This window comes from Scophthalmus maximus, chromosome 20 (assembly GCF_022379125.1).
Source record: "Scophthalmus maximus strain ysfricsl-2021 chromosome 20, ASM2237912v1, whole genome shotgun sequence".
Lineage (NCBI taxonomy): Eukaryota > Metazoa > Chordata > Actinopteri > Pleuronectiformes > Scophthalmidae > Scophthalmus > Scophthalmus maximus.
Genome location: NC_061534.1, coordinates 15,774,575 through 15,914,887, shown reverse-complemented (window position 1 = coordinate 15,914,887; position 140,313 = coordinate 15,774,575). Strand labels below are relative to the sequence as shown.

The window sequence follows — 140,313 nt, the reverse complement described above, 5'->3', positions numbered from 1 at the left end:
CCACCTCTGTTCAAGCCGATATTCCTTCTCCCTCTGGCTGACCCACTCCACTAACTGGCTCAGCTCCACAAAACTTCACCGATAAAACTGCTTTTTTAAAGTGTTGGAAATCTATGAATCCCACTTTTGCAATTAATTATCACTAACTTAACCTGCATGAGTGAAGGAAACGATGCTGAGGGAGAGAGAGAGAGAGAGAACAAATCTCTGCACAGAAGTGGCATTTTTTTCCTTTCCAATTTTAATGGATACACAGTTGTGCAAACAGATAACATGAGCAGATGCTACAGTTATCTTTGATAAGCTCTATGATGACGCTTGTGTGGGTGGCCCGAGATTGAGTCTGCCAAATGACTTAGATTGCACGTCGTTCCCTCTCTTTCCCTTCCTTCACTGAGAAAAAGTAACTCTGAACGAGCAGTTAATTGGCAGCTTTGAAAAGCCAAAATCAGACACATGCTTGTGCTACAACACAGCGCTGCCTATGATTGAGACTGGTTGCATAATAATTATGCAATCCCCCCTTTTTATTCATCCAAGCCATGTCGTGCTGTACAGCTTATGAAGCTTATTCTGACAAAGGTGCCAATAATTATCATCCTGCAGGAATAGAATGACTAAAATGGTTTAAAGCTTGCGTGTCGTACAGGTGGCTCCACAGGGAATATACACCTGTGTGATATCTCAACTGCATGGTGTGTTTCATTGATAACTTATGCACAAATCAGATACTACCTGGATGAATTCAATGAAATGTGCAGCCACCTCTTCTAATTCTTCATGGGTGGCGGTTTACAAGGGGATGCTAATTTGATTTGTCTGACCAATCACCCGATAGGGCGGCTTATCCATGACCACTGAACCTGTCAGTTTTCCAGTTGGCTGATCAGGGCAAGAACCTTCACTTGACCCCTCTCAGCCTGTATGGTAATGTCATATACGTGGGGGAGGGGCCCTGATCAGGGAGAACGATGTCGACTGGGGCAAAGCCTACGAGCTCAAGGCCAGTGGCCTCTCAGCATTTTGTCATGTCCATATCATACCCGGTGTCCTTGAAAGAACTAACAAAGAAATATTTGATAAAAAAAATGCTCATTGCTTATTTTTTGAATGATGTGCATCAGTCAACACTTTCATTATTCCTGTTTATTCATTATTCGTGCCATCATGGGGCTGACATTTGCGATTTTGAGTGAAATGTCTCGATAGTAATTTGATAGAATATAATTAAATTTTGTGCACAAATTCATGTCCCCTCGGGTCACATTGTAATGACTTTGGTGAGCCCCTGATTTGTCATCTAGTGCCATAATCGAGTCAGATTATTTGTTAGTCCAGTCACTGGTGGTGGGGACTGTCACGAATGCTTCTTTCCAAACATCAGCCTCCTGGAATTGTCACTGACATGTTAGCATGCTGATAGCTCAAAGCACTTTTGTGCCTGAATCCTCACACATATACAGATGCTGTAGAGTCTTGTTACCATTTAAGATAAAAAGAACCCAGTCCACTCAATACGTGCTGTATGCATCTGCACTTGCACATAATATTAATATCCAGTTCACAGAATCATCTTTTATCTCAGAAATGTCCATTTACTTATTACTCAAACTGTGATGTTAAAATGCATTCCATTATCTTGTGTTATGAAACCAACACTTCAGATTACCTGTCTGTCAACTTCTGTTAATGCTTTCACAAAATAATTTTTCTGTTCACCTACAGCCTCTATATCTAACAAAAGGGACACACAGGCATGCATATGTTTGAGGATGTGGATAATCCCATGCCAGGTAATGTTGATGATAGCAGGTAGACAGTAAAAGGGATTTCCTGGTCAGACTCCTAAGCCCTGTGAAAGCATGCAGGGGTTTACATGGAAGTACTGCGATCAGAGCACTGGCGCTCAATTAGCTACTGTTGTAGGTGGGGGGGGCGGAGAGTGAGCAGAGGTCCAAATCCTCTCTTGCAGGCCAAGCTGGGAGGATTAAGATTGGTTCCTGTCCCATGGCTGACCTCTTCAAAGCCTACGCAGATGTCCTGATCCCCCTTTACACACACCCACCCCTCAGCAACACTCAAAAACCCCCTCTCCTCGAACTCTCTCTTGACCCCACAACCAAAACAAAGCACTCAGGTGATATCTCTTATCACAAGAGCACTTGCAGGCTCTTTGAATTGGTATCTCTGGTATCTCATCTCCCTCTGCAGTACATCTTTCTTTCTCTTTCTTGGCCCCTACGTCGGCCTTCTAGTCCTGAGGGGGGCCTGTCCCGGTGTCGGCTGTCCTTTGACAGTTGGCATGGTCAGATTTCTGAATGAGCATGGAAATCAGTCCGTCACTCCCCATACTCCACTGCCCCATGGTTGCAGTGCATTTTCAAATAGGGAGCCAAGGTCAAGAAGCACCGGCAAAGACAATGACAAATCTCAGCCAGCATAGGAAATACACACTTTATATGGAGATTGCAGAGAGGTTTTCTGAGGTCTGCGGTGGTCCTTTAAGGTCACGACCCCTTTTTAGGGCTGTAAGTCATGTCTTGATCAAAATAATGGCCACCCAATTGGAGCTTCATTTAAAGCTAAGAGGGGCAGGATGGACAATGGATGGATTAAATCACAATAAGGGCCACAATCCAAGATTACTTTCAATCAGTAAAGACCCTCACAGAAAAGTCCAATGTAAGATTAGGTGTTTGGATAATTATTTTCTGTATCAATGGCTTCTTTGGTGGGCTGAAATTTCTCAGAAAGTATCGGTGCATACTAAGATACCATGGCAACACTAGCTCCATCTTTGCTGATTCTTCAAATATTCTGAACAAGTAAAAATATTGCTTTGTGTGATATCTATGCATGCCAAGTATGGCTTAATTATCAGAGAAAGAGTTTGGATAGTTATTAGAAATTCAAAAGTAAGTTGTTTTACTACCTTGCAATAGAAGGGGCACACTTTTTGCATTGATGCTGTCCTCTGCACTGCAATTAAATGGTGCAAGAAGCTTAATAATTGCTTAATGCTGCACGACCAAATTTCCCCATTGTAGGATGAATAAAGGTATATCTTATCTTATCTTATCTCTTACTATCAAAGGACATGTGAACTCTGACTCACCAAACATTTATTTTCTGGCCTTTTTGGTTAAGCAACAAGACTGATGAATTATTAAACAAAAACATGTGAGCAAGCAAAGTTTTATGGTATGTTGCATGATAATAAATTAAATCTGTACGGAATTTCTGATATAGGGTTTTGCATAATTTGCCAGTAGTTTATTTGTAGTTTGAGTCATAAAAAACCTTGGATAAGGCAGCAGCGAAGACCACAAAAGGTCAAATTAAGATTCCCCTTAAAAGCACCTTTTTTTCTATATCAGGTATTTCCAGTATTATTATGTTAATACCATGACCACTTACCCTAGAGAAATGAGAGAAAACTGTGTTTCGTTGTCACACTGCACTCTGGCATAGCTGGCGGATGTTTTAACGGGTCACCGACGTGGCCGGTGCTGCCAAAGGTCAGTCTGACTATGACAAGACAGTGTGTGTGTGTGTGTGTGTGTGTGTGTGTGTGTGTGTGTGTGTGTGTGTGTGTATGTGTGTGTGAGAGAGAGAGAGCGGGGTAAAGAGCGCTGCACACAGCTCTACAGTGAAGCCACAGCACAAAACACAAGTTAACAAGTTAGAGATCTTTTATGTTGTGTAAAAATGTTTTGTATCATGATGAAACAAATAGAGGCTGGCATTTACTGTATAGCCTATATACAAAGTGCGCAGGGTATGAATCACCCCTCCGTCGCTTTTCATTTTAACTCTGTATCTTGTCTGTTGCAAAAGGAGGGCAAGAAGTCGAATGCCCAGATGTCGATGACACCTGTATTGTTTTGAAACCCCATCCCCATCTTATCAGCCATCAGCTCCGCATCTCTGTCCATCTTCAATTCCCTCTGTCACTTCTACATTCGTCGCCTCTGCTGCACCGTCCCTCCATCTCTGGGCTCCTCCTCATTCTTTCCAACACTCCCTCCCCTCCCTCATTACCCCCCCACCTCAGCGCAAGGCTGTCAGAGTTTTAGGGATCCGGTGAGCTGTGAAATCGCACAAATTGCTGTTGCTTTGCGTCTGGCCGGGCAACAGAGGGGGGAGAGAGAGAGAGAGAGAGAGAGAGAGAAGAGGATTTCATGCTTCAACACTTCTGAACCTAAACCCTCCCCCCCATTTTCTCCCCTTATTCACTCAGACATGGACAAGCACACGCACAGCTGCTAAACTGCATACCTACCAATACAGTCCAAATACCTTCCCCCAACACACACACACACACACAAACCCAGAGCCACCCCCCCCCCCCCCCCCCCCCCCCCACCCACCCCCCCCCTCACCATCACCACTACCACCACTGAACATGTAACCACACCACCGCCCTCGCCATCCTCACGGTGAAGACACCTCCACCACTTTGCTTCAGTGTGCGGGTCACTTCACAGAACAACTCGACGAGAGCCTGCGGCCCTCGAGAGGGATAAAACTCCTCCTGAACCTGAGGAGAGCTGTTTCAGTCACCTCGCTTAAAAAAAAGAGCAAAGCCCACACACCCGCCCTCCAACGCACCACACACACACTCCCCCACACTCATGCCCCCAAGAATGCCCACAAAAACTTGCAAAAGGTCACAAACAATACATGGTGTAACTGTTTGTTCACTATTTATTACGTACGTTGTCTTTTGTTCTTGCTAACCAGTTGGTGTCATGTAGTGATGACGGTTGATATCTCTGCTGGATTAATGCAGTGCTTCGGTATTTGTTATTTCATGATCATCATTTGCTCATGTTCACACCAATAAAAACTCTATAGTTCCTTTGACGGTATTAATTGTTCCTGCTCGTTCATCTATGTTTTCATTCGCATGTAAAATCTTATAATTAAGGTTGTCAGAGGACAGACTGTTGCAAAAGTGCGACTGCACCTGTCCTGTTTATCATGATTCAGATTCAAGGTGAAGTTTGAGCTTAAGTGAATACATGATGAGCCCACCATTAAATGGAAAACAGGCAAGTGAAACAAACAAACATTAAAATTCAAAGTTGCAGAAATTGTAGTTTGGACATTCTCTCCATTTTGTTACAATGTATTTGATAAGAATGCTGGGGGAAGTAATTTTGCAGTTTTCTGTTGAAAAGGACATTTTTGTCCACAATGCCACAGCTCACGTTATGTGCAAAGTATAGCAACGCTACAGGGATTTTGCTTGGTGACACATGCAAAAACATTCTCACTTGGGACAGAGTGATAGATACACAATGCAAATACACACAGACAACAAGAACATTGAAAATCAAAATAAACTAGAAACTCTAAACACACACACACACACACACACACAGGCAAATCAAATACAACAAAGGATTTTGCTTTTTAAGAAAAAAAACCTGTCTATACTGCCCCCTAGTGGAGTGATCTATTCTCTGCTCCTCACTTGACACCCTCAAACTCTCACAGAACGTCTGCTTTAAGATGATAATTAATAAAGATGATTTGTATCATATACAGTTTATTACTATTTGAACCTGGATGAAATATAAGGATGCATTGGTTCAAAAATATTATTTTAATCGGAAGGTTTGAGAAAATTTAAGCTTCAGACTTTTGGTGAATTTGTATTGCCATAAATAAATAAGAAGAACAACATGCAATCATTTTCTGATTGATTACCATAATCAGTCAACAAAGTGAGGTCCCACAGAAACAATAATCACTTACAAAATCCCAATGAAGATCAACTGCTTTGAAAGGTTGTAGAATCATATCAAGTGAAAACAATCGTCTGAATGGTGATTTAGGATGTATTAGTTTCAGGGGGAGAAGTCAAGCATGTCACATGAATAATGTGGACATAAAGAGTACTGTATATGCCAGAGATACTGTTGTCTTTCTTTTTTCTTTTCTAAAATTGTTGTCTTTATTGAACTGTTAAAGAGAGGGATACGGACAATAACTAACCCAAGACATTGTGTTTGTGTGATATGTATTTTCACCATTTGCCCAGGACATCTCATTTTGTCCCTCTATCCCTGGAAAATTCACAAATCACACTTTCTGTTGACCCATGTTGCATCCAGTGCCTACAAATGTAAAGATTTTGGGGGATATTTATTACATGTACTGTTCCTGCGCAGGCTTTTATTTATTTATATTTTGTAAATTGACTGTGTTAACGTATTGTTTCTTGATTCGCCCGGTCGACTCTGAACAGGCTGCTACAAGAAGGGGTTGATTTGTTTCAACCAGTGTGCAAAGTTACATCCTCAATGTGGGATCAGTTCCTCGATCTGCTTTGAGTATGAGCAACAATCGCTTCAGTCAGGAGATTCCTGCTTCCCTTGTGACCGTAGCCTTAAACTGTAAGTCTTTCAATCTTGTAACTGAATTTAAAAAATTGAGATTGCACCATATTGTAATAAGCTGTTTGCATTCTGTCAGATATACTTCATTGTGTGTTGAAATTCCAGAACTACAAATTCAACATCAATGTAAAAAAAATGTATCACATCCATATGAAACTTACAGGAAAGCAGCATTGATCAATACATTAAATACTTAATAGAAGTGCATGAATAAAATATTTATATAGCAGAATCTGCTCACACCATCTTAAATTAGACAAAACAAGTTCAACACTATCTAGCTTTTACTGTTAAACTTTCTTAGAGATTCAAAGTCTGTTCAAATCATCTTCCAAAGCTGAAATGGTGAGATAAGTTTATCATAAATCAAAAATAGACAGTTTAAATATGAGTATAAAGTCCACCGGTTACCAAACTGAGGGTTAGTCCTCATAAGTGTCACAAGATAAATATCTTTGAAAGTTTAATGGCAAAAAAAACCCTTTGAATGGAATTAAATACATCTGAGGAGTTAATTTAAAAAAATTGATTTGTCACCTTCAAAGATTTCCAAAATCCAGAGCTGTTTTCCTGAGCAATTAAAAATGAATCTGAAGTTAATACGTGTTTTGAGCAGTTACTCAAGTCAAGGGGTTATCATACAAAGTTTTCTCTTTTTTGGTACCAATTGTCTTCTTTGTGTTGTGATATCTCCAATGCTGCTCAGCAAGAAAACACTGTTCGCACAGATTCAATATTTTCCTCTATACACTGTCACTGTGGAAGACGCCCACTTGCAAACTGTGTTTTAATTGGTCATATGTGCAGCTGACTGTTGTTTTACAGTAAGACTTGAAACGTTGTGATACCGCCACAGTTGAGGCCAGGGAGGGCTTGCTGTTACTTTCACTTCTGATTTGTTTCTGGGTAAAGGCAAAAACATTTAGCCAAAAACTGAAATTTTATTTCAATCGTACTTCGAATCTAATTAAGATGAGAGTCAGTCCACGATGTGGAAACTGAAATAGAAAACAGAAGTTTCCCCCGTGAGCACCTCTTGGATATATTGAGCATCTCTTACCGTTACTAAAATTAGGTGTGTGTGTGTGTGTGTGTGTGTGTGTGTGTGTCTGTGTGTGTGTGTGTGTGTGTGCGTGTGTGTGCGTGTGTCTGTGTGTGTGTGTGTGTGTGTTTGTGTCAGTCATTCAACATTAACTTTTTCAAATTTAAAGTCCAACTAGTAAATCTCTTGGGTACCCTGGTTTTTAACCCTACTAAAACTATCATTTAAAATATTTATTCAATTTAATATGTCGCCGTGTTTGAAAAGTTTAGGCAAATTAGATGTTTTGGGTGATTTTTTAAGTAAAAAGAAGTAGATGTGGTACATTCCCTGTAGCAAACGGACATCCAATATGAGCTTCTCCCATTGTTAACGCTAATGTTAATGTTTTATGTTGTGTAATGTCATCAAATGTTTAGCATGGGATTGAAATATTCTACTTTTCTCAGTTCCCTCTATCACAGGACACTTTGACAGTGGGAAGAAAGGATTCCAATGAACATCAGCAAATTCTGGATGCAAACGTCCCGCAGTCAGTCCAGAAACTGAACTGAAAACAGTTTTGAACACGACCGTGAAAATAGACATGCTGACTGAGAGAGCCAGAACTGCAGATCTCACTAATCGGGAAGGAAGAGTGACTAGAATAGTTGAACTTTATTTATACCCAATGGGGCAATTAGCTGCGCAGCATTAATCCAAAAGTGAAGTGAAAGTGCTTTTGGAGCTGTGTACGAAAAAAAAGCTGTAATATCTTTCGAGGAGGTGGAATCATTTACAGTGTGACCTCCAGTATTTACAGAAAGGCTGTTGACCTGTTGTGTCGGTCTGAACCTACTTCCCTTGCGCGTGATGAGAGGGTTCTCTGTTTGCTCAGAAACATCATTGACACTGTTGAAATAGCAACCTCTCAACCTCCCTCGGCTCTCGGCAAAGGTGACATTCGTGCAGCTCCAGCGACACAGATCCGCAAACATAAAGTGGGTGTGGTTTTTCGCCACATTTTGAAACGTTACCTGGAGAAAAAAAATCAATCAAAGATCTCGCCTTGGGCACCAACATTGCCACGGTTTGTATGCGTTTGAATGTCTATTATTAGTTCACTGTAACTCACATGATTATATGTGGTCGTTATAAAATGAAGAAATTATAACAATTATCCTATTAACCTCCTCTGTCTTATATTCTAACCCATGGAGATTTTCACCTGTTGAAATACCTTTAAATGGACCCTACAACCCCGTAAAACACAGTGGATCACCTGCCCAAAAGGATGGCAATCAGTTTGCGGACGATCACTTTTCCATGGCTGAGAGAATAACACGGTGAAAGCAAGTGGACCAATATAAGAGCTTTTTATCGCCATCACACAGTGCAATCAACATCATAAGGACAAGTTTAAACCAATAAGTTGTCAATATCCCCTTTAACTATCTCTGCAAACTACAACCTCACTATTACAGTGTCATTCAAAAATGGATATTATTATCTTTGTAAAGGTGGATTTTGAGCAGCTGTACTAGATTGCAGTGGCCACTGAATGTGCACCGTTCAGCTGGTGCTTATGTTATGTATCACTAACCGGGTACAAAGTGCTACATGTGCAATGCACTGTGTACGTTTGTGACGAATACCAGTCCACTGACATTAAACAAGACGCATCTACACACCTACACAGTGATTTGAATCTCACAATGGCCCACCCATTGTATGACTGAAGAAGAAAAAAAGCACCGCTGTGCTGTAATATAGTTTATCTGGCACAAAGATTTGGACTCATATGGTTCTGCTCCTGGTGGGGAACGTGTACATCTATCTCAAATTGCTCCGGGTTGATAACGTTTCAAGTTCATTTGATAATTCAAAGTGAGCTCTGAAGGGCTCGACTCATTTCGCTTCTAGCACTTTGCTGGAACCCTCTGAAAACCCCCGAGAAACGGTTATCGCTTACACACGTGTGATAAGGGTCGTTTGAAAGGTCGCATTAAAACCCCCGTGGTATCAGTATTTAGAGTAATCTCAGAACTGAAACACATTGAACACATTGTTTTGAGTAAATGTTAAAAAATGATATGGGCAATAAGGAGCTTTGTTATAACTATAAATTAATTCATAATCATAAATTCATATAATTAACATTTAGCAAGACAGATAGAAGAGCAATAGCTATTTGGGGAAGAAGTTGTTAATCATTTAGAGTTCCTCAGTATATCTTCATATTTCTCTATATATCTTATCTATTTTTTATTTGTTAAAGTTAGATCACACACACATGACAACCAAATTGTCTTAGAGACTTTACTTTCAGTTTCCTGTTGACTTTTTTTCTTTTTTTCTTTCCCTCCTCTGGTTAACTGTTGCATATTCATAGCAGCAATGTGGATGCGGTGGAAAGGCACCACACAGTCACAGAGGGTCTGAAACCACATCCTGAGTCACGCCGCTGACAATGACGCCTTCGCTCTGACACAGGCTGAATCTTATTCCACTAAACGTTCGCACACAGACATCAGTGCGTGAGTGACTCAGGCAGCCGGGTGACCGATTAAGAGGCAGGATTTTTCATTTCAATAAATAATACAAGGTGAGATTATTGCTTCTTTAAATAAAAACATTTTTTTTATTTGAAATAGTTCTTTTTGAAACATTTTATTACCTTGTAATTCTGACTAGTAAATGTTTATTCTCTTTAATGAACGTGTCTGATTATTGATGTGGATGCTAATGCTAATTTATTCAACCTTTGTCCATTTGATAAGGCAAAAGCTGATTTGTTTGCTTTGAGCGTTCCACTGTCTCTCTCTTTTTTCCCTCGAACAATCCTATAATGAATATTTCTATATGTACTTTCAGCTGCTGTGTTTCCCTGCGTCTAACCAGCGACTGATAACATTGGGTAATCCCCATGGCTCTTAAACCTGCGTGCTTATTGTTTCTGTGGGACCTCACTTTGTTGATACATTGTGGTAAGTGGATTCCTCTAATCGGCGTGTGTTGATTTGAATTCCTAGTTTACTCCATTTCAGATGAGCTCAGTAATTCACTCTTGTACACTGTTGTGCGTTTTTTGGTCTCTTGGCCAAGTTTCACCACGAAAAGACGAGCCTCTTCACTTCATGAGATCTTGAACAGTTAAATAGTGCATGAATACTTATTTTAGTAAATGATACTGTCGACTGACCGCTCATTCAATTTCTGCTGCAGTCACGTCTTTGTGCAATGTCACCTGCTCGACGGACTACATTGTCTCACTGAATTGCTCCTGTTCCGGTACTGTGCCAACATATCCTGTCCTACTTCAAGTCAGTTGCAGGTACAAGTTGTCTTAAGCGTCGAATACTTGCTTTACGTTAATGTTGATACCACACAGTGTGTGGCTTTATTATAGTACCTTTAATTCAGAAGGTTGCATGGGAGATATATACTTTTCCCTTCTTAATGAGCCTACACATAGTTACTGGGTTATTTTTGAGCTGTCTGTAATATTGGGGTATCAGTTTTATTTTTGACAGATTCAGTGTTGTCAGCTGTCGCCTTGTGGGCAACTTGTAAAAATGGAGTTGTTTCAAAATGGCTTATTTTACTTCAGAAACACTGCACGGTGCTGAACAGAGGTTGGACCTCCACAGTGCCCTTGCAGAGAGTTGACAACCAGAATGTATTCAGAATAAGCTAACTTGTATTTTGAAGGACGGCTTAAATTTGGCTAAAGGATCAATATGTGCACCAGCCTAGATATTTTACAGTTAAAAAAATAAACTTCCTGCTCCCTGGTGGACAAAACCAATGGCGACACTGCTCCCAAATTAAAGCTTTAACTCAACTAAAATCCCTCTTGTTACTTGATTAATCATTTGAGTTATTTCTCAAGCAAAATGTCAGATGTTTCCTGCTTCCTAGCTTCGGACACGGGCCATTGCCGATCGTAACAATTCAGTTTTTCTGTTGTAGCAACGGAGATGAAGAAGTTAATGGCAGCTGTGAAGTCCAACTGCCTCAATCCTGGTGCGTAATGAATCTGGAGTACCTCGAAGACGTGGCGTCCATCGGGACCATGTGCACTGCGACAGCCAGTCACCAAGGCGATCAAGTAGTAACGCAGGCCAGTGGGTCATCCACCTGGGCTCTGAGTGATGTGGGTAAGTTGATAAACTATATGATGGACATGAATTGAGATATCAATTTTCGTCGTGTTCATGTTTAGTGTGCCACGCGTGTAACAACAAGTAAGACGGTATTTGAAGGAGAGGGGAGAGGAGAGAGGGGTCAACGTCGTGAATGTCGGGGCGAGTGACGGAGCGACCGAAGGTTCGAGACCCAATGGCAGTCAAGCGGGCAGATGGTGTGTGGAGCTAAACAGCAGAAGCAGAGTAGAAGTTGAACAAGTTCGGATATGTGTTGGAGGACAGGAGTTATTTGTGGTATGGAAAGAGTTCTGGTAGTGATAAGTAGGCTGCAAACTCCCGCCCCTTTACCCTCCAAATTTAGACAAAGGCTTAAAATAGTGTCTAGAGTCAGTCGTGCGTTTTTACATTTTATGATATTTCCATTGTCACCCCCGGGAACCTTTCACAGTGAAACCTCAGCCTCCTTTCGATGTTCAAGTGACAAACAGCGACGGATCCTACAACATCACCTGGGCCAACCACCACCAAAAAGACTGTCTCCTATACAGGGTGCGCATACGCGAGAGCAAAGACTTGACAAAGGTAACACGTCAGCGAAAACACACACACACACACACACACACAGAAAGAAAGAAATCGGAGCTTGAGATGCTGTCGCAGTAGTTTCTCGTCAAGTTCCTCCGCTGACAACTCTGACCCTTGACAGGATCCAGTTCATTCCCTCCTCATGGAGACAACGTACATGCGGTTGCACCAGGACAAACTCCAGCCGCACGTCGCCTACACTGTGGACGTTCAGGCGAAAATGTGTCCTGAAAATGTTTATCGCGGCCCGTGGAGCGAGTGGGGCGCCTCTGTGGAATGGAGAACGACAGGGACTTCAGGAGAGGTTGAAGGTAAAATGACATACCAACCTGGAGCAGAGACACACTCAACTGTTTCACGTCCATTTGGAAGTGTGAACTTTGTCTATTATGTGTTTTTCGTTTTCCGTCCGTACTCATTTCATATGTTCTGTCTCCGTCACAGGGATTTACAGATATTGGTGTTTTGTCCTTCTTCCCATCTCCCTGGCCCTCTGCCTCCTGTTGCTGCATTATCTAAAAAAGACGTGAGTACAGTAAACACTGGGGTAACTTTTGTTTTTCTTGGTCATGTGTTGGATTTTTAAGCCCCGAATCTCGGCAGTTACCTTCAGAAGTTGAATGACGTCCCCATGTTTCCATATTTCCCAAAACACGTTGGGGTTTGCCACGCAACATTCACAAATGAACTCAAAAGTGATTACTACTAGTTAACCAGTACTACTACTATTCATTTTCATAAAAATACACAATATAAATTGGATTTAATGCCAAATTTCCCTTTTAAACATACAAATCTGAATCAAATATGTATGCAAAATAACTTGTGGAAGCATGTCAAGACTCACGGTCAGCAACGCTTTGTTTTCCGGAAAACGATTAGCGACTCTTATTCTCACTGCTGCGATCGACGCTTTCCTGGCATCACCTCCCACATGTAGAGAAACCACTGCAACACTGAACTTGCACATTGCACTGAAATGGCTAGCAGACATAGGAAGTCATGCAGAGAGAGCATCAGTAGTGTCAGAGAACTGAGAACACCTCGCCTATCGAGGCCACACAACACCAAGAAGAACACACGAGTACAAAGATCATGAGATTGATCTTGCTTGAGCCATAATGATGTCTCCTTCGGCTCAACGCACCACTTTCAAATGCTCTTCGTGAAAAGAATCTCAATATTGGTATAGCAGCATTGCGGTCATTTAGGAGGCTGAGGTTGGTGTATGGGATTTTATGCAATAGATTGATTTTACATGGTAAAACTCTCACATGTTTTTTTTTCTGAGGCGACATCCTGAAGCCATCATCCAGAATTCATAGGATTTCAGATGGATATATAAATCACACAGATAATTGCTGGTAACTTACCGCTGTTCTTAGAACACTATGTTTTTGTTTTTTTATTTACTCCAAAATCATTTTATTTAAGAGAGTAAATAATGTCAGACTGGCTTCCTAAAAACTTTATATCAGCGTAGTTTCAGACCGCATTGGTCTTAGCTAGTTGGTACCAAGTTAAGTGGCGTGTGTGTGTGTGTGTGTGTATGTGTGTGTGTGTGTGTGTGTGTGTGTGTGTGCATTTTTGACTTACGAATCAGAAATGGCAGGAAGCGATAGCACTGAACACAGAATTGCCACAATGGCGTCACGTAATATGTCGGCAATTGTTGACGTCAATCACGTTCTAAGTGGTCGAGATGCAAGTGAATATAGGAGCCAGGTTTCCACAGCAAGCTGCTGTGTGACCTTCACCCACAGTTACTCTTCTTGCGACCCACACTCTGTGCCGTCGTAAAAAGGTTCAATGTTCAGAAGAATTATTTAAGATGTGACTGTGACCTGAGAGTCATTTTGTGCTGACAGAATTACTGGTTGATGATTTAGAAAGCTGCTGCCTTTGGTCACCGCCACAACTGAAAAAAAAACGAAAAGCTTTTTTCATTCTCTGTTTCCATTCTCTCTCCTTAAATCCTCCCGTGTTTCCAATTCAGGTTTTGGCTGAAGAAGCTCCGGGTGCTCACGTTCATCCCCGGGCCAAAAGTGTTTTTCGAGCCCCTCTACCAGGACTATGGGGGGAACTTCAAGGTGAGAGAGAGAAAATCAACCCGAGCCCCCTTGAGCTTTGTGTGTAGTTCCCAAAATAGCCCAGCAGGTGTTGCCCGAGAGGGGACTTTCAGCACATCTGGATTGGGCTCGGAGGGGCTTTCCCTTCACTCCCGTTGCAGGGCGCTGGTGATGTGAGTGACTCAGTGTGCAGGGGCTTTAAAGAGGGTTTTTTTTTTTTTGTCGCTTTTCATCTGTCTGAGATGCTGTGGGTTGATATTTGTATGCGACAGCCCCCCCCCCCCCCCCCACCACTTGAAAAAATACCCCTGGATTTTTCTGTTTCACATCTTTTATGCGTCACTGTGCCCGTTTTCACTCGACATGGGCACAGAGAACTGACTGCCGATGTTTCTGATGTTTTTCCATCACATCTTTTTATATTTCCCCTAGTCCAAGTGTCCTTTGACACGCAGACGCAGACTGTTTTACCGTCATTTAATGAAAACACACTTCGAGAAGGTCCATGTTTGTAAAAGGGCTTCAGAAAGGTGAGATTTATGAATGCCATTAAGTGAAAGCCTAGACACATGTTTGGGATTTTGAGATTACTAAGCATGTGCGTGGCACTATAATGTGTCCAATAATGGCAGTTGGAGCTATTTCAGGTCCTTCAGGGGTATAGAACAAGGTTAAAAATTTTCAGGGCATCCACCTCTTGGGCCGGGTTATGTCTACAGTTTAATTGGGGGGTTTCGACATTATTTGCAGTAACTTCACCGTTACCGAGGGGTTTGTGTGCAGTTACCAACATTGGCCGGCAGAGTGTGCTACTGCGGCAAATAGCTCGGAGAACACACGATGCTGTGACAGGGGAAGTAACGAGAGGGGAATTGAAAGAGCACTGCAGTGCTCCTCTCTGCTAAAGTAAAGGTCTAAACGGAAACCGGGGCTAGATCAATGGAAGGGCTTTTGCTATAATTCGATTAAATTCCAAACAGTTGAGGCGTTTCTGAATGGGGTAAGGTAAGCTGATCTCAAAACGTAAAAACATACAGTTTCATGGACGCAAAAAACAAAAAAAAAAACAAGCAAAAAAAGATTTTTAAAAACTGCAAAGTATGAAAACAAAGGAAAAGATGAGGTGCATTTAGCAATTTATGCACACTAAAAGTCTAATGGCTTGTGCATGAACACCAAACTTCCTCCTGTGAGGAAGGTGATGACATTTTAGAAGACACAAAGGTTTGACACATTTGTGGGGTCAGCGGTGATCTCTGGATCAAATACGTTTTTTTTAATGACTCAAATACTTTGAGTCAAAGAGCTTTGAAGAGTTGACAACAATCTACAATCTGCTACGAAGGATGTTACCAACGCTGCTGAGCCTTTCTCGTCTGCATTTTCACCGTCATCAAACTCTTCTCCTATACGGATGACGGACTCGAAATTTGATTCAGTCCTAAATTAAATACTTTCAAGGAAAACACTTCATTGTCCTTATTGAAAGAGTTTTCATTGTTAATACACAGTGTACAGAATATAGTTTGTATCCAAATTCCTCTACTTGAGCATGTGAATACTGCAATCTCAAATTCACCAATCAGGAATTAAGTAGTACTTAAATTTGTCCGTTTATGAATGACGTGCTTTTGAAATGCAACCACTCGCAGGACATCACTCCAAATCTGTTTCACATCATCGCGAATCTGGAGAGCTACTAGTCGAGTGCGACAGCCGTGCGTTATTAGTACAATCCTTGTTACACAAGATCTCATGAGTTGTATTTTTATGTGTCTTCAGGAATCGCTGTGACAAACTGAACCAAGCTCTCTCAGTGCTGCAGGGTGCCTGCATTTCCTCTGCGCATCAGAGACGACTGAGTGATAATGATAATCTTCGTACCTCAGGATGTGGTGACCTTTGCGTCAAGAACCTGATTCATGCTTATCTGGGCATCAGCCCTGCTGCCTGTCGGCAAAATGTGCATGGCTGCAGAAGATGTGCTCTTCTGTCGCATGAACAAGCTGCTTAAGAAACTAATGTAAAAATATACGAACTGCAAACACTATGAAGTGTAAATAGAAATAAATGATTTATATGAAATAGTGCAGTATGTGCAATCAGTTACCAGAGATTTGCGCAGGAACCTGGTGACATAGAGGTGCAAATGCGCCAGGACTTGTGTTAAACAGAGTCCAGAGGTGATCTGCTGTCTGTCCAGTGTGTGGTGGAGAGGATGGTCAGGGTTTTAGCCATGATAGATAGCAGTTTGTTCATTGTCCTCCTCTCCACCACACCTTCAAAAGCCTATAAATGTCTGCAGCCTATTACAGAGTCACCCTTCTTAATCAGTTGATTCAGTCTGACGGTGTCGCTGCTAACCCCAGCAGACCACAGTGAGGAGCAGCGCGCTGGCCACAACAGGCTGATAAAACATCTCCAACATCCTGCTGCACAACGTCGAAGGATCTCGGCTTCCTCAGGAAGTAGAGTCTGCTCACCTCCTTCTTGTGCACAGCCAGGCTGTCGGTCTTCCAGTTCAGTCTGTTGTCGATGTTAATGTAAAGCCATGAGCAAATTGAGAGCGAATCAAAGTGAAAATGACAGTCATACATAGTATAATGTGGGAACATTCATGTCAGCTCCTTCCTGCGTTTGTCCAATGGTTAAAAGGTCAATATTTGTCTACAGTATGTGAGATCATTGTATTTTTTACCAATAAATACTCATGAAACAAATGTTCTGACATAGATAATAATCACAAATACTGTAATGGCCTAACTTTGACACCTCTTATATTAATTTCCACATTGTCAATCAAGTTTGCCATTTCAGGGACTTGTTGCAAAGTATTTTTGCAATGATAGCTATTATAACTGTTTCGATTCTGCTGAATATTGTTGTTACCACGCGGTCGAGGGGTTTGGAAGCAATTTATTGCCGCAAAAACTTTTTGCAAAATTATTTACAAAGTGGGATGATTGACTTCAGGGTGAACCAAGGTCAAAATAACAAACAATAACCCAAACTATCTCCCCAATAAACTCTAACTAAACCCTGATGGAAAAGGAAAGGAATGAAAATATAGCCAGGTTTAGTACTAACCGTATTTTTGTTTCTTAACTCCCTGAACTGAACAGAAGAAGGAGTAAACAGCGTTCAAAGAAAATGGCAGTTCACCCGTGCGATTTGTGCTGTTGGCCGCTGCTTTATATTTACCATGCAGTCATGAGAGTGGAATGAAAAGGGAAGAAGCGTGTGGTCCATAATGTTGCTGTATTCCTTTAAACATTTATTCAGGCCAGGACTCCCAAGTTAATGTCTTCCCTTTGCTCTGTTGTAGGAGTGGGTGAGGCCCTTATTCAGCGAGTACGATTACCCGAGGATCAACTCGCACGCTCAGCTGATGAGCGAAAAGCAGGACCGCGTCCTCCAGTGGAGCAAGGAGACGAAGACCCACAGGGAGGACGACGAGGCGACAGGAGGTGGCCGTTCCCTCCACATGCTGTGGCCTCCCGGCAACGGGCTGCCGCACTTCCCGGGCGAGGGCGGCTCACAGGGCACCGGCCACTCGGTGGGACTCCTCTCCATCCACACCGTCACCCTGTCGGGAGAGGAGTTTGAGGTGGAGGAGGTGATGTCCCGGAGCTCCGTGAGCACGCTCAGAAGTTACCAAGACGGACAGAGCTTTGGGTCGTTTGAAGGGGACAACAGCGGGCATGCCGGGTATGATTTAGAGACACCTCGGCTGGATAGAAAAAACTGCGGGATGTCACCGCAGCATGAAAACCAAGCAGCCGACGGGTTATCGGCAGATGGTATAAACTTCCAGCCGCGTGCCCAGTTTTTCGACGAGCCCGAGAGGCTGTCGCTCGACTCGTTCGCCTCGAACGAGCAGTCGGAGGACGGCTACCCTCGCGTGGACCTGGACACCGTCGACAGCGGTTTCGTGGAGTGCGGCAGCCCCGGGGTCTCAGACTCGGACGCGGGAGAGCAGGCATACGCCGATTTGTTCCACGAGCACAAAAACTCTAATTCTAACTACGTCAAGCAGTGGATGGTATGTAACGCTATACAGGAGGACCCCGGCAGCCCAGACAGTGAACTGCGTGAAACACACTGAGTGTTTTCTCGCCGCTTCCCCGCCACTCTCACAGCGCGTGGGCGCCGCGCATTTTCCAACATGGACATTGTTGTTGGCGTTTTCACAGCAGACGTTGGAATTAAAAGAAGGTTCTAGTTGTCTGGACAGAATATAATCCTGTATGTTGGGTTCACCTTGAAATGTGAAGCTGTGCACACTTTGTAGTATGTATGTATATAATCAGATTCCTTTATTTGCAAACTGTTTTTGTGTTTTTTGCTTTTTAAAAGGTGCAATGTCATCTCTGTCTAAATGTCTTCTTAAAGAATCGCTGAAATGTTAGTCTCAAGGATCAAACCAATTATGCACCGGATCAATTTATTAATAGATCATAATCAAAAGGCATAGTCTCAAATCAGTCCAATGGCACACTCCAGACCTCACAGACTTACGACGTATGGTCCATATTTGCTTTGGTTGAAACGCCTGGAGAAATGTTGGTTTTTTTTTTGTCACGTTGTCGTCGTGTTTCACACAGCTTCATGTTCGCGCTGCAACAGCTTTTACTGCAGCGCAACGCATGTACGCCGCCTTATCAAGATGTCTGATAAAGTTGAGCTTTTTCTTGCGAGTGCATTTTAACTGCAACCACTGTCGCCATCCGTCCTGTTTTGTCCTGTTTTTGTCAGAAAAGTCAGCACAAAAATGTGACCGTCTCTGAACTCGGATCGTGATTATTTATGTAAACTATGTCATTGCCATCACCACCCTTTATTTCTTCCAGCAAACGGCATGTTTTCACATGTTGTATAGTAGCTGTACATTCACAACAATGGAGGCGCGACTGCAGTGTGCCACGTGAAAATGGACAAACTAACTCATCAGGATATTTCATAGAGATTCAGAGCACATAGTTGTCAGCTTTGGGTGAATATCAGTGACTAATAATTTCTAACAGTGTTAAAGTGTCTGAGGGTGGATTGTTCCTACTTGACAGGGCTCCTGATGTGAGTGGGAGGGGGGGAAGTGTGCCTCATTTACTTTCCACAGTCCTGAATTTACCTGCCAGCTACTTCAATCACTTATTAAAGCACAGGTCTGTTTCGTCATCTTCATCATAAGTCTTGTTGCTGTCTACATTTTCCACCACCTCTTTATCATTTTTCACCATGTGGGTTCAAATCTGTGTTCTCATACGGTGTGATATGTAAGAGCGGTGCTGCATTGAGAAATGTCCACACAATACAGTGCGTTTCAAATGTTTTGCAGCTCATCGGCATGCTTTTTTTGTGTGTTGTCTCTTGATCTGCTGTCTGTCGGCTTCCTGCCTATCTCATGGTCCTACTTCTTGTCCATTTTGCAAATGGGTTAGTGATGCATATTCTTCAGTCTGATTTTTTTTTGGCTTAGCAATTTAGTACCTTTTTCCTAAGTGCAAAGTTACAGTAGTGCATTCAAGATAAATGTCATCAAAGTATTTTATTACAGCAAATCAATGACATACAACAAATCAGTTCAAAGTCCATTTTTGTACCTTTTCTCTTCAATCACACAATTCTTAACCCCATCCCCTCCCCCTTCTTCTCCGTTCTGTAAAGTTTTGTCAATCAGAATGTCTCAGATAGACAACAAGCAAAGAAGTAGATGAGTAACATAAACATACATTTGAAACATTTTGGTGGACGGCCTCTTAAAGAGTCTGACGTTTTCCTCCAAGGGGGCGACGGCGGTGAACAGGCAGCAGGATCATTATATCTGTAGTAGAGGGGATATGAATGTTTTGTGACCGCCTCTACCCTGGGTCAAAACTGTCAAATTAGGGGATTTCAATGCGAACAGGATTTATCCACAGACCCTCTACTAGTGAATTGAATTTTTTCCAATTTCAGAAGCGAGAGAGAGTGTCGTTTAGCCAGGCTTTGTGTGTGGGGTGTTGGAGATTTCCACAGTAAAAGAATCTTCCTACGTGCTATTAAGGAAGTAAAAGCAGCAATGTTGGCTTGGGTTGTAGTCAGAATAATGTCACTTGATGGTCTCCCCAATATAGCTACATGTGGAGAACACCTGTAATCTTCGAGGGCGAATTAAAAAGGGATTGCCAGAAATTATATATATGAAATACATATTTTCGAGTACGTCTTTAAAGGGCAAACAGAGATAGTTTCTTTTTGCTTTTTAGCAGATAAAAAAAAGGTACATAACCCTTTAACCCCTATGATCTTTTTGATCTGTCAGACCAGCTGGGGCTCGGCGCGCCTCATCATCTCAGTCTTATTGTTAAAGTTACAAGACAATGAACACTGAACGTCTTTCAAAGCTGTCTTTAAGGAGAACTAAACAAATCTGCAACGTTGACGGAACACAACGATATGATTGTGCATCATATACTGTTCAGGCTATTGTGTCAATAGCCTGGCAGAAGTAAATCCTGGCAGAATTCTTTCACCGTTAGAACCATGGACCATCATGTGTAGGATTGCTCGGCATCGCCATATAGAGGAATGCGCTCTGTTTAGCGCCATTTATCTCCGTTCTCTCTCTGTCTTAAATATTGTGTCAATAAGGAGTTGGGTTTTTCATGTTGAGGTGTTGTTGTCAGGGATGTTTCCTTTTTTCTTCGTGCTGTCTGTGCGGTCGGCCAGTGTATGCCTATGATGACAAATGAAATGAAAGATTGATGATTGGAAAGGTGAACACATATGTTTCCAAACAAGATCATAAGGGCTCAGTGAATGGTTTGATGAGTGTTAACATAAACAGCAATGAGCACTGCCGGCACTCGACTGAAGAAGTCCAGTTGCTCCTGATTCAACAGCCTTGTGGACAACTTCTCTGGAGTGATGTCTCCTCTATGTGTGTGGTGAAGATGTCAGACTTGAATGATGCCCTCCCATTACCAAAATGCTGAGCTTTTATGTTTTTGGGTTGACCTATTGCTGTGGAAGAACTTTGACATATGACAAAGCAGGGGGCATTCTGGTTAACTTAGGGGCTACCAGTACCTGTTTCCAAGCAGCCCACATGGCTCATTCACAAACTAAAGGTCAGTTGGTTTTCAATTATACTAATAACTAATTTATGCTTTTAAGGCATAATGTGCCTTGATTGAATTGAAACACAAAAATTATATATTTTTGTCCTTTTCTTTTTATTTAAATGTATATTTTAAATAGAAATCAAGATGTCGCTCACTTGAGATACTGGTATTAAGTGAAGAAATCATAAGTGATTTTAAGTTAAATCAACTTGGAATTTGGTGTATTGAACTTATAATTACATTTCCAGCCCTTTAAGCATGTAAGTTAAATTCACTCAAGTTTTGTTTGCACATTACTTGACATTTTTAAGGTGACCGGTTTCCTCAACAAAAAAATGTCGGTGTACATTTTATATACAATTCTATTTTTTCTATTTTTTTTTTTAAATCAAACGTCTCTCGTGTCAAAGAGCCTGACTTGTTCCGCTGGCACTGTGAAGAGAAGCAAGAGCACATGTTCAAAATGAGCCCAGAAAGGTAAAAGTGTGACGCAAAGACTTCCTGTGATGCAACCGGTGATAAATTAAACCTCAGTTCTATTTCACTCACTGAGACCTCAACAGCACCAGGGCAGCCTCCACGGTAACAGCACATTTCCATTCACTCCACACATCATAGCATTCGTGGACAACTGTGTAATTGTTCTTGTCTTTTTCAAAAGATGTCAACTTTTGGTGTATATTTATGCATGTTTTTATATTTGTCATAGTCCTGTCACAGGCAGAGATTAACTACCTGAACGATAAACGCCTTGTGTTACAGAACCAGCCGATATTGTCTAAAAAGAAGAAAAGACTGACAGAGTGATACTCATCTCCATGGAGACATGAAGTGTCTGCAGCTCCTGTTCGTGTGTTGGTGCTCCAGCGTCCTCGATGCGACCAGCTGCATCAGAGGTACTGCTCACTTGGCCGGACACTGAGTCGCTTTCGTCTGTTTGGATGAGGCAACTTATACAGCAGCATATCGCTCATCTTGTGGCCGTTTCTCCTCAGTATGATTTAATTGTGCGCAGATGCAGTAATTTCACGTGGGTCAGACAAACATTCCAGTCATAGACCACAGTAGGCGGTGTAAAGGGAAATGTTTGGCTGTAGAAATGTCAAATAGTAATTCACCTCATCTGATTATTATTTTATCTGTCTGTCATCTGTCATCACCTTTAGGGTTTGAGTAATATTTTTACTTCCTAGTAACATTTACTCAATGCACTAACAAACAGTTCCATGTTATGCGCTTCCGTTCTTCCATTTTACTAAACGTGACTCTACTACATTCAAGACAAACAAAATGATATTTAATTTACTTCATGTATCTGATGGCAGGAGCTGCTTTTAATCATTTCACAGCCCGCCAGACTTATCTTGTTACCCTGCAGCCGGGTCCGGCCCCTGGATTAGGAACCACTGGACCAAACTAGTTAACTAGCTCCACTTTGACGAGCGACAAATGCTATTATAAATGCATGAGTAACAATCTAATATTGTCATATGAAACGATATAAAACTCACAGGCTAGACACTTTCCTGCAAATTTTCAATGCAAAACTCTTATTTGTATTTTATATTGTTTTATTGTTATTTTTTTTACTTCTTTTTTTTAAAGAAATATCATTAATTATGTCCAAATCTAATAATATTTTCTCCCCACTTGTGTAGTTGATGGTTATTCATGTGTGAGTGCCTATTGGAAGACAGTGACCTGTGACTTGAACATCACTGATAGTCCTGTGGGACGGTCCAACACCACTTACAGCCTGAAATTCACTGAATTAAGGTAACTTGCATGATTATATTAGCACAAGAAAATGTTAAATTCTTGTATATTTGTGTTTATGGGACGTGCTTATGTTGTTTTTTTTCTCTTTTTTTGCCATTTTAGGAAGGGTACGATTTCCATATGTCCACTTGTGTTTAAGAATCACAGTTACAGCTGTGACTGCAAGGTCTTGAGCTCAATCTCTTTTAGCGTCTACAATATGTACACCATACAACTTTGTCACGACTCTGGCTGCTGCACTCTACTGAAGACATTTTCCCCAGCACAGAACAGTAAGTAGGGATTTGTTTTACTTCATACTGTATGTATGTCAGTCAGTGTGTGACTGACAGACTTCTGATTGTGTGTGTGTGTGTGTGTGTGTGTGTGTGTGTGTGTGTGTGTGTGTGTGTGTGTGTGTGTGTGTGTGTGTGTCGGGGGGGTCGGGGGGGGGGGGGGGGGGGGTTTCATGCATGCAGTTGTGTCTTTGTGTGTGTATTTGATGACCATTACATAATAATACTGTCACAAATGTCTTTGTGTGTATTAGAAAGATTTTTACATAAATGCGATTCCATAAATTTGATCAGTTCAGCTGACGCCCCCGTATGAAGTTGAGTTCCGACAAATGGCAGAGGTTTTAAACATCACTTGGAAAAGCGGCTATGAAGTGCATCCCTACTTCTACAGTGACCTTGACTACGAGCTGGTGCTTCAGAAGTCTCACAGCAGCGAGAGCAAAGTAAGATCCGCTGTCGTAGAATGGTCAAACTGCCGATCCCTTGTTTTGCTGTCTGATCTAGATCGAAGATCTAACTAATGGCCTTTTTGATTGTTTCCCCCAGAAAGCGACCTCGAGATGGACGTCTACATCGTTTACAAGAGAGCAAATTGATACACGCGCGACATATTGCACTCAAGTGAGATCGATACCTCATGCGAAAGATTATAGTGCAGTTTGGAGTAAATGGGGGCCGAAGACGTGCTGGAATGGTGCCCAAGAAGGTAAGACGACACGTCTTCTTTTGTACGAAGTCTTCATGGCACTGACATTGACTGATGCATACTAAGGTACTGGTGCGCAGATATGTGGAAAGTCTGCTTCCTCCTCTGTCTCACTGTCTTGTTGTAGTATTAGTAGTAGGAGTATTGTGCTTTATACTAAATGAATGGTGTGAGTCAGTCTAATAGACTGCAATAAGAGATCCACTCTTTTTTATATCATTGCTTTCGTAGAATAACCCTGAAACCCCATGGATATATCAGCCAACTGATAGTTTCACTGTCATTTCGTCAGTATGACTCACTGACTCTGATTTATTTCCAGACGCTTTCTCAGAACAAGAAAATATATTCATCACTTTGACCAAATCTCTGGGCCCAGTGTGTGTGGTTGTTGGAGTTTTGCTGTTTGTATTCCAAAGCCCTGCTGCAAGGTCATTCATCTGCACTTTGAAAAATTTAAGGTTGCCATAATCGACGTTATCTGTGCTGGATAATGATTTTGAAATGTGTTGTAATGGTTTTTGTCCAACAGAATGAAGATAAAAACTCTGTCCCACGCGCCGTCGCCAGCTCCTTTCTTTCAACCTCTGTTTCAAAAACATGAAGGCAATCTGCAGGTGAGGTGGTAGGACGATGTCCTCTAGTGCATCCTCAGTTTTATCGTCTTATTTTAGCAGTGAGCCAAACAGCAAATACTTCTAAATATTTTTACATGTCCTTCGGTACCTACCTACCTACCTGCCTACCTACTTACTTACCTACCTATCTACCCACCTACCTACCTACCTACTTACGCACCTACCTACCTACTTATCTACTTACCTACCTACCTACATTACTACCTACCTACCTACCTACCTTACTACTTAATTACATACCTGCCTACCTTCTTACTTACCTACCTATCTACCCATCAACCTACTTACCTACTTACCTACTTACCTGCCTACCTACCTACCTACCTACCAAATTACCTACCTACCTATCTACCTACCTACCTACCCTGCAATGTGGAGAACAAAACAAGGCACATTAAATCTGTCTCTGATAGTTAGAATATGTTGCTGAGCTGGTGGGATGCCGCCGTGCTGATGAGAGAAATTTAGATTTTGATTAAGTCAGGGGATGAACAAAGTGATGACAATTGATCCTGAGGGGTTTAATTATTTCATGCGGTATATTTATGCTACAATGAATAGTCATGCAGCTGTATCAAGCCTGATGTATCTCCATGCCACTGCATAAACAGGAATGGCTTTCACCTCAAGGCAAATTTGCACTAACGTACCAAACTGAGGAGATCTTGATAACCGAAGCTGTGACTGTTGAGCCGAAACCCATCACAAAGGACCCCGAGGAGAACCAGGACTACCACAACCCTTCTGTAACACAAATGCTATTCACTCAAACCTCCTATGTTGGCTTACCTGGGACGCATGAGGCCTCCCAGCCGATCACCATGGTCTGTCCGGCAGGCACTTCTTACACTCAGCTCCCCTGCTCTGTCTGGGGCCTCAGCATTGGAGAAGTACAAGTTGTTTCCTCTGCATCTCAAGATGAAGATGTCTGGGATGCGTCAGAGAGCAGCCATGCCGACTCTGGTTGCAGCTGCCATGACCTGACCCAAAGCCCTGAGTGCAGTTTGCCAAACAGTCCCGTTGGTGACAGTTTACCACCATGCTACTGTAGCGATTACTGCATCCTCAACAAAACAGCAGGGGGTGTTGTTCCTGTTTTGGTGTCCAAATGAAGGAGCCCAAATGTTTCATCGGATTTCCAGGGTTCAGAAGAACCAAGGTCCTGTCAGCAGTTTTGGAGAAAGAAAAAATTCACAAGACTGGTGCCACTGATCACAGTGGCTGTAGGAGAAGGTCAAAATCAGACATGATATGCCTAGCAAAACTTCTTAAAAAATGTATGCATTAATACTGCTCTGTTTTATTGATTTGAGAGTGAGATGCTTTTAGATATTTGCTGAGCCATCATTCACCTTTGAATTGTTGAATTGTTGATCATACCAAAAGGCTGCAGGGGAAACTACAGGTCTGGGTGAAGACACTGCTCCTAAAATAAACATAATGTACAGTATTTTCCAATGAGAATCAATAAAGAATAATGCACAAATGAATGTTTCTATAATCATTTCTTCATTAATAATATTTCACTTACTATCATTATTGAAGGGATTAAATGATTAATTGTCTGATGCATAGGCATATTCAGTGAAAATAACTGGATATATTCTATGTAAATACATAGTCATGGTCATTTTATGCTCTGAGTCAGAAGAACATGTAACAACTTTGTGTAACTATACGGCTCGGCCTGTTGGACTGGGCTTTTTTGAAAGAATCATACCATACACTGGGTTACCTGTTAATTGAATACAGCTATAGTTAAAACATAATAATAATGCGGTCGAATACAACAGTTCTGAAGAAATCATCGACAAAGTATCAAAGTTCGACTTTACCACAGCGTTGATTTAGCTTGTTTATTTTCAATGCATGAATCAAAAGACCTGGGACAGGTCTGTTTCCAAGATCAAAAAGGACCTTGACCTCAAATAGTGTGCGTGCGTGCGTGCGTGCGTGTGTGTGTGTGTACATTTCGTTTTGAAAGGCTGTGGTGCTGTTGAAATGTATCAAGGAGAACATTTCACATTCAGAAATAATGAAATAATGATGAATTAATCCTAGTTGGGCAAACACAAGGATGCACTGTGACACACCTACTCTTTGAATGCATATGTTGGAGGGAGGAAAGATGTTAGTTATTGTGCAAATAAATTACATTACATGTGTGCAAAACTAATTACTCTGGTCTGCAATGTAGTCTAGAACTGTGGAGAGAAGAAGAAGAAGAAATCAGAAGCAGCAGCAGCAGTGACTCGCTGTCAGTGCTTGTGGCAGCTGCAAACATCTGGATGCCAAACTGAGTCTGTGGCTTGTTTCTCTCTCGGCTTTGCCGAGTGAGGGGAAAACAAACAGCAAGAGCAGTGCTGTCATCTTCACAGTGTTGACTAACTGACAGTGAATCAATATAATGACGTGTAACAATGAAAGCCACGATCTGCCTGATTTGCCCCCAAGTGTGCACAGCGAGGACGTGGCTGCGACAGAAAAGGGCCATCAGGTCGGCTATAAACACTGTGATGACCGTGATCTGCAGGAGTACCAAAGGATGGTGGCAGACAGGGACAAGGAAATCAGGAGGCTTGAGTGCAAGTTGGAGAAGAGTGAAAGGGAGTTGAAAAGGATGCGGGTGGAGGTGGACAGGGGGATGTCTGGAGTCAAATCTTGTGCTAAGTAAAATCAGTCAGTATAAAATGATTTAGTTCAACCCACGCCCCCCTTTATGCAACTCTGCCCACTCATTTCTGCATTAATTTATCTGTTCATCTGGTGCCACTGTTGCAGCAACGCCCACACAAGTTTCCCATGACACAGTGGAGGCCTTTCCCCACCAACACGACCAGACTGGGGCACCTACAAGGAAAGGTGAGGGAGCAGCATGGATGCATCAGCTCCCTGGTCAAAGAGGAACCTTCTGACCCGGAGACATGATTAAATGGGAAGTGTTGTGAGGGGAGTGTGCTGGACATCATCAAGAAAAATCTGCAGGAGAAGGTGAACGGTGAATGACATCCGCCTGTCGAGTCAAACGTGCCAAACACCGATGAGGCTGTTGCAGCAGAAAATGACATTGTGGCATATTTTTATAAACACTGTGATTAATATAGATGTATATAATTTTTCCTCAGTACTATTCACAAAACACACATTCATAAAAAAAACACCTGCCAAAGTACACAAAACCACCTCTGTGGTAGTTCCTGCTACTGTAGTCTCCATGACCACATTTTACCATGACGACACACACACCCGCACACGCACACACACTCAGACTCAAATGGTGAAAACAATACAAGCCACATGTACGTACAGCTTTTAACTAAACTCAGTAATAATTTCGTTAATTGTCATGTTTTTTTTCCTTGTTACTGTCCTCAGACAAACCATCTACCTCCAGACTAAAGATCTTTTTATGAAAACAGCTGTTGTGGCTTTCAATTTTCAAATTCTCCAAAAGGTATTTAAATCGCTGATATAGTTTAAGAAGTAGAAGGATCTTCCTAACCCATAACATGACAGAATATACAATAGGACATACCTCTCAATATGATGCATTCTAAAACAGCATCACAAGCTATATTCACAGGTCTTATTTGTAAGTGAGATTGTATTGGATTGTTTTACCCTCCAAAGAAGATTTTATTTTTCTTGGCCATTTCCAATTTTTGATACTAGTGCCAAAAACACGTTTGCTCCAAACCTGAGCAGCAGTGTTTATAGTGCCATGTCACATCTTTAACCTCCGACCACGTTTTTGTCACTGTCCATCCATCCAAAAATCATGTGCACCAACTATAAAGTACAGTCTTACATGAGGAACTATTTAATCTACGAATACTGTAAGCGAACACGTCGGGAAATGTGACTAGATGAGACAGTTTGTTGTTTTTCGACAGGTAATTGAAACAACATGAAAATCCAATTTTGCAGACACGCAAAAACATTAAATCCTCAAATAAATGAGCCCACGGCAGCACTAGAGGAAGACGAACCCACTGCCAATCTAAAAAGGAACGAGGGGTATTTTAGATTTTAACATCCTAAAAGATTAGTCAAATATAATAATTGATTATGTTTTTTTTATATTTATCAACTGTCCCATGTTTCATTCTTTTATTCTTTCATAGAAATGATATGGAATGATATTGTATGGATATGGAATGATATTGTATCATTTTATTTAGAAAAATAAAAGTATATTCTTCTTCTTTGGGTTTTGACGGAAGCTTTCATCCTCTATGTTGCATTACTGCCCTCTTCTGGAGTTATTTAATTCATATTATGACCAATTAAGCCTGTCTTCTTGATGAAACTGACCAGGAACTTCCTGCTTAAAATTGATATATTTTATTGTATAGAATATGTACGAATGTATGTAGTCTTGCGTTCGTCTTGCGTGGGTCAGTGTTGTTGAAGGTGTCCTTTGTAGCCGCTGGGTGGCGCTGTGGTCGACCAGCCAACATCAACTGAAAGCTGCCGGCACCGAAGAAGAGAAGGACGCAGGAACTAAATCTGGAGCACCGATGTTGTAGAGCCAGCGTTAGTTAAACACAACGTGAATGTCTTATGTCGTTTCATTAGGGGTTGTGGTTTTTTTAGAATAGCGTTGGGTTTGTGTGTTTAATGTGACGTTTTGTGTCGGAGGGGTGTGTGCGCGGGCTGGTGTCCTCAGCGAGCCGCAGCGTCCCATAGAGCCGCCCTAGCATCCTTAGCTAACTTGTTAGCTTGCTGACATCAAAACAGATCGATTTTTTTTTTTAAGATGAATTTCGTCAAAAACAGAACTTTGCACCCACACCTGCGCGATGAGGAGATCGTGCTGGTGGAAAACGCCATCCGACTCGCGATAGACTCGATCGTCAACGTGATGTGCGGCGTCGACGGCGCCAGGACTCGCGAGTACCAGCGGACGGTGGCGCACAGGGACAAAGAGATCCAGCGGCTGGAGGGCAGGCTGGGGGAGATCGAGCACGAACTGCAGGTGCTCCGCCGACAGGGATGCACCTGCGAGCTGTTTGGGAACGAGCACAGCCTCCTCGGGTCCCAGGCCTCCGGTGACCGGCGGGGGGGAGAGCAGAGGGGGTTTGAACCAGGCTGCATGGACGCTGAGGTGACAGCAGGGCCGCAGGAGTGTGACATGAGCATTTCCTGTAAGTAACCGTGAGTGCAAAAGGGTTTATTTGTGCAATAAAAGCTTGCACATCTTATCGGTGTGCAGCCATCCGTCTGTTCTACCCATGACCATGCTGTGTCTTGCCTTCCCCCTCCACAGTAGGTCTTTTTGCAAGACCCCGCTCACATGTCTCCTCCCGAAGTCACGGGTCGGCTCCTCCATCGTCCCCCAGCAGAATGTGCCTGGACCAGGCCTGCACCCCCCACTCCTCAGAGGCGTCAGGCGTTTCAGAGGCAGCCAGGAATCCGCCTGCATCTCCCAGCAGCCTTGTGGTCAAAGAGGAGCCGTGCGACATCGACGCAGTCTTAATCAAGTGGGAAATGAGTGAGGAGAGATTCGGGAAGCATCAGGAGTGCACAGGCAGCCCGTGTCGGGACGAAGAGGGCCTCGCAGTAAAAAGTCAGTTTCCCTACATTGAAATGCTATTTTCTTTAAATATTAACATTATTGAAATGTGTACTGCTGCTACACAGATGGCATGTGCTGTAACATCATCACATGAAGCTTGAGTCCCAACCAAAATGTATAAAGTCTGCAGCAAAGAATATCATACGCTGTGGAGTATCAACGGTTTAATTCAAAATACTTGGGGTGTTTACTATTATTTGATCAGATAGTTACTGATTTTTAAAGACCTTTGCATCCCGTATTATCACTTTAGAAAAACAGGAGAACAGAGAGAGAGAAGGGTTCCGGGAGGAACTCCAAGCCGACCCAGGCAGACACCAAATGACAGAGGGAGAACACCTGAGGTGAGTCATTGCATGGACACAAAAACTGAGCCAGGGATGCGTCCTGATTATTAAAAGTTTACTGTGAAAAATAATCTATAACTTAAATTCATTTATTTTTCTGTGGATAATTAGACCAATGCAGAAAATGATCTCATGATCTCTTAGTTATCAATTTGCAGGGTTTATTGAATAGTATTTTATCTATAAAAATGCAATCACATTTTCTCAGAGCCAAAGAATGGCTGATGCAACATGTGAGAAACCAAACCCAACATTTCTGCAACTTTTCATGATCAATGACAAAGTGATGACATCTGGTAATTACGTCATTGTCGCAGGGTTATGACCAACCACAGCAACACCGGTCGGTAGACAATCCCATAATGTATTATAATATATATGTTTCTTCTAAACTTTTTAAAAATACTTTTAGGTAAAAAGCACTTAAATAGCCTTGTTTAAATGTAGAAATAAACTTATTTGCAAAAGTTGTGTTGTGATGCGCAGATCCGTTTTTTAGTGCCACAAAGCACAGATTTGTCCCGTACCTGTCCACATCAACAAACCAAGCCATAGAAAATGTTAAGAAAACACGAACAAAACAGCTTCACCCTGTAAAAAAAGTACCAGCGAACATTAACCTCTCTGTATTTATTCTGACTATAATTCAAATCATTTTGATAAGAATAAGAAGAGTCAGCCGAGACATAAGGCTGAGGCATGCTGCTGTTGCAATACAAGCAAGTTAACTAGCAAGACGTTGTCAAATTGTAATTTAAAAGATGAAGACGACGCTCGTCCTTAACATTCATTTTTAAAATACACAAGAGCTGCAACTAATGATAATTATCATTATCGATTAATCTGACGATTATTTTCTCAATAAATCGATTTGTTTGATCCATGAAATGTCAGGTAATGTCAATCGTGTTTCCCAAACCCCAAAGAAATTTAGTTTACTGTGATAGAGCAGAGAAACCAGAAAATATTCACATTTAAGAAGCTGAAATCAGAGAGTTTTGACTTATAAAAAACTACTTGAACTGATTAATTGATTATCAAAATAGTTGGATTTAGTATTAAATTAACTGTTGCAGCTCTAATATACACATATATACATAATCTGAATTGTCTGGCAGACTGTTGTGGTCAGACTACGCCCCCTCCTGGGGAAACTTGGCCAAAGCACTATTGTTTTAGTGCCCTTAGTGCAAAGCATGATGGTATATTTTGGTTCATTTAGTGACCATCGGTTGTACACTACTTTTCACGATGCATTGTGGGATACAGTGAGTCCACTATATATGGTATAAGAGATTACACTTAACATCCTATATATAGTGTGGAGTGAGTGATTTCAGACGCATCCTTGGGCACAACTACTCTCAGGCTGCACTGAACTTGATCACTTGATAAGGTCTAAGAGAAAAGTGTCTGATGTGGGCTACATTAATGCAGAACTCCGTAGGGATTTGATACTGTAAAGCCACAGTGATGACAAGCCATACTTACACGCAGCAGCATTTATCAGTTGATAACAACAGTAATCATTCAGCACCACATGGTTTTATTAAGCTGCACAGATTCTTTAGTTACAGTTTAGTAAGTTTAAGAGTATCAGATTTGTAATGGTGGTGTCGAGACATCAGCTGTTTCCACTAATGCCTCCGAGACTTGGAAAGTTTGCAAATATAACTAGAGCTGCAACAGTTATTCGATGAATCGATTAGTAATCCATTACTAAATTAATCCCTGACTATTTTGATAATCGTTTCAAGTAGTTTTCATGGGGAAAAAGTCCAAATTCTCTGATTTCAGCTTCTTAAATGAAAATATTTTCTGGTTTCTTTGCTCCTCTGACAGTAAACTTAATATCTTTGATGTGTGGACAAAACAAAACATCATCTTGGGGTTTTGGGAAACACAATCAACATTTTCACCATTTTATGGACCAAACAACTAATCGATTAATCGAGAAAATAATCGTTAGTTGCAGTCCAAAATATAACCATCCCTGTGGATGATATAACCATCGTCCACAGGGACAGTTACTAACCTTGTGCAACGTATATAAATCTGTTAATTTGTCAAATGTATTAAAGTATCATATTTGTCCATACTACTTACATTAAAACAGAATAAATCAGAATGTTGAGTGTGGTGAACCGACTCTTGTATTTGATCCTTTTTTCATCTCTCAACTCTCTCAGGAACAAGAAGAAGGGCGTGCCGATGTCCGAGCTGCCGGAGGAGGCTCAGAGACTGAAGAGGGCCGCCTGGAGAGCAGCGTCAAGGCGGTATTACGCCCGGAAAATCGCCCGGCAACAGCCACACCCCTCACACCACCCTGACCCCCTCCCCCACATTTCTGCTTCGCAGTATTCACCGCCTCTCTCCTTCATGGATCAGAGGCAGACGCTGATATCTCATTTACCCGAGGAGTCTCAGGTGCTGCAGAGGGAGGCGTGGAAAGCCGCGTCCAGGAGGTACTATGCTCGGAAGGTCATCCGCCAACACGTGGACCCTGCACAGTACGGACACCTGCTCCAGAACGCGGAGCCGTCCGGAGAGACACGAGAACCCAACAGAGCAGGATCCCACACCAACAGTGAAGGAATCACATGCAGCTGATGGAGATTCATGCACATTTAAAAATTTCTCCCATTGTGTTGTGTAGAACGCTGGACTGTGTGAGTGATTGCATTTTGGTGGATTTGTACTGATGATGTTGATATGTCTCAGGTGTAATGATGGTTCGAATTGCTTGAACCTTGTTTCAACTTAAATCTTTGAACAGTTTTTTGTGTTTCTTCATAGTTGAATTATACAACAAATGTTCCAAAGAACAACACTGCATTGACATCACTTTGGCTATAACTCTTCCTATTCATGACAGTCTTCTTTGGCAACACACGGCATGCCTGTAGAAAATGCAAAGTGCATCAATGTATACTGAGGTAATTATAAAGCTTTTATCATTACTCATCAGTGCCCCTGGAGTCCAATGTCTGCAACTACAATCAGCTGCAATGGTCAAATTATAAGACCAGCATCTTTGTATTAAGACATTTTTTGTTACTGTTAAAAGCTAAATGTGTTTGGTTCTTTATTTAAAAAAAAAATTTAATAATAAAAAACAGGATGGTTTCAGTAAAGCTGTGCTTTTGTGTTTTCCTTTGTGTCATCAAAGAACTGTCTTTCTTTATCATCTATCAATCAACAATTCAAATAGACTCCTACCCCCTGAGTGAGGAAAGCTTTTATTTTTTTTATATACATTTTACACAAAAGAAAAATGCAAGTGCAAGTTCCAATTCTTCATTTTAATATATCTGTACACTGAAATCAGAATCACAATATCAAAAGGGTTGTATGTTGGTGGCCTTATTATATGCATTCAAGTGATAAGAAGGCTACAATAAACCACGTTAGGCAGGCCCGTTCGCTGAATGAGCGCAATAAGAACCACGACAGTGAATGTGAATGAAAACAAGGAGTTTTTGTGCAGGTCCCTGCCTCTTGTCTTTCCGTTCACTGCCCTCCGGGTTTGGTCAAACCGTCGACAGCTCGCTCCACCTGCCCCCCAGCTAAGGAAAAAAAACAAAAAAAAACACGAGGCGGTCTTGCAACAGAGGCTGTTCGGGTCTCTGGAGCCATATATTGCGCATCTTGACCGCAGCCCGACGCACAGCTGACGTTGCACAAGTGCGGTGACTCCAGTATCACATACAGTGGCACTGGGTCGGCGAGGAAATGTGATCTGTCCGACAGCTGCGGCGACACAACGCACAGTGGGGACAGGCGCGTCTGTGTTCACCACACGTTGATATGGACAGTCTGAGCACATAATGAAGGTCTTTGACGTTTTTCTAACAGAGGGTCGGGGTTTTAAATCTCTCTCTCTCTCTCTCCCCCCCCCCCCACCCCACCCCTCCGCCTGCAGTTTCCATCGCAGGCTGCGCGGAGCACAGGGCTTCACTTGTGTTGCTGCTGCCCGAGGCTGGATATTTCAGAGAGGGGGACCCGGGGTCCTGGAGGCTCAGGTCCGAACACGCAGGGAGGATAACGCCCTATCCTGTTTGTGAATATGTGCTGATGTAACATACGACGTAAACATCAATCAGGCCTCGGGGGGGGGACGTCACCGCAGCTGCCAGCACAATTTGCATGCGGGTTTATTTAGGGGGAAACAGCCTTCAACCGCCGGCGCAGTCATCCCTCCCTCCGCGAAAGACTTCACCGTCTTTGTCTGGATGTTTTTCTTACTTACAGCATTATACGGGGCTATTCAAAGATAATAAGTTATACTTATTCAAGCCTGGAGACTGTGGCTCGTCGCGGGAGGACTACTTTTGCGCACTAAATGGGTGCGTTTGCAGCTCAGGGTTTTACCTGCTTGGTAGCTACTGTTGGTCAGACAGACGGTGGTTTTGGTATTTGTGATCTGTGCAACACTACTGTCAGTATTAGCACAGAAATATATAAGAAAATAAAAATCTTTTAATAAGCGAAATAACCCCTTCATTCTCCACAGTGCCACTGCGCCATTTGGAACCGTTCTCTCGTCGCAATTTGCTTCCCGGTGGACTTTTAATTCTACAATTTTTGGATTGTAACGTTTAATTTTTGTGTTCATTTTAGAAGAAAGTATCATTATATTTACCTCTTGTGCTGGATAAACTTCTCCTTTTTTGCCCTGGAGCCTCTGGAGAGCTCTCTGTGCCTTTGGATACACCTGCGCTCTTTTGGAGATGCCCATTTGGATCCAAAGATTTCTTTTTGTGCTGTTGGATTCCGCTCTCACGAAAATATTTCCCTTCGAGTTTTTTTGCTCCAGTCCACAAGAAAGGGGTCTCTTTCACTCATATATGCGACAAATGGACTATTTGTAGCCTCCCACAGATGCTCCAGGGCTTGGCAAACGCACTGAAAGCAGCAGAAAGTCTCCGGGAGCTCAGCTGCGCACCGACTGACAATTGTTCGTTGGTATCAACTGTACGACTGCTGGATGGACCAAAATAAGTTGAAACCACAGGGGTAGACCATGGTGTATATGAGGAGTGGGCTTTACCCTTTGAGGCCATCGACATGCCATTTTAAAATGGCATTTTGGATAATGTTCGAATTTGGAGCCAAATGGGCCATTTGGGGGTTTTGGGGGGCTTCTGGGGCTCTTTAAAATTGCTTTAGTCCAATTGGATCACCCCTACATATTCAACATACATGGAAGTGTCCTTGTTTGCAGGGATTGCTGGGAAGAAGAAGGAGGTTGTCGAGGTTGGGACGTTGGACAGGGAGGGTTAGGCTGAGCCACTGTGAGAAAAGGTAAGGAATCCTCTGTCCCACTGTGGCCAGTGGTGCCCAGTGTCGACTGGGAGGCACAGTGAGGCCGTTGGCCCCACGTTTGGACGGAGAGACGCACGTTTCCAGGTGTATTTTGGCGTCTTTGTGATGTGATTGAGCAGGGAGGGCCAGGGCACTGTGGTGTGCAGTAGCGAGGAAACATGGAGGCACGGCTAGGGGGAGCCATTGCGGGGCAGGCAGCTGGCTGGCCCCGAGCTGTTTGGCCAGGGAGGTGTTCTACTCGTTATAATACTCACAGACATGGAAGAACTCCGGGTGACACTCGCAGTTCAGTCGTCACAAGCAGGCCAGTGTCGTTGTTTAAACTTCCAGCCGCCTGAAGGGTGTAGCCACTTCCATTAGTACAACAGGCTTGTGTTCTGTAGAGAGACAGCAAACTGTCATGTTGCATTGAAGAAGAGGCGGGAAATGGGTCGACTGCGCCGTGAAACTGTAACTGGTGTACTTCGGGAACAATATTGTGAGAATAAAATGCATTTATTTGGATTAGCCCACAGTTGCTCTGAGCTCAGAGGGAACATTCAAGATGGCCGCTCCGCTGCAGGCAAACAGGTGAGAGCAGCCTGACACTTCCTGATTGGAGACCCAGAGCTGCTCTGTGTAGCATGAAGTCAAATCGTGCTTCCTTGCAATGACGTAGGAAAAAAAAATCTTCCTTAAGATAGTTTCTGTTTTGACGCACTATGATACTTGTGGCAGCTGAGTCACCCGAGCCACAACTTTCGGGCCAAGACTTTGTGGCTGAGGTGTGGGAGTGTTGTCTCCTCTGCTGTCCCTGAAGGCCACACGGTCGCAGATCAGTGATTGGTTCATCCACACAGCAGACTTTAACTTTACTGTTAATTGATTTGGCCTTTTAATTGGCATATTTATTGATTTATAAAAAAACCTACACACGTAGAAATCAATCCTTGTTTCTTCCCTAAGTGATGAAATTATATATATCATAATGATCAAGCTCATCAGTTAAGACGTCTCATTGAAGATGACTTGATTTAAGAATAATTTTGTTTGAACAAAGGGTTAATTTGCCATTATTTATTAAAAGGAAACTGTCACATGCATTAAAATCCTCTATTGTGGGGTTTAAATTCAGATTTTTCCTCTGGACTTTTGAAATAAATTTAAAAAAATAGTGTTCTTGTTTCAAAAAGCATTTTTTATTGTCTAAAAGTCAAAAAGCAGTTAACCCTTTCATTACCTGCGTCAACTCGTCTCACAGATTTTCATATTATGGGTCGACACGCGGAAGGTCTTCTCTTGTGGGACATCATCCTCTGTGGAAACGGGCACAGAAATAGAAATGTGACACATGTGAATGTCATTTCTTCATAATTTAGTTGCCGTCATGTGGTAGTAATGAGACAAAAACAGTCACTCAACACAAAATAGGAAAAAGAAACTGAAACATATATGGGCAAAGCCTCTTTTTTTTCAGCCCAAAAGCTGAAATAATGTGATTTAGAAAAGGAATTTATAATAAAAGTAACCTACAAAAATTGACATTTTAGAGCATCTTTGGAGGATTTCTTTTTGTTTTATAAGATCTTACACTTGTAGACTTCACACATTTAAATAGGTTAAACAGTCACTTGTTTTTTGTTTTTATTTGTATACAACAGGCATTAAAATACAAAGTCATCCAAAGTGAACCGGAAGGTGAAGGGTTAACACCCTGCTCCTGAGCGTCACTGCTCTTGGTCCACAGTGGTGGTGCTGAAATCAGAATGTGGCGTTTCTGTCGTCGCAGGTGAATTGCTGCCCCCCTCTGGTGAACACGAGTGTTTTAAGGAGAAAGATGAGAGAAGGAGCCAAACAGAAAACTGCTGTTTCGTTACGTCTGTGTGTCTCATGGGCCTGTTTCAACCCGCGCGGCGTCGTGGTCGCCGGCTGTGTGCGTCCTCTGTGTCGGCACAACACGGGCGCCCTGGTTATCCTTGTGACTGTGATGTAATCTCGCAGTGGAATGTGCCTGGAGTGCGACTGCAGGCCTGCCGAGCAGTAACCGAGGTGTAGTGGGAGATAACAGGACACTTAACACACATTCACTCATTCTCTGTGTTTTCAAGTGCTGTTGAATTTAATTTAGCTTTGTGCCAAATGTCACTGTACTATAATGACATTCTCAGACATTTTCTTGTATCCTTCAGTCAGATCACACATTTTTAAACTATTATTATCTAAATTTTCCCTTGAAAGTACAGTGAAACCATGTTCAAATTGTAGATAGTGGCTCCTGTTGTATAATAAACACGCCTCGCAGCCCAGTCGCTCATGGCATATTTGCGACTGAAGGGTTTCTCTGTCCCGCCCATTAGCCGCTGCTGCTGCCAGTGTCTCAACAGGCCTTCCTCATTCAGCTCGCTGCTGCTGCGGTGGCGGCGACGGAGCTATCAGCTCAATCCATAGAAACACACAGAGAGCAGCCTGGTGCTGAAAGGCTCCAGTGAGAGGGAGAGGCTGTTAACTCATTCACCGCTGGAAACCTGCAGCCAGCAAGGAGCAAAAGAAAAAAAGAAAAAAGAAATCAATGCTCACTTCCTGTTTGAGACTGGCCAAATGAACCAAATCATTTTGCTATGCTTGTTCTGTGTTCGATGTATCTGAATCCCTTCTTGTGTCTGACTCCTCTGTTTTGTCTTTAGTTTCAGGAATCATCCTGATCGGGACCAGCGTCACATTTGCACTTTTGACGACACAAGCCGAAAGCTCCCGGGAGAGACACTCCACGTAAGATTGCCGCAACTCTCCTCCAAACACTGAACTAGCAGATTTCTGCCGCAGTCCATGTTCTGTCCGTCATGCTGGAATATTCTGTGAAACTCACCGTGAAAAAAGCTTTTTGTCTGTGACTGACTAAGCGGTCAGAAACACGTTTCAGGCTTTGAAGCACAGAAAGAATCGGTTTCGGGGTGACAGTGAGCTGAACACAAGCTGCTCTGTGTCACAGTTAGATGGATGACGACACAGTGTAAATGTTGCTGTTAGATCAGTTTTGCTTGTCGTCGTAAAGCTGATTGTCAATCAATCTTCCAGATATCTTCTTGATGAATCATTTTGTCTATAAAACGTCAAAAAATTGCACATTATGATTTAATGAGTCCAAGATGGTGTCAAATGCCTCCCATACATGACTTGGAGAAGACACTGCAAAGACTTTCAAAAAACTTAAGTCTGACGCCGTCTCACATCTAAAGACAATGTGTCATTAGTCAAAGAGTTTTTAGCCGCAGTCTAGGATTTTGCAAAGACTGAGGATCTTGCAGATTATTTCCCATCATGCTCCTGGCAGAAGTTTAAATAAAGAGAAATTGAACAACTGCGAAGAAGAAACAGCCACAGTTGCCCTAGTGTGTGCAACGGTTTGTACAGAAAAAAAGCCAACAAGAAAAAAATGAATGACACGGCAGAGTGTGGAGACGACAAGAATACATGCCGTAACATCCGGGGAGACGCTGTCCCCGTTCGTGCAACCAGGTAGTTTAGAAACCGCGGCATTCGAGGTTTCATCTGAGTCTCCATGCGATGTTGCCGCATGTGTTCTCCTACACGCTTTTCTCCTTCCCGTTTGGTTCTGGAAAGAGCTCACCTATTGGTTGCTGACAATGATCACAACACTATCTGCGTGAGCGAAGACTAAAAACTTACAATAATATCAAAAACAGTTGATTTTATCAGAACGTCAACACGAGAAAACAACTTCAAACAGCTCGGATCACCACCTTACACCACAGATCGAGAGGACGCGAGTGCGCCTCAACTCCAGCAAAACTCTCTTGATTTTATACCGATACTGGAAATCTGTCTGCGACAGTGAAATCGATTGAAAGTCGCTAAGGCCGGCAATTTCTTGACCAATGATCTCAAAAGATATGATTGAAAAATAGCTGAAATCAGTAATGAAAATTGTTACCAATTGATCTGCATCCTAAAGACCATAGTTCACAGTAAACTGCCTCTCTCGTCCACAGACGTTCACATCTCCTCACGGCGACCACGACATCTGAACCATGATGGACGAGGAGATCCGCGAGGACCGGGCCAAGCTGAAGCAGGGCCTGGTCAAAGTGCTCCAGTGTGTGGCCACCATCTCCTCGGCAGCGGCCGTGGTTAACCCCATTTTCGGCGTGGCCGGTTCCCTGATCCGGGTGGTGCTGCACCACGTCGACGACGAGGACATCCGCACCCTGAAGCGCGAGTTCGGCTCGGTCAACCTAGCGCTGGACCAGCTGTCCCTTCAGAATCGCAACACGCTGGTGCAGATCAAGAAAGAGACGCTGGACGGCCAGTACTGCAAGGTGGAGGAGAACCTGAAGAACCAGTTCAGGAAGTTCATGGAGATGGTGGAGGCACGGCCGGATCTCCGCGAGCGCAAGAAGGACGACTTTGAGGAGAGCTACGCCACTGACTTGGGCGACCAGAACCTGCACACGCTCTACGACGGCGTGGTGGGCAAACCGAAGCTGTTCAGCAGGCCCATCCTGGAGGTGTACCTGAAGCACTCGCAGGGCGACCGCCGCACCATGGAGCGACTCTGCACTCGCCTCACCTACCTGTTCTGCATCGGGCTCATCGCCCTCATGGGCTACGCCGCCGTCATCGGGGACGACGAAGAGAGCCTGAGCGAGGAGTGGGCCGAGAAGATGGAGAATGTGCAGGAGAAGATGCAGGAGGCCCTTTGCAGGTGCAAATGAAGGAGACGCGTAATGAAGAGCTTCGTTTTTTCTCCACGGCTGCTTTTCCTTCGGATTCAGGACTCACTGGTCCACATTCCTGCTGTAACTCCTTCCTCTAAGGTTCCATCTCTCCCTATAAGCACTTTGTCACCATCTTGGTTCACCGGATAAGAACCCACTGATAAAATTGAGTAACGGTGTTTCATATTAAAAGAAAAATCACTTAAGTTGTCCATCTTGCTGCAAATGCAGCAGATCGTCACGTAGCTTCTGTCCAGGCTGAGGTAAAGACAACAATATTATAGGATAATATATTGTGTTGGCTTCATTCATTCATTCATTCATTCATCGTCTACCGCTATATCCATTTAAGGGTCGCGGGGGGTCGCTGGAGCCAATCCCAGCTAACATTGGGCGAGAGGCGGGGTTCACCCTGGACAGGTCGCCAGCCTATCGCAGGGCCACATACAGATACGGACAATCATTCACTCTCACATTCACACCTACGGTCAATTTAGAGTCTCCAATGAACCTAACCCCATTCTGCATGTCTTTGGACTGTGGGAGGAAGCCGGAGAACCCGGAGAGAACCCACGCATACACGGGCAGAACATGCAAACTCCACACAGAAAGGCCCTGGTTGAACCGGGATTCGAACCCAGAACCTTCTTGCTGTGAGGCGAAGGTGCTAACCACTACACCACCGTGCAGCCCCATGTTGGCTTCAAATTCAATAAATTCTTCAACTGTTGTGATAAATGTGGATTGAGCTGACACAAAAACAAATTTAAAATGATTCAGCTGTGAGATTGTTACCAATAATCATAGATATACACAGCAACATTTTGGGCAATGTGCATAAATGTATGTTATGTCATGCGAGATATCACATCTAGAAGTCTGGCTTTCAGCTGGCGATTGAATATGATGTTACGATCTAACCCCCTTCCAGCTCCTCATGCTCTCGTCATCATCTGACCAACAGTGCCTAAATGGGCTATTAGTTTTGTATTATTGTTATATTTTTTTCTTCTTTCAAAGTTTTTTTGGGCATAATCATATAAGTGTATTATAGTGTAAAGCATTATGTTTTGAATGGTCTGTGTGCTACAGTTGAAATAACATTTGTAAATGTATAGAGATATTTTTGTGGTTGGTTTTTGGGGGGTTCAGACTATCAGCAAAGTTATGAATAGAAAAATAGATGAAGCATGTGATCACTAAACAACAAGTGATTGTCAATAACGGCTTTCAACACCTGTTGGTGTGCTTTTTTGGTTTGTTCTGGTTTAACCGAGGTCTTGCGGTTGGCCACTTCTCTTATTGTTACAACTGATTCAGTATGTGCTACATGAATATAGTCAACATGCTGCTGACATGCAGGAAACTTGAGGCTTGGGAAAGAAAAGTCATATGTGAATATGTTGCCTTTTTTTGTTATGGAGCAATATAAATAAACATGAGTGAATAATACTGAGTTGGAGCAGTTTTTTTACTACAATAAAAACCCTGATTTGAGTAACCGTTCTGTTTAAGTGACAGAACAGATCAATTTTTAAAGGTATTTGTGAAGCAGATTGAACATTTTCAGAGTATTATATTATTTCTAAATTAATGTTGAATACTTATTGTCAGGACAATAGAGATTGTCCTGACAAAACTCTTCTCATTCATCCACTGAGCCCTGATCACAGTATTGTACTTTAACTGTGTTTGATTAACCTATAAACATGTCCACAAGTTTAAATTACTGTGATTTACAATATCTGGCCAAAAGTTTGTGGACAAAACCTTGTGTGACAACGCTCGGGCAAAGTCCCTTAGTTTAATTTAAAGGGAAATCGGAATATTTTAAATTCAGGTCCATAGAAAAATGTTCCCTGTTTGGCGATCTCTTGATCTCAACCCCATCCAGCACGTTGGGGATGAACCTGGAATGTGACTGAGTTGAGCCCTGTCGCCCAGCAACAGTGTTCTACCTCGCTAATGTTCTCTGAGCTGAATGGTGTAAAAAGAAAAAAAAAAGAGCTTGCAATCAGGTTCCAAAATCTGGTAGAAAACCTTCCCAGAAGAGAAAAAGCTGATTTAGCACCATATTATTTCGCATGGATTTCAAATGAGATGTTCAACAACCACACATGGGTATAAGTGGCTGTACATTCATTTTTGGCCATATACTGTTCTTTTTGTGCCTGACGTATTTAGAATCTTGGTAATCTTCTTGAATACACAACAATGGCACAAAACAGGTGCCGAAATACATGAGTAAAAATATACAATATAAAATATATGTATATATACTGTGTAAAATATATGTATGTATAACTGATATTACTTCAGTATGCAAATATACCAGATAATAATAATTATATTTTGTGTGCCTTTTCACCTCAACCATACACGGAGATTTGATCCTTCTGTTAAATAGCAATTGCGCACTGGTGAGAAAGAAAAGTGGGGGACATTAAAATAGGGGAATATTATTATGGTTTTTACTTTGGGGGGATTTTGTTCTCGTTTAAAAATATTTCAATTCATTCACAATCGAATGTTTTTGCCTGATTATTTCGACGTGTTCAATAATACGGGAGTGAATCAGACTCCATACTCTTAGAGCTGAATATTTATGTCTATCTTACTGACACCATCACAATTTGACAAGGTCATATAGTTTCTGCTTGTTCCAACTTTTATTTCAATTTCTATACAAAGCTAAAAAAAAATTAAAATCAGTCCATGAAGGGTAAATATTGGAGTGGTATTGTATTTTATTCTTGATTCTTTTCTCATTATTTTATTCTTATGTTTTTTGGAAAACTACAACTCTAATATGTATAACCAGTGGGAAGATGATACAGAGTTCCGAGAGGGATGTGCAGTTGCAATTCGTCTAAGTGCACACAAGAGGGCGTGAGTTGTACATCTCTTGCTTCGCCACTGCAGCTGCTCTCTCCGAGATCCCCGAGGCCCCACGGGACTGAAGCATCACATCTGCTTCTTCACACCGACGAGCTATGATGACAGCCTGCTTCTGTTCAAGTGACAGACACAAACTGATCTTCCACAAGGGCTGCAGGGGCGATCCGAATTAATTCACAGGGTCAAAGGGGGGGTACCTGAAATGGGTGCATGGCCGAGGTTAAGTATCTCTGGAATGGCACTAATGCCTAATTATGCGCCTGAACAGGTTTGTCCTAAAGCTCATAGAGCGGGGGGAGGGGGGGGCAAAACAGGAAAATGTGCATTGCAGGCGTCTGGAAATGCGCAAAGATTTGAGGCGCTCACCTGTTCTGCTCTGCGGACCGACTCTGAGCCACTGACGCACGTCATCTGTCATATGATGCTGCTCATTTCCTCTTCTTTTTTTCTCTCTTCATGGCTTGAATCAGAATCTCTCACGGAATCAGAATCTTCAACTGAGGGGGGGAAAAATGTATTTCAGAAATAAAATCAAAAAGCACTGAAATCTTCCAACATGATGGCTGAAGGTGACGTCCTTATTAATTCTCGTTTTGGGGAAGAAACGATTTGCCCAATGATATATTTATTTATTTATTCTGGTGAGGGAGGTTCAGATTGGACTCGCAGGGCGCGTCGCGTGCGCACAGGCGAGGGGGGATGTGAGGTTTAAAGTGATCATCATCACCAAGTCCTCGGACTGAAAAATATTGCATTCGTTGTATAATTACATTATTTCAAATGATTTGTTTTAACCTTATATATTTCTATATGTGTCAAATCACACTGGAGTTGGGAGACGCACGTCGGTTCACAAACACATTCGTTCCAGGCAACAACATCCCCATCAATAGGTCGTCATATAACACATTCAGAATATTAATACAACAAAAGTCTGGGGTGTAAGCTTCTTCGCGCAAAGCTGCAGGACCTCCTTTTATTATCTGAGTTGTTTGTCATAAAGAAAGATATATATATATAACAATCATTATGATCTTTTATCAGGTTATTATTCTTACAGTATAAAAGAGAAAATATGACAACACTTTTTTTCAAACGTGTTTTACCTCAAGTTTGGAGCCTTTTTAACGTCCACATCAGCTGAGGCGCAGTAGATGGCGACGAGGCATTTGCGCCAAGTGCGCAGGAGTCCTCGCTCCGAACGAAACACACTCCGAAATGTGTGCGTTTGCGGAAAAAATGTAACGACCAAAAACATTTTTCAGATCCGATTTGTTGGGCAGAGACCCAATCGTCGTTTCATGACATGAAGACTGAGAAGAAAAAGGAACCGACCACATATTCACCTCTTGCAGTTTGCGCTCTGTCTGTCTGTCTGTCGCCCCCCCCCTCTCTCTCTTTCTCTCTCTCTCTTCCTCTCCTTTGCAGATATCCAATGCGCATCTCCGCGTCTCCGGATCCTGTGCTCGGACCCCTCCTCAGCTCCTCAGTGGATCAGAAAACCGTGGGAATTTTTGTCAAACTCGCAGCAGAAAAAACAAAACTCCCCCAAAAAACTTGTTTGCAGCTGTTGGGGCTCATCAGGCGTGAAGGAGCAGCGGGCTCATTTTCTTGAAGGTACAAAGAAGCGCTGTTATTGTATGAATGTGAAGAATGTCCGTATCTGCCATCAGGAGGAGTAAATATGCTGTGAGGTGTGTCCGACGTTCTCATTCGTGCGTAAAAAAAAAACCCTACCGTTGCGCATTTCTGTGTAGGTGCGCATGTCCGCTAAACAGTGTCAGTTTGGACACAAATCATGTCTTCATTTATTCACTAGAAGGCTTTTTTTAATGTTGTAAGTTTACACCCGGCTTCTTTTCTTTTGGTCTTTGTAACAGAGCCAATCAGTGGCAGTATTTCAGATATAGGTACGAATAAACACAACTAATTTAACATGGACGTTCATTTGTTGAGAAGTTGCGTGACGCAGCATCTGGGCTCCATCAGACACACTGAACGGAGAGGACACGGTCATTCGTGTGTGTGTGTGGGGGGGGGGGGGGGGGGGGGGTTGCGAAGCAGGAATGAAAGGGGATTTTTAAACATGGTTTGGCCTTGGTCTGCTCTGCTCTGAAATGAGTCATATACAGACCCAAGGGCATTTGTCATTTTCTCATCCACGTATCTCAGGCCCCCATTTTGTTGACATGATGTCATAACCTGCTTCACAATGGGGGGGTTTCTGCAGCAGGAGGATTGAAAACATCGCAGCGTCTATGAACAAGATTTGAATTAAATTCTATTCAAAAGCTATATATTTTTTATCCTACAGCATATTTTGTTGGTTTTCTAGATGCTAATTCTTACATTACTGCTCCGTGGACAATGGTCTTTTTTGGGGGAAACATGAAATCAATGTGCTTTAAAAGCCTTTAAAATCCTACTTGTGTGCTAAACACCACTGTCTTCAATATACTAAGAAAGTACATATTCATATATGCATCCCCTGGTTGTTCCAAATGTGAGGTCCGAGACCCCTCCAAGATAGATGGAGCCCTTCTTGTTTTTACGGCCTGTAGATAATTATTGAGAATGAGCGGAAACAACACCCTGTAAAATGCCTCTGACTTCTCCGTCACACACCTCATATTATCCTCCCAAAGGTTTATTGATGTCTGACGACAGATCTCCTTTTTTTTTTTCGCCCTCCGTGTCTCAGAACATGTCCAGTTCATTGGAGAGGGTTGTGGCCCAGAAGAAGGAGGCCATTGAGGCAGTGATGGATATGTTCGAGAGGGGGGCCGAGGTGCTGGCCAGCGCTGTGGGCGAGCTCTTCCCCCTCTGCGAGGCCGCCGCCCCGGTCCTCCGCCTGGCCTTGGACAACGTCCAGAGCAAAGAGGTCTTCTACGTCAAAGAGCAGTTCCTGACGGTGAGGAACAAGCTGGACGTGCTCTCCGCCCAGCTGGAGGACATCGACTGCGAGATCAAGAAGGGGAGACTGGACTCCCAGTACTTCGCCGTGGAGGAGAACGTGAGGAACCAGTTTAGGAAATATATGGACATCTTGGAGGCAAAGCAGCAGTTCAGGGAGGTGAAGACCAGGCTCTTCCTGGAGCACTTTGCTAAAACTGGGGGAGAGAAGAACCTGTTTGTGTTGTATGATGCTTTAATGGGCACCAACAGCTTTGGAGAATCAGTTCTAGAGTTGGTAGAAAGGTAAGCTATTGTTTTCATCATATTTATACATAGTATTTACATTTCATCGATTTTGCTGCAGCTCTTATCTTTGACTACTGCTTTACATAATTTTGAACACCTGTACAAACCTAAAATTTGGGCTCAATATCTCTGGATAGAAATGCTAGAAAAATACCTTTAATGTGAAAGTAAATAACCTTTGCAGGTATGTTGCGAGGAACCGCCGACTCCTGGAAGACTTCTGTGTCCGCATGAAGGAGCTCTTCTGTTTGGGCCTGATTGCCCTACTGGGCCACTGTGCTTTAACCAAGGGCCAAGAGGAGGAAGAGGACACAATCCAAGAGTGGAGCAGCAAAATTGAAGAAGTAGAGTCCAGGATGAAGACAACCATTGAGTGCTGCATTGCCGCCTTCCCAGAGCAAGCGAAATTAGACGCCCAGCGACTCCTGCAAGAGAAGGAAGAGGAGAACCTGCAGGAATCCACTCGGCAGCTTCTAGAGTTCCTGGTGAAAAAGTACGACTGGGTCAGCTGGTCTGTGAGGCTTATCAACCATTCGGGCAGCACCTACCGGAACTGGCGAGCCGGGGAGCACTTTCATCATGTGGCGGGACAGAACTGGTTCGAGGTGCTGCAGGTGAACAACATCAACCTGGTGGTGTCGTACAGCACCAAACCCCGGCCGGTGCCGCGCGACCGCATCCGGCAGGTGATGGAGGGTCAGGGGAAGAAGGGAAACGCCCCGGCGGTGGTGGAGGTGCTGGAGAAGCAGCTGTGCGGGTTCGTGGTTCACGCCGTCAGCCGCCACAAGGAGTCCGCAGCCGCATGGAGCTTCCCCGAAGAATGTCACTACTGGGAGAGACACAAGAACGTGGCCGTGTGTGTGCACTCGGACTAAGGTCACCACCGTTTGAGATTCAAACAAAACAGCCGAACAGTGTTTTCACACAGAGATAGTATGGGAGATTGAGTTTATCATAGAAACATTTTGAAATAATGAATCTCACAAACTAAAGATATACAGATCCAATACACAAGTTGTATCAGCGTCAAATACTGACATTACCAGGTGAACTGGGTGGCCCCAAAACTTTACTTAAAGCGGAAAATAGACTGAATTAGACTGATTGCACCGTGTTATCGTGATAGAAAAACGCTACCATCCACGTTCATATTGGTTCTATAAGCTTTGCTTTCACCGTGTTATTCTCCTGGCCACCAGGACACGTTTTCTGCTACAGAGGAACTGTGTCACCCGTTGAGTAACCAAAACAAGGAAGAGAAGCAAGTAGCACAACCAGCCTACTTGGTGATACTAACCGGAAATCTGGGTTTTCGGCTCAGCCCAGGCTCCATAAATCGTGAACAAAAAAATGCTGCGGACCGCACCACACAACACTGCCTTAACAGACGTGCTCGCGGGTGGCGCTGCAACCCCCCCTTTTTTAGCCTAGTGGTTAGTGCGTCGCACTCGTTCACGGCCCGGCCAGAGCAGCAAGAACCACAACAAAGAGAGGAACAAGCGCTCTCAAAAATCTGCTTACTGCCCCTTTAACTCAAGGTTATTTGTTCAAATTGGGATTTTTTTTTACGGTTGCTTTCTGCTTTGGACAGTAACTAGGCTGCTGGCAATTGAGTGAGCCATGAAGCCAACCCTGCCTAGTTAACACTAGGAGCCAGAAAACAAAGCAGGAGCTTCTTGCTACTGCATCGTCTCTTTACTAAAGTGACCAAACAATAATACCACCTGGAACCACTAGGGGCACGAAAGTTGTCTGTTGCCGCTTTCAATTTTAAACACATTTCTGTACTTTCCACCATTGTGTAATTATATACCTCATGTTACTCTACACATGGAAGAGCGTCTCCCTTTCGACCAGTGCAGTGAGGTTTTAATGGGGGTTGGGGAGGAGCAGCATTGGTACTGGATCTGTGCTATTGACCGATACCCTGAGTTTTACCTTTTCGAATCAGTATTGGGGTGCGTCCCCATAACAAACATAGTATTTCAGATCTTTTATTAGCCGCCAACTCTTTATACCTTCGATTTATGAATTATGGACATTTCATGTAAATGTATTTATTTATTTTCGTTGCAGCTGTTTAAATATTAACCGCTCACATATTATAACCTGCATCACTATGTATCTGTCTTTGTAGTTTGAGTTTCTAACCAGTTTGTTTTCAACCAAAAGAGTTTTTTTAACTAACACTATCATGTACGTGAAAAAATTATAATAAAAGGGAGTGTCTACGCTTTTAGTGAACCTCAGCATGCTTCCAGTCATAATCCAGTCTCCCGTGAGAAATAGCTTCTGCATCTTTAAAGCTCTAAAGAGATGGTTTTGCTGAGGCTGCATCTGCAGAGCTGTGCTCCCATTTTGTCCGTGCTCAGCAGGCTGGCCTACATAACTCTGACAGGAAGCGCAGAGGTTACTCTCTCAGGCATGACCAACAAAGAGGTTCGGAGTTTGGCACTGGAGACGCGACAATGTGCCTTGTGTTCCCAACACTTTCAAACCCGTCGATGCTGGACCAAAGCTGCTGAACCCCAGTGCTTCCGGTGCCTAGACTTAAGTGATTTATTTTGTGTGTGTGTGTGTGTGTGTGTGTGCTACCTGTTTCAGGCTGGACGAGAAGGGATTTCATCTTCAAAATTCTTTATTTGTACATTTTATTTCTTTGAACATTTGTTCAAATTCTTTTTTTTTATGATTGCTGTGTTGTCTTGCTGTTCCCAGCCATTTTTTGTTTTTTAATTCATTTTGAATGATTTTCTGCCAATGTTGGTGGAATTTGACTTGTCTGTTATAATATCACACTCATGGTATGCTTTTTGCATATAACAAAAAAAAGAAAATTGTGATTTTTACCAGAATTTATAAATCAACACACTCCCTGGTCATTTATGTAAAAATTTTAAATAAAATCACACCAATTGTAAGAGCTGGAGAGGTTTAAATCTGCTGTGTTGTCAGGGACGACCTGATAGCTGAGTTGGTTAGGACACACATCGCCTGGAGCAGCAGGTCCGTGGTTTGACTCCTGACCAACTGGTCTGTTTACTGCATGTCTCCCCCTCCTCTCCCACCTCATTTCCTGTGTCTCTGTCACTGTATCTATCAAAATAAAGGCAAAAATGCAAAGAAAACCTACTTTAAATATACTGTGTCATACTTATTGGTGATATAGAGTCATAATGGAGCATTTATTTATATCAAAGACGTCACATACAAATACTTAAACAGCATTAGCTTCTATACTCAAACCAAATCACAATAAAAACCAGTACATGATCGACGGTCCGCATTATTTCTATGCTTTGTGACAAATATTGACCGATTACAAATACTTGATGGACGTGTAAACAGGTCTAATCTAATATCGGCCTCTCTTTTCTTGTACAAATGTGATTTACGCAGCACCGTTAGTGTCTGTGGCCATTAAAACCAGGCAGTGCACCCTCAGCGGCAGGGACCCTGACTAATTTAATTGATATTTACACGTAAGTCAGCATTTCCAGACCGCAGCTCTACTCTGATGGTCTATGAATAACCTCCGACTGAGCTAATATCCTGCAGACGAGCAGCAAAGTGCTTGGCTTAGCAGAACGGGATCAGTCGTAATGCATGGTGTAGGTGCAGAGCGGATGGAGACGGCCATCATTTCATATCTCAGAGGATCTGGAAGGGCTCTAGCTGCCCTGTCGTAAATGAAGCCTGCCAGAATCCATCAGATTTTATCTGTAACACACTTCACAGTGCAGGAGGAAGTGAACTGTCACAGGGTTTCTCTGTGTGAGAGATGGGATATGGCTGCTGCTGCTGCGGAGAGAGGAGGTTTTGTGAGGTTTAGTGGCATATCTTATGAATTTGTGCATAGAACCAAATTAAACTAAAAGGGATTCATTAGACTTCTAAACGAAGGCGACGTAGAACATGATCCAGCAGGAAAACTGCATCTAATTTCTACCAAATTCATGGTGAAACATAAAAGACAGACGATTTTAAGTTGTTATCTCTAGCGGTCACACGATACTAGTGATTACAGGAGTGATTTTCTTTTTTTAGAAAATGTTTCACTGATATAACAAGTGACTGTCTTAATGAGAGTCGACAGTCAGCCCATAGAGAATTGGGTAATTTTATGTTTTTGTTGATTTCCAGCTTTAAATAAATCGTTGTGAGAAAAATACTTTTGCCCAGCCAGTTTAGTTTTAGTTGATGTACTTTCAAAAATCAAACACAAAAAAATAAACCAAAAGGGCCTATAAAGAGATCTTACAAAAAGAAAAAAAGAAAAAAGGCACAACGTAAAGAAAATTCATGATAAACATAAAGACTGGAAGACTGGGGGGAAACAGCTAACCTGGCTCTCTTCAAAGTTCAAAACTCTGCATTTGCCATCATCTCTAAAGCTCAGTAATTATTTATAATATATATATATATAATAATATTATAATATAATCCAACTCATTGTTTCATAATTAATGTACAGTCTTGAAAGCGAATTGTCAGCCAGGAAGCAAATCATGTACTTCTTCAAATTTTCTGTTCCTTTAATATTTTAGCTTTAGTGGTGTTGTCGGGTGTATATTTTGGACATTGGGGAGAGAGTCAGACTCCAATGAGTTTGGAGTCTTTATGCTAAGCCAAGTTAATCGCCTGCTTGGTCCGGCTTCATATGGAAAACAGACACATGGATGATTGACATGAATCTTCTTGTCTGATCTTCTACATTAAAGTGAAGGAATGAGTGTATTTCACAAATAAATTAGTAATAATAAAGTTTTGCTCACACTCTTAAACCTACAAATACTCTGGAGAACCAGACCAAAAACAATGCGTCACTGCCCAAATACGTATGGACTGCACTGAAGCACACAACAACTGCACCTGCTGCCACCTTGTTGGCACAAAGCCCTTCTATAATAAAAAAAAACCTAGACAGGTGACTAACACGTTTCACCACTATTTATACATACCGTGCTTTAATCCTACGCTGAAAAAACAGAAAATGGGGAGCAGACAGGCGTGTCACATGACAGCTCTGTCGTCAAACACGCACGCACGCACGCACGCACGCACGCACGCACGCACGCACGCACGCACGCACGCACGCACGCACGCACGCACGCACGCACGCACACACACACACACACACACACACACACACACACACACACACACACACACACACACACACACACACACACACACACACACACACACACACACACACACACACACACACACAAACAAACGCACCTGCTGTCGACCTGTTGACCTTTTATACAGTTTTTCAATTTGCAGTTGGGGTTATCATTCTAATCTCTTCATTTTTTAATTTTCGAACTCAATTTGGTGGATTTTAATTGGATGTTTCACATTTCTCCCACTGGCTTTCCTCCAGTGTAGACGTGGAGAGCAGTGGCGGCCTGCCCTGCGAGCCAGTGGATTCATTAGTGGTTGTGTGGGCTTTGCCTAGGTAACAGCTATTGATCCGGCAGGCATCTTCCCCAGCATGAAAGGCTCCGGCTGTGGTAGCCCGTCAATCCTGACTGTCATTATAGGAAGACTGAAGCATCTGTTTACTGACGAGATCTACTGCGTCCATCCCTCCCGCCGCAGGAGCCACAGTTAGCTTGCTCTGCGGTCGAGGGAAGGTTAAAGAAAGGGTTTTGGTGAATGGGAAGGGTGAAATCTGGCGGGGAATCGGTACCAAAGGTGGTTTACAGACAGAGGGCGCTATCAACACACAGATCTACTCTAACATTCAGTCATAGGGCCTTTTTGATTGTGATTTATACTTTAATCTTTGAGCATTTGTTGCCAAGATGTGTTATTCAAGAATGTGGAAAACCTATGCTGCCGCCTCCCACCCAGTGTCAGCTGCTCATCTATAAGTAATATATATATAATGGATGGATAAAACTGTTGATCACCCTGATCCTGATTTTTACCAGAACATGTATAAGAAGCAGGCAGGTCTCCCCTTTCTCTGCTGGGCCGAGAGAAATATAGGTTCTCCGACCATCCCCTAACACTCTCTGCTCCATCAAAGCGGAATCGCTTCATCTCAAAGAGGAAATAGCAGCCAATATCAATATTTCATAAACAAATGAAAGACTGGATGGGAGGCTAGCAGCATCACGAGTGGCCCGGGAGGGGGAAGAGTGGATCGATGGTAGGATAGCTCCCGTCCACTGGTGTCTGCCAATCCCGGCCCACGCAGGATAATGCCATTACCCATCAGTCCGAGTGAACCATCGACCGGCCCGCCGCTCTTTGAGCGGACTAATCTAATAAAAAGCCTTAAAACATTTGTTCGGTGACACACTGGCTGCAGGTCCGAGCCCAGAGCTGAAGACTGACCTTTTTTTTTTTCTTTTTTTTTTTTGAAGGTCCTGCTCAGTTCGAGAATCTTAATGGTGAAGATTCAGTTGTTTCATGGTGCAGATGCAACGACAAAACAAAGTGAACCTGATAAAGGCCGAGTTTGGCCAGTTCATAAATTCTTTTACCTAGATGGACTTGTGAGGTTGATTTTGTTTATAATTCAGGATATGACAATTGGCAGTTTGCTGTCAAGGTGCAGCTAGTCATACCTACTCTATCTGCAGTCAAGGGCAGTTTAGTCCAGTTAAGTTAAGAGGTCAAGCCTGCAGCTCCCAAAGAGAGGCAAGATAAAGCTGATAGGATGTGAGATTATTAATGGGAGACGAATAGAGGTAAAACACGTTCAAGTATTTATGTTTTGTCTTTTTGTGTATGTAATTATCTAGATGACACCTTCTGAAAAGTTTAGTGGAAGAATTTTTTTTTTTGATCTGAAATAGGATAAGAAGCACCACTGCTTTTTTTCTACAGTGTTTTGTGACCAAAAAGAAAAACATCAAAAAAGGTTTTGATCCTTCAGATTGTTTTGGTAAACGTTCACTCTTTACTGTGTTGGAGGAAATAACAAGGAATATACAATACTCATCGTACAGAAATCAAATAAATGTTCTTGATTACTTTCCACCACTGCATCTATTCACTGTATTCTCCTCCCAGGATGTTGCATAATATTAGGTCCAACTATAGTATAAAATATTGAGCTCTGTTGAGCAGACTCTGAAAGTCCCAAACATGTGGTGTTAATTATTAATCATTAAATCACGTCTTAAATTGTGTAATTAAAGTGTTTTTAATTAATCCAAATGATTCAATTTTATTAACAACACACACTGTGCATTTCATAATAAAATTGTTATTGTTTTAGTGTATTATTTCTGTATTATTTCATTCCCTGATCTTATTTCACCTGGTCCTGAAATGTTTTAATCCAGTTTCAATCACGTAAAACACTTTGTAACTGTGTTTTGGGAACAATAGACCATGTGGAGACAACTCCTGTTCACTATTAGCATCCGTGTAGCTAACTCACAGTGATTCTTTTTAGATTTTATTGTGTCAACATCTATCAGATGTTGACTATCAATTCTGATATAATTAGTTTCCAATCAAAAACAGGACAGGAAGTAGTCATGTATACTTAGTAGTGTTGAGATAACTGGCTTTTACCTTCAGAAATGAATCCAAAGCTTGACCTCTGTTTAGCTGTGGCTTTTACAATGTGGCCGCCATGTGGCCACACATACCAAGTGTGCTATTGTTGCCTTGTTCAGACTGTGTTACAGAGAGCAGAGAGACAGCCTTTAAATACAGAACAAGATGGCCGCATCTTTGCCAATTATCCAATAGGAACGTGACACACCAAAGGCCTGCCTCCACAGGACGCTGCACCTCCCAACACAGACATTTCAAACTAAAAGTGCTCAACAAATGTTAGACAAACACGAAAACATACAACATGTTCACGAAATAAAGCTAATGGAAAAATTACTATTACTACAAAGCGCTAATTTATAAAAACAAATTAATAACTAACTCTTTCCAGAAAAAAATAATGAATATTCCAGAATAGACTACACAGTTCTGCTTTGAAGATTTGCACACTATTAGAAGTTTATAATTTTTATATTCCAATTTATAGATCTTTGCTTGTATTTAGTGTGTGATCCCGTGGCAGCTTTAACTGATATCTAACATTTTGTTGTTGCCTTGTTTTAGTTTGAAATGTTCATGTATGGCTGTTCAGCCTCCTTTTAACCAGTTCGTGTCCAGTTCGGATTGGGTAAATGAAAAATATTGTTTGTCATGTCGCAGTGCATATCTGAATTAAATAACTGAGCTGGCTCGTCAGTTGTTTTTCACATAGTCATTCATTATTTGAATTCCAAAAAGAACAGATTTATACAACACACTTTCATTTTTTTGCTTTTATTTTACCACCTTGAATGGATTACATTTTCTATGTTGCAGTATTGAAGCCGAAGTCGGTACATTTCTACAACAGAAAACAAACACAAAAAAGCCTCTAGTTTTGTGTTTGTGAAGTTGATCCACCTTCAAAATCGTCATTATTTTCCTGGAAATTAATGACAGGTAATGGTTAAAAATCAGTGTGCAGATGAACATCTGCTTAAATGGCTGTTTCACCTGCTGTATACTGAATATCTCAAAACAACCTTTATGGGCCTGAATGCAACTGGAATGTCTGGGGAATCCATCTGTCAGCAAAGCTTTTAAGTGGAAATCCACCGGGTGGTGAACACGTGTCTCGGCCATCTGCAGTGCTTCAGAATTTCCCTCGTGTTTTCCAACAAGTCCCTTTCTCCGCCGGTGCCCTCGCTGCCTGCCTACCACCGTCAAGGTCCCGTGTCATTTCACCCCGACCACACACTCCCACGTTCCTTCTCCCCTGCAGGTCATCGGCCCTGTCAGCAATGAAGAATCTCAGAATATCAATCTTTCTTCTTGTTTGTTTTCATGACCTTCACCTACATGACTCGGTGTTTCTGCCGCAAATCCGTCCGTCTTTCCTCATCCGTGGTCTGCAGCTCTTCACATTTCTGTCTGTCTTCTGTCACCCAGTCATTCTTTGTTTAAGCTAGGATAAAAGCCTTTTTTTTTTTAATTGCACGACAACTCCGCCATGTTCTACACAAGACAAACATTTGGCACATGCTGTAGTGATCAGCACAGAATGAATACAAGTTGCTTTTTTTGGATTACGCTTTTGGTTTCTATCTGGCAAATGAATGCAGGAATGCTTTTATGTATTGAAAGACGCTGAGAATCATTAAGTGCGGGGGGAAAAAAATCCCCTTTTCTTTGGCTTCATTATGAGCAGCCACAACTGAGTTAGATTAGGTGAGTCTGGTTGTGCAATATGAACATGGTGGGGGAAATGAAGCGGTGGACGACGGCCACGAGGGAATGAGTTACAGCGTGAGAAAGAGCGGAGAACCAGGAAATGCCACATCACAGAGCTTCATCGCCTTCGGTAGGCTGATCTCTTACAATCTACATCAATTCCTCATGGGAACATCAAGATCAGCTACAGGAGCAGACTTACTGAGTCACCGTAGGCCTAACAAATGTACGTTGCCTCTGCTTTGCACCCAAAACATAGTGATTGAACATAAACTGAATTCCTAAAGTAGAAAAACCTGCATTTTCATTATTTACCTCTGGTCCTGAGCAGCAGTTCAAACAGACATGTGATCTTTAACATCCCATTTAATTCTATAGCTGCCATGGAATCATTCAAATCAAATCAAAGTGGAACATCATGCTCAAAGTTGTGGCTTATTTACGGACGGATTGCGAACAAAAGATGTGAAGTCCTTTGCCATCGCTGAGAAGAATATATTTAGCTCGTTTTCCATAATGTCTTGTAGCATCTGGCTGCATTCACCAGGGACGTATGTGTCCGATTGTAAAACATGCCTGTTGGGAAATATAATAACTACATCAAGACAGATATAGGCATTGGAAGTGAGAGGGTGAACAGGCAAAGGCGGTATTTAGTTTTTTAACTCCTGCAGTCGATATTTTTATTTTATTTGACTTTTTGTTGTGGGCGACCACTCTGTGACTAACATAGTGTGGTTTTGTCAACGTTTGTCATTTTGGGAGGAGGCCAGCGGGATGATCATGATGTTGTAACCCTCGACATTCGGGCAGGGTTCTGGGAGTCAAGCCCCTCACAGTGAGAGTATATAAATAGTCCCCCGGGCTGTTTTTGTCCGTCCACAGAACCATTAGTGAATTACGCTTGTACCTGCTGTATTGATCTGCTCTTTCAAACCTGCTCTATCCCGCTGCATTAGTTTCTCTCTTAGTCCCAGCGGTCTCTGCATGCTAAGATGCATGTGGCTTATATCTTTCCAAGACATTAATGAGTGTGTTTGTTGTGGCTATATCTGTCTGTATACTGAACTGCACTTCTGAAGTCACATGCTTTGCCTCAGTGGATAACTGTTATGTTTTGCTGTCACAAAGCAGCCTCCTGTACATGCAGGACAAAATGGACGCACTTTTACAATCAAAACATAGCGACCATCCAGCTTCATTGTCAAAATAAGCATCGTCTTCTTTTGGGTTTATTAATGTAATGAATACACTTGTTTAAATTGTGTAATATCCAGGCGCGGCCTGAGACAAAACGCGAAAAGCCTTTCTCGGTAAATAAGGAGCACAACAAAATGATGAAGCAAAAACGTCTGCCAGCATGAGTAATTGGATTTCCAATTTACATGGAGCTTGAAGGTGGTTTGACTGACTCGTGTAAGGGCAAAGATGGACCAGGGGGTGAATTTGCCCGCGATCGATAAGCCGCCTCCTCCCAGCCTCCGAGCCTTGATCTGTTTCCTCAGATCTAACTCGAGTTTGCATTGATCCACTCCGTGAGTGACAGATGGGCTCGTGTCGAGGCGGCCCGTCGGCCTCCCGCTGCCGGAGTCACCGTTGCGCATGCAGATGGTTGGTGCGTGACTCAGACTAGGTCAAAGTTCTGTTGTGTCATGGATCATGAGCAAACTGTACACGGCAGCTCAATGAAAAGAGGGCTAGTGCGAGAAAAGTTGGCTTGGATTACAGTAAAGTTAAGAATGAAATGGCAAATAGATGTGTGCAAAATAGTCTGAAATTATTTTCTGGGGAGAGGAATTTGATATAGTGTAAATTTCTCACCCAATAAAAAGTGGCTCCTTTATCATAACCAAGCCAAGTGGAGGTACAACGTGTTCTCATTTGTCGGACTTCTTACCCACTGCTCAAATCACGGCACAAGATAAGCGGCGAAACTATCAGCAATGAGGAACTGACAGCGGCTCTGTCACTTTTATTTTTGATGAAACATGCTCTTGAAACCAAATGAGGAAGCACTTTCCCTCTGTCCCTGCCCTCTCTTGACTTCTCTCTCAACCGAGCGATGCTTTTAGTGTGTCGCCGAAAAACACCGGGCTCTCTGTGACCTGGAAACATCTGGAGAGGGGAGCGGGAAATCCAGCGTTACTCAGAGTGAAAACATGACATTCAAACCTATAAACCAGAGGCCTTCCTTGGAGAGAACACGTGCTGCCTGTTCCGGGCTGCGCTATCTCTTCACCGAAGATCCACAAATATGGAGTTAGAATTGGGTCATTAATACAGCGGCCCAAAAAAATGACTCACGAGCCTCCGGACTTTGACTGATAGCTCTTAGGGAGCCTGGAGTTGCCAGGTTGGATTTTCACGTGGGTAGGATACTGTTGGCAAGGCGAGAGACAGTGGCCGCATTTTGAAGTAGGCTGTAGCTGTCAAAATAGACTCTGAAAAAAATGGTGTTTATAGCTTGACTGTGCATTACAGGGTTGATGTTATACATGCAAAAATAGATTGATAGGTTTTATAAGTAGCTAACAAAACGTAGCTATCAAGCAGTTTTTGACAGCTACAGCCTACTTGAAAATGTATGAACAGCGAATATTACCGTCCGTTGACTAATTATATGTTATTACAGTCCCGGGCCAGTAGAGGGCTCTAGGAGTACACTCAAGGGAAGTACGTATAGTCAGGTGCAGAGAGAGTGTATGTGGCCGGAGGCATGAGAGGCTTTACCCCCACGTTGGGCATGTTATGATGTTCTGCCAGCTCCCTGAATAAAATCACTTGCAGCGGAAATGCCTGGGTGCGGATCATTTCTATACGAAGATATCACACTGCCGACGCGGCCACTGTCTCTCGCCTTGCCGACAGCATCCTACCTACGTGAAAATCCAACCTGGCAACTCCAGGCTCCCTAAGAGCTGTCAGTCAAAGTCCAGAGGCCCCCGCCCCCCAAAGTGTCAAAAACTTTCTCCACGAGCGTAGAAAACGCTCCACGAGCAGCGATGCTGCCTCTCGCGCGAGTGTAAAATTTGTACCGCGAGCGCAGAAAAATATCAAGGGATTTTAATCTGCGCGCGATGGTTAATATATGCGCGTGTGAAATCACATACAAATCGCTCGTGAGTCATTTTTTTGGTGCGCTGTATTAATGACCCAATTCTAACTCCAAACACAAAGGACAAATTTAGAGACAAAGAAGAACTTCCATTGCTGAAATGTCAGTCTCGGTGTCGAGAGTGTGCGTGTGCTTTTTGTGTGTTTTTAGCCTTTTTAGCTCTGGAGAATGTCAGTCCAGACTGAAGAATGATGGTATTTATGGTATAAGTTAGCATGCTGTGTTAGCATTGAGCTGTGTATTAACATATGGGGTTACGGATGGATGATACCTGGATGCAGGTATCCGCTTAAGGGTTCGTCCTTCACACCTGGTTTTCAAGTGTCACTGCATTTGGGATCAGATGTAAATATTGAAAAAATTTGTATGGCAGGGCCGGCGGACTTTATCATGACATTACATTACTTTTTTAGACACATTTGTCCAAACCAACTTGGGCTACTTGCACAACAATTTCCAGGTTCTACTTCCGGGTTCAACAATGGCGCTGTTTTGTTAGCTGATCGCTAAGGAAGTGTCTGCTGCAGACCTTCGTGTGAGAGGTGACAGAGAAATGATCCCGCCGTACATTTGCCAGCCGCGGCCTTCTCGGGTCGGGATGGGTCGGAAACCCGTGAAAACTCAGTACGCCATTAAATTTCCGTTGACCCCGACATTTTCCTGCATACAATCATGACACAACTCTGAATGAAGTAGTGAGTGAACAGTAACGGTACACAGACATGAAACAGATGAGCAGCATTATTTTGAGACGGAAGTACGTGACGAAGCCTGGTGCATGAAAACCACACAGGAACAAGAGTTAGAAACTGAGAGTCTGCTTTTCAAGCAAATGACTAAAACCTGTCTGGTACTGCAGTCCCTATAGGTGCTGTCATTCTTCTTCTTTTTGCCTGCTGTAGAATATGGACAGTAACTGTGAAGTAACATATACATAATACAGGGGAATTCGTTCCAATACGGAGAAGAGCCTTGATGGAGATGAGCGACCGCAAGGTCATCGGGGTGACGGGAACACGCAGAGGCACCAGGAGTCGTCGAGCCACAGCGGTCAAGGTTTGACCCCGACTTAGCGCACCACAGTTTTGGACGGGATGCAAGTAGAAACAGGGAGCCGTGGTGGTGAACAGAGGAGAGGAAATGTGTGGGACAACTGGGACATGGTTATGGGAGACTAGGCGAGCAGCAGCAAACAGGCGCTCCAACGGGGAGGGAGCAGCAGTTGAACGTGAGGACAACTGAACACGCACTCCGTGATGTGCGAATGATTATAGCACGAGTGAGGTCAAAACACAGCTGGAAAACTCAAAGGTAATCCTGACCCTCGAGGAGCTCAGCATGTTGTGGTCAACCTGAGCTGATCTTCTGAGGCCCCCACTCATACACATGTACCCGGATACAGATGGTGCCCTACGTTCACGCGCAAACAGGGTATGACAGTTGATTCTCCGTTCATTCATTCATTGGAATTGTCATTCTTTGATGTGAGCACGTGACACGGCTGCAATATTTGCCTTCATCCAATTTCCCATGCCCAAGGACACTGAGAATAGACATGTCGTCATGAGATGTTCGCAAATCATAGCAGGAGAAAGCGACAGTCTTACTCTCACGCACACAATTTAACGTGGAGATTTAACGGACAGATTTTTTATTTCAGCAGTTTCCTGAACCACGTTTACGCCTCAGCAGCTCCTCATCCTTCTGATATCGCTGCTCTAGTTGCATTAAGCACTTGTAAAATTATCCTTTGCATGCGGTCTCGAGGGGAAATGTAAAATAAGTGATCATCTGGGCACGCACCAACTTTCTGTCTGCCCCTGGCAACATCCCACGATCAAGCACTCATTACACCAGGAAAATGGTTTCGGCTTTGCAGCTCAGGTGTAAAGGCGGAGGACCTGTCAGTCCTGCCCACACTTATTTTCCCATGGGAATTGGCTTAATCCGGTTTGACGGGTGCTAAATCCCGCCTTTCCCACAAACAGCTTTCTGTTTGTGAAACAATCCTTTGATACACGGATATGTAATGGTGTGGCCTGGATACATGGGGCCTCAGAGAAACTGTAAGCGTGCTTGTAACAGTTCACGAACCCAATCAGGTTGTACAGTTTGTGCAACAGTAAGCACAATAAATTGGCACCGTATCCCGGTCTAAGCAGGTCGTCAAAATTTTTGCACGCCTCCGTTTGAAGCTCTGCCAAAATGAAAGTCTTGCATTTCACGCTCAGCGTCTTTATCCCCGCTCTGTGAAGTTCTGTCTTCTGATCATTCGTCTCTCTCTCTCTCTCTCTAATTTTCTCGGGTTAGTGCTATTGATGTTCTCGGACGCCAAGCCCTCCCCTTCCAGAGAGCGCTGCGCATCTTCTGCCGTGAGACGAGCCACCGGGGGGCTCTTCCTGTGAGCTGAGGAGACATCTTGTGGCGAGGAGGAGACGTCAGCCGCGGGACAAGGTCAACAAGGATAAGATGTGGTCAATAGCTTCCTTGGACAAGGAAGTCGTTTATCATGTTCAGCTTCCTGACACAAACGTGTAAGAGAGCCGAGCCTCTGCGACTGGATGTTGCCATTAGATGTATTATCGTGAGAGAAAATGAACTTGACATGAAATGTATGAAACAAGTAATTAGAGCTTATTTCCATCTTTTGAGTTGATAGAATATAGACGTTCGTTCACAACAAAACAGGCAAAACAATTTGCTTTTCCTTTCTTGTCTGTTAATGCAAATACGAATCAACGTCTCATTCAAATTGATGACATTTATTCAGAAGAAGAATGAGTGCATATATTTATACTTTTGTGGATATTGGCACATTCAAATCTCCTGATACTGTAAATGTTAGAGTCGGCTCTAAACTAATGAATTGCAGCATTGAAAAATTAACCAAAAAAACTCCTCATTATTAATCATGAAAGATATTGCCTTTCGTGAGCTTGTGCAAAGTGTTGCGCAAAGACAGACAAAGCCAAACGTTCTGCCCCCCGTCCCTCCAGCTGGATGTCATTATCTCAAATAGTTTGCCCGTGTTTCCACCTGGCGAGTCCAAAACCACAAGCAACAAAGGCAAAGCCGTTCTACGAATCCAACACTTTCCATTGATGTTGCAGCCGGAGCTTCTTTAACAGGAAGTCTTCTCAAGCTCCGAATGTGGGGACAATGCGTGTGTGTGTTTCGCGGATCAATTTCTTTGCCAACATAAAAAGAAATTCAAGTCTTCAGAAGGTGTTGTCTGGAAAACAAAACTAAAGCACAACAATCCAAGAGAGCAAGTGAGGTCGTCCATCTCAGGCCTCCACTGTGTGTGTGTGTGTGTGTGTGTGTGTGTTCCTGCATCAGCACGTTCCACCCATCACGCCACACACTGCTGAGTCCCTGCGAACAGCTCGTCTCCGCCGCTTTTCCGATGGCAGCGAGCGAGTCAAGTGTGAGATCTGACAGTGGGACGACACAGGAGCGAGGCGGCGGCGCGACGTGCTCGCCAAACCCTCCTCTGGCCGGGTGACCAGCATCAGTTCACTGCAGACATCCTCCCCCTCCTCTTCCTGTTCCCGCCTATCTGTGCTCCGTTGGGCTGACAGTGACGCCCAGCTTCACAGAGCAAAAAAGGCCCATGAGCGTGCCGTCATGGTGAGCGCTCAGAAACACAGACTGTCTTTGAGACTGCGACGGACGGATTCTGAAAGTTCTGCCCCTGCAGGGCAAATGTCATCCCTCTTCGCAACGCTTGAGCCCGGCGACCAATCACTTTCCGTCACTGATTGAAAGTATTCCGAAAGTGTTTGTTTCTTTGAAGAAAACTAGTCTTGTACACTCTTGCATGACCGATTTTTTTTATGTGGGGTGCTAACGTGCTGCAAACACAGGGAGCTGCTTTTGGGCTCACACAGCCTCATGCACAGTTGGAGGACCCAGTGCAGTAGCCATGGAAACGTCTCGAGCCACAACAAGAGGGGTTTTGTCCTGATGGGCCACTTTGCCCGACTGTGACTGGTCTCCTTTTTATTCTCGCTCCTACTCTCTTTGTCCATCCGTCTCTCTTTCTCAGACATGCACACCCACAGACACACACACACACACACACATACTTGCAGATACCAGCATTTTAATTTTTTTTTTTCCCAGGGTGCATGGTGTCCCTGCATGGGGAGTGTTTACAGGATGTTATCTGTGTCAGTGCCGGCCCCCTCAACCCTCTGAGTGGGTTTCGGAGAGGAATGCTGGAACGGGATGGAAGACTTCCAAAGGGGGAGTGACGAGAGAGAGACAGAGAGATACTGGGAGAGAGAGAGAGAGGGGGAGAGAGAGAGAGAGAGAGAGAGAGAGAGAGAGAGAGATATACTGGGAGAGAGAGAGAGAGAGGGGGAGAGAGAGAGAGAGAGGGGGAGAGACAGAGAGAGACAGAGAGAGAGAGAGAGAGAGAGAGAGAGAGAGAGAGTCTATATATACATCCCAAAGAGGCTGGTGCTCACAGGCACAGCTGGACTACTGGATAACTGGACTCCAGCCCACTGGATATTTAGCTAGAAAGGTGAGTTCTACTTCTTTTGCCCTAATTCATAATACAGCATCCCCATCATCATCTACGTCACCACTTTATCATCATTTTTAGTGATCCATGAAAGAAAAAAAAGGATGAAAGAAAGAAAGAAAGAGAGAAAATTAGTTTTGCCTCTTCAGCTCTTCTACCCATTACTCAAGATGACTTGTATTGGTAGTTTCCAGTAAGTGGATATTATATTCCCTAAAAAGTTTAAAGTGTCTGCTGATGGAAAGAAACAAAACAAAAAAAACAACACAAATTCTCGTGAAATGCCCGAGGAGGAAGAGATGAGTCCTCCGGGGGATGTGGTCTTGTTACAGACGTACGTATGTGGTCTCCATTGAAGCTCCGTAGCTCTGTAGCAAAGCCTCCCACAGTGAAAGAGGAGCCAACTGTTTGATCAACTGTTGTGTGAGACTCGCCTTTTTGTCTGACATATTTCACTTTTTGTGTTAAAAGAAGACAACCTTTTTCTTTTTTTGGGGGGGGGTCTCACACGGGAAGATATATTTCCGAGCACAAACCAAGAAATTTACTCAGTAAGTATTTTTCCTTTCACTGATTTTTCTTTCCCTTTAAAGAAAAAAAAAGGAATTTCAGTCTGTTATGTCATTACAAACTCAAATTTCGAATTGCAGTCTTTTTGCACTTTTGATCAGCTGCTTCACATAGAAATGTGTCACAAAGTGTAAAGACACCGATGGCATGTGACTGAATAGAGTAAATCGAATTAGTGTGCTGATAGGAAAGGCTGTAAAATGACACCACTGATCTCATCACTGCAGCAATTAACGGCGAGCCCATGTTCTGTGGTCAAAAATCTACATTTGTGTTCTTCTTTTTCATACCAAACCTTTAAAAGAAACCAAAAGATAAACTAGGGTATTTGTATATTTCCTGGTTTGAATTATGCTGAGGCCGTAATGAGGAGGGAAGTGTGATTGCGTTATTGAACAAGTGCAGTGGTGGGGATTTTATTTCTCTTCTCTCAGCCCTGGGTGTGCCTGTTTCTGAGCTGGAAATGGACTCCAGGGAACTGGAAATGAGTTAGGTCATATCTCCTGAGTGTTTTACACCAAAAAAAAAACATATTATCATTACCATAACGTAAATCCCCTCTTTTTTTCCCCCATGTTGGGAACATCTGTGTTTGCTCTGGCTCTTTGCTATTGTTAGAGCTGTAAAAAAAAAAAGAAGAGGCATCCCAAAGGGCCCGTACTGCAACGTTGCGCAATACCTCACGTCATAATTCACGAGTACACGCACCGTGTTCGAAATTTTGCTCTGAATTGCTAGCCATGTTTTCCGTGTTTGTCTATCCTAATGAGCTTTTTTCCCTCAATGTGTCAATGCCACCAAGGCTTAAAAAAAACAACAAGTCCCTGTCATTTACTGAGGCTCCGAGGGTGCGGCATGCAACTTGATGCCTACATGTGCTGACATGACCCGCTGTTGGCTTCATTGTAGGTTTTTCTGTTTGTCAGGAAAATGTCCTGTGAGAAAAAAAGTGACTTCATATCAGCTGATCACTGTTGCTTTGCCAACTTTACACCGAATAAAGGAGAGCCGTATTTTTCGCTGAAATGCCATAAAATCACGCTATATTGAACTTTACAAGGGTGTCGTGTTTCTTCTTCTTTCAGGCACCATCAAAGGTCCCTGGCGGTGGAAAACACATTAGCTTGGTTAGTGCGAAATACATGATACAAAGATGAACAGTGTGGCAGATTGGCTCGTGCAGAACAGGGACAAGATAGAGAAAGGCGTGGAGATCATGGGGCAAGCCTCCGAGGTGCTCGCTGCCACCGTGGGCCAGCTTCACCCCGTGCTGGAGGCCGTGTTCGTGGCCTCAGCCGAGCTGCTCAACAACCCAGAGGGCAAAGAGGCCCGCTACCTGACTCAGCAATTCGAACTCGTCAACCAGCAACTTGAGGGGATCCAGGACGAGATTGATAAAATTGCCCTGGAGCTGCAGAGGACGTCGATGAACAAGCAGAACTTCGACCGGGAGGCGCAGATGCTCAGCCAGTACGAAAAGTTCCAGGACTTTGTCAACGCCAAGCCAAAGTTCAGACAGAAGAAGATGGAGAAGTTCCTCAGCCACTACGAGAACACCGATGCCGACTTGAACTTGGACGCGCTCTACAACGCCGTCACTGGGGAGAACGCCGCCGGAGACCCTATGCTGGAAACGGTGGTCACCACCGAGCAGAGGAGCAGACGGGCAGTCGAGGATTTCTGTGCCCGACTGAAGAAGCTTTTCGTAGTGGGCATTATCGCTGTCATGGGCCATGCTGCCCTCAAGGAAGGGGCGGTCGGCGAGGAGATGGTGAAGAAGTGGCAGGGGCGGATGGAGGATGTGGAGAAACGAATGAAAGCAGCCGTGGATGACTGTACAGAGAACTTTGCGAAGCAGGCCCAGCAGGACATGGAGCACCAGCTTCTGGAGAGCCCCGGCACTGTCGACGCCGCCTTCACCAAATCCCTGCTGGATTCACTTGTCAAGAAATACGACTGGGTGAAGTGGTCCATCAGGGCCTTCGGCGACAGGGAGCGCATTTTCTTTTTCAACTGGCTGGCAGGGAAGAAGTACCACGGCAGCGGGGGAGCCAACTGGTTCGACATTTTGACCACGAACAAGATCAAAGTGGTGGTGTCCTTCTGTGTCAACCCCAAGCCCATTAACAAGAGTCAGATCCAGGCGCAGATCGAGGGGCAGAAGCTGAAGGGAAACATGATGGCAGTGGCCCTGTCTTTGAACAAGAGCTTCCCCAACTGCCTGGTCCACGCCGTCAGCCATTACAAGGAGGTGGTGGAGACCAACAACTTCCATGAGGATTGCTATTACTATGGAAAACACAAGAGAGCCTACCTGTGCATCCACCCTGAGTAGGCTCACAGAAAAATAAACAAAAAAAACATCAATTGTAGCTGCATACATGAAGATTCAAGCTACAAATGAATTACAGAATGTCTTCAGCAGAGATCTGGGAATATCTCCATCACATATAGAAAATTATTCCGAAATATTATCTGCGTTGTCACATAATCTGCTCTGTCTGCTCTGGTATATTTGATTCATTGTCCTGAAATGATGTCTATTCTTTTACATAACGTATAAATCCTTACTTTGTTTGACGACGCAGCAGCTTCAGGGTGTTATAGAAAAGCTCAGAGCCACACATCTCCAGTGATGAAACATAGAACGATTCCGTCCCCATCGGATATGACCAGCCATGTGACAGCGACATCGGTCTGTTGGCTGAATTTACCATATATTTAAGGTTGCCTTCTTCCATAATCCCTTGAATATCTCCGGGTGTATCGGACCTCCGACCGAATAGATACAAATACGTATTTTTAAAAATTCAAATCACTTAGCTGCTTTTGTCGCAATATAGGGCTGCGGGGGAAAACCTACGTGTATTTTACTTTTGATTTGTAATAAACAAGCAAAAAATGTGAATGTTTCTGTCATCATTGGTCATCATCACGGTTATGAGTTGGAACTGGCGCAGATCTGACCAAGCGTGAGGCGTAATGTTCTGCAGACTGCATTTCAAACTCTGATAAGGTGTCATTGTTTATCAAACGGGTGGAGGTTATTCAGTTATAATAACGCCCCAGGCACAACCTATTATGCTCGCACAACTTTTTTCTTTTTTTTTCTTTCTCCACCCTAGTTTTTTTTCTCTCTCTCTCTGTCCGACTGGGTGTGACTCTGCTCTGTAACATGAGAGCCACATGACCAATAGGGAGGCGAGCAGTCGGGAAGTTAGTGCGTTTTTCTTCCGCAAACTCGTCAAGGTGAGTCCATTCCTAAACAAAAATGTTTCTTAGTGGACGAGGAAACACTTTGGTCTGTTTATTATTATGTGCTGGCGGTGGTGGGACACTTTAAAAAGTAAGGAAAGGAAACGGTCCCTTCGTCCACCTCAGTCTAGTCTGTCGTTACATAATCGAGCCTCTCTTTCGGTTTGCTGGTTTTACGCATGGTGTCGCCGCGTAAAGTCTCAAACACGATTACATATGTAATCGACGCACCTTCGTTGGAATAAATCAAAGTGGACGGTTACATTGAATCGGCACAGTTCACTGCGGTTCAAACTGAAAGTTTCTGCTTTCGTGGGCGTTGGTTGCCAACTTCTGTGCCACCGCTTCACTTTTTTTTTTTTTTTTTCTTCCAGGAAGCGCCAACTGCGTAACAACCCGCTCGCGCCGCGTTTGGAACAAAACGCCCAATCTGCGGTGTTAACCTGCGATGTTTGTGTGGCTCTCTGTCCGCGGCCTGTAAAACACAGTGATGCAATTAGAGCCCCCCAGTTCCCTGTCGGATCGATACAGTTCCCATTAACAGGCTGCATTAACGACGTTCAGAGTGTGCGTGTGTTTTCTGTGCCTGCCTGTGGTCAGACTGAGTGATCAGACTGAGTGATCAGCTGATTGGTCAGACTGAGTGATCAGCTGACCAATCAGACTGACCCATCAGCTGACCAATCACGTCTGGTCATTCTCGTGTTCAGAGGAAGCTCGCAGCAAACTTTTGAAAAGCTTTCCTAAGAAATTCTGTGTTCTTTTCTATGGCGGCAAATACCTGATGTGTTTTTGGCTACTGATTATTTTATTTGGGTAAAATATGAAAAGTCACGCTACTTTTAAGTACCTATCTCTGACTAATATATTATTATACAGTATGCTGTAGTATTGATAATACTGATGCATTCATGTGCAAAATTTTACTGTTCCTGTTGCGATAAAGTTAGTCTTGATACTTAATATAATGGAGGAAGCCAAGTTTGAAATGTTTCCTTTTTATGAAATAGTTGATACATTTACATTTGCTTACTATTATTTTAAACAGTTAATTAAAGGAAAATAACTTGCGGGGGAAATTGTGTTGTTTGAGTAATTGCTAACAACTCATAGACATCACAAAAGCTATAAGGGATCCCCATCAGTTACTACATTAATGTGACAGTGAATTTCCTTTTATGAGATTATAATATGTGTTTTTAATCTGTGACCTGGCTACTAGCTGTCTGAAATGAGTAGAAGAAGTAGCACACTGCTGCCTGTCAGTATCCCGACATTCCTAATCTCTTTTACATGAGCGCCATGAGATCTTTGTTTCTGAAAATGTGATGTTCTTTAAGCACATTTTGGTTTGATCTGACCGTGTGAAGGTGATTCACGTGCACTCAGCCTGCAGTTACACGCCCCCTGGGACGGTGAGGGAGAGAACATCAGTGGAAAACAGGAATCACAGTTTTTTTAGCTCAGTCAAATCAAATAAGATCCAGTGACTGTAAATGCTCTAACATCCTGCTGGGGTTTCCTGCACTTTGTTGTTTTTTGTTCTCAATTCTTACGAGGGAAACAATGCAAATAGCCCATATTTTTGTATTGCAATTATGGCACATTTAGATCTTTGTGGCAGATATTTAACTGGTGCTATATATAGTTAAACATTTTAGGTGAAACTGGCGATTCACTTTCTGGCTGACAGTTATGAGAGGAGATCAATACCACCCTCCTGTCTGTTTGCCAAATAGGAAACCGCATCCACCAGCTAGTTAGCTTAGTTTAACAATAATAATAATTTTATTTGTATAGCACCTTTCAGAAGTAGCTTCACAAAGTGCTTTCACCAAAACATACGAATCACAGACAATTTAAATCAGCATTCCAACAATAATATGGTCTTCAGGTCACATATCTGATATAAAAAAGACAATATAAAAAGAGGGCATCACATAAAAGTAAGTCGGTAGAAGTGGGTTTTAAAAAGTGACTTAAAAGAAGGCATAGACTCTGCCAGCCTTGTCTCCTCACTGTAAATATATAATAACATATACACACGAAGACTGGAAACAGGCAGGAACTGTTGGCCTGGTTATGCGGAAAGATAAAAAAAAAAACCACCAGCACTATATACTGTTTGTTAAATTGGTACAAAACTGAATAGTAAAAGATGTCAAGTTGTTGTGTTGACACACCAGGAAGTCACTGCTCCGACCCAACAAATGGTCTAATGTGTCACTTTTTAAAATGTGTCTTTTTTAATATAGTGTGTTAGTTACTGTCTTTTTTTGAGGGCGCTTGTTGATGGCTGTTGTTCCCCTTGGACAGAGCCAGGCTACATGCTAAGACAGTTAGTTGCTGGATTACACATTTACTGTACAGACATGAGAGTAAATGTTGAAAGTAAATCTCTAATCGCATTTCCCAATACGCCAAAGGGTTAGTTTGATTGCAAGACGTGAGACGAGACACGTTCAGTCTGATGTTGCAACGCACGTGGACGCCCGCAGACCAGTCTGCCGCCTGCAGAAGTATGAATTCGACCGAGAAGTAGAAAAGGGCTTCATCTACCCGCCGCAGTCTCCCGCAGTGAAGCGAGATAAACTCCCTTGGGACAGAGCCGACCTCAGCAGAGAGAGACGAACGAGCCGACCGATTCATTTTCCATTGTCTTGTTGCCGTGGTAACTTGCTGAGATTCGCTGGAGAAACGCGCCCTTGCCAAGCAAGTTTAACGCTTCCACTCAATCACTTCCCACGCCTGCTGCCTCAATATTGACTGAGGCCGGCTGAGGAACAGGAACAGCACCGCCGCTTCTCCTCCAGCCCCCGGTTTCAAAAGTTGAACATAAAAGCCAGAAACCTGGATTAATTGAAACATGAGACGACGGGTTCATTACCGAGGGCTGCTGCGTACTGTACACAGTGGAATGTGGGACGGAGTCGGTGAGGCCGGTGACTATTTGTTGCAACACTTTTGTACCAAAATGCGATTTCCACCCAAATTACACGTTTCCAGTTTCTCAAAGGGGACATGTCTGAACATGCCTGTGAATCTGGCCTCTTTCGTCATCTATTTATCCGTTCCCGCTGCGGTTTATTCTTGGATGAAGATTTTCCAAGTTTTTTCAAGTGGACTTCTTGTTTTTGAAGGTGACGAATTGCAAAACTGGAAGCAATTCGTCCCGTGATTCCGGTGCTCTGATGTGTTTTGTCTACAGTGTCACTGTGACCGAGATAAAGGTCTTCTTACTGGCTTTCAGTAAGAAGACCTTGAGTCTTCATATTTAGCAGCCAGACAAAACGGTATTGACCTACAAATCTCACTCTGGAAAGAAAGTGCATTCCCGTGTTGACAAACTACCCCTTTAAATATAGGCCAACACTAATGATGAGTGGTATAAGTGCCATGGATGAAGTCATAACAACCACAATCATACGTCACGTCAATACCGTTTGTCTGTCTGTTAAATACGAAACTCTTGATTCTGTCCAAAGGTAATGAGATCCTCCTCCCAGCATATTACCTACTACAAGTGACATACAAACTGTTGAACCTATACTCTTCTTCCGTCACCGCTGAATTCCCTTTGCATTGTTGACCCATTGCTCACTGGGTGTGACCAGCAGCCGGCACTTGAAGCTCACTCCGCTGCTTCTCTCTTTCCTTATCAGTTTCTGCTGTGCGGTAAGAGGAGCAGGGGGGCAGGCCACAGTCCAACAACACTGGAACAGAGCTGTAAGTATACCTACACAAAACCCAGCGTTATTAACACCTACTGCCTCACTTTTTGTTCCGTTATTTAGCTCCGGTTGTTTTTCAACTGGAATATCACAACGGGATCAATTTAGACTGTTTCTAACCATGGCAATCCTTTTGTTTCTTTCTTCTTGTTAGAACTAGCAACATCAGCAAAGATGGAAAACCAGCTACAGAAGCTTGTAGCAGACAAAAAGGACATGGTGGAGACGGTGATGGAGGTGTTTGAACAGGGAGCTGAAGTCGTGGCCAGTATCGCTGGCGACCTCTTCCCTGTTTTCTCCATCGCTGCTCCCCTTGTTAAACTGGCTCTGGACAATGTGGAGAGCAAAGAGGCCACATTCATGAAGGACCAGTTTCAGAAAGTACGGGAGCGTCTGGAGGTGGTGTCCGAGGAGGTCCAGCGGATCAACGAAGAGATCAAGAAGAGCGGAGTGGATGCGGCGTACTTCTCAGTGGAGGAGAACATCACTAACCAGTTCAGGAAGTACATGGACATCCTCAACGCCAAGCCCAAGTTCAGAGAAGTAAAGAAGAAGCTTTTCCTGGAGCATTTTGCCAAGACGGGTGGGGAAAAAAACCTCAACACCCTCTACAACGCGGTGACGGGGGACAACTTCTCCGGGGAGTCTGTGCTGGAGATCACCCTGAACTACGAGGAGAAAAGTCGCCGGGCGGTGGAAGACTTCTGCGCGAGACTAAAGAAGCTTCTCTGCATCGGACTCATCGCAGTGTTGGGCCATGCCGCTCTGAAGGGATATGATGAGGAGGAGGCACTTCTGAAAGACTGGGGTGAGAAGATGAACACTGTCCAGGCTAAAATGAACGCTGTGATTGAAGACTGCATCGTCAGCTTCCCCAAATTGGCCGAGCAGGATTCCCGTCGACTGGTCAGGGACCAGTCACACTTAACCAGCCAGCAGTTAGCCGATGCCATTATAGAGAAACTAAAGAAGAAGTATGACTGGGTGGGCTGGTCCGTGCGCATCTTCAGGTTGCCTTCAGGCCTGTTCGCCAACAAGAAGGATTTCCACTGCCCAACAGGGAAGAGTCGCTTCCAGGTCCCCTCGTCGGACGAGAAGCTGAACGTCTGGGTGTCCTACAGCTCCTCCTGTGAGCCCGTGGACAAGGGTCACATCCAGCAGCTGATCCAGAGTCAGAAGAAAGTCACAGTGGTGGGTGTAGCCGAGTTCCTGTTTGAACAGTTGCCCGGCGACTGCGTGGTGCACACGGTCAAAACCGGCAAAGACCTGGCCTGCTCCTGGAGCTTCTCCGGCGAGCTCCACTACTGGGAGGAGCACAAAAACATCCACGTCTGCGTTCACTCGGCGTGAGGTTTCAGATGCTCGAGGAGTCCTCAAGTCACTCGATCTGTTTTCAGGTTTGCACAGATCATCCCAGACTCTCTTGCTGCCTCTCTGCTCGGGCCTTAGCAGTGAAACATTACACAATTACGCCTGTCTGTCTTTTGCAGGGGAGTTATTCTCTTTGATTCTTCTGATCTCACACGGCTTTGCTTCGCTTATTTCCCAAACCAGACACAAGTGCTCGCCACTTGGGTTTACCCATATTATATTTGAATGTCTCTTTCTGGCATGAAAGAAGTGGATTTTGAAAATTTGACTAAATCTAAACTGACAGTTTCTCAGAAAACGACAGTTGCCATCATGTTCGGGTAGGCGTGGCTGTTTGGTTACAGGGGGATGTGCTGGGAAATACGTTAATTTCAAGAATCCAACTCTTAGCTCCTAAAGAGATTATGTTCTGCTGGTAGTGATAAGCAGTGACCTCACCCTGTTGAGTACACGCGGCGTATACTAAAACCACAAGAGGAAAAATGTCTCCAGACATTTCCAGAGACTGTAACCGAATCCTTAAAGACATCTTTTTTAATTTAGCGTCTTGTGCCCATCTGACAAAAACAAGTTACTGGCTGCACAAAAGCACAAAAACCAAGAGTTTCGGCCATTTGCTAATCAAACCTGGCAACTTTATTTACACTCCATGCAGCGAATATGCCGAGGCGCAGTGACGCCAACACTTTTGGCTTTTCACGTTGTGAAATTTTCACTTTGGGGATTTGTGGGAGATATAAATCTTAATTTGAGCAGGACACTGACACGTGATGGAGACGCCGCAGAAATATTCTCGACACCAATCATCATACATCACCAATCTTTTCTGGTTGTTTCAGATATATTTTGTGTGTTATTGTACACCACTGTAATCTGTGTTTCCTTGTTTGTTATATTGTTGTTTTCATCTTTTTTTCTAAATTTCTTTAAATGTTTTACTATCTGACCAAAACATTCCCAATATTCCCTTGATTACTGATGGGAACTGTCTCTGTTGCACCTTTGTTCTTTATTATTTCTACTTTCTACTTTACATACGTGTGTTTGGGATATATAGTCTCAGATTGAAAAGGCTGTTTTGGTACAGCAATGAATGTAATGCATCTTCCAAATAAATTCAGTTATACATGGTCTCTATGTTTGTGCAGTTGCAGTTTGTCCTCTTGTTAAAAGATTTTGTTGTTTTTTGGGGGGATAATGGTTCATGGTTTGGGGTGAGTATAATATCTTAGTAAAATGAAACTAAGCCCCAGGTGCAGTGAACAAATATTGGAAAACTCCAGGAAATACAGAATTGTTAGTGATGCAGTGTCATTTGAGCATTTGTTTTTCAAACGGAAAAAGTTCTTGGAAACATTTTACTCACCAACAACGACACTTTACCCCTAAGTAGCTCTATTTAAAATTCATTTAATAATTGGTTTATAATGCACTAAAATATATTCATAAGCAGATATAAGGGGACGTTTAATAATGTACAGTATTTGTCTGCAATTAATACAATTTAGCTGAAAAAAAACCAATTTCATTACGTTTATACAGCAGCCTCCACATATAGGTTCCCACAGGAGGAGTTGATTTTGTTGACAAACTCATTAATGAACATATATATCTGTTTACAATTATAGTGCGTGATAAACCAGTTATTGGGTGGACTTAAAAAGAAGAGTTTTCTGTGGAAAGGAGTTCTTTCTGTGGAACCCAGCCTTCCCCAGAAAGGCTGCCCTTCTGGTTCAGGGATGTCGCTGTACCTGTTGGCCAAAGTGCGGTCTGGTAAAACCAGTGTTGTACCAAAGAGACAGCCCGCATGCCAAAGTCCGCATGCCAAAGTGTCCTTGGGCAAGACATTTTAACCCTGAATTGCCTCTGATGGCTCTTCCGGCAGCGTATGAATGTGACAGACAAAGCATGGTAAATGGCAGCGCTGTACGAATGTGAAGTGTGTGTGAATGTGTAAATATGATTTGTGCTGTAAAAGCGCTTTGAGTGGTTGACAGAAAAGCTCAATATAAATACAGTCCATTTACTGTGTTTCTATAACTTGCGATGCGGTAGTTTCACCTCAACCGTTAAGATGAAATGTCACATGTACAAATGTCACATGTAAACAGTTGAGATTTAAAAAGTACAATTGGGAATTGACACCCAACTGTTCTGTAGAGACAGTTTAGAAAAAGAAGAGGAAAAGGATATTATGGTTTGCTACTTTGGAAACACCCATTGTGCTCTGTAATTATGTGGTTGTGGCTTTTCTATCTTCGGCACATGGAGACTTGCGTCCCAGCTATACATTACTCTGCGGGTCAAGTGCCCAGACAGAAAGGAGCAAGTGCAAAGAAAAACAAGTGGGTCAAATATTGTTGTGCTAATGTATTTTTGTGTCTGAGCATGAACTAGCCTGGGACCCAGACCAATACTGGGAGCTCATTTCATTCGCTCTGCCAGACTACGGTCTGGATCTCCTCCATTGGGAAGTGATTTCCTTCCAGCAGAAAACTTGCCAGTCCAATCACAACCGATGATCCAATAAGGGGCGGGGGGTTTATACCGTGACGCGGAGAGAAGCGACTTTTGTAACCGACCAAGGCTGCCGCTGATGAACGAGCCTTTGACTCAAAGTATCTGATATTTTCAAATTTCTCCCACAAAAACGACAACACTGGTTCACAGACATCGTGGAATCATCATCACCGGCATCCCTCAACAGACGTCACATGATTCGTTGCTCTCACTGGTTGTAGGTCTGTCCAATTGCGTCCGGAGGCATTTTGGTCCGCGTCCGTTGGTAACGCCTCTTGCAAATCAAAAAAAATTAAACGAGAGGCCCCAGACTAATACGCATTTGAGTATTAGTCTGGCTACGCCAGGCTAAGCATGAACATAAGCAGAAGAAAACAAAGTAAAGAAAGATATGCATTAACTCTAAATCCAAGGTTTAAATAAAAACATTTATTCAAATCTGTAATATATTGATTTTAAGTTTTTGATTTTATGACTTTACAAGGAGACATGCTGTGACCTAAAGTACACACTACCTCTACAGTATGTAGTCTTGGTAATTTAATTCTGTACAAAGGTGAATTCTCTAAATGCTAAATCTGACCTCTGACCTTTCATGCTAGTCTGAAAACACAAGGCAAAAACACCAACCTCAATGTTCCTAGTTCCACAGCACTGTCTGTATCTGCAATCTGCGTCTGCTCGACTACATGCTCGAGGTCATTTAGTTTATTTATACAGCTCTTTATCACAAGAGAGTCTCAACAGACCGAAAAGAAGCAGGAGAAGTAAGAGAAAAAAATGAAACTGTGAAATTCTAAAGGTACAAAATAGGACATTAACAGATAAAGTCATGCAGTCAAGATTTAATATTCCTTATAATAAATGCAAATTCTGGAATAAGAGGCAGGGACTTAATCATAATTTTCCAGCTACCAAACTAAGCCTCCCTCAGAGAGGAGACAGACCCATTTGTCTGGATACCTGTTTGCCAGTGGAACATTGCTGAGACAGAAGGAATTATGTTCCCTTTGCTTCTTAACGAACCAAGTACTTTCCAAATTTCCACTGGCAGGTCACCCACTTCTGTTCACTGAGCTGAGGCGCTCACTGCTTCATCAGCAACACTGAGAGGGGGAGAAAAAAGGTTCCCAATAGACCTGAATTTGATCAAAACTTACAGAAAAACACTGACAAACGTTTCCACTATTGGAAGTTAGGATATTTTTCGAAGCTTTACATTTTTGGCCATCTGGAGGCAGCGAGGGCAAGCTGAGAACACAACACTGACCGATGATCACTTGTAGTGGACTTGTTATCAGACAGATGAATCACACTGCGGTGAACTCTCCCCGACAGTATGAAATTCTGATGCGTCGAATGGCAAAGTGAAAACAATGCGGCAACGTTAAATGAGTTGCTCGTGGTGAGGGGCCTACATTATTTTCACAGAACCAGCATTTCCCATTGACTTCACAGATCTTTGCAGAGACAGTCAGCTCATTGTCAAGCTGTCCAGCCCACGACTCTACTGTCGTGGTTCCCGCTCACCTCTCAATGTGGCCATAGTTTTTCGGCCTCGGCAGGCAGCAGTTTTCAACAACTAAAAGCTCAGTGGACACTACCTGCTTAGCACCAAAGCTAGCAGTTATCTGCTGAACACTATCAGCGAAACAGCCAGACATTTCCCTCAGAAGTTGGTGGAGACCAAAAACGGAGCCAGAAGAGGCATTTTTGATTTATTTTCACCGGGTGGAAACAAACCTTACTCCAGAATAAGGATAATGTTGCTCCATGACTGTATGATCATAATAATTTCCTATGATTTTAACAGCTTGACCTTGAACTTGACATTGATGTTGAAGGGCTGGTGCAGGAGTCAATGTGACAGAAAGAAAACAATGCACTTCAATAAGACTTGTACAAATGATTTCAACATATAAAATGAAAACAAATGTAAAAATACACATATGAGGGAAGTACTGGGGTACCGATGAGCCAATGATTTTCTAAAGAGACCACATTTATTGAAATGTATGCAACTGCGTAATTGCAAAAATGAAAATATGTCTCTGTGACTGAGTTGAAATAAGTAATAAAAACAGAGACCAATCTGAATCAAATATATATTTCAGGAGCACATGTTTTCGGCAGTGCAGCTCCTTTCTCCCTCTGTAAAAGCTTCTCCAGGCTGGTTTCTCTCCACGCCCAGGTGGGTTAGAGGGGCTGCTGACGCAAAACAGTCGAATAGGTCAAGTGATGCTTTAAATCAGGCCAGAATTGCTCCTTCATACATACGATTTGACCACACAGTCCTGCATTGAGCCCGGCCCCGTCAGGTGACCTCAGGAACGCAGAAAAACATCACGTGGCAAACGAAAAGATTTCGCCCGCCTTGCAGGAATACATTGTACTGGCACCCGTCCCCTCGGTGTAACCCTAAACTCCGCCTTAAATCAGTTTAATGGAATAAAAAAAAAAAAACGGCCATTTTGGTAAAAAGAAGAAAAAAAAGGAGTGGTCACATTTTAATCGGGTGGCGCGCGTCGGGCGATGCGTGGGAGGAGCTTGCTTCCTGAAACGCACCATCAGCTCGGGAGCTCTGAATGCGGCTCAGTTCAGGAACTTGTGATAGTCTGTTGATGCCGAGCGGAGTGAAGCAGACTTCACAGGAAACCCAATGAAGTTAGTCAGACACTAATATGTTCCCAAAGTGAAGCCCGCGTTTTCTCGTCCTTGATCCTTCTTCCTCGTTGTGGGTCAGATCATGTCCTTGTTTTATTGCTTTTATTGTATCTCGCGATGGTGAAGAGTTTGCTCTCGGGCCGCGCCTCAGAGAGGATTCCTCTCTCACACTAGGGACGAGAACCCTTAAACCTCTGACAACTGTCAAAAGTCCTCAAAGTTTTTCCAAATTGTGTTGACTCAGGAGCAACTGCGCTCGGTTGTAGCTCCTTGAAGACGCTTTCTAAACCGAGTTCCAGCTGAAGAAGGCCCCTTGGATGAGACGCGAATCTGTAACCGAGTCCAGCCGCTCCCGCGTCAACACCCGTTTTGGATGACTATGACCTGGAAGACGGACAACGTCCGCAGACATCTTCAGAGAGGGTGCGTCGTCAATGAGAATCCTCCGTAGAGCCATGAACAAACGACCGGACATAAAACTCCTTCTGCTGACAAATTGCTCCAAAAAAGCAAAGAACTTGTCGCGTGCTACGTGGCACAGCGGCTCTATTTTTTTTTTTATAAAAGCACTGGATCAAATAGCTGTGTGATTCAAACATCCACGGTGAATTTTCTGCTCTACAGAGCGTATTTATTTGTGTATTTGTAGCTCATTATTTGAGCTTTCTACTCCCTGTGCGCAAACACAGCGTCCTTGCTCGGCACCCTTTGGTCGCCTTCTGCTCCTTTGTTGCCGTCCTCCTCCGTCCGAACTCGTCACATACCGATGTCACGGACAGGACCCGACAAGCTCATGCGGCCCTTGAGTCTGACTGTGTCAAAGAGGTCTCTCCCTACTGGGGAGCTCTCACAGTTAGGTCTGGTAATATGTCAAAAATACAGCCCGGGGCCTCTCCCGGTGCCTCTCATACCTTTCAAGCGCTCGCCGAGCAGCGGCTCCAGTATCTGTATTTCACTCGGAAAAAAACCAAACAATGACATTTCAATTGTTCGGACACACACAAACACACACACACACACACACACACACACACACACACACACATATTGTATAATGGACGTTGGAGTTAAACTTTAGATGTCCTGTGTTTCACCACTGACTTGTGCTTTTCCACCTCTTTTTTTCCCTTTCAACTTTTTAATTGATAACTTATGTGTCGTTGCTGGTTGTGTTTTGCTTTAGTAGCAGATTACAAAAGTCACTCTTCAGGATTGATTATTACATGAAAAACACAGACATACCTGTGGCTCTGCCTTAAGCCACACTGTGTGTGTGTGTGTGTGTGTCTGTGTGTGTGTGTTTGTGTGTGTGTGTGTGTGTGTGTGTGTGTGTGTGTGTGTGTGTGTGTGTGTGTGCGTGTGCGTGTGTGTGCGTCTGTGTAACTGTGTTGTGCAACAGGAATTCAGCATGACTCAACAAGTACGTCCGAGGCACGTGCTTTAATTTTGGTGAGAACTATTTATTGTTGGCCGCACAGAAATGGAACAGGTGCGTCTGTATTCATTGCGATACGGCCTCTTAGAATAAAACTACAGGTTTGTGAAAAAGTCTGACTCTGCGTACATCGTTGTATGACGCAATAGTTTGAGTTATTGTTTTTTTTTCGTCAATTGCAACAGCTCCCCACAATCCCACAATTTCCTGTCAGCTCAGTGTTGCTATTTTTAAAACTATACACACAGTGTAGTGTAGGTACAAGAGTCATCTCATTATGGAATTTCCATTTGAGCACTATGACAATGAGATGTTTGTTGGATCATGTGCTGTGTAATTTTAGGTTGATTCATTTCGATACCAATGGGATGATTTAGGTGCATCTACATCCTCCTATTACAGTACAAACCACAGCTACAGTGACGTCAGAGCCACTAACATAGTCAGCTAAACTCTAAATGTGTTTAGGTCACATTAAATAATTGTGTTTCACATAATATTTGTAAAATAAACATTTTAACCAGATTATTACTGTTCGTCTAAAAATTAAAGCACTGTCAGTCCATGTGCAGACATGGGAAACCATGTGAAGCCGGTCAACTGTCTTCTTCTTTCTGATTTTATAAGGATAATAACCAAGATACAATGACCCAATGTTCTTTAAGATTTTCCGATACATTTTGAGTTGTTGCTTGTCCTATATTAACACTCGTCTTTATTTACATTTCATGGGTTGTCACATTTTTTCCCCAAGATTATCATCAAAGTTTTAAAGGTGAAAATCTGTAAAGAAATCACCTTAAAAACACCAGACTTTTGCTTTATTATATACTTATTTATTCATTAATTTATATATATATATATATATATATATATATATATATATATATATATACACATATATTCAAAAAGCTATACCATAAATACTCATAGACCCAGTAGTCATGGGGACTAGGCAAGAATCGAGAGTATGAGGAAAAACAAAGAGAAGCAGGTGTTGTTATGTTCAGGGATTTTTGAATTTAAGAGAATGAGTGGCACCTAGTGGCACAAAAGTGTCATCACAGGAGTAAACGAATGAAGAACAAGAAGAACAACAACAGCTTCAGCTATTTCAGCAAGTGCCCCAAAACCAGTATCCCCTTACATTAATGAAACACCTATGTGAACCAGAATCGACAAAACCTCAACAAAACCTTGAACTAGTGATGAGTAACAGTTTAAAAACCCTCTGACAAACTACGTCTACAGGAGCTGCTCGTTTGGTTTGGGGGGACTTATTTTAAGCACAGGGAATGGTCAGGAGGATTTCCTTTGACTCTGGTTGCTGATCTTCAACATGTTTGCCAGCCTGCTGGGACGAGAGAGAGAGAAAGAGAGAGAGAAAAAAAGAGTAAATTCTCATATGGCAACAACACGATAATTGTGAATTTGTATTTTTACAAGCGTAGGTCAGTGAAAACCTGGTCCAGAATTTTCTACTTATATCATTATTAACAAAAGAAATACAAAATCTGTCGCATCGCCACGTTAATCTTAATGAAACATTAATATTATATTTTCTGAAAAAAACTCTTGCCACAAAATCCTCCTTTATTTGAAAAGAATTCATGACACTGACATGGAGTTGCAGGTTTATTTGGTGAGTTCACTACTGTGCCACAGTGCTCCAACAAATCCTTCATGAAGGTTATGTTTACAGCCAGACAATATTATTGACTAATATCACCTTATTACAGATATTATTACAGATATATCATCTCTGCATATGTGTCAGTCCATAAGTGACAACACACTACAGTATAGAAAGGCCAAAGATATGTTTAAGATCATTAAGAAACAGTGTCTCAATTAGTAGATTCTCCACCAGAGGGCGCTGACAAGTTAATTTTTATTATTGTAAAATATGCAACAGTGCATGTGCTGGAATTCCTTGACGCCAACTCTAAGACATTGAAATCAAAAATGTTAAAAATGTTGATTCAATTTTATGTAGTTTGTTATGTTTACAAAGTTTCTAATGTCTTGTCTAACCTCAGGGAAATAAATGGGTGGGAAATATGTCGTCTTCTCTCCGCTGTTTGTTTGTTTTTTAAAGGAAATTGAGCATAAGCCTAGAGCCATGCTAACTGTTTCCCCTGTTCACTGTATTTATGCTAAGCTAAGCTTACCGGATGCTGGCTCCAGTTTAATATTTACCGTACAGACATAAATGTGCTATAACTCTCCTCATCTAACTATACGATAAAGTGAATAAACCCTTTTTCCCAAAATATTGTAAAGGATGAAATAGACTACTTTTTGTGTTCTACTTTGGACGGTAGCCAGGCTGCTGGCACTGAGTTTAGCCAAATGCAGTAGGAGCTTTGGTGAACATGCTTCTTTCTCCTCCTCTGTCCATCTCCCAGAGCTCTGAGGAAAAGTTTGCGCGTCCATCTACTGCAGCGTCTTTACAACAGTGACCAAAGAGTAATACCGCCAGGAACCACTAGGGACACGGAAAATTGTCTGGTGCCTCTTTGAGTTTGACTTTAAACAACTGATATATATATATATATGTTGTCATAGTAATGCAACAAAGCAATGTTATTTTACCACAGCACCCAGCCAGTATGAAGCACCCATTTCGGTCAGGTCCCAGGGATGTAAGAGAGGTCGTCCTGGCCCATGGGCAACGGTGAACAGGCCCAGCATGATCTGAATAGTCTGTAAAAGATTCAAAATTTAATTAAAGCTGCAAGCAGCATTGGACGGGCCAGAGTACTCGATGGTGGGGTGTGTCGCAGTCGAACCGGCGCATCATTTGGGTGAACCTGCCATGCACAGGACTCAAAAGTGTAGAGCATGCTACTTGCACCTCATTGCTTTGGGCCCTAATAATAATAATAAACACTTCGGTGCTCGGGCCCTAATAACAATAACAACAACAACAATAATTATAATAATAGTAATGAACTTTATTTAAATAGTTTTTTTTTTTTTAATTAAAAAAAAAAAGAAGTCAGTTTTCAATGAGCAGGGAATGACTTGGGTGGGGGAGGGGTCGACCCTTTGTTTTCGAGGTGTGGCCTGGGAGTTACCAGCAGGGCCCCATCTGCTGAGCTCAGAGGTCGAGAAGTCAAATAGCCGCTCAATAAATCATCAATCAATAAAGATGTTTGGGTCCGCGGACATTTAAGTGAACAATAACATGTAGATATGTAGATGGAATCAGTGGCGACCCCAGAAGTTTTTCACAGGGGGGGGCAGATGGGGTGACTGAAAAACCAAAAACCACTCTATTATGCTGTTGTAGTATATTTTGGAGTTTTTGAGGTTTGGAGAGTTGGATTTTGTTTATTTTAGTCTGTTTTTGCTATCTTAGTTATTAAATACTTTTTTCCTTCATTTGGGTCCTGCTCCTTCAAACCTGTGACACTTAAACCTAACTATACTATTTAACTATTATAAAAAATATAATTTAAATGGATAGTACCTAATGTATTTACCCAATGTAAAATGCAGAATTCTGCTGCCTTTGTATATATCAAATTGCATTTGTTTTTATTTATTATTGTACTTACACCTAACTATACTATTTAACTATTATACTATTACTGGGACTCTCTGGGACTCCATAACGAAAGGTCTATGCATATTTTGTTGATATCAAGAAGGACCATTCCATCTGGCACGAAGGGCTTTTCTATGGGCCACTACAGTGGCATTGGAGGAAAACATATGATGCAATCAAATCTATGTACACAAATGGTAAATATGCAGTTGAAAGACAGGATAGGAGACAGACAAACTATTCCCCAGGTTGTGGAGTTGGGCCAGAGGTGGAAGGTTGGTCCAATTTACTATCTCAATTGATGAATATGCATGTTAATCCACTCCACCTGCCCTCACCCAAATGATAAATGATACAGAAATAATAAATAATAAATAAATAACATGCTCCTACATGCTTATGACCTGATGATGACGTGATCCTAATTCATGAAGGAATTTTTACTAACACAGTTTCAATACTGTGCAACGAATGCTTTATACACCTCGACCTCCCTCTCACACACCTCACAGCATACAGCGGGGGGATTAAAATTTGTATTTTGTGTGGGGTCCAGGAGCTGCTGAAGATCAAAAGATATCTATAAAGTAAGTCCCTTGGTCTGGATGAAGCTCAGCAAGTCCAAAAGTAGTATCAGCAAAGCGTACATAAAATATAAAAAGTAACAGCATTGACTTGCTCGAGGTGTAGCTAGCTTTATGAAGTCAGACAGTTTATTCCAATTCAGACTTTTCTCTAATCTTTGCCTTTTTATGTCAACAAGTGAGAGTTTTACTTATTTGGGCTTCAAATTAATTGTTTATAGGGAAAATGTATATATGTGGTAGAACCACTTGAGGATATTAAATATGTCAAGGAACCTAAAAGAGGTACCGTTTTTCAAAGAGGAGACACTGTTTTCATTTTCCACAGAACGTTGTATTTAACAGACGTTTGTATCTTTTTGTGTAACATCTTAAAAGTAACAATAGTTCCTTAAGTTGTCAAATAGATAAAACACCTCATATTTACCCTTGAAAAGGATTTAAGGTTTAAATGATCATACAAATGAATGTAAGTAGTTTCTATTTGATCAATTCCAGGGCCGGCTCTAGACATTTTGATGCCGCAGTCCAAATTATGACTGGGTGTGCCCAAAGAAATGAAGAATAATTTTTCAGACGTACATTTTGTATATAAGGGCAGCAGAATGTAATGTAATGTAAATGTTCTCTGCACTGCTGGAGATATTTTGCTGATCTTGCAAGAAGCCTGTCTGTTGCTTACGGGCCAGGAAAGTTTAGCGTTGAATTTGGACATAGTTAGTTTAGTTTAGTTTAGTTTAGTATATACTTTATTTATCCCGAGGGAAATTCAGGCATCCAGAGGCATTTACAAACATACATACATTAAACATACATCAATCCTACATAAAATAAAAATACATAATTAAATAAAATATTAAACTAACTATAAAAACTAGCTTATTACTACAGTGACTAGTGTAGTGTATTTTGTCGATATATGGAATGAAAGGGGAATATGTGATTACATCTCTTTCTTTGGAATGCCAAGATAAGGGTCTCCTGATAACCCCTCACCTCACCTTTTGACCTCTCTAAGTTTTACGACTCACATAGCATATCTTGGATCAACCAGATGTTCCTACTCAAGCCAACGATGGGCCTATAAAGGTAACCCCCAAGAAGAGTCGGGAGGGTTGTCATTTTGGCCGGACACTCTCCAAGCTCTGCAGTGCTTGTAATCGATTCTGGTCTGTTTGTAATAAACCTTTATATACAATCAAGACGGTGTCGGCGGACTTCTCTTCAATACATCTTCACATCATCGCTACTTAGTATACAACACTAGCTTATTACTACAGTTATGACCATGATACATTTTTGAAAAAACAGCTGATCATTTTCTCTGAAGCAGCTGCAGCTTAATTCCTGTTTTCTTTCTTTCTTTCTTTTTTCCATTCACAAGTATTGTTCTTCACCACAGTGGAGCTGGGTTGGAAACAGCGCCCCCTACAGAGCACGCGTTGCATTCAAAGGCTGCAGGGAATCTGCGACGCGGCGGGCGACGAATCGCCGGTCCTCCTTAAATGTTCGTGACAAACATGGCGCTGTCCGTGTCGGCTCGGAGGGGGAGGGGGGAGGGGGGGGGGCGTCGCGCTCCTCCCCTTCCCCGCCCTGAACGAGCACCGACTCGACGCTCTCAGTGTGTGCGCGCCGTGTTGCTGACTCGACTGTCAGAAAGTGCACGGACGCTTCAACTCGGCGCCGAGGGTCCAATGGTTCCGCAGCGGCTGCGCGCCCGGTGAGTGTGTGCGTCGCGACTCCTGCGCGAAAGAAAGGGACTCGGCCGCGCGTCCGCTGCCAGCGCGGGGGACGTCCGAGAGGAGGCCGACAACGAGGGAGCAAAAGTTCGGCCGCGGCACCGCAGCCATGTCGGCACGACCAGGCTTCGCGAGCCCGTTCCACCGACCTCGGTGTTTGGCCGCTGCGGCTCCGTCGGGCCGGGCCAAACCCACGCACCCTGGCAAGGCGGTGGTGGCCGGTAAGAAAGTTTTCCGCGCTGCATTGCGCTACAATCTTTTTGTTTTGTTTTTGTCGTTGTTGCCCGCACAGGAGCTGAGTCCGCAGAGGAGCTCGGCGATCGCTGCACCCACATGCATCGGAGAGGAATGGGCTCGTCTGCACGGCAGGGAGTCCTGCAGCAGTCATCTCAAATCCCTTTAAAAAAAAGAAAAAAAAAGGCCTAAATTCCATTTTCAAAGGTCTAAAATACTCATTTGTAATCTGTCAGAATTAGCAGTGTTACTTCATAAAAGTTTGTATGTGTTTTAGAAACTACGACTGCCCCCCCCCCCCCCCCCCCCCCCCCCCCCCCCCCCCCCCCCCGCCTTTGATCAACACCTCTGTTGCTGTGTATGATTAATATGTGGATCTTAAGTCCACTGTTAATGTACACACGCGCTCCGTCTAACGATGATTTCATTATTTGGCCCTTTGCTGGGCCTTCCCCTTGATATCTTTCCCACTTTGGGCGGCCACAGCGATGAAACGAGTATTGCGTTCTATGTGTTTGACAAGGATCCACTTTGTGAACTCTTGAAGACAATTCCACGTCGTGTCGTCTCACCACATGAAATATGGTACGACCAGATCCCCTATGGGCTTCTCCATACATCGGTTTCTCTAAGCCTGCCAGGACAGTCAGTCTCAGTGTACAGTAGCAAAACCTATCTTGGCGACTTGAGGCGTTGCAGTGTGGTGAATCCTCACACATCGTTGTAGACTTTGGCACGCGCTCCTTCTCAGAGACACCCGGTACAAGTGAACTCTGACTGCCGCCCTGGCTCATCAGTCAATCAGTGACCGATGCCCAAACGTCCCAACGGAGCTCAGCGTGTGCTACAGGGCAGTCATTATTGATGACGTTGCAACACCATTAGGAAGCATGGCGGAAATCTGCTTTGTCGTCATTGTTGAGCGTGAAAGAAAAGTTGGGTTAGCTCTAATTTGACCGTCAGCAGTTCGGTTAGTGTTTGCTCTTGACCTAGTGCCCTTACAGTGTGTGCTTGGAGGCCCCCGGGTCATGAGCCACAATGACCAAGCACATATTGCTCCGTCAGCCCCTGCACACATTCACCTGGGTTACAACGTGCCTGCGACAAGCCCAGTTCAGGAGCTTTTGCAGGGGGCCACGCACAGTCAAGGTGCTCTGCCATGCTTCCCCCTGTTTCATCATATCACATGTACTACGTAAAGTTAGCATGACATGTAGGGATAATTCAAAGTCAACGACTGAGCATAGCTCACGGTCGTTGTGGTGTGTGCTCACGGGATGACAAGGCAGCTACGAGAAAAGTCACAAGCGAGTGGCTGGGTCATAGTGTCGTATATTTTGCCTCTGTTTGGGTCATGCACATTAATGTGGACCAATGTGTGGGTCACAATGTACAGAGGAACTGGGTTACACTCAGGGAAATAAGCCTGTTTGCTCTTTTGGACAACTCTTAGATAAGATTGGAAGCAGGGGGAAACGGCTAGCACGGCTATGTCTGTTGGGAATTAGTGCGAATAGGTCCCAAAATGCCAAACTATTCCTTTTAAAAAGTGCAATAGGATGTTGTCAGCACTACATATGATGAGACAACTTGTGAGTAGTTTTCACACAGGCTTTATTTAGTCTGTGGCAGTTATTTATCACCAGTAACCCCGAATACAAGTCAGGTAAAGAAACCCTTTGATGGTCATCAACGTCCTGTTTAAACGCTCTGAACAATGAAATACGACGCAATCCATCTTGTTACAATTTTTTGGAACCGATAACATTAACCTATGGCCATTCATAATGAAGTTTTCCTGAAGCAGGACATGCTTGACCTACGTGACCCTTGAGTAAGTGTTGCAACTATCTTCCAAAAGAATCTGTGAATAAATGTTGACAGTCAACCTTTCTTTCCAAGTCGGACCTGATAAACTGGTTTCTCTCATCTTTTTCCAGCTTGAATACGTGGACAAAACGCAGGTACTGCATGGAGGCATGTGTGCAGATGATGACAGTGTGGACCGATTCATGTTTAATTCGTAGCTACAGCTTCGAGGCCGGTCTCTAACCAAAGATAAGCCCGGGTGTGTCATGACCAGCACTGTTAGAGCCTCGGTTGGGTCGTCCAGCCTGTAATCTTGTTTTTGTACACGCACGACAGGCCTGACTTGCATGTCCGACTGTAGGCTGGAACCAGAGGTGTGTTGCCGTTCTCTGCATGACCATAAAAGAGTGCATGTTGAAGGCATCAATAGAGAGTCTTCTTTAAGTGTGTGCCAGTCAAGTCAAACTTGTATAAATTTAAAAAACTTCTGAACATCTGAAGTCTTTTTTCTTTTCTTTTTTTACCACCTCTGCATATTTTGCATGTCTCTTTTATTCAAGGCCTGTGTAAAGGTGTAGCCAGGTCCATTGGCTGCACACGGAGGCTAGTTGGACAAATTTGTCCAACTTTTCAGCTGTTGCACTAGAAGCCCATGTTCCCTTCACCGTAGACTCTGTAAACTTGTCACTTCTCTCACAATCCGACCACCCTCTGACTGCTGCCGAGTTGTGGCACGGTGACGTGGTGAACACAGTGTACTCTGACTGGAGGCTACACACCCCCTCGAGTCGGTTCAGGGCTGAGGGGGAGTATCTGGGGGGGCCGGATCACGCTGAGATCAGCCGAGCCAATCGGCTGCAGGGCTGCGAGTTTGCTGTTGAACGGCAGATGCGTGACAGCCGGGATTTTAAGGAGGAGCTGCTCTGCACGCTTCTGCCGAAACACTGAGCAGCACACATGCTTGCAGAAGTCGTACTGTATAATGTACACTTCCTCTGACGGCCACCGTTGTGCACCTTGCTCACACCATGTAAAGTCAAACCCAGAACTCATCTCGGCAACTTAAACTGTATCTGACTGCACCCACAGTTTTATCTAACTGTAATTATGTCAATAATTAGTTATGTATTTTATTTGCTGCCTCTTGAAAATATCCTTTCTTCTTTTTTAACGATCCTCCTTCTTGCAACATGTTTCTGTGTGCATATGTTTTTTTAAAGCGAGCTGTGTTGCATCTTTTTGTATTAAATGTCATATCTAAATTCAGCGTTATCATCTGATTTAAAACATTAGCATGCAAGACGGTGTGGTTAATGAAAATTACACTTGATGCACGAGACAAGTGTAAAAGTATGTAATTGTTTATGGGAACACAGCATTTCAAATGAATATTACCTAGAGAAAGTATATTACATGAAGAAAAGTTTGATTTGAGTGTATTTGTTGTTGCAGGGGTTCAGTCAGTGTGTTGATGCAGTTTTCACAAAAATGCCAATTTCTTCCTGAAAGCTTGTGTGAAGCTGATCTTGGTGTTTCTCGATTCTTAAAATCTGTGTGTTTTTCCCCTGTTATTTCAGGTGGGGTTGCAGGAGGCATCGAGATCTGTGTCACCTACCCAACAGAGTATGTCAAAACACAGCTGCAGCTCGCAGAAAAGGCGAATCCTCCCAAATTTAGAGGCGTCAGTGAGTAAATGTTTCTCTTCTTTTTTTCTTTACTGAACTACTAACTTTAACTAGCTGTGGAAAGTTAATTTCCTCTCCATTATCGCATTTGATGGTGATACTGGCAGTTGTATAATGAAATGGAAAAAATAATAGAAATATAATACCCCCTAGATACCTCAGCAGGCCAGAATTGTTTATCTGGAGTTGTTATTCACAGGGACAACATATCTGTAAAGGAAAAAAAATCTGATGGCTTTCTTAAACAGAGTTGGATGAGAAGATTAATATCATTCTGATGCCAAGGGGGGGTCGTGTTTACTGTGTCCACGAGAATAATCCATTTGAAAGCCCCCTTTTTGACCACAGGGGAATTTCAGAGTTCAAGAGTTGTGACATTTTTTCAGAAATGGCCATTGGAAGTTCACTAATTCGCAGGATGAGTTAATATATTGTAATTTTAGTCTTATAGAGTTTTTCTTTGTAATCTTATTATTCATCAGAGGAAAAAGATCTACTACATTACATTACCTGAGCACTAGCCAAGCACGTCGTGCACACAAGTTCAATTTGAAGGCAACAATAGAATAAAGAGAAAAGGCAGGGAGGAAACTGCGAAAGACAAAAAGTTCATCAGCATCTTTAACTGGGACAACAAAGTAAGTGCTCAGATGTCAATTTGGGGTTTTTATGAGGCGTCATGTGGTGGACTAGTTTTTGGCAGGTGCAGTAACTTAGTGGACCTCATGAACAGATGAACTGTGCCTGGGTAACTGATTCCACTTGCTCCTCGCCTTTACGCTAAGCTAAGCTAACTGTTTGTGAACAGATCCCAGAGTTCGTTCCAGACTTCTCATTGACAACTACTCCTCTAAATGTCGTCAGCTCACATTGCTACTTATTTCATGTCATGAAACCAAACACCATGATAGGATCCCCTGGTAGAATATGGATATGTCAAAATGCTTTTTGATTTACTTTTTAATTATTTGCATCTTGAGCTGTCACACAGCTGCTGTTTTTAATCATGTGATTTCCTTTCCCCAAAAAATATTATTACAATGTTGCCAACAAACCAACAATAGTAAAACATAGTAATTTTTCAATTAACTGAATCATACCAACACTACAGATGCCTAGATTTGTAGAATTATTTTCACTTGATTGTTAAATTTGGACTTTGTTATTGCGGATTTGAGCAAACAGATGTGTATTTGTGTAGTAAGCTGTTCTTTGTTATCTGTTCTATGTGTGCTTTTGAACTTTGGCACAGACCATGTTTATCTGTTGAAAGTCAGTATGAAGGGCTGTTGTGTCAGGGTCCAATAGACACGTGAAACCCAGAAAGTCACTATTCAAACTTTAAACACATAATGTTATAGTAGGTTATATAGCAATGCAGCTACTGATTATGTTCACCAAGTATGCTTTTCCTGGCTGTAGTTTTGGAGTCTTTTGATATCAGTGCATGAAGTCAGTGTTTTGTCATTGTAACCCTCAAGCCACTTTTTCATCTTTCTTCTTCTTTCGTTTAATCCCGTCTCTCTTGTGCTGTTGTTCTCCAACAGCGGACTGTGTGAAGCAGACTGTGAACAGTCATGGGGTGAGGGGTCTGTACAGAGGTCTAAGCTCACTGCTCTATGGCTCCATACCTAAAGCAGCTGTAAGGTACTTCAACAACACGACCTGACACGCATGTGCAGGCACAAACACACACTTTAGAAGGAGATACGCCATGCATTATGTAAATTAGTTATTTCCAATATACCTCGGATCTTTGGAATTAAGTCATCCCGATTAAAGTGTATTTTTAAGTTGTTGTGCAGCAATTTACAGAAAATTAATCTAGAAAAGCCAATGTTTTTTTTCAGTTATCAAAAATTTTCTGGCTACAGCTTCTGAGATGAAAATAATAACTATTTTTGGATTGATATTGTTATAATGTGAACATGTTAACAATATGGGTTGTGGACTTTTGCAGCTTGGACTCTGGAAGATTGTGACAGACATTTTTCTTTACAAATTTCTGAGCACAGATTTGTAAAAAGTAATTGAAAAAATATTTTGTAATTGCAGGTGCAGTTTATAATTTTGTTCTGGCTTAATAATTAATTTATTGGCGATGTATATTTTACTTATGTCATTAATAAAACCCAGAACATTTGCAGTTCAAGAAAAATAGTAAACATCTCTGAAACCAAAATCAATTTTGAATAGTTTCCATAGTTTTGTCCTGTCGATCAATTCACATGTTTCAACTAATCATTTCAGGTCTAATTTTCACAACATGGAAATGCAAAAGTTAATCTCACGTATGGCTTATAAGTGATATAAAATACAATTATTACATGCTTTATGAGGCTTTAATAAACCCACCACAAATGACAAATATTTTATTGAGAATATGCTGTTAGAAGCTGATACAGGTTTATTCTCTAATTTTGGTTATAAATCATGTTTTTATTCTTTGTTAATTTCTACAGATTTGGGATGTTTGAGTTCCTGAGTAATAAGATGCGTGACGAGAACGGTAAACTAGACAGCACGAAAGGATTCTTCTGCGGCTTAGGAGCTGGAGTTGCAGAAGCTGTGCTCGTTGTGTGTCCTATGGAGACCATCAAGGTAAAAAAAAAATGTATCTGTTGTATGTCCATACAATCCCTGCAATAATTTTCTGATCTAATTCTTTGACAATTTGCCTTTCAGAATTAATTCATCACTGTTTTGGTTACATTTTAGGTCAAATTCATCCATGACCAGACATCAGCAAACCCAAAGTACAAGGGATTTTTCCATGGGGTGAGGGAGATTATTCGAGTCCAAGGTGAGGGTTTGTTTTTTGTGGGTCAGTTGCATTATACTGCCACCTGCTGTTCCATCTCCACTACTTAAGGATTTAACAGTAATAATGGACATTACTTGTCAAGTTATGAATCTTCATATCCATTATTGAGAGGATAATACTGTATTCTTCCTCAGCCGCATTGCACATGAAAAGTCCATTGATTTAAGTGTTGATGATTGACATTAAAAAGAGTTTTGGTTTTGATAGAGCACTGATATTACTGATTTATCTTCAGGAATAAAGGGGACGTATCAGGGCCTAACAGCCACTGTGCTGAAGCAAGGCTCCAACCAGGCCATCCGCTTCTTTGTCATGACTTTACTGAAGAACTGGTACACAGGTGTGTGTATAAATTGCTTCTTGTCTTTATAATCGACACACAACCAAAAATGCAATCAAAGAATCCTCTGTGTTTTCTTTGTTTTTTTTAACACCAAGGTGGTGACCCCAGCATATACATTAACCCTCTGATAATTGGAACGTTCGGAGTGCTTGCTGGTGCTGCCAGTGTGTTTGGAAACACTCCCATTGATGTGATTAAAACCAGAATGCAGGTTGGTTGAAGAACGTATTCACTTCGTATAATCTCATATCTCAACCCTGAGCATAGTGACTAACATGCATGTGCATTATTCAACAGGGTCTTGAAGCTCACAAGTACAAAAGCACATGGGACTGTACTGTCAAGATCATGAAGCATGAGGGACCAAAGGCGTAAGTTCATATGGATATGATGTATGGAGATTGACTGTCTATTTTTAGTTTAGGCCGTGTTCATGTAGTTTGCCGCAGTTAATATTACTGTACTACATAATACCACAAAATTTGAATTTGACCTCATACTATAAAGTATTCACAGTCTTTACACAATTATAAGGCGGTAACTCAATAATTAGAGCTTAATTTACTCCATGTTCAGCAGGTAACTAGTGAAAAAGAACATATCTTCATTCATTCTGACAAGTATAAATTAAAGGAATGGTTCAGACATTTTGGGAAATACACCTATTTGATCTCTCGCTGAGAGTTAAGTGAGAGGATCAATGCGACTATTATGTGAGGATGCTAAATGTAAAAGCCATGGCCAGGAAACTGTTAGCTAACAAAATCCGCCCATCAATGCCTCTTGACAATTGAAAAAGCACTCAAACTCCTGGAAGGTATTTTAAGTCATTTAACAGGTTGTTTTTTTGTTTTTACACCACATTGATGTGCAAATACTTAAACCTACAATACATGAGTTTTGTTGCCAGGACTCATTATGTCTGCCATGACTCTTGGCCACCATTTCGGGATGTTTTAAAATTATGAATGTTATGAAAATGATTAGTTGTGGTGATTTGCAAAGAAAGGCAGCAAGCTTTCCGTGATAATACATTTCTTCCTAACCTTTGGTAAGTGACTAATTTGCTGCACGTTACTGCGTTTAGCTTATTCACTCTCTCTATGTATTCCCTTCAGGTTCTACAAAGGTACTGTTCCTCGTCTTGGTCGGGTGTGTTTGGACGTGGCGCTAGTCTTCATAATCTATGAGGAAGTCGTAAAGGTCCTGAACATTTTTTGGAAGACGGACTGAAATATACATCCTGGTGCTACACGAGTAAGAGTGTTAGGACAGGCCACCCACAGTAAAAATCAGGGTTATGTTTAGAATGACAAACCAATCTCTGTTAACACTGCTTCTAGGTTCTAATGTCTACCTCCAAGGGATTTTCAGAAAGAATGAAAGGGATCGATAAATTCTTGATTTTATTTATAACACAGCCATTACAGGTTGATCTGCATTATCTGCATGAAAGAAGCTCCAGATTGCAGAGTCACTGTGTACACATGCTTTTTTTTCTTAAATTCCAGAAGGGTAAAGTTCCTGAGGAGCTCAGGGAAAGGAACCTTTACATTTGCTTAACTAGAGAAATGGGAGCACTGTCAATCAAAAAAGGAGTGTGTCTCAATTACAGCTCTTTCAATTCAGTTATATTAAAAAATAAAAACCAATACATGCTCTGACATAATGGGACTCAGATACTATAGACAAATAAATTATACTTGAAAATGAGAGATTATACCAGAGATCAGACTTTTCATACCCTTCTTTATATGCAAATATTTAAAAAAAATCCCCCTGTTTTTAGAAGACCGTTCAAATCCATTGTTTCATACAGACACTGATTGAATAGTCACTCTTCACATTTCACATGCTGCAGAAGTTTAGGTAAATTAAGATGTTAATGCCTTAAATGACAATTGTTAAAATTAAACATGTTATGATCTGGAAAGATGAAGTTTTTATATTGCATATCTACTCAATCTATTTAGAAATGCACATTTCTACAAAATAATCAGTTGAGGTGGTGTAAAGATGTGATTCACTTCACAGAAATGTTTTAATCAATTAACTTAGTAGTCTGATGCTGTACAAAGTGCCAATGTAATATATGATTCATTTTGAGATCTTTTGAGATTAAGAATGATTGAATGTTGTATGTACTTTGACACTAGAATTTTTTTTAATGAATGTACTAAGTTGCACACACTGCACTGGTGCCAAATGTTTAATTCCAGGCTGCATCTGAGTTACAGTATATCTGAGATGGCCATGTTTTCTGCAATTTCACTGCAATTATTACTAAGAACTTCTCCTTCTGAATCCACATTGCCTTTAATGCATAGATATTCCTGTTTGAGAAGTAACATTAACAGTGCCTTCAAGATTTTTCAGATGCTGTTTTCTAATTTTTTATATTAATTGCCTTTACTTTTTACATTAACTGACAAGCCAATGTGCCAACTGCTGCTTAGAAACCTGGCATGAGTCTGGCATGTTTACATGCAGTGCAATGATTTTTTTTTCACATCGTACGGTCTATGTAGGATACATAATGTTTACTTTGAGCTATCTATTTCAACTTTATGTTAAACCGGCCATGCAGACATGTAGACCTACGTATGTCATAGATATTTTAACATCTTTGATGTTTTCATATTATTTCCACATGTAAACTGTCCTGTAGCTAAACTCAGTATTGTGCCTTCAAATTAAATCTAATATGTATGCTCAGAAATAAACATCCGATGTGAGTCTTGAATTTGTCGTGTTCATTTCAGCAGTGGTAGAGTAGTATTCAAGCACTATACTAAAGTACATATTTGTGGTATTGAGTATTTTCCCATCATGTTGCTTTATACTTCTACTTCACAACATTTTCAATGTATACATAACTTTTTTTCTCCACTGCACTTCCAAAAAATGGAAGACCTTAGGAAATGATGCCATGTTAAAGATTAAACTACCTATCCGTTTATACAAGTAGATTGGAAATCATTAGTCGAATGATGAATTCATCTGCAACTACTCTGGTTATCCCTAGTTATTTTTCATTAAGAAATCTAGCTCCTCCAATGCATTGTAAAATGTGCTCCTTTTCTTTAACAAAAAAGAAAGTAAATATTTTCTATCATTTTGAAGTTTGGATTGTGTGTGGGCTCTTGGTTACGGGGCATTTCTCGAGATCAAAAATTGACAAAATAATAAGCAGACGTTAATAATGAAAGTAATAATTGTTTGCCTTATAAAATAGTTGAAACTGAACCCACCACAGCCGTAAACACAGTAGCCATTTTTCTTTCATAAAGTTTCAGTATGAAATCATAAAATCTCTTTGTATAATTAAGATGGGTGGGAAATGTACAGTATGTTAGATAAATAATAATACAAATGTATTACCACACTGTCAAGTGCAGGCAATGAAGATGCTTTGACATGCACATAATTTATATGAAAGAATGAATCACTCTACTTAACTAAACATCATTATTTCTATCATTATTCTAATTGCTATGATTTGAGCTGAGTTTTCAGCTAAAAGATGATTGATTAAATACGTGATTTCAAGTAAATGTGAACGATATTTTTTTTAAACTTTTACCGTTCATTTAATTGAAGTGTTAGCAATTTGGTCTCATTCATCCAGATTTATGCTCACGCTTATCTCGCAGCTTTTTCGCTCTTCGCATTTTTGCGTGACCTTGCGCTGCGCTTGTTTGGAGCTCTGCGCTCGCCGTAGTTGTCAGCGCAGACTCCCGCTGGGGGACAAACGAGAGGAAGATGTCTGTGTCTGTACAGCAGCGCTAAGGCACCGCTGAAAAAACATGTCTCTCAGTGGAGGAGGAAGCAGAGGCTTTTACTTCAACACCGTCTTGTCTTTGGCTCGGTCCCTGGCGGCTCACCGACAGGCTCCGATAGACAAGGTAACGGCGACACGGCCGACGGCCGCAGCGAGCTAATACCTGTCAGGTGGGTCGGCGACTCGCAGGCCCGCCCGTCACCTCGCTCCTCCACCTGTCTGGTCCCCGTCACGAGTCCGACCAACACGGCCCGCGCGTCGTCTGTCGGGGCTCCGCGCGAATGACGTCGCGTCGTCGTTGAGTGTCTCAGCGGCGAACTCGACCCAGCAGCGTCTGCGCCTGACTGCGGAGCTAGCTGGCTGGCGTTAGCTGCTGCGAGCCGCACACTGTGCGGTTGCTAAGCTGCAGTGTTCCAGTCTTCCATTAGGTCAGGGGCTACAAATGTGCCCCCTGGAAGGAGGCAGCCGCCGAAGTGGGACACAGCTCTGGGGCTCCACGGGAAGCACATCCGCCACCATATCTCCCTCTTTAAAAGGAACGCGCGTTGTTCATATTAATAATAAACATAATCATCGTCACCGACAAGCGTTTTCACTGTAATATCAAAGTTGCCTTTAGGTAATGCAGAAACTTCCGCTGTTGGAATTAAGATTTGGACTGTTGTTGTTGTTGGAATTACTCACTCAGGTGGTTAGGATTTGTGTTGGGGGGGGGGGCAGGCAGAAGTGGAACTGATCGGGAAAGACAAACGCCGAGATTGAAAATGGGGAAATGTCAAACAGGAAGTGCATCCAGTATGATGACAGAGCTGCGGTGGCGATGATTCAAGGAGGAGTCGGCCCATCGTGACACATTGTGTCAATGGTCTGTCTCAGCTTGTAACAGGAGTGTTCCTCTCTGCATATGTAAGGGCGGTCGGAGCGCGTTATAAGAAGTGCTGCTTGATGCATCAAACATCTAGACTCATGATATTATTCATCAGTGGTTACTTTTTTGTTAACAACTTTATCAAGAATTGTCAGAAAATGAATGGAACTGTTTTAATGTAATCATCCAGAATCGTTCCACCCCCAAATATGACAAATGGATTGATTAATGGGAGCACATTGAAGTTTTCTACTTAGACATTCAGAACCACATCCATTTTACACTGTACTCGGTCCTGTCCAACTGTCCTGCAATAATTCCTCCCTTCATGAGGGTTATAATATAAATGTAATGTAGAAACTGCTTTAGATGGGTGTTAATGAAACTGTAGCATCAGTTGGAGGCTGTTGTGTGTGGTGTATGGACTTATACAGAGAGGTGTATGTGTCATTTAGCTGAGCCTCACCAATATTTATATATATATATATATATATATATATATATATATATATATATATATATCTGACAACAGACCGATCTGTACAGGCAGACTAAAAAACAACATCCTCTTGTCTTTGTGAACAGATATGATTTGTTTTTCGTTTTTCTTTGCATACCGAGCAGAGAAGTGAGATCTGGATCTCTCTGGACGGATGTTAACACCAGGTCTGAGCGGAGAAGCTCACACCTTCAGTGGCCTCCTTCAGTAGATGTCACACTAGCCTGTGGTTCTTAAGAACACAGCGTTGAATTTTAGTGTGTTAAAAACTCATGTGGTGTGTAGAGGTAAATGGACTGTATTCATATTGCGCTTTTCTAGTCATATAGACCACTCAAAGCGCTTTACAGGAAAGTCACACACATTCGTACAGCAGTGCTATTTACTGCCACATTCATACACTGTCGGAAGAGTTTAGGATTAAGAGTTTTGCCCAAGACGCAACGGTATGTGGAGTGGCGGAAGCTTTCCTTCGGGTTAGTGGACGAACGACTCTACCTCCTCTGCCGCCCTGTTGGTTGAACTCCTTTTCATTAAAATACTTTGTACGAAAATTCAAACCCAGGAAGAAGCTTAGCTTGTGTCTAGGTTTAGATTTGGTGAACAACCTTCTTTCGCATTTTCCAATTGCTTTGACAAACATAGCAGAGTTAACACGATCACTTGAAGTCCAGTTGTTTAATATTTTCCATAGCAAATTTGACGAGAATAGAAAATAAATCCCCTTCATGGCCCCTTATCCTACATATCCTACTTTAAAAGACCTTCTGCATCTAGTGACAGAAAAAAATTCCAATCCAATTCCAATCTCTGTTTTTAAATGGTTGATAATCCCACTCTGAGCTCAGGACATCTGCTCCTTTGGCATTTGGCTAATTAATGCCAGAGGCAGGTTTTTGGCTCAGTTTCTGAAGCTTTCCAGGTCGCCAAAATCATTACTGCTAATGGAACTAGACACAATCCTTGTAGGGATTTAAATTCTGTACTTTAAATAAATAAAAGGTTTATTTCATCCAAATGACTTAACAATATTGCTTCCATGATCACATCTTAAAGGGGCAGTAAGCGATTCTAAAGCAATACATGTTTTGTAATAATCCCGTCCGTTATCTGTTATCTGTCAGTGCGCCGAAAAAAAGTCAGGGTTTTCGGCTCAGCCCAGGCTCTTTAAATCAAAAACAAAAAAATGGTGAGGAACGTACCTCACAACACTGGAAGTTTAATTTGTAAACAACATCACTGGTCGCCCCCTTAGGAGACGTGCTGGCAGGTGGCGCCGCAACTCTGCGGTTTTGGCCCAGTGGTTTGCACTTCAGACTCCCATACCCGAGGTCCCGGGTTCACCGCCCGGCCAGAGCAGTAAAATCACAACAACAAAGAGAGAGACTAGCTTTCTCCAAAATCGCTTACTGCCCCTTAACTGTGACCCACGTGTTGCCCTCCCACAGGTCCAGAAGCTACAATGCATGTGTCCTGTGGACTTCAGAGGCGTCTTCCAGTTGGACGAGAGGAGGAGAGACGCCGTCATTGCACTTGGCATTTTCCTAGTGGAGTCGGACCTACAGGTAAACATTTTTAGCTCACACCCACATCTTCACTTCCTGGTGCTTTTGTGCTGACGGTGAATTCACGGGATGTTGATATGCTTCTGTTACAGCACAAAGATGCTATCGTCCCCTACCTGCTGGGGTTGCTTAAAGGGCTGCCCAAAGTTCAGTGGATTGAAGAAAGCTCCGAGCGCAAAGGTAGAGGTACAGATATGCCTGTTTCTTATGAAGTGCCTATATTTTGGACTTTTAGAGGTTAATAGTCATAATTTGGGGGCTATTCTAGAATAGATTTACATGCTGTAATGTTCAAAATAAACTATTTATTTCTACAGTTTTCTGCTACAGCTCCTGTTTTCAACCTCTGTCTGAAACGATCAATTTTAGCACTTGGACCACCTTCGGAAAAGCCCAGTCTGCTCTGATTGGTCAGCGGGCCCCTCTCTTTTGTGATTGGTCCACAGCGTAAAGTGTGTGTGCCCCTCATCTAGAGACTTCCCAATCAGCAGTAAACAACACTGTTGCCGAGAAAGCTAGCCATCGGGCTGGCACATTATTTGATGCTGTGACATACTATGACACAATAAAGGGGAATTTAAAAACCTGAGTGAGATAATATGGGCACTTTAGATATATCTTATAATATAATGTTCATTCATTTAATTTCCAGATGTGCTCTGTGCAAAAGTTTCGATGACATTGTGTTTTAGTATCATTGACGGTACAGTTCCATAATATGAGGTGCACTTTCTGTGTTGCAGAAACCCTGCCTGTTGCAGAGAACTTCAGCTTCAGTCTCGTGACCCTGCTCTCAGATGTCGCTCAGCGGGATGAGACCCTACGAGGGCAGGTGTGTGTGTGTGTTTGTACCAAATGTGTGATCATTTGAAATATTTGGCTTTTTTGAGATGAGCTGGGCCTGCGCAGAATCCCAAGTGATCCCGACATGCTTTGATGTCATGTCATGATCTCACAAGGGCGAAGGGCCCAGTTTTGTGACATTAGGTTTTATCCAAACCTTTCCTTTTTTCTTTAATTGTGCCAATTTTGATTTCAGTCTTATTGTACAGTAAAGGTTTACTCTGTTGACATAACTGCTCTGTGGTTGTCCGCCACAGAAAACAATCGAGTTTCTTATGTCAGAAAAAGACAAATAACAATATAATGTATTTTAAAAAATAACAGATTCGGTCTTTGACTTGGACCAGCAGAAGTAGAGTGTACTTTCACTTTCACTAAATACTTACCTACTACGACAGATCCCTCGTTTCACAGACTTTACTTGCAAAACATTTGTCACACTTGTGGCAATGAGCGTTGTCTCTTTCGACTGGTTCACTCTGCCATCGCCACACTGACCAGCCGGTCAGTCTGTGTCTCTCCATGCTGCTCCATACTTGATATTTTTAATTTCTTTATTTTGGCATCTGAATGAGTTTTAGGTGGACAGGTTCTTAATATAAAACAGTGGTAACATTTAATATCAAGGTACAATTTTTTTACATGAATTATAATCGTATTAATCTTTTCTCAGTATGGGTCTTATCAAGTCGTAGTACCATATGAATTCTCCCAAATATCCCAAAATAACACTTTGCAAATATGGTTTATTCCTAACTTGTGTTGTTGATAACATCCAAATAACTGTAAATTAATTAATTCTAACTCAGAATGTGTTCCTCATTCTAAAGTCAGGTCTTTGTTCGTAACCCTTCCACAACAAGTAGTTTGGTGCTTATTAACTCACACAGATGCCTTGTTCCTCTTCAGGCTTAGTACATTCATTATAGCACACAACTACTGCAAGTAACAGCCTATTCTCAAGTTATGGGTGATCTTTATAAAACTGAGCTATACAGGTTCAGTGTATCTCGATAGAAATATCTCCTTTCAGATGATTATTCTCTTTTTATCTATTCCTTACCTTATTATTCCCATACTGAGATTGTAAAACAATTTCCGTACTGACTATCAATAAGCAGTAATTAGCAGGGTTTTAAGGGGAAACTTTAAGTTAATGGCCTTGTGATTTCAGAATATGGTCATGCAGACTACATTTTCTTTTTTATTCACTTTATAACTACTGATAGTCAAAATGCTCAGAATATGCCTGCTAATAAGAAAATAGAAGATGTTGAATAAGTGAATATTAATATAAATGTTACCAAAATGATTGAAATAAATGAAGGTTTCAGTCATGATTGTCACAGATACAATTAAAGGCATTTTCTCATCACACAGAACATAATTTAAAAACCCTGTAGTTGTGGCAGACTAAAAGTTGGATAGATGAAGCTCATGAATATCATGATAGATGAAAGTTAATGTGTCTCTGTAGATCCTGGAGCTTTTTGTTTCTACCATCTGTCACTTTTCCAGCGAGGCAACATTCATTTCAAAAGAGCCTAATATCTTGCTGATGTGGAGGATGACATGCGAATGTGATCTTTGTCAGATCCTGGAGATGGTCATGGACATCATGCAGGTGTTGCAAGAAATCTGCAAGTGTCCAGAGGCTCACGATAAAGGTAGCAACACGACAAACATGAATGCCTCCTGTTGTTTTTTCAGCTGTTTTATGTGTTGATATTTTCTCTGTAACCCCTCGTCCTTACAGAATACCTGTGTAGGTACACTGTGCCCACCCTGCTTGGTGTCGCCCGCGCATTCGGCCGATACAGCAACACCGACGAACCTTTATTGTCCAAGTTGTTCCCTCGACCCGTCGCTCCCGCGCTGCCTACGGGCGACGATAGCGAAGCCACCCGCCGCAGGTCCTTCAATGACTTCCGCTCCATCCTGCCAAGCTCTTTTCTCACAGCGTGTCAGGGAGACACTCTGCAACGTAAAGGCTCCTCAGTGTCCAGTGCATCACAACAGGTATCAATAGTTATGATGTTAAATGAGGAAGATAACTAACTGTATGGGTATTCAACCATTTTTTCTTGTTTCTCCATTTCTTTTTCTTTTCAGGCCAGTCCAGAGAGAGCCGGCCTGACCCCCAGTTCTCCTGCTGATCCCTCTGCGCCGTACTTTGAAGGTAAATGTCTGAACAGAAGCAGTGACGGCTGCCGAGGCTGTCGGGAAACGTTCCTGTCTCACTTAAGGACATGTCTTTAAAGAAGTCTGTCCTCTGCTCCTCAGGCTCCTACCTCCCTGATGGCAGTGCGGTGGACCCTGATTACTACTTCTCCACAATCAGCTCCAGCTTCTCCGTCTCGCCTCTTTTCACCGGAAGCAGCATTGGAGAGTTTCATGTCCCTCTGGATATGCTCAGGCAGCTCCTGCACATGGTCAGCGCCAGAATAAATACGTTAAAACAAGACCACACACATGCAGAGGAGAAAGAGAAAAGAAGTGAAAATTAATTTGACTCTTTCTCTCGAACAGGTGGAACAATTTGTCTCGGAGTCGTTTTTTAAATCACTAGATGACACCTTGGCAGAACTTACTGAGGTATTACTCTTATATCACTGCAAATATTATTTTACTCTTTTTTACACTACTGGTTCATTGATACATTTCTGTTATTTCATTGGCAGTTGACTCCTGGTCTTCATCTGTACTACAAAACCTTCAGTGATCCTCTGTATGTAGCCATTTTTAAAATGCTGAGAGACACCCTGTACAACTTAAAAGGTAAAGTCACCTTCCCCTCTTTTTCAAATTGTTTCATTTTAAAACCCACAAATAACCAGAAATAATGATGCGTTCCCCGGGTTCACCAGACCTGCAGACCGACTATGTGAAGGAGGTCCACGACTTTGTGCTGGAGCAGTTCAGCAGCAGCCAGTCGGAGCTGCAGCGGATCCTGCATGACGTTGAGTACCTCCAGAGTGAACTGAGCCCGCTCAAGCTGCGCTGTCAGGCCAATGCGGCCTGTGTGGACCTAATGGTGTGGGCTGTCACTGAAGAGCAGGGTGAGACTCTGGCTCATTCACACAGCAGCTAATCGGTCACTGACGCCGTCTCTGTAAAACCTCTCTGCATTCTCTTTGAATCTATTATTTCCACCAGGAGCTGAAAACCTGTGCACCAAACTATCAGAGAAGCTGCAGTCCAAGACGTCCAGTAAGGTCATCATCGCTCACATGCCCCTCCTCATTTGCTGTTTACAGGTAACGGTTAACTGCCATCCTTTTTGCCATCTTCCCTTTTTAAGAACCACAATGAAAAAGAATGGGAAAGAAACTTGTACGTTTACATATGTCTGAAATTCAAAACAAAGGAGGACAGATTGGGGCGTGTTCATACTTTGTCTTGGGTGATCCAATCACAAGTGGACAGCTCTAAAAATGCGCGTACATTGTGCGATTTTAGAAATGCTGTTAAACTCCAACTCACTGTCCGAGTAAATAATCTAAGATTTGAAGCCAAAGTTCAGGATTTATGTGCTCACACTGTGCGGTCCGACTGTCAGCCATGACTTGAATGCTCACATTGTGCACGTGAAATGCCCATTGGCCCCTGTGGAAAGTTCCCCTAAGGCAAAGAAATTTGTGTTTTCCATAGAAGAAGAATGCTGATAAAATTGGTTAAGTGGGTAATCTGGGTGCTGAAAGGACTCAGGCACTATATGTCCAATAAACATAATTCATATCAGCAGCGAAGAGACCCTCCACCTGTAGTGATACGCTCCAAGACACTGACAATTAATCATAGTTTATATACTATTTAATTTCTTATACTCAGCCACATTGACCATGTTACCACTCCGCGCAGGCGCAGTCAAGAAAAAGGCAGGGAGTTTGAGGAATCGACTTGTGGCTCTGCTTCAACTGTGCCAGAGGTGGTAGTTGGCAGACCCAAATTTCTGACGTCTGAAATTTATGGGAACGTCTGCCGGCCGGTCGTGAGCAATTAATCGCTGCTCTCTCCCCACTGTATGGCAGACGATACACGATGAAGCTGAAAAGAGTCGTACGGCTCAGAAATTGTGGCAAAAAACAGGCTTAAATCGTGTATGCCTGGCTTAAGTGCGGGTATGAACGCATCCAAAAGCACATTGAGGACACATTTTTCGTTTACTGAGACCACATTGTGAGATGCCGGGCCTAGGTCGAGGTGAGTTCAGCCCAACAATTGAAATAAAGAGCAAAAGTCAAGTTTCAAGGTAAAACCAAAATATAGAGGGGTTAGGCTTGGTCTTTTTAACGTTCTTGCATATCCTCTTAAACTTTACATGAATCAGTCTTTTACTCACAACCCGGCGTTTGTCCCCTCTGTCCAGGTTAGCGGCACCTCCCTCTAAAAAGTCACCACTCTCTCTCCTCTCAGACTGTCTGCGCTTGAAAAACAGATTAGTGGCGCAGTCTCAATCAGGGGGATGAGCCACAACTGGGTGGCTTCCCTCAGCTCTGATCAACTGAGTGCAGCTCACCTGTTGCTGCTCTCCCAGAGTGTGCGCAGGTCATTGGGGTAGAAGGGCCTCTGCCCAGGGTGATGAGGGTGTTACCCTTCTAGCAGAGGCACTGGTGTGCCACAACATACTTAGGGTGTCTGGGACATGTGGCCACATTCGATGAGCAACGAGTACAGCAATGTGTCCTAGGCTCCAAATTGAACGAAACGCCTACTCACCTGACATCCTTATTTTAATGAAAGTACATACTCATCTGTACTAATTCAGTTGGTTCTCAAATCGCTTAAAATGGCTTGGTCTCTGACATCAAAAAATTCAGAACAGCCCATAGATCAATATCATGAGTGCATCATACATCTTGGGCGATTTAGTTTGGCTGATATGCCTTCACATCAGGGAATAGACGCAGTCTGTGTTCTGTTGATTTCTTCTGTCTTTCCAGCAGACTAGGCACAGGAAGTGCATCGCTGCCTTCCATCGATCAAAAAAACATTGCATTCCGTCCCAGAAATTATAATACGTGATTGTTTGCGTGTAAGTAAGACCCGATCACTAGTGGTCACTGGAGATTTCTGTGGACACTTATTGTATTCTCATGCCAGTTGTGAATTGTCGCACTTTCTGCTGTCCCCTGGTGATCGGCTCACCCAGGACACATGTTGATGCCAGATGGGAATCTGCTTGATTAATTTCTTGTAAGATGGAGATACAAGACTAAGTATCTCAAATCCATTTGGTTGGTCTGTGTTTGTGTTCAGGGCTTGGGTCGTCTGTGTGAGCGCTTTCCCGTGGTGGCACATTCTGTCACCATGTCATTGAGAGACTTCTTGGTGGTGCCCTCTCCTGTTTTGGTGAAGTTGTACAAGTACCACAGCCAGTACACGCCAGGTAACAACAGAACACTCAACTCACTCCGGCGCCATTTTGTCCCCCAATTCAACATTTTCTTACAAAGTAATCATTTTCTTAGGCTGTGGAGAGATAAAGATCCATGTGACGAATGAGCATTCCCAGTCAACGCTCAGCACCAATCCTAGCAAGAAGAGCCAGCCCTCTATGTATGAGCAGCTGCGGGACATCTCCATAGATAACATCTGCAGGTGAGCACGCATACACACACTAGACACACAAACACACACATAGTAATAACATAGGCTGCATCCATCCATACAAATATGTTTGAGTTTTAAAACTAAAACAACCTTCATCCACACAAGCGTTTTGGCTCTCTATCAGTAATAATTCCAGTCCATACTAACGCCCTGGAAACGCAATTTCACATGACCATTGATGTACACTGGGCGTGTGTGTACAGGCGGAAACAGGAAGCAGTCTGTTGCTTAATTACAGAAAATACTACAAACGGTAAGCCTTTACTCCCCAATCTCTCTTTCTGTCCTCAGGTGCCTGAAAGCAGGACAGACTATGGACAATGTCATCGTCGAGGCTTTTCTCGCCAGTCTGTCTAACCGCCTCTACATCTATCAGGAAAACGACAAGTAGGTGAAGCATTTTGAGACAGATGAGAATAAAAGGTCCCTCATTTGGCTGAGTACTTACACCCCCCTCTCTTCCCCAGGGATGCCCACTTGATCCCCGACCACACCATCAGGGCTTTGGGTCACATTGCTGTAGCCTTACGGGACACCCCCAGGGTAATGGAGCCCATCCTTCAGATCCTACAGCAGAAGTTCTGTCAGCCCCCCTCCCAGCTTGACGTTCTCATCATAGACCAGCTTGGATGCATGGTCATCACAGGCAATGTAAATATTCATATCGGTCAGTTTCAGCTAATTTAATCCCCAGTTTTAAAACGTAAATAACAATGTTGTTGTTATTTTTCCCCTTAGCAATACATCTACCAGGAGGTGTGGAATTTGTTCCAGCAGATCAGTGTCAAGGCCAGTTCCTTGGTGTATTCTACCAAAGACTACAAAGATCATGGATACAGGTGACAACCACAATGACATTTCTTTAGAGCATGTTAGCTTGTCTTTGAGCAATAACATGTGCCTGCTCAAAGACAAGTGTCACTCACAGTTTGTCCTGCACATATAGTAAATGAAATGTTCCCTCTTGTCTGTGTAGACACTGTTCCTTGGCTGTGATAAATGCTCTGGGTAACATAGCGGCGAACGTCCAGGCTGAGCAGATGGTCGACGAGCTGCTGGTCAACCTACTGGAGCTCTTTGTTCAACTGGGCTTGGAGGGGAAGAGGGCCAGTGAGAGAGCCTCAGACAAAGGTCCCGCTCTGAAGGTATGACACGCACATACACACACACACACACACAACATATACACACAACATATACATTTGCAGTTTGACCCCACTGTTAGCACGCATGGGTAGTGGGTGTTATTACAGTGTAGCCCTGTAAAAGGTTGATCCTGGCTGAACCTTTGCTGTAGTGACCTTATCTGGCAAAGCACAGTGAAAGACAAACACAAGCAAGTTCACGTTCCAGGTCAAATATGTTTTTGGCTTTCTGTATGTTCAAGTATGAAACTACGCAAGCTGTGTCCCAATTCAAGGACCGCTCCCTTCGGCCGACGGAGGCCACCTACCTTCGTCAGATGCGTAGACCGCAACGGCTGAACCAAAATGAGATGGTCTGGGCTTTCCTATTTGCTGTCACCAGCGTGTTCAGTCCTCCCTACTGTCACTTAGCAATTGAGCTGCAGTTGCCAAAGTTAGGAAGTTTGTCACTGCCATGCAATGAATCCTTGGGCTGGGAATGATCCACCCGTTGGATCCTTCATTGCTCGGGAATGGAAGGATGCATTTGTCTGCCGCACACAGTCTTTAGATGTAACCTCCGAGGGAGCTTCAGTTTGCTACAACCACCTGCTTTCTTAATCCCTTATTAGGACATAAAAATATTTTAATTTTGTATCGACCTCTGAGAGCTAACCTCTACCTGTGGTGAGGGTCAGGGAGAATTTAGAAAGTTGGTAAGACATTTTTGTTAAGTTGGTTCTACTTCTTTGTGTCTGACTTTTATTGTTTTATTTTTTAATTCTACAAAAAGCAGTTGTATTGAGCTTGCTGAAAATGAGAGTGATAATAGGTCTAAAGTCATTTGATGTCTCTTCTACATTTGTAAAAAAAATTTGAGGTTTTTCTATTAGTCTTAATGTGTCTTTCGAGGTCTATTTCAGTTCTGCTTCTGTCCTTTATCTCTCCAGGCATCGAGCAGTGCTGGAAACCTCGGTGTCCTGATCCCTGTGATTGCAGTCGTAAGTGGTTTCCATTTTTACATCATTTTCAACTTGCCTCACAGTGGCTTCTTTACCTTCATTTATAACCAGATTTATTCAGTAAATGTATCTTCCTTTGAATCCATCACACTTGATGATGGATCCTTCTTAATACAGAGCTCTATGAACTCTCTTCCTCTGCTCTTAGCTGACCAAGAGGTTGCCACCGATTAAGGAAGCAAAGCCACGTCTGCAGAAGCTCTTCAGGGACTTCTGGCTCTACTCTGTTGTCATGGGATTTGCGGTGGAGGGTTCAGGTACAAAGAGTTTTTTCTCTGATAATAATGTTCATCTCTGTTTCCACTGCATGACCTTTGCATACCCAGCAATATTCAGGCTACATTCGCATTACGACGTTGTATTTTTAAAAACGCACCACTGTTGCTATTTTTATGCCTGCCATCCACACGAATCCAAAGTTTTTGTGCGCCTAAAACTGAGAAGTTTGGAAACATGCGCTGGCTCTGTTTTAGTTTGAAAACTGCAGGACAGTAGAAATAGAGACGTAGTGTATGATGCAGTCACCCCCATTCACTTCCTGATTGGTTCTTATCAGTCACAACTCGACTACCAACGATGACGACAAATTGGTGAATACACTTTCTGTTGGTAACAGTCCAAGAAAAGAAATCCTTTTTCGTCATTGCTGTTCTTTAAAAAAAACAAAAAACTATTTTCTGCAACTAAGCAACCATGGTCATGTTATGTGCATTTTCAGGTGTGTTAGTATGGACATGGATTCATACTGATACAGATCTAAAATGCTGGTCTTGACAGAAAGTTTTTAATCACCATTTTAAATTTAAAAATGTATTAGTATGGATTTAGCCTGAATTTACAAACATGTGTCAGACTTGGTCACACATCACAACTACCTGTTTGACTCGTCAGGTTTGTGGCCGGAGGAGTGGTACGAGGGCGTTTGTGAGATTGGGACCAAATCGCCACTGCTCACGTTTCCCAGTGGAGAACCTTTACGCTCAGAGCTGCAGTACAACTCTGCACTGAAGAATGACACCGTCACCCCGGTATGAGAACACGCTCACATGTGTGTACAAAAACACACGCGCACACACAATGCATCTTGTGACTCTAGTTTATGTTTCACTGTTGAACTTCAGGCAGAGCTGAATGATCTGCGAAGTACCATAATCAACCTGCTGGATCCTCCTCCCGAAGTGGCTGCTCTCATCAACAAATTGGATTTTGCCATGTCCACATATTTGCTCTCTGTTTACAGACTAGAGTACATGAGGTAAACGGACATGTTGACTAATAGTAAGCACTACATTATATACTTGATTGTGTTTAGTGACTGTGAGGAATCTTTATTCTTATTCTTGCATGTTTTGTCAGGATGCTGCATTCTCTGGACTCTGATCGTTTTCAGGTCATGTTCCGATACTTTGAAGACAGAGCCATACAGAAGGACAAATCCGGTAAGCAGAAGCCAAAAAGACACGAAACAATTGTTTTTACTTGTTGTTTAATAATATGGAATAAATTCCTCCCAGGCATGATGCAGTGTGTGATTGCTGTCAGCGACAAGGTTTTTGAGGTCTTCCTACAGATGATGGCTGAGAAAGTAAGGGGAGATGTTTCCACTTATGACAAAATCTTGAGGACATTTCTGACCGTGTGATCTGTTACACCATTTATTTTAACAAAAGTGTCACATTCCCAGCCAAAGACCAAAGCCCACGAGGAGGAGCTGGAACGCCATGCCCAGTTCCTCCTGGTCAACTTCAACCACATCCACAAGAGGATCCGCAGGGTTGCTGACAAATATTTGTCTGGCCTGGCTGAAACGTGAGGCACACACGCTCAGTAACTAAGAAATACCACACAGACTCTTCTATGAATAGTAAAAAATGCAGGTTCATGCCCAGTACAGTCAACAGTTTTTTTTTTCTCTCCTCAGTTTCCCCCACTTGTTGTGGAGCGGCCGAGTGCTGAAGACCATGTTGGACATCCTGCAGACACTTTCCCTCTCGCTCAGTGCTGTAAGCAGTGCTGAGGATCATTAATTCGTCTTCCCCCGTCTTTATGTTATATTTTATTATAATATATCGATTGGTTGATAAAATTAGCTGATATGAGCCTTTCACAGACGTGTCAGGATCTGCATTTATGTTTGCTGATAAGCACAGAATAAACAGTGCAGAAAAGATGTAAATTAATGCTAATTATTTACATTTAAGAAAATAGTTCTATATATTTGGTTGTATTTGTGTTTTCTTTTTATTCATGGTTATTTTTATAATAAGGTTTTATGGTAAAATAAGAGTAAAATAATGACATTTCTTTGTCAAAAGGGTTTTATAATGACATCTTTGGAAACATTACCATTTAAAAAAATGTATTTATCGGCCGATATATTGGTATTGGGATTTTTTTAGTTCCTACTTGGTATTGGCATCAATCCCCAAAAATCCATATTGATCGGGCTTGAGTATAAATTCACATTAATAGCTAATATTTATTAATTTATGTTGCATTACAGGACATTCATAAAGATCAACCTTATTATGACATCACGGACACACCGTACAGAATCACTGTCCCAGATACATATGAAGCCAGAGAGGTAAGGCCACTTTATACAGAAGCAGTTATTACAGTGTGAAATAGATTAGCCTGTTTTTAAGAAGTGTCACATAAGACAAATCATATCTTTACCTGTAGAGCATAGTGAAGGATTTCGCCGCTCGCTGTGGTGAGATTCTGAAGGAGGCCATGAAGTGGGCTCCATCTGTGACCAAATCCCACCTCCAGGTAACGTTCACTTTGAAACAGTGAGTTCTGTGATTTACAAAGCCCTCACAGTTTTATTTGTGGAGAGCAGACGATAAGTGAAGTTCAGTTTCAACCACTGTGCTTTTACGTTGTGTCTTTCAGGAGTATCTGAACAAACATCAGAACTGGGTATCGGGTCTCTCCCAGCACACAGGCCTGGCCATGGCCACAGAGAGCATCCTGCACTTTGCTGGTTACAACAGACAGAGTACAACTCTGGGGGTGGGTCAAAACCAGAATCAATTTTTTTTTCAGCCTGATAGTCAGATTTAATGTAATTTTGTCTCATTAAATGTCACTTTATTTTTGGAATGTATTTATTTTATGAAGATAAGATAAACTTTATTAATCCCTGGCAGGAAAATTCACTTGTTACAGAAGGCCAAGGCAACAAGAGAGGAGGTAGAATATATAACAAAATATGACAGAATATGCAATAAAAATAGAAGAAAAAGACTATAGAAAAGACTTTAGAAAGCTATATGCATTTTTGTACATAATTGCTGAAAGAAATCTGAGTTTAGCTTTATGGGTCATCAGATGATTATAGTTTTAGAGTTCTTTGCCAGTCTTTGTTTGAGACATTATACATTCTTTCTACTCAAGTCACAATAATCATCATTTTCATGCTTCATTCAATTTCTCCCCTCTCACCTGTAGTCCACTCAGCTGACTGAGAGGCCGGCATGTGTGAAGAAGGACTATTCCAACTTCATGGCCTCCCTCAACCTCAGGAACAGATACGCTGGAGAGGTGAACACTCACGATCATACCAGTTCTTATGGTTAATGATTACTGGATCTGACAGTGTCACTCGTGCTCCAGCTCTGACGCCCTCTCCCGATTGTCTGAATTCACAATTTGTCATTTACAAAGTTTCCTGCTGAAATCAGAGAATTTTGAATTTTCCCCATAAAAACTCCTTCAACCAATTAATCGATAATCAAAATAGCTGGCGATTAACTGCTGCAGCTCTAAAAGTGATGTTGTAGTGATCACATAGAAAAGCCAGAAGCAGCAAAATTGTTATCCTCTTAAAGTACAGCCAAAAAGCATCTCAACAACGTTTTATACACTTGTAAATTTAAATTTTCAGGACTTATTATGTGGACTGTGGCTCCCGAAGAAAAGCTGCTCTGTTTCAGAATTGATCTTTCCATATGGCATTTTGTCATAGTGCAGTCAGATGCTGCAGACATTAGTGCTAAGCAGTTGCCTTTTAGCGGTCAGAACGCTCTTCGCCACGTTCCGACCATTAGCAACCATTGTTACGATATATGAAAATTTCATATAGGTATTTGGTACAAACCGGTATATCGCCCAGCACTAGCGGACATTAACTCTGCTTGATAGAAAATCAATAAAAAAAATTGAATGCTTTAACTTTCCCTGCAGGTAGCGGGTATGATCAACTTTGCCCAGGCAGTTCGTGGACAGTCCGATCTGAGCCGGGTGATGATCAAGCAGATGGGAGAGGCTCTGGACTCTGCGCAGCCTGAGGCCTTCACGGAGGCCATGTTCAAACTGGCTGCCTTACTCATCAGTACCAAAGGTCTGATTTTTTTCCTCTGCAGTTCTCTTTTGACTTTTGTTTTACACCGTATTCAGGGCTCCATGTTCTTTTCGAAATACAATTGTTTTACTGTGTGTTTTCTTTGTTTTATGCTTGGTACCTAGACTGTGATCCTCTGCTGCTGCACCACCTCTGCTGGTCCCCCCTTAAAATGTTTACAGAGCACGGCATGGAAACAGCTATCGCTTGCTGGGAGTGGCTGCTGGCAGCTCGTGTCGGAGTGGAAGTACCGGTTCGTAGATGTGTTTTATGTTTGTTTTTTTCTTCCTCTCGTGAGCATGAGTAAATATTCAGCAGTGTAAACATATTATCCATATCCTCTCTAGTTTATGCGAGAGATGGCGGGAGCGTGGCAGATGACCGTGGAGCTGAAGATGGGCTTGTTCTCAGATGCACAGGTGGAGGCGGATCCTTTGGCGGCGTCAGAGGAAAGTCAGCCTGTTCCCTGCCCACCAGACGTTACCCCGCACCACATATGGATCGAGGTCGGTTGTTATTACCTGCTCCTGTTCGGGCTGCCACAGAGTCAGACTGACTACCACTTCACTTCAAAAGAACTTTGTAGGGGTGATGCATACCCTGCGCACATGTTGTATAAACTATAGCCTATATACAATATTTATCCCGCTGTAGTTTCATATTAATACAAACATTTAAAAAATGTAAACATCACAAAAGGTCTCTAACTTTTTTATTTATTTCGTGCCATTGCTTCATTGTTTTTGCCCCAATACCATATCTGTATTAATGGCTTTACCAATTTGTGCGGTAAAGAGAAACTATATTGTGTTCGCTCTTATTATTTTTTTACCTACGGACTCTTTTATCTGCTTTTTCTCTAGTTTCTAGTCCAGAGGTTTGAGATAGCTAAATATTCCAGCGCAGACCAAGTGGAGATATTTTGCAGTGTACTCCAGCGCTCGCTGTCTCTCAATGTAGGCGGCGCTCAGAGTAGCCTCAACCGCCATGTGGCTGCTATCGGACCTCGTTTCAGGTAGGAAAGTTGAAATAAGATACATGGTCTCTTTAAGGATTCTAATACTTAATCTCCTGGAAGCTTGATGTCACTTAATTTCAGTGAAGTAATGTATTTGTTTAAAAAACCAAAAAAACACAAGTAAATCCCTGTGTTTAGAACTCTGCTTATTCGTCATTCCTCAGGCTGCTGACTCTGGGTCTGGCTCTGCTCCACTCTGACGTTGTCACCACCGCCACCGTGAGGAACGTGCTCCGAGAGAAAATCTATTCTACAGCCTACGATTACTTCAGGTACGGAAGGACGCCTCACTGTACACAAGTTAAATGTACGGGAGCAACATGCAATCATTCATTTATCTACAAATATTCAAAAAATGTAATTACAATTTCTTAAAACTGAAATGAATATCCTTTAGCAGTAGATTCTTTTTGCTGATTTTGTCCAGACACAGTCAAAATCTAAAGAAACTGAATTCACAATAGTGGCAAATGGAGGAGAGCAGCAAACACTCACCTATAAAAAAAAAATGTGAGGGTAGTTGATACATTTTTTTGTTTTATTGAACTTTTCAATTTGTGTTTTAGAATTTAAAAAAATGTAAAGTATTAAAGCACTATTGCAAGCACTATCCTATTGTTTCTGCAAGACATACATTTCACCATCTGCTCATGTTTGCCAGGGTCCACGTAGAGGAGGACCATTCTGCAATGTGTGAACCCAATTTTAGAATAAAACCTTGAGTTGTCCATAGACTATATCTAGCCTTTGAGTTTTAAGGAAAGTGTGAACTTCTCCGACAAAATTAACCAGTTTAAAAATGCATCTGGTTAAATTTGATTGTCAAAAGTCGACATATTGGAGAAAGATGGAGATAATATCTTTTCAGTTCAAACATTAAGTGTTTCCCAAAGGATTCAGCATTATTTCACATATGTAGCTGTGCTAAGCAAAGAAATAGTAATACAACTGAAAACACCATCACAAAAAAAACACAATTAAAAAGAAAAAAGTAATAGCTAACTCTCCATTTTCTGTCCCTCCAGTGTGGCTCCCAAGTTTCCCACCCAGGGGGACAAGCGTCTCCGCGAGGACATCAGCATCATCATCCGCTTCTACGCCAGCATCCTGTCCGACAAGAAGTACCTGGCCGCGTGCCACCTGGTCCCACCTGGTGAGCTTGGCACTACCCCTGCCCCGAGCACGCTCTCTGCCGGGATATTTGGATCGCTTATCGTGTCCAGCACTTCTCCGATATCTCTCTTAAGTAAGCCTAAAGCGGTGGAGCTCGGACTGCACCGCAGCAGGGGCATGCTTTGGCGCGTGTCAAATTTGTCGCTTTTTTATCCTCACTTTGCTGATGATAGATCCCTGTATCTATCTGTTAAATGGACCTAGATTATTTCTCTATTCTTTGTGTTTTTTTTCTCTCTGCTCTCCTCTGTTTTCTCACTCTTATAATTTCTGCCTTTTGTAGTTTCTTACTCCTTTTTCTGCTACAATCAATCAGGTGTTGTTTTTTTTAAGCTCCTACTGTTTAGCAGCTGTGAGGTAAAAAAGCTCAAATTTGTCAGCAGCGTTATGATGCATGATTGTACTTCATGTCAGACCACCTGTCAGCCCCTCTCCTCGACCGATCAATTTGGCAACAAAAAGAAGAAACTACCAAGTGAAATATGTACTTTCTTCCACCCCAGAAAAATCATCTCCTCTTCATTTTCCCCGATGACCCAGAGAAAAAACACAGTCTCATTCTCATACGCATCAAACCGCTTCAGGTAGACGAGTGCTCTAACCGCAGATCCTGGATCAGATTAATCCACTGCTTGTCTCCCCGCCCCCCTCCCGCGCATTAACAAGATAAAATAATATCTGGCCCAGTATCAGTGGTTCAAGGCAACTTCTACCTACATGTACATCCTGCAGCATTTCCCTGCAAATGCATGACCATCACAGCAGCAGAGGACTCGCTGATACAGCTCATCTCGCTCTGCAGTTTCTCCCTCATCATCGATCATTTCATTGATGTTTTTCACCGTTTACCTGTCGTAATACTGACGAAGGATAATAATCTCGTGTGCAAATGTGCTTGTATCTTGGCCACACTGAATGCATTCTTATGTAAACAGATAATCAGGACCCGTCCATGAACAGTCTGTCAGTGATGAACGCCACTGACCTCAGGAGCAACGTGGACTCGAGCTCCCGCTCCCAGCAGAGCAGCCAGGGATGGATCAACACCTACCCGCTGTCCAGTGGCATGTCCACCACATCCAAGAAATCTGGTACCGCTCAGAAAAACGATACAGAGACGATCTGTCTCGTTTTTGCTAATGTTCATATTTGTGTTAAAAAATTGTATTTGCATCCTTTGGAGGTTTTAAGTCTAAAATATACAACTAAATATCCAAAAAATATCCAGTGAGCGGCAGTTTCGTGGATGAAAATGCCTCGTTGAAAGTATGCCACGAAGAATTAAGGCAGTACTGAAGGCAAAAAGGGGTCCAACCTTTTACTAGCAAGGTGTACCTAATAAAGTGGCCAGTGAGTGTATATTCAGATGATGCAAAATTCAATATAACACCATACATAAGTTTGATACATCTATCAATTTTCATTGATGTGTGGCATGTTCTGTGCATAGAAAGAGCCAAAATATACACAGGTGGTGCAATTTTATTACGTTAAATTATCCTATCCTATTAACCTAAATTTGATCTTTAGATGAATTGTCTAAACATATTTTATATTTTACTGAAAACGTCTAAGCAACATTTTCAAGTGGACATTATTTAATTAAATCAAACACATTTTCAAAATTTAAATGTTTTAACTCAGTACTCACAATAACACAGCAGTTGTATTTGTGACAGAGTGGTTTTGACGTTCTGCCCCTCTTCTCCGCTCAGGCACATCCAAGAAGAGCAACAGAGGGACGCAGCTTCACAAATACTACATGAAACGCAGGACTCTGCTGCTGGCCTTACTGGTGAGTCCTGAGAATGAATTGCTTTTTTTTTTCCTGGGTTAAACGCCACGTACGCTCACCATCTTCACGCTCTCTCCCCCTCATCCCTCTGCTTTTTGTGTCACCCCGTCCTTCAAGGCAAGTGAGATCGAGCGGCTGACAACGTGGTACAACCCCCTCTCCATTCAGGAACTGGCCATTGCCATGGAGCAGTCGGTGGAGACCAGCATCGCCAACTGGAGGTCCAAATACATCAGCCTCACCGAGAAACAGTGGAAGGACAACGTCAACCTGGCCTGGAGTATCGCGCCTTACCTGGCTATGCAGCTGCCTACAAGGTTGTCTCTCTCCCTCTGTTTCTGTTGTGCATTTCCAAACATGATCCCTTTCACACTGGACAAAAAAAACCCCACTGGCATCTGGGTATTTTGGCCCAACTCCGATCTCTAGTGATGGGAAACATGACACCAGGGTGGACTCGCTAAATTTTGCCTCTTTCTCTGGCACGATGTTATGCCCATCGCTGGTCTGGTGTTGACGTAAAAAGCCAGGAGCATTATTATAGAGAGAGATGGGAAATGTTTGGATAGAGGAGTGGAGTGACCTGCCAATGGACAGGTGATCACTTGGGACTGTATACATGTTGGTGGATATCAGTGATGTTCAGCTCGGGGTGTCCCACAGATTTGAGAAAATTTTGTGTTCATATTATCATTAAAAAGGTAGACATTGTAATGGTTTTAAAACACTTTACCTAAACGGGAGACATGTTAATGTTTTTTTTTACTACAGCTGTCCTCTTTTTCACGAAGTGTTCCTGAAATTTTTTTTACATGACTTAATATGATATCTCATAGCTGCATTATCGGCACCTTCTGCTCCGGAGTTTTATTGTAGTGCTTTTTTTTTTTTTTAAACCGATATATTGTTTGTTTTAAAGGTTTGACAGGAGTTGTCATTTTAATGTTAAATGTAGTTTACAACGACAACGAACACTTACCCTAACCGTAACCGAATTAAATGCTGCATTTAAATGCTTTAAAAGTTTAAAATCAAAGAAAATATGTGAGATGTTACGTCGTTTCCCGCCATCTTTTGAATTCCAAGAGACGTGACAACACGCATGCACAAGCAGTGAGCCAATGAACGAGCTTGTCCTTATCAAGGTCGAGGTTGTTGGTTCTGTGTTCTCAGTCGCAGACATACCTCAGAAGACTGTTGTAAACATGGTGGTTTTAGAAAAATGCAGGTTTTAAAATGTTCAACAAATTAACTTTATTTTATGAGAAAGGAAATTAACTTTTACTTGCTGTAGATTATTAACTTTGTTTTTAATGTCTTGGTTTCCAGGTTTAAGAACGACGCCATTGTTGCTGAAGTGACCAGGCTGGTGAGACTGGACCCCGGAGCGGTCAGTGACGTGCCTGAAGCCGTCAAGGTACCAGCTCATTGTCAGTTAGTAGCACTTAGCTGCTAAATGAGGGAAATTTGTGAATAGATAACATATTATTGTTTTCTAATTTACCAGTTCCTGGTGACATGGCACACCATCGATGCTGACTCTCCTGAGCTGAGCCACATCCTGTGTTGGGCCCCCGCAGACCCGCCAACTGGCCTGTCCTACTTTAGCAGCATGTACCCTCCTCATCCTCTCACCGCTCAGTATGGGGTGAAGGTGCTGCGCTCCTTTCCTCCGGTGAGTCACACACTTGTAGACCTCAGCGTCTTGGCATCAGCTCAGAGGGATTCACTTGTTTTTTTCCCCTCTGTGCTGCAGCAACCACAGCAACTTACGTTCAATATATTTGTTGTCTCCTCTTAGGATGCCATCTTGTTCTACATTCCTCAAATTGTGCAGGCTCTCCGTTATGATAAGGTAAACATTAATAGCTCTCCCTTCACACACTTCCCACATTGTGGGAAAAAATGTTCTTAGTGTCATTTGTGATCAAATGCAAGATATAAGCAAAATATTAATCGGCAACTGTTTCGATGATCTTCTGATGCCACGTCTCTGCTTCTCTGTCCTGCTCAGATGGGCTACGTGAGGGAGTACATCCTGTGGGCGGCTCAGAAGTCTCAGCTACTTGCGCACCAGTTTATCTGGAACATGAAGACCAACATCTTCCTGGATGAGGAGGGACACCACAAAGATCGTGAGTGCAGACTACACAAACGAGGGAACCCCCTCAGGCTCCAATAAGTGAGCGAGACCAGCTGTGGTAGAGAACCTGGTGTGAGGAGGCAGCTGGAGTCAAATACTGGGGATTGAGATCCTTGTATTTCCTGAGAATTCTCAGGAGGAAAGAAAAATGTCAGGAACCTACAGATATTATAGTTTTGGTGTTTTTACTTAACATATTTCTAGATATTCAAATAAATAAGAAGGAATAATGGCATTTAATGTCATTATGAAATGAACTCACAGTTAGGTAATGAAATCACACTCACTGGCTCATGAATGTGTGTGTGTAGCTGACATCGGCGAGCTGTTGGAGCAGATGGTGGAGGAGATCACAGGTTCTCTGTCTGGTCCGGCCAAAGACTTCTACCAGAGAGAGTTCGACTTCTTCAACAAAATCACCAACGTGTCCGCAATCATCAAGTAAAGTCATCAACTTGGAACTTCTGACTCAGTGGCTTCCCTCCAGAAGATGTTTTGCTTTAATGTAAAACCCTGATGCATTTGTTTTTTGTTTGTCTTTTCAGGCCGGTTCCAAAGGGAGATGAGAGGAAAAGAGCATGTCTCAAAGCCCTGTCTGACATCAAAGTCCAGCCAGGTAATGCTGATCCATCATAGGTCAGCATAGATGTTCAAATTAGATAATTGTGCTGCAGGGAACATATGTGTAAAAAAAAAAAAAAAAAAGCGTCAGTAGTCATCTACTTTTTGTGAACAAAGAAGACTCTATTCTCTTATATTCTCTCAACTAATATCCTATTAGTTGGGAGAATATAATGTTGCGTCCTTAATGTATGTTAGGAAATTGTCCTATGCACCTTGGCTATTTTCCAGTAATGTGAAATGATCCTGGCTGTTGCAGGCCACACTCTGCTTTAGTAAACATTGGTGGTGTGATACATTTCTCCCCCAACAGAACAATCAGCAGGGATCTTTCACTGCTCTTAAGCTTTAAATACTTCCATAAATCCTCCTAAACTGTCAGTTTAAAAATTAGAGTAAATAAATGTATAGTGATCAAAGATAATTTATTTTTCCTTTGGTTCCAGTGCTTCTGCACTGTAATATTCCAAGAACTTTGTGTCCCAATGCTGTATTTTTTAACTTCTGTCTGGAAAAGACCGGTTATTGAAGTTTGAATATGTAAATATTTGCTGCTATGAAACAAAACAAATGCCACCGACTCTTGTTGGTTTCTCTTGGTGTTTTCTAGGCTGTTACCTGCCCAGTAACCCTGAAGCTATAGTGCTGGACATTGACTACAAATCTGGAACACCCATGCAGAGGTAATGAAAGATTTTAACTCATGCCTCATGCTTAGAGTTCTGCTAATAGTATCTATTCATGCTCGAGTCCTCTGTCTCATGCAAGTGTGTTTTCCGTCATTTCAGTGCAGCCAAGGCGCCCTACCTGGCCAAGTTCAAGGTGAAACGCTGCGGGGTGAGTGAACTAGAGAGGGAGGGTCTTCGCTGCCCCTCCGACTATCTGGAAGACGGAGAAGAGAATCCAGACGGGTCACGCAGGGTGTGCTGGCAGGCAGCCATCTTTAAAGTGGGAGACGACTGCAGACAGGTAGCCCACAGTTTCTCCTCTGCACCACGTTTACTGAGACGCGTCAGGGAGGAGACTCGGACCAGATTTCTCCCTTGACCCCACCATGTTTCTCTCCTCTCTACAGGACATGCTCGCTCTGCAGATCATCGGGCTTTTTAAGAACATCTTTCAGCTGGTGGGCCTGGATCTGTTTGTCTTCCCATATAGAGTGGTGGCTACTGCACCAGGGGTAAGACTTTCAATTCAAAGTGTTTTCAATTCATGGTTTTAACCTGTCCAATGTTTGCGGCATTGTCTGTTCGCTCCCTGTTGTTGCATCCCCACATCTCAATAAATACGGTGATGAATGTGTCATACCTGAAAAGACAATGAGACTGGCAAAATCAAATGTTGTTTTCATGAACTGATTTTCTGTTCCCCAGTGTGGCGTGATCGAGTGCATCCCAGACTGTAAGTCCCGAGACCAACTCGGCAGACAGACGGACTTCGGGATGTACGATTACTTCCGTAACCAGTACGGCGACGAATCCACCTTTGCCTTTCAGAAGGTGCGGAGGTTTTGACCCTGCCCCCACACCCACCTTTTATTCACCTTCATGATTTGCTACTGAGATTTTACAGTCAGGGTTTGCATTGGTTAAATATGTGTGATCTTTTGAAAGGGATCCCCAGGATAACGCACAAAGCACCTAGTTTTTATTACACAATAGAAATGAGTCATGAGAACAGAGTTCACACGGTAAAATCATTTAATAGTTAAAAAAAAAAAAAAATCTATATAATAAAATATTCAGAATTTTCCTGAAAGGATGAAAAGGCAAGAGATGGAAGCTGCTAATCTATTTAATCAATGTTCCTGTTTGACAAGGAGACGCACAGCACCAGAACTGATTCAACAACATATCTATTACAGTGTCAACATGACTTGACACTGTGTTCCTACATGTTGGTGTCCCTGCTGATGGCACTCACTGTATTCGTCCTCCTGACTCTTAACCTTGAGTCCCAGGACTGTAGCGTCAACAAGCACACGCAGAATGTCAGCCAATCGTGTCCCTCTGTTCTTTCTTACAGGCACGGTACAACTTCATTCGCAGCATGGCCGCCTACAGCCTACTGCTGTTCCTGCTGCAGATCAAGGACAGACACAACGGCAACATCATGCTGGACAGCAAGGGCCACCTCATCCACATAGGTACAGTGTGATACATACAGTATAGAGACTGTTGGCCCCTCTGTCTGTGGTGTGGACTGTTCACATCATTCTCTGCTTCTTTTCATATTCATTCACCGGATATACAGTCGTCTGTTCTCGTCCACGGTGTTAAGCAGCCGGGGACCGTGGTGACACTGGCGGAGAAATTTCACAGTGTAAACCTTGTTTGCTCCAGACTTTGGCTTCATGTTCGAGAGCTCTCCGGGCGGGAACCTTGGCTGGGAGCCGGACATCAAGCTGACGGATGAGATGGTGATGATCATGGGAGGGAAGATGGAGGCCACACCGTTCAAATGGTTCATGGAGATGTGCGTCAGAGGGTACCTGGCTGTACGGTAAGAAAGTGCAACCACAAAGTCTGTTAGGTTTTTCTGCAATGGTCATTGTTGCTGGACTAAATAGTTTAAAGATTAAAGTCCATGTTTAGTCCTTTATAATGTAGTATATCTTGTTCTTGTTCTGTGTGCCTTTGAACATACAGACCCTATATGGATGCAGTGGTTTCTCTAGTGACCCTCATGCTGGACACTGGACTACCATGCTTCAGGGGACAAACCATTAAACTCCTCAAGTAAGTCCAAGAGATGTGTGTGTGTGTATGTGTGTTTCTATCAGAGGCTCAACTTTAAATATTGATGTGTATCTTTTATTTATTATTTTTTTTTATAAATCAGAGGACGGTTTAATCCGCAAATGAGTGAGAAAGAAGCGGCAGCGTTCATCATCAAAGTCATCCAAAGCTGTTTCCTCAGCAGCAGGTGAGAAAAGAACCCTATGCACCAGCTGATTTGCTGAACACAGTTCTGAGCTGTAACGCAGTTGTAATGTACGCAGATTCTCCCTAACTGATGTTCGTGAATTTGTTTTTGACAGGAGCAAAACGTACGACATGCTGCAGTATTACCAGAACCAAATTCCTTACTGAGGTTCTTCCGCCGGACCTGCTGTGGTACAAGCAATGCAAACCGAGGTGACCTGTGCATCACTCTGCTCACTCTGAGCGAGACGATGATGTGGCACTTTGGTCCGTGTTCTTCAGTTTTGACTGTAATCTGTCTGATTCTACAACGTACATCTTGAGTTTTTAACCGGTTCTTCGTTTAACTTGAGAGTAAAGGACAATGTAAGGCTGTAACCAAAAGAGGTATTTGAATCACCCTTTAAGTATTTTCTTCCTAATGCTGTTATTCTTTACTCTGCAAACATTAACTGAACTATCACACTAGAGGAAGATGGCCATAACAGGAGCCATATTTATCATGTTTGTCCAAGCAGCTGTTATAGTTATCATTCTGTTACTATGCTGTTATTCACTTTTATGCACTTTATAGATCACAGTATTTAATCTTCGTCGCCTGCCTGACATTCAGAGATTAAAAACATGTGCAGTGTAATCAACTGATAAATTGAATTTCAGTAGTTTTAATTTAGTCGATTATAATTCAGCGCAGGAGTCAATCAGCTTTTAGTTTAACAGTAGTCTTTAGCAAGGTGAAGGTGTTTAGAATTTACTGTAGAAGATCACAGGTGTTTTTTTTCTTCTGTGATTTACATGGAACTCGTAGAATTATATGTGAACCTATTTATCAGAGGTTTAGTGCCGCTTTGACACTTTCCCTCATAAGTCACTTCACACTTCGTCATTTCAGCTTTTAGGTGAAATCTGTTATAGAGAGGCATTGTGCCACTACAGGAACTTGGCAACCCATAACTCAAACTTTTAATGAACGGGTAAGAATTTGATGCTTCTGCCTTTTTCAAAATTTAAGATCTGCCTCTGAGGAAGAGATAGCAGGAAAACCCCTGTAGTGTTTATGCACCGTTTGGTAGGTGATTGTACTTGTGGACCACACAACAATGGAACTGCCCCCTCTGGAGACAGAGGGGGCAGTTAGCGGTTAGTTCTACAGTTTCAAATTTGAATTATCATTAAAACAGTGGTTGATTACCACAGTAGATTAACCCGATAAATACTGTCCAGCTCGCGTGCAGGTGCATGATGAACGGCTGTGCTGTTCTTTCGAAAGGTTTATGTATCAGTACTGCTTACACATTTTTATCATATTTTAACAATACCGTGATAATACTGCTAACTGTGATAACAGTGTCACTTTATCCATGATGGTAAATGTTCATATCATTACATCTGTAGCCGGAGCCCTCACACGACTGCGTGGCAGGCTTTAATGGAAACGCTCCTCATTCACTTTGAATTTGGTGACGTCATGCGGCGCTGAACTGCTTCGCGGTTCCATTGCGTTGCTTTGTGTGCGCTGTGTGCTAGAATTTGAAAAAAGCTTTTTTTAAGTGGCAGCACAGGCACTTTTACAATCATTCGCGCGCAGGCGTAAGCCAATCAAATCACATTTACTCATTGACATCAGACATGAAAATGAGCCTGGAGAGAGGAGGCAGAGGCTGCTGGTGAACCTACTGTGTGTTCCTCTGGTTGTGGAGCTTATTTCTCGCCTACTTTTCTTCGGCGTTGCGTGGACAGCTAGCATGGCACGTCAGCACGAATATCAAGCCGGCCATGTTGTGCGTTCCAAATGGGGACATTTTTATAATGATTGCACCAGCACTAAGCCTCAGACACACCCAGCGTCAAGCGTTAAAGCAACCCATATGTGCTTATGGGCAATCCTAGAACTTTCTTTTAAATCTTTGAATGAATCTATAACCCAGAAAGCATTTGCATTCCTTCTCTGTTGAGCTCCAGAGCTGAGGAAATGGTGGAAACAAAAGCAGAAGCTGTGACAATGGCTACAGGTTAAGCTATGGGTCGTTAAGTTCCTGTAGTGGAAAAGAGAAGGGAAGAGCTGATCCAGCACACAGGGCAGACCAGGAGCTCCACAGATACATTGACATGTACAGAATTTCGGTCCTGTATCAGAATACATGTGTCTGCCCACCCTTTATAGTACGTTTAACCCTGTCCGGAAACATTCCTCCGAGAGTGTAAGATTTAGATCAAACCTCTCGGGTTCAGGTTTTTGTTGGATGATCGTGCTGATACCTTTGCAGATGATGATTAAACCTTAAAAGCCATTTTCTCCTGCCATACGTAGAAACTGTAGTTATACTTGATGAAAAAAAACAACAACTACTTTATGCAATATATTCATGTACATTGATACTGTTTGTGTTGTGTTCAACAAATGAAATTGCTGTAATTCCCTCCAGACCGGTCCTTGTGTAAAAGTGTTTTATGTTGCAGCTATAACTTACTACCAACACATTTGAATATACAGAAGTTATTTGTGTGATCATGAACACAGACTGTGTCATTGTTTTGATTACTACTTGACAAAGCCATTTTTAATGTAGTTGATTTTATTGTGGCTGTTATTTGAAATATTTTAGACATCCCTAAATGTCCACTGTTACTGTGTGTGTGTTGTTTGCAATTTCTCCATTTTTAGCGACATCATCATTGCTGGTTGAGATGTATTTCAGACTTTATTCTGATGTGTGGAAACTCATTTTCAGATTAAATGTGTGAACATTCATCAGCTGCAGGCTCCTTGTGTCTTTTGTGTATATGATGTGTAAAGGTAACCAGATATTTTCATATTTGAAGCCATATTTAGGCATTAAAGCATGAGGGGTTTTGAAATGAGAAACTTTATTGTGAGATTAAAGCCAAAGCAGGGGGTTAAATACTGTCAATGAATCAGTCATTCACTTTTTCCGTCATCCTACACTGAATCTATCACATGATGTGACGACACAGTGTCACCTAGTGCTAACCTACCAGTTTTGAAACTCACTAAAGTCACTGACATGGTGCTATTCTATCATTTTACGATAATGTTGAGTCCGATGTCATAATGTAGGATGTATTTAAATGGTGTAAGTCTTATATCACATGCTTGGTATGAATGGATTCCTAAATAATTGAATACATTGGAATTAAAGAAAGAATACACAGACTATTTTTAAATGTAAAGTTTTCCAAAGCACAATCAATAAAAAAAATGCCTTTGGAAATTACTGTATATATATATATATTATAATATTATAAAAAATAACCTGTATGTTGCATAAATTGATAGATTAAATAGATAGATGTATAAGTGTATATATGTATGTATATATATATATATATGTGTGTGTGTGTGTGTGTGTGTGTATGTATATATATATATGTATATGTATGTATATATTCGTTTATAAAGATTTAATTTTTTACATCTATCTATCTATCTATCTATCCATGCAACATAAATGCAGAGATTTTTTTCTGATATCATGGTTTGATTGTAGATCTTCAAAAACATCTATAGATTATATGTATAAATATTCCAAGATGTTAGTTTTGTATTAGTAATCCATCTATCCACTCACCCACGTATTTCATCGCGATACCCGCTGATGGGTCGGTCACGGGACCAGGTGTGCCGTTGCCACGGCGCCTCCTCTCTCAGGTAAGATAAGCTGCTCCTCTGTGCAGGGCGGGGTGACGTCAGAGGGATGGGCAGGTCACGTGGGCGGGTCCGAGGGGAAACCTGCGGTGTCGTGTTACAGAAATGGGAGAGAGAGGAAGACGGAGAGGAGGAAGGCAAGCGAACAAGGTAGGCGAGCCACAGGCTGCACTCGCGTCCCGGGCTCGACGCGCCGAGCGGAGTCCCCGGTCCGGCATTCACTCTTTGGAAGTTGTTGTGATTTGAACTGTCCACGTTGTGTTTGGAGAACACCGCGGGGAACGTGGCATTAGTTGGGCTTCTTCCGAGGGAACTTTGCCTCCTCCTCCTCCTCCTCCGCCGCCGCCGCCGCCGCTATGGTGACCGAACTGGTGCGAACAAAAACCAACAGTGCAGCACAGCGACGTGCGAGAAAAGAGCTCCGCGAAGTAGTTAAGAGAAGCGGAGGGGGAACGAGGTGGAGAGTGGACTTTCTCCCGGGCCGAGCCCTGTGGGCGGTGTGCCAGCGGCCGTTGGCGCCACAGGGCGGCTGGACGGTCACTAGGCCCCGAGGGGAATCGTTCTCAGATATTCTGCTCTGCTGTTCTATGATTCATGCTTCTCTACAGGTACCCCTCAATACTCGGTTCACTCTCAGCGCAGCGGCACGTAGTGGGGACTGAACTGTCGCTCCCTGGTTATGAAAATTGAATTCACTTAAATTTGTACCGCGTCACGCACATGATCTCGCATTAAAATAATAGAATGTTATGGAGAGAAACCAAACAGATTCTCTGTTAAAGTGTGTGTGTGTGTGGTAAGGTAATAACAGTAATACCATAGGTGTAATGGTGAATCAATAATAATAGTAGCTATCGTAACAGCCTCAGTTAATAATGACAATAATAATGCTGACAACAATGATAATAATCATCTTTCTCCCGGACTTTAGTCTATAATAATAAATTAATATTAATTTTTAAAAAATGGTTTTAGAAGTGGTACTTGTAGAGAGTCTGCGGATGGGAGCCACCAAAGTACAGTTGAGAGCTCAGAACAAACCCCAGACTCAGTTGCGAGAGGCTTTTGTCATATGTACAACATACTGTAAGAAGACTCAGGAGGATGGAAGGAGATCACAGTTGCTATAGCAACCTCCACCTGCCGAGACATGACCACAGTTCACACTGTTGAGGAGCCGCATGAGTAACGAGTCAGGACTTGTGTGGTTATCTGGTTAGGAAATGACCTCTGTGTCCTTTTTGATTTTGGTCTTGTTGCACAGGCCTCGCGCGCTGCTCAGTCACTGGTTCGCAGCCCATCTCAGGGTCGGGGTCACTTTTCCTTCCAGCTTCCCCTCCGTCTCAATGCCTCACAGAGGAACTTTTTCTCCTCGTGGAGGTGGTCAGCTGTCTCCGTTTGATGCAATGGACGCTGGGTGTCTGGACAGGTCTGCAGAAGACTGTCAGAGAGGGATTATAGGGTCTATACTGTACAAGTATGTATCGTGAATATACTTAGTGTTGTGTTCCATTACGGGAATCACTTCAGTTTTGTTTTGTGCTCTCTGCAAAGCTTGAGAAGCACCTTATTTCTGTACGGTAACACAAACCATGCAATATAAATTAATTTATGCAAAAGAAATATATGAGATTAAATTCATTGTGATCAGTATTGTAATGCCACTTGTTGTTCGAGTGTTTTAGGTCAGTGATAGTTTCCCTGTTGTCAGTGCTCTGGTCCAAGAGTTAATCCTCAAGTGTGCATGAAGTGTTGTAGTTCCTGTAGGTGATTTTGGATGTGAGATCAACTGTTGTGTTGAACTGCAACATGTCGGCAAAGAGAACAGTCGGAACAGTTTTGTTGTTAAAAAAAAAAAAAAAGTGAAGCCATCGTGTGACAATGCATGTTTCTGCATTTCTAACAAATCCAGCAGTGTGAAACTTCTCAGCATTTCACTTCAGGCCAATATATAAAGATATATACGTCATGACAGCTCCCAAAAGTGAAGCCAAATAATCTTGATCGCCCTCTTTTGGCTGGGTGCAATATAAGCCATAAACCCGCCTCCACCATGTTAGCAGATGGGACAGAGACGAAACTAAAAGGTCAAAGTACACAATGAATACATTTTTGTTAAAGAAGGTTTTGTCAGTTTAGGTAGATCTTATCACACTGATCAAGTTTTCATTGTTTTGAGAGAGTTTGGTTTTAATTAGTTATTTGATGTTATAAAAATGATTAATACTGTAAATCAATTTTCACTTAATAAAAAAAGCTGCTAATCAGTTACAAAAAATCTCTTTTTATATTAATGTCATCACATATCTGTGGGATTTGGGCTGTTGATTGGTCAAAACAAATCACCTGTTTTTCACAATTTTTTTGTCATTTTATGGACTATGCAGTTATTTGTTTACTGATAATATAAGTTATTCTTTATTAAGAGTAATCTTCAGCCCAGCATGGTTTCCCTATTTTATACAGAGATGGTTTAGTGAGCATACACATTCTTTTAACAGCAGCACCTCTCCTGTCATCTATCCAAACACAAAACAATCTAGTGATTGAATAATTATTAGCTGTAGCTATTTAGCTATTCATTAAAAAATAATTTGCACTGAGGTCATTTATCAAACAAAAATTTCAAATATTAGCTTTTTCCTACTTCTCTACTGTTTTGTTTCATAATCAGTGAAAATTGACAGTAAAAAAAACCGTAATCTAATCATGGGCTGTTTTACAGCTGTGTGTTGGAGCTTTCCATCATGTCACATCATCTTCAGCAAATGTAGGAAGCTCCGGTCTTGTGGAACAGTTTTTTGTGTGTTTAGTTTACAGACTTTGGTCTGTTGCTTTACAGTCTAACATCATTATGTGCAATTCAGAGCATCCACTTCCTGTTGCCTTCACACCTCAAACCTTTTTCCTTGTACTCTGCAGGTCATTCCTCTGCAAACTGTACGTTCACACCAGGTTTGCATTCTGACCTGCAGGCCAATGTAAGTCGTGTTGAGTGACTGCGTGTGAAAGAGGTATTCAAGCTCAGTTCATATCATTTTTTAACCTCTCCACATCAAATCCACTTAAAGAAATGGGGTTTTCTAAGGGTTGGTTGGATGTTCAGAATGTATTTTTGTGCTGTCTGCAGCAGCTTCTGTTGAAGTTGAGCTGCCCTGGAAACAATATGGGAGCAATCGAGAAAAGGGGCAATCCAGCTGCTACTCAATATTGTTGCAGCATAAAAATGCATTCTTAATACAGCCTGCATGGAGGATGGTGGGATAATGTCTTCACTCATGATCTCTCATGGTGTTTTCTGTGGTGACTTCAGGTCTTGGGGTTAGTTTTCTTTCTTTTAAATAAAATGACGTTGTTCTTTTGGTTTCTTCCTTTTCATATTTCCTGTTTGCCTTCTCAGTTCTGTTAGTGATTCTGTCATAATATGAGCTAAACCCATTAATTCAGGTGGTGGTGTGGCTAACTACTGATTTCCTTTGTCTTATTGGATAACAATTGGAAAATATTTGGGTTTTAGACAGTTGTTTTGAGCAAAACAAGCAATTTGAATTCCTCACTTTGGACCCTTAGAAATGTGCAACAGTCCAAAACCCAAAGATGTTCAGTTCACAATGTAATGACATTGAGAAAATTTACATTTTGTAAGCTGAAACCAGCAAATGTTTTGTTTATATTCTGGAAAAAGGACTTAATTGATTCAGCTGTGATAAAACTAGATGACCGCAGCTGTTCTGTTATCCCTTTATTCTGAAAATGTAGTAAATTGAAACACATTAAAACAATAATGTGTGCGTGTGTGTGTGTGTGTGTGTGTGTACGCTCTCAGGGACCACCACTATCCTCATGTCCCATGGAGGAGGCTTTCATGGACGCACTGAGCGTGTCCGCCAGGCGCCCCACTATGATCAGGTCCCACACGGCTCCTTACCCCGCGAAGACTCCTATTATCTGCAGCCGCTGAGAGAGCAGAGACTCCCTCATCTTGCTCGGAGTGCAGACCCCCTTCCGCCACCACCCCTGCCAGAGCAGCCTCCGGTGGGGCCTGAGTCCGACCCCAGCGGCAGCGAGGACAACGGCGACCCAGACCACGACCCCGCTGTAGACATCAAGCCAGTCCACCGCTTCATCCCTGACTCCTGGAAGAACTTCTTCAGAGGAAGCAACCGCAGCAGTAGCGGTCCATGGTCCATGCCTGCCTCCTCCTGTAACAACAACAACAGTACCACTGAGGGGGTGCGCTGCTCTCCGCCGCACTCCCCCTCTGTTCCTGGATCGTACCGGGATCCCTATGGGGGCTCAGGTGGCAGCTACAACTCCAGAAAGGAGCTTCTGGAAGCACAGGATCCTCAAGATTCTGTGTCGGGGCGCACCTACCGGACAGGTCTGACCTACAGCGAGCGAGTGGAGGAGTATCATCAGCGCTACGACTACATGAAGTCCTGGTCGGGGCTGCTGAGGATTCTAGGCTGCGTGGAGCTCCTGCTGGGAGCCGCTGTGTTCGCCTGCGTCTGTGCCTACATCCACAAAGACAACGAGTGGTTCAACATGTTTGGATACTCGTCTCCCGGGGGAGCGTACGGATCCGGTTACTTTGGCGCAGGCACAGGCGGGAGCTACTACTCAGGCCCCAAGACCCCGTTTGTGTTGGTGGTGGCTGGGCTGGCCTGGCTGGTGACTGTGATTGTATTAGTGCTGGGAATGACCATGTACTACCGCACCATCCTGCTGGACTCCAAGTGGTGGCCCCTGACAGAGTTTACCATCAACCTGGCCCTGGCATTGCTGTACATGGCAGCAGGTGGGTAACAGCTCAATACCCAAATAACAAACACATTTTTGCTGTTGGCAAACATTAATTTGCATATAATACATATTAATGTAGTATTATGTAATTTTGAGATTATGTTAGACATCTTGAAATGTGTTGTTTTGTCCGACCAACAGTCCAAAATCCAAAGATATTCAGCTGCCAAATAATTTGCTGAATACTGTATATATTAGATATATACAGAAACTAATCTTTTTCTCAAAGAGGAAGTTTGCTAGCCTGGGACCCAGATGAATTCTAGGAGCTTGCTCTGCCAGAATACAGTCTGGATCCCCTCTATTGGGAAGTGATTTCCATCTGGCAGAAATCTTGCCGGTCCAATCACAACCGTGTATCTGATAATGGGCGGGGTTTATACCTCAACGCGGAGAGAAGCGACTTTTGTAAACAACCAAGGCTGCAGCTGATGAATGAGCATTTGACTAAGTACCTGATATCTTCACATTTCTCGCAAAAACAGCAACACTCATTCATAGACATTGTTGAATCATCATCACAGACATCTCTTCTCTTTTCTGGTCTGTTGACATTTTCGTGTCGCTCTATCCGATCGCGCCTTGAGGCCTTTTGGTCTGCGTCCGCTGGTAACACCTCTTGGAAATTCAAAATGAACTGTGAGGTCCCAGACTAATATGCATCTGACTATTAGTCTTACTAGCCATGCTCGAAGTTTGCTACAATAAAAAGCTAAATTTTGCAAGAGCACCACTTGATTGTCTACCACACTACTGTAGCCTCATTAGCTTCAGCTAAACAAACTGTCGCTTTCCACTTACACTTCACCCATCACTTATACTGAAATTCATCACAAAAAAATGCTTCCCCTAAGTGAATGCATTATGCTTCCATACATTTGCTCCATAACATTACTACCTAAATAAATGAACTGAGTTCTTCTTTCACTGCTGCTGGAAAGAGATCAAATATCACTTTTTCAATGATGTGAGCACCAAAACAAAAAGGCCTTTCACCATTTTACTGATTTGGCAGACAAATATTTCAAAATGTGTACAAGTAGAAACAGTATCTTTGTATCTAGATACATTTAAACTGTATTTATTGTGGCATGTCTGCTTTCTGTTGCCAGGCATCGTCTATGTCCGCGACACAACTCGTGGAGGGCTCTGCTCCCTCCCAGTCTTCAACAACGGCATTAATGGGGCGTTCTGCAGAACAGAGGCTGGCCAGACAGCTGCCATCATCTTTCTGTTTGTCACTTTGCTCGTGTACCTGATCGGAGCCATCGTGTGTCTCAAGCTGTGGAGACATGAAGCTGCACGCAGATACCGGGAGAGGTACGGCCAGGAGGTAAGATCTCCGGCAGCTGTACGTGTGTTTGGTTTTGTTCAGAAGCTCGAGTCTTGGGATCCTGGAATTTCCTGTTATATCTTGAATAACAAAATCTGCACCTTATTAGCCTAAATGAATTAGTAATGAACATAAAAAGCTTGCATTTTCAGCATTTAAAATAATTTTAACTAAACATACTGAAATATGCCGACTCTTATATGTTCACACACACACAGAGCCTCAAGTGTTAAACACAATGATGTGAGCTGTTTACTCTCACCGGGAACGTCTTTGATATCAATCAAGATCAGAGCCGACTGACCTAGTCTCCTTTAGGTTGGACGAGTGTTTTCGGAACAACTCCCGGTTGTCATAGGTCGTCCATCCTGCTAGCAAAAATAAATGGTTTAATCCTGAAAGGCTGCTTATGTAGCCCTTTTCTTCTTATGAAAGCAACACAGTCTGCAATTGTTTGATCATCTTGGAGCTGTGGCAATTCGAATGAAAATCAGCGTGAAACTGGGGCTCGTAAATTGCACCTTGAACGTTATGTGTGAATTAGCAACGACGCGATCAAAGTGACTCACGAGGCCTCGCCGACACTTTTCAGATATCCAGCAGGCCATATTCTTTGCCTTTTCTTTTTCCGTGTTTCCGAACAAATCATCGCACAGACTATATGTCTTGTTTCTGATGCATTTTCACAGATGATCAGCGTAACCTCGAGCTGACTTTATTTATTTGCGGAACCACATATTAAAGCTAACCGCACTTCCTGCTTCTGACATGTCAACATAAGAGTATCCTGCAATATATTGAACATAGTTTCTTTTTGACGTTCATCGTGAAAGTGATAAACAATTCCTGTTTTGCGCGTGTATCGCACATTTTCCTGTGTCACTTTTCACGTTTGTTTTCTTGACAAAACGTATGTTGGAGACATATCTCCTGGTGACGGATCGTGTAGTGTGTGAACCCCCTGTCACAGATGAGTCACGTAGTGTGAACAGCATAACGACCGAAAGCCTGCGATTACAAGATAGCACGTCGTGTAGTATGAATGGTACAGCAATCGGACGACTTTGAAAATCGTGGAGTGTTCCCGAGGCATTAACCTGGCATGAGGACTAGAAACAGCCTGGCTCTGTTTAAGGGTAAAAGAATCTGCCTCGGCTGATGTATTTTTTTTTCCTCCTGTTCCTCCACTGTTTGTGCCAAGCTTACCGGCTGCGAGTCCAGCTTGATAATATTATTTGTTCTTCTGTAACTGTCAGGAAAAAAAATCCTTCAAGAGACCAAAAAAACAAACGAACTATAGACCAGCACAGAATACACTGTTTGTGTTTAATAAAGTCCAGCCTTATGAGCACATTTTATTTGGGATGCACGATAATATCGGCATATATTGAATTTTAAATTTAATATCGGCAAAAAATCCCTAGTAGGGACTGAAGCTGCTTATATTGTTTTGCACTTTTTGTGATTTTTTTGCACATCTCAATGCAGTGCAGATTGAGCCTAGACTTAAGTTAATAATTTTAAAGATTGTATATTCACATAGTGGCCTTCTTTTTTCAGTTAATTTTGAGTTGAAGCTGTAGTCTGATACGCACATGTAGTCTACTCAATTTGGTATATTTACTGTAAAGGTACACTGTTATTTTATTTGGGTTTAATAGCTGTAAAGTTGTAAAATGCACTTTTCCAATCTTCCCTGTGAACAGAAGTTATGTTTAGTTGCTTTGTCACTTTATGGTGGGTATTATTGTTGTGATAGTCTCAGGGAGAGCATCCTCCAAGCCTGTTTTAAGTAGGATGTATCTTACTTGTTTTGTTTGATAGCAATTGTCATAAATAAATATGGGATGTTTTAAATAACATCATATTTAAGTATTCTTATACTTAAGTTTCTTATTTTGCTCAAGGAAAGAATATTTTATATAATTTTAAGCTTTGTAGTTTATGTCTGCATTTGCCCATGGGCCAATAGGATAAGAGTATGCATAATAGTATGTTAATTCCACTACAGAAGAGACTTGATGATCCATGCATTTAGGTGTGGGGGAAAAAGAGTATATATCTATTTATATATCGGTATTGATATTGGTTATCGGCCAAATAAGTTGTACAATATCAGATATCGCAAAAAAATACAATATCGTGCATCCTTGCATTTTAGTCTATGCTAAAATGCTACAATTAGCCAACGGTCTTCTGGCTGTAGCCGTGTATTTTCTGTAAGATATTGTCGTGGTATTGATCACCTCAAGTCAACTCTGTCAAAGAAGCTAATATTTCCCAAATAGTTAAACTATTCCCTTAACAGTAAAATTTTTAATATTGTTATTCATAATCTGATAAGCAGCATAGTGGGCATTGTTGTGCCCCCCCCCAAAGGATAAAGCAGTATAGATAATGGATTGATGATGGGTACATGTTTGTTTTTCCTGCACAGATGCTGCCCTCTGAGATGCAAGCTGCACGTTCATTGGTTGCTCCAGCTCTTGCTCACAAAACTCCAGAAGAAGACTCGTCAGTCTTTCCCATCCAGGCGGCTCCAAAAGCAGCTCCAGCAAAGATTTTACAGGGAGCTATTCCATCGGGACACATTCCAAAACCTGTTATCGTGCCCGACTATATTGCGTAAGTGATTCTAAGAAAAACAAGGAGCACAGTAGGGCTGCAACTGTTGACTACTTTCTTTATCAATGAAGCTGGTCCGCCTATTATTTTCTCAGCCAAGTGTTTTTCACCATTCAATATTTCCATTTCAGAGCTACTGTACACATACAGTACGTAAAATACAAGAATCACTCTGGTACAGTTAAAAAAAAATGTAGTGCGATTTGGTCCAGGGAGCTAAAGCCTGTGTGATCTTGTACGTGAGACAGACAATCTGTGTGTTCCCCTGCAGTAAGTACCCATCAATAAAGACGGACGAGGAGCGGGACCAGTACCGAGCTGTGTTCAACGACCAGTATGCAGAGTACAAGGAGATCCACTCGGACGTGCAGGCCACCGCCAAGAAGTTTGACGAGATGGACGCCATGATGCGCAGTCTGCCCCAGCACCCCACCAGCCAGATGGTGATTAGTTACCAGTACCAGTGTTGTTTTCTTTGTTGTATCTTTTGTCATGACGTGTCTCTCACTCTCTCCACGCCCATGTATCTGTGAGGCCGTCTGATTTAGCGATCTGCCACAATACGGCATGGTTGTGAGGACATCTTTTGCCCATTTGTGTGTTTATTGTTTCTTGTGGCAGGCATAAAAACCATAAGACTAGCCAGTTCTAGCCATGTCCCAGTAACTAATTAAAGACACGTCATCGAGAATTGGGCAGCATAGCCTGATCTCATTCACAGTGAATATCAGCTGTCACTGCGCCAGCTTTTTGAATCCATATGTATGAATGGCCTGTACTTGAAGTCTGGTCAGAATTGAAGCAGCAGAGGCTGAGACACAGTTTATTTTTATGTCTTTGTTCGAACCCGTGACAACGGTTATGGGAGACCGACGTACCAACCACTAGTCCTAAACCGTGGAGTAGCAACACCTCCCACTAAGCACGTCTCTTGTATTTGTTTTGTTTCCGTTTTACGGAGCCTGGGCTGCACCGAAAACCCCCCCAAAAATTTGGGGCGCGCACACACAGAACCGACAGTTAGGAAATATTAGCTGATTTTTACAAAACATGTATTGATTTAGAATCTTTTACTGCCCCTTAAAGTAGTTTAAAAAAAGCTCCCATCACATTTTAAAGTTCCTCACAGTTGTTAACATGATTGCTATGAAATTTTTCATCTTTCCCAGACGTGTCAGAAAGATGTGTCCTAATAAATTTAGTGATGTCATGACTTTTTCCTCCAGCGCCAAGCGGAAGTTGTCTTTATTTTTTGAGAGTGATGTCTCAGTTGTATGTGACATTAGCTGAACCGTAGCCCCTTCAAACACAGAAACAGAATCCCTCGTGACATTACCATAAGTAAGTGTGTTCATGAACAATCACATTATTAAAAGTAAGAAGCAGCTGGAGAAGTTTTCAGAGCCTCCAGACAGTTTTCATGTCCTGTATGCTGCATTAGGGTTGCGCATGGTTAAGGTTTTTCCCGATACCGGTACTAAATAAATACTTTTAAAACGGAACCGGTGCCGAAACTGTGACAGAACCGTTTTTCTTTTCCTTTAGAAAAACCACAATATGACGGTCAACGATAACAGATCATTTAACTGCTTGGGCAGTTAATTGGAACTTGGAATTTAACGTATAAAATTTTAACAGGTTTAAATATTCTTAAATATATAAATGTGTGATGATGCGCTCTGTTTGAGTCACCCAATGGCAACATGCCAATCACATCAGCCACTGTTCCCACCGTTGTTATACAATAGGTATGGCCACTTCACTGCTTCTTTGCGTCATCATAAACCACACAGTATGATTTTATGAGAGTGGAAATGCTGCACCCAGTCTTTTTGTTGCATGTTTAGTGAAGTGTACCTCATTTCCCTATTCTGTAACTTCCTGCTTGCACTTCCTGTTCCCTCTCTACTTCCCCTCCACCCTCAAATTCCTTCTCTGCTCCACCCAGAGGGCAGATTTATTTAGATTTTTTTACGGCATCATTAATATAATACGGTCTCTTCTTCTCTTGTTGCAGGAGGTTGATCGCATCTCCAGAATCCTTCAGGAATACCAGAGGAAGAAAAATGTGAGTCGTTTTTTTCCGTCCTTTGTTTCTCCTGAGCAGCGTCAGAGAAACACTGAAGGAATCCTAACCAAGAGAAGCTGACCTCAATAGAAACTACAATTCCCATGATCCCATAATACTTTAGTGGCAGACAATAACATACTGGGTATTTGAATATTGATTGGGTTAAAAACAAAAAGTTTCAACTTCTGGTAGCATACTGGATAACAACTTACCAGAACTATGTCCATCTGTCAGTCATCATTTATTTTCCGGAGCAAAACTGGTGTTGATCAGTTAGTGAAGTGTTACCTTTTAATATTTTGGGTTTCATGACATTTTCATTTTTTCTGTAGTCCCATGGTAACGAGTTTGACTTAGCCAAATAGTGAGTATGTTTTCTTTACGGAGTAAAATTCAAAAACTTTTATCAAGAAACGGTAATGTTCGTTTTTTATATTTTTGTTTTCTTGAAATTCAATCATTTTCTGTATTGAAATAAATATAACTATAAGTATACTTTCATTATACTTCTAAAATAACAACAACTTTTGGCTGCAATATATTTGTTTCCTCTGTGACCTAATTTCCATAACATTACTCCATAAGAAGGAAACTACTTTTGTTTCGGACATTTTTCAGTGGCAGTTCAAGTTTTGATAGAACAGTCGAGCTCTTAGGCACAGGACTCATTCAAATGACATGTTGGTAGGATCAATTCGCTCATTGAGTATCACCAGTGTTATTCCCTAAATGTATTGTGGTTTTCATGTGAGTAACTGCTCTTAAACAGTTGAAAGGAGATGAAACTTGAATTTGCTTTTCATTCCTGTCTGTTTCTGCTCCTCCATCCCAGGACCCGACTTTCCTGGAGAAGAAGGAGCGCTGCGAGTACCTGAAGAGCAAACTCTCTCACATCAAGCAGAAGATCCAAGAGTACGACAAAGTCATGGAGTGGAACGACGGATATGAATAGACCCCTGAGGCGTCGCTACCCTGGAACACCACTGCACACAAACAGAACTAATGCTGACGGCTAAGCAGGTCCTGCCGGTGAACATAACATTTTCACCACAGGGTGAAACCTAGTCGAGAACACAGGAGCACCAGAGGGAATTTCGGCCTGCTTTCTCTTTCTAAATCTTGGGACAAATGTTTATCAGCAGTTTTTTTTGTTTGAGTTAATTTAAAGGCCACACATAGAACCAAAGGGGTAGAATGTGTAATGCTTAAAGGAATATGTCTTAATGAGAAATCTTAGCCTACCACAAAGACTACATCGTTCACAACTAACACGTTACATCTTGTTCTCGTATAAAAATGACATTTAGCTATTTTGCGTGGCGTCATGTGCAGGATTATTTCCCCAGAAGTAGAAATGGTCCGACATAATGATCCTCTGAAAAACAGCTAACTGTCATTTTTACACTTTTTACAGAGCCAAGAAACAAGATGTAATGTGACATTGAGCTTTAGAGGTGCCCCCTGGCTGTAGCTTTGGAATTACCTTCTCATCCAATGCTCTGCCAGAAAGCGAATACACATTTTTTAAATGTGAAACCTTTCCTCTAAAATGGGCTGATATGCAAAGGGATTTTTTTGCATTTGTGTGTGTGATACTGTGACTATAATTATATCAGAGGCTAACCACTTAATTTCTGAAATGACTGGTATCCGATGTGAATGTTTGCATGTACTTATGTGGAGATGTTGCCTGTCCGGGGGAGACTGACATGAGTCTTTTTGTTTGTCACCTATCTATACAGGCTTCTCATCTTCCCAACTCCCCAATCCCACGTTGCTGGTTTTTCTTGAACTGCTGTAAAGGTTGTTTTAATTGCACATGGTGGGTGTTTTTTTTTTAATATGCAACTGTCAATTGTCTGAATCTGGAAATGTTCATGTCCTATTGTGTATTAGTCCTTCCATTTCATAGATTAAACATTTTGTACTTTGTTACTTAAAAATCCCCAGTGCCTAAATATTTTGTCTTTATACCACTGTTAACACTGAACCTCTTGATTGACTGGAAACGCTGTCTTATGTGAGTATAACTGTAAATATTTTGATGTACATGTCCATATTCTTTTATAATTTAAATGATAATCTGGTGCTTTCTGTCCTCAGAATACAGTTCTGCTCATGCACTGCATCTGTTGTCTTTTTCTTTTACTGGGGAACATATAATGTTCAGGAAACAGAGATGAAAGGATTGATCTGTGGTTGGTTGACAGGAAATTAATCAGCAATAATTTTGATTTGTTTGTGCTTTTCTAGCACAGATATTAAAATAAATTATTTGTTAGACGTACAGATGTTGAAACTTGTTGCTTTTCTTTTGCTAAATCAGAGTATCTTTGAGTCTTTGACAAAACAAGCAACTTTAGTATCAACAACTTTTTACTTAATCAAGTGTAGTGGTTAGCACTTTCACCTTACAGCAAGAAGGTTCTGGGTTCGAATCCCGGTTCAACCAGGGCCTTTCTGTGTGGAGTTTGCATGTTCTCCCTGTGCATGCGTGGGTTCTCTCCAGGTTCTCTGGCTTCCTCCCACAGTCCAGAGACATGCAGAATGGGGTTAGGTTCATTGGAGACTCTAAATTGACCGTAGGTGTGAACGTGAGAGTGAATGGTTGTCTGTCTCTGTATGTGGCCCTGCGATAAGCTGGTGACCTGTCCAGGGTGTACCCCGCCTCTCGCCCAATGTTAGCTGGGATTGGCTCCAGCTCCGCCGTGACCCTTAAATGGATAAAGCGGTAGACGATGGATGGAATGAAGAAAATATGTCTTGATTAATTGGTGAAGAAAATAATCATAAGTAGCAGCCCTGAACTCAACAAATAACCAGATAAAAATGTGTGACCCTTGGAGTGTTTGGTGGTAAACACTCCAAAAATATAACTGATTACATTGATAACGAATTTTCATAAAAAAAATAACAGGGAAAGTATATAGCCTCATAATTTTCCTTTATCCTCAGAGAACTAATCAATAAAGTAAATAGGTGCAAGAAAAATATTGTTTTTGTAAAGATTATTATTTATTGTATTTTTATCATCATCTTGCTGTGGAAATAGATTTTTGAGGGTCTTAAGATTCTTGAAAAATCACTTAATTTGGCACAGCCGCAGGCCTGGTGGAAATCATCAAGTTCAGAAGGGAATGGGCTCCGATGTGGCCATGTGACTCCATAGCTCCCCCTAAAACGCTGTCATGTTGGGATACAGGTGGTCGGCTGTTCATGAGATTTCGGTGGGATCATTACTCTCACCATGAAGGATTAAATATCTGTATCTATAAAGTCCACAATTTTGAGGTTCCTGCGTCACTTTTCATTTCATGAACACATTTTTAGGCCTGTGGGATGCCGCTATACAAATTGAATTAGTGAGAATTTGAATGTTTCGTACGGATACTCATCTGAAAAAGCCAATGGATTTTGTTCCTTCCTCAGAGATCCTCTCACAATCCACGCACAGAGCTCTACGGGATCCTCCACGAACAGTGATGCCATGTTTCAAAGGAGTTGATTGGTCAGAGGACGGTGCTTTTATACGCGATTATTGCTCATCTAAAATTGAACCTGCTCCGGAGCAGGTTCAGCCATTCAGCATAAGTTACCATGGTGATTTACCGCAGTAAGAAGAGAACCAGCTTCGTAGGACTGAAAAACCAGAGCCTCAAATACTACTTCATAGTACAGGCCTCTGGTCTCTCAGTCACGACACACATATCTATCTATCTATCTATCTATATATATATATATATATATATATATATATATATATATATATATATACATCTCACATATACATTGTCCGATCTGCCTCAAACTTGACAAAACATGGACATTGTAACACTTTTGTCAAAACTCAACTCAGAACACAAAACAACTGAAAGTGTGAGACACTGCCTGGCAGCTTCTTCTCCTCCCCAGGTTCATTCATGCAGCCACATTTCTAATGATGAGAACTGTCATAGTTTTTCTCAATTGCTTAAACACTTTTGTCCACTCTGACATGACATTTCTTAAACAATTCTGAAACAGAAGCACACTGTGCAAACACAACTTGTGGTCGAATTTGATATTTTCTTTACCCATCACACACTGATCAACAAAATGCAATAGCCATCAATATGAACCATTCTGCCTTACTGTCATTTGTGCTATGTGCTTCTGACATTCCTTAGTTTTTTGGCAAACACAGTCATTTCTAGCTGCTGTGAACAGATGTTTTCCTTTTGTTTAGCATAATAAAACCAATAGAGTTTTGTGTCTTTGTGTGAGATATAAAGTAAAAACTTAACACAACAGCATCATACTCGTGTAAGTGCTTTCGGGGGAATATATTCATTCATTATCAGTCGGAGGCAATCATATTATTTAAAGAGTATATACACACTCCATACTAATGATACGCTCCAAAACACTGACTATTTATTATATGTTATACTATTTATTTCTTATCCTCAATGCCAAATTGACCACGTTTGCCACTTCGCG

General features: G+C 42.4%; 10 protein-coding genes and 2 long non-coding RNA genes across 27 annotated transcripts; 10 read left to right on the top strand and 2 right to left on the bottom strand.

Moving 5' to 3' along the window:
• Positions 1–6,280: 6,280 nt before the first annotated feature.
• il21r.1 (interleukin 21 receptor, tandem duplicate 1) lies at positions 6,281–19,411 on the top strand. 4 transcript variants are annotated; one of them, XM_035608706.2, is made up of 11 exons: positions 6,288–6,404; positions 7,899–8,518; positions 9,824–10,033; positions 10,303–10,415; positions 10,654–10,762; positions 11,401–11,588; positions 12,025–12,158; positions 12,283–12,472; positions 12,606–12,687; positions 14,158–14,251; positions 17,556–19,411. In XM_035608706.2, the coding sequence occupies exons 4-11, from the start codon at positions 10,355–10,357 to the stop codon at positions 18,333–18,335; spliced, it is 1,638 nt and encodes a 545-aa protein (XP_035464599.2). In that variant the 5' UTR covers positions 6,288–6,404; positions 7,899–8,518; positions 9,824–10,033; positions 10,303–10,354; the 3' UTR covers positions 18,336–19,411. The 4 variants fall into 4 exon arrangements, with proteins under 4 accessions (XP_035464596.2, XP_035464599.2, XP_035464597.2 ...); XM_035608704.2 differs by having other exon boundaries at positions 9,821–10,033; XM_035608703.2 differs by lacking the exon at positions 7,899–8,518 and having other exon boundaries at positions 6,281–6,404; positions 9,821–10,033.
• Positions 19,412–21,546: 2,135 nt separating this feature from the next.
• On the top strand, positions 21,547–25,846 carry LOC118285215 (interleukin-21 receptor). 2 transcript variants are annotated; one of them, XM_035608708.2, is made up of 9 exons: positions 21,548–21,915; positions 22,096–22,229; positions 22,992–23,109; positions 23,215–23,384; positions 23,682–23,833; positions 23,937–24,096; positions 24,419–24,527; positions 24,629–24,713; positions 25,346–25,846. In XM_035608708.2, the coding sequence occupies exons 2-9, from the start codon at positions 22,160–22,162 to the stop codon at positions 25,844–25,846; spliced, it is 1,365 nt and encodes a 454-aa protein (XP_035464601.1). In that variant the 5' UTR covers positions 21,548–21,915; positions 22,096–22,159. The 2 variants fall into 2 exon arrangements, with proteins under 2 accessions (XP_035464602.1, XP_035464601.1); XM_035608709.2 differs by having other exon boundaries at positions 21,547–22,229.
• Positions 25,847–29,203: 3,357 nt separating this feature from the next.
• LOC118284885 lies at positions 29,204–33,793 on the top strand. Of its 2 annotated transcripts, none has more exons than XM_035608052.2 (4): positions 29,204–29,881; positions 30,007–30,303; positions 30,566–30,656; positions 32,849–33,793. In XM_035608052.2, the coding sequence occupies exons 1-4, from the start codon at positions 29,494–29,496 to the stop codon at positions 33,267–33,269; spliced, it is 1,197 nt and encodes a 398-aa protein (XP_035463945.2). In that variant the 5' UTR covers positions 29,204–29,493; the 3' UTR covers positions 33,270–33,793. The 2 variants fall into 2 exon arrangements, with proteins under 2 accessions (XP_035463945.2, XP_035463944.2); XM_035608051.2 differs by having other exon boundaries at positions 30,004–30,303.
• A 76-nt stretch (positions 33,794–33,869) lies between these two features.
• LOC118284889 lies at positions 33,870–44,842 on the bottom strand. The gene is made up of 4 exons (XR_004784993.2): positions 44,704–44,842; positions 43,964–44,094; positions 37,204–37,279; positions 33,870–36,361 (listed from the first exon to the last, which is right to left on the bottom strand). It is a non-coding gene; the product is annotated as an uncharacterized LOC118284889 (long non-coding RNA).
• Positions 35,868–40,996, top strand: LOC118284887 (protein rapunzel). Of its 2 annotated transcripts, none has more exons than XM_035608054.2 (3): positions 35,868–35,963; positions 38,648–38,732; positions 39,974–40,996. In XM_035608054.2, exon 3 carries the CDS (start codon positions 40,013–40,015, stop codon positions 40,694–40,696), a length of 684 nt encoding a protein of 227 aa, XP_035463947.1. In that variant the 5' UTR covers positions 35,868–35,963; positions 38,648–38,732; positions 39,974–40,012; the 3' UTR covers positions 40,697–40,996. The 2 variants fall into 2 exon arrangements, with proteins under 2 accessions (XP_035463947.1, XP_035463948.1); XM_035608055.2 differs by lacking the exon at positions 35,868–35,963 and adding an exon at positions 37,753–38,012.
• A 236-nt stretch (positions 44,843–45,078) lies between the features above and the next one.
• On the top strand, positions 45,079–48,158 carry rpz6 (rapunzel 6). The gene is made up of 3 exons (XM_035608053.2): positions 45,079–45,214; positions 46,299–46,795; positions 46,983–48,158. Exons 2-3 carry the CDS (start codon positions 46,302–46,304, stop codon positions 47,671–47,673), a joined length of 1,185 nt encoding a protein of 394 aa, XP_035463946.2. The 5' UTR covers positions 45,079–45,214; positions 46,299–46,301; the 3' UTR covers positions 47,674–48,158.
• A 6,925-nt stretch (positions 48,159–55,083) lies between these two features.
• Positions 55,084–57,194, bottom strand: LOC118284787. Its single transcript, XR_004784949.2, has 2 exons — positions 55,664–57,194; positions 55,084–55,596 (listed from the first exon to the last, which is right to left on the bottom strand). It is a non-coding gene; the product is annotated as an uncharacterized LOC118284787 (long non-coding RNA).
• Positions 57,195–63,521: 6,327 nt separating this feature from the next.
• On the top strand, positions 63,522–67,159 carry rpz5 (rapunzel 5). Of its 2 annotated transcripts, none has more exons than XM_035607825.2 (2): positions 63,522–63,681; positions 65,337–67,159. In XM_035607825.2, the coding sequence occupies exon 2, from the start codon at positions 65,405–65,407 to the stop codon at positions 66,584–66,586; it is 1,182 nt and encodes a 393-aa protein (XP_035463718.1). In that variant the 5' UTR covers positions 63,522–63,681; positions 65,337–65,404; the 3' UTR covers positions 66,587–67,159. The 2 variants fall into 2 exon arrangements, with proteins under 2 accessions (XP_035463718.1, XP_035463719.1); XM_035607826.2 differs by lacking the exon at positions 63,522–63,681 and adding an exon at positions 63,799–64,232.
• Positions 67,160–67,367: 208 nt separating this feature from the next.
• rpz4 (rapunzel 4) lies at positions 67,368–73,741 on the top strand. 3 transcript variants are annotated; one of them, XM_035607827.2, is made up of 3 exons: positions 67,368–67,500; positions 71,169–71,232; positions 71,392–73,741. In XM_035607827.2, the coding sequence occupies exon 3, from the start codon at positions 71,412–71,414 to the stop codon at positions 72,585–72,587; it is 1,176 nt and encodes a 391-aa protein (XP_035463720.1). In that variant the 5' UTR covers positions 67,368–67,500; positions 71,169–71,232; positions 71,392–71,411; the 3' UTR covers positions 72,588–73,741. The 3 variants fall into 3 exon arrangements, with proteins under 3 accessions (XP_035463720.1, XP_035463722.1, XP_035463721.1); XM_035607829.2 differs by lacking the exon at positions 67,368–67,500 and adding an exon at positions 67,574–67,597; XM_035607828.2 differs by lacking the exon at positions 67,368–67,500 and adding an exon at positions 67,692–70,439.
• An 11,210-nt stretch (positions 73,742–84,951) lies between these two features.
• On the top strand, positions 84,952–94,741 carry LOC118284628 (tricarboxylate transport protein B, mitochondrial). Its single transcript, XM_035607488.2, has 9 exons — positions 84,952–85,324; positions 88,724–88,831; positions 90,379–90,478; positions 91,294–91,432; positions 91,550–91,634; positions 91,891–91,995; positions 92,094–92,209; positions 92,296–92,369; positions 93,117–94,741. The coding sequence occupies exons 1-9, from the start codon at positions 85,213–85,215 to the stop codon at positions 93,229–93,231; spliced, it is 954 nt and encodes a 317-aa protein (XP_035463381.1). The 5' UTR covers positions 84,952–85,212; the 3' UTR covers positions 93,232–94,741.
• Positions 94,742–95,709: 968 nt separating this feature from the next.
• LOC118284627 (phosphatidylinositol 4-kinase alpha) lies at positions 95,710–124,087 on the top strand. Of its 3 annotated transcripts, none has more exons than XM_035607485.2 (54): positions 95,710–95,903; positions 98,595–98,711; positions 98,804–98,891; positions 99,455–99,543; positions 101,149–101,221; positions 101,311–101,573; positions 101,667–101,733; positions 101,838–101,986; positions 102,084–102,149; positions 102,236–102,332; positions 102,422–102,613; positions 102,711–102,811; positions 104,814–104,943; positions 105,026–105,155; positions 105,459–105,554; positions 105,635–105,818; positions 105,906–106,006; positions 106,144–106,312; positions 107,242–107,292; positions 107,462–107,570; positions 108,205–108,341; positions 108,435–108,568; positions 108,670–108,752; positions 108,828–108,898; positions 108,998–109,122; positions 109,235–109,316; positions 109,817–109,900; positions 109,999–110,088; positions 110,212–110,331; positions 110,770–110,862; positions 111,505–111,661; positions 111,787–111,914; positions 112,009–112,167; positions 112,525–112,676; positions 112,844–112,951; positions 113,705–113,925; positions 114,788–114,943; positions 115,568–115,647; positions 115,765–115,964; positions 116,977–117,064; positions 117,155–117,322; positions 117,449–117,502; positions 117,662–117,782; positions 118,102–118,231; positions 118,336–118,406; positions 119,022–119,094; positions 119,200–119,380; positions 119,487–119,591; positions 119,785–119,910; positions 120,437–120,557; positions 120,754–120,913; positions 121,060–121,149; positions 121,253–121,336; positions 121,452–124,087. In XM_035607485.2, exons 1-54 carry the CDS (start codon positions 95,805–95,807, stop codon positions 121,501–121,503), a joined length of 6,375 nt encoding a protein of 2,124 aa, XP_035463378.2. In that variant the 5' UTR covers positions 95,710–95,804; the 3' UTR covers positions 121,504–124,087. The 3 variants fall into 3 exon arrangements, with proteins under 3 accessions (XP_035463378.2, XP_035463379.2, XP_035463377.2); XM_035607486.2 differs by having other exon boundaries at positions 98,804–98,897; positions 113,705–113,832; XM_035607484.2 differs by having other exon boundaries at positions 98,804–98,897.
• A 957-nt stretch (positions 124,088–125,044) lies between these two features.
• LOC118285040 (MARVEL domain-containing protein 2) lies at positions 125,045–137,962 on the top strand. Of its 5 annotated transcripts, none has more exons than XM_035608339.2 (8): positions 125,045–125,152; positions 127,925–127,983; positions 128,829–129,800; positions 130,918–131,138; positions 133,576–133,763; positions 134,035–134,206; positions 135,781–135,831; positions 136,667–137,962. In XM_035608339.2, exons 3-8 carry the CDS (start codon positions 128,846–128,848, stop codon positions 136,784–136,786), a joined length of 1,707 nt encoding a protein of 568 aa, XP_035464232.1. In that variant the 5' UTR covers positions 125,045–125,152; positions 127,925–127,983; positions 128,829–128,845; the 3' UTR covers positions 136,787–137,962. The 5 variants fall into 5 exon arrangements, with proteins under 5 accessions (XP_035464232.1, XP_035464231.1, XP_035464235.1 ...); XM_035608338.2 differs by having other exon boundaries at positions 125,049–125,152; positions 127,925–128,016; XM_035608341.2 differs by lacking the exon at positions 125,045–125,152 and adding an exon at positions 125,173–125,610.
• The last annotated feature ends 2,351 nt before the right edge of the window (positions 137,963–140,313 follow it).

Bases quoted from the DNA above. Each gene is read 5' to 3' on its own strand.
- LOC118284627 (XM_035607484.2), top strand. From the start codon at position 95,805: ATGTCTCTCAGTGGAGGAGGAAGCAGAGGCTTTTACTTCAACACCGTC. The intron at 106,007-106,143 runs GTGACAACCACA...TTGTCTGTGTAG, and splicing joins TACAAAGATCATGGATACAG to ACACTGTTCCTTGGCTGTGA. The intron at 121,337-121,451 runs GTGAGAAAAGAA...TGTTTTTGACAG, and splicing joins AGCTGTTTCCTCAGCAGCAG to GAGCAAAACGTACGACATGC.
- LOC118285040 (XM_035608339.2), top strand. From the start codon at position 128,846: ATGTCCCATGGAGGAGGCTTTCATGGACGCACTGAGCGTGTCCGCCAG. The intron at 129,801-130,917 runs GTGGGTAACAGC...TTCTGTTGCCAG, and splicing joins ATTGCTGTACATGGCAGCAG to GCATCGTCTATGTCCGCGAC. The intron at 134,207-135,780 runs GTGATTAGTTAC...CTCTTGTTGCAG, and splicing joins AGCACCCCACCAGCCAGATG to GAGGTTGATCGCATCTCCAG.
- rpz4 (XM_035607827.2), top strand. From the start codon at position 71,412: ATGGAAAACCAGCTACAGAAGCTTGTAGCAGACAAAAAGGACATGGTG.
- il21r.1 (XM_035608703.2), top strand. From the start codon at position 10,355: ATGGCTCTTAAACCTGCGTGCTTATTGTTTCTGTGGGACCTCACTTTG. The intron at 11,589-12,024 runs GTAAGTTGATAA...AACCTTTCACAG, and splicing joins CTGGGCTCTGAGTGATGTGG to TGAAACCTCAGCCTCCTTTC. The intron at 12,473-12,605 runs GTAAAATGACAT...TCTCCGTCACAG, and splicing joins GACTTCAGGAGAGGTTGAAG to GGATTTACAGATATTGGTGT.
- rpz5 (XM_035607825.2), top strand. From the start codon at position 65,405: ATGAACAGTGTGGCAGATTGGCTCGTGCAGAACAGGGACAAGATAGAG.
- LOC118284628 (XM_035607488.2), top strand. From the start codon at position 85,213: ATGTCGGCACGACCAGGCTTCGCGAGCCCGTTCCACCGACCTCGGTGT. The intron at 85,325-88,723 runs GTAAGAAAGTTT...CTGTTATTTCAG, and splicing joins TGGCAAGGCGGTGGTGGCCG to GTGGGGTTGCAGGAGGCATC. The intron at 92,210-92,295 runs GTTGGTTGAAGA...ATTATTCAACAG, and splicing joins TGATTAAAACCAGAATGCAG to GGTCTTGAAGCTCACAAGTA.
- LOC118285215 (XM_035608709.2), top strand. From the start codon at position 22,160: ATGAAGTGTCTGCAGCTCCTGTTCGTGTGTTGGTGCTCCAGCGTCCTC. The intron at 23,110-23,214 runs GTAACTTGCATG...TTGCCATTTTAG, and splicing joins CTGAAATTCACTGAATTAAG to GAAGGGTACGATTTCCATAT. The intron at 23,385-23,681 runs GTAAGTAGGGAT...AAATTTGATCAG, and splicing joins ATTTTCCCCAGCACAGAACA to TTCAGCTGACGCCCCCGTAT.
- LOC118284885 (XM_035608051.2), top strand. From the start codon at position 29,494: ATGAATTTCGTCAAAAACAGAACTTTGCACCCACACCTGCGCGATGAG. The intron at 30,304-30,565 runs GTCAGTTTCCCT...TTATCACTTTAG, and splicing joins AGAGGGCCTCGCAGTAAAAA to AAAAACAGGAGAACAGAGAG. The intron at 30,657-32,848 runs GTGAGTCATTGC...CAACTCTCTCAG, and splicing joins ACAGAGGGAGAACACCTGAG to GAACAAGAAGAAGGGCGTGC.
- rpz6 (XM_035608053.2), top strand. From the start codon at position 46,302: ATGTCCAGTTCATTGGAGAGGGTTGTGGCCCAGAAGAAGGAGGCCATT. The intron at 46,796-46,982 runs GTAAGCTATTGT...TAACCTTTGCAG, and splicing joins GTTCTAGAGTTGGTAGAAAG to GTATGTTGCGAGGAACCGCC.
- LOC118284887 (XM_035608054.2), top strand. From the start codon at position 40,013: ATGATGGACGAGGAGATCCGCGAGGACCGGGCCAAGCTGAAGCAGGGC.